Consider the following 143,809-nt stretch of genomic DNA (forward strand, 5'->3'; position numbering starts at 1 on the left):
ACATCACAGAAATTTGGTCTCAGCTTGATAAAAAATACATTCATATCATGTATAATGCATAATAGTACTCTCTGAGTCCCGTCTCTGTGCTGCATGTACAGATGTAACACGCCTACAAATGTCTCCAGCAGCCACATTTGAAGGCAAACAGCGGCTTCATACCTGCAGCATGGATAAACATCACACACACATATCAGCAGTGGTTTTCCATATAATGTAGCCGCAAGAGGACACAAGCCAGTGTCTTATTGTGCAGGAAGGGCATCCAATGTAAAACTTTTGCCAAATCAAACATGCGAATCAAATCTATGACTTCCATACCAGATTGGTCGAGACCAGCGATGTTGTTTGGTCTAGAGACAGTGTCACTGAGGAAAAGACAGAAGACAGAGCTGGAGGTAGCAGAGATGAAGATGCTGAGGTTCTCTCTGGGAGTGACCAGGAAGGATAGGATCAGGAATGAGTACATCAGAGGGACAGCACATGTTAGAGGTTTTGGAGATAAAGTCAGAGAGGCCAGACTGAGATGGTTTGGACATGTCCAGAGGAGAGATAGTGAATATATTGGTAGAAGGATGCTGAGTTTTGAACTGCCAGGCAGGAGGCCTAGAGGAAGACCAAAGAGGTTTGTTTGCTTTATCTTATGTGTTATCCTACCGTGCAACACATAAAATAAACTCGTAACTAAGGCACAAATGTTATTTTCATCCTCAAGGCATCCATCGTTGTCTTGTGCAAAATAAAAGCTGTTTTCTTTCACTCTGTGTATTGACAAACTTTGTTGCTCTGTGAAAGACTTTCTGCTGCACAATGCTCATTAAAATTTGTCTATTTTTTCTTCCTCACACATTCACTTTCCAAAAGTGAAGAATGGGTGTTGAAGAACAGGAGACTTCTTGAGGATTAAAGTGTTTTTGTATTGTTCTTCTGGTTTTTTATTCTGTGTGAAGGCTGAACCGGCTACTCTCTTCATTGTGTCTGACATCTCAGGGCTTTTTTGGTGTGAGTTTGATCGAGGGCATGCTTAGTTTCACTTCCTTCCTCTTCCATTTCCTGATTTCCTGCGCATGCTGAGGCTCACGGCTGGTCTGTGTGAGTGGCTTTTAGCTGCTGTTATGTTTTCCACAGCTTGAAATCCTGTGTCATGGAAAACAAGTCAACAATAGGCTTAATAAGTTTGGGGTGTCACAGCGAATTTCAATCAAATGTTGATGACATGCATTCCAAAGCCACCACAACCTCAGTTCATGTATTTAAGCAGCTGTTTGCGTGTTTGCCTGAATGCAACAAAGGCGGTCTCATTCTCTGCTGTGTTCTGCAAGCTAGTTCAGTTTCTCTTCCAACTTCTATAAGCGGTGTTTTGAATATGTTTGTAGCATTCTCTCATTTTTCAAGAAACAAAAAGACCACATGCAAGTTGTTAGAGCACACGAATGGTCCATTGCACCATGACAAGAACTTCACAGTTCCTCTTGATTTTAAAAACTGCTGATTTTCACTAAGGTTAAAAAAACAACAGATAATTATGTGGTTCGAGTAAGAAAAATGCAACCGTTGCGGTAGTTCTGTTGTGTCTAGACTGTGTAAGTGGTTAGATTCCTGTAAAACAATTGTCAAGACGGAGAAGACCAACATTTCACACGGATAATCAGCCCTTGAAGCAAATTTGAGCGCTCCATTTTGAAATCAGAACAAACCTTGCACAATTTTGTGAGCACATGCACAGATCCCACATACACAAACTGTGAGTCGTTCTTCATCTTTCATCATCAGAGAGACTGCAGCGCAGATTAAATCGCTCAAACATTAAACACACAAGATCACTCTGATTCCACTTGAAGTCGTTTGATGGCTCTTTGTTGTCCTGAGCTGAACTGAAGCGCTACTGCAAATGCAAACCTCTGAAAACAAAAAATGATGTCGTAGAATGGCAAGAAGCCATATCTTCTCCTGCATTGCTAGTTAATAATACAGACCGCCACAACAGGGTCCCCCTTCAGGGCCCTTTATGTACTCAGAGACGTGTCTATGGGGGCCAAAAAGGCTCTTTGTCGCTCTGTCTTTTCAATGACTTCTTCATTCCATTTCAGGGGTCCCATGGGTGAGGACACAACGGCGTCCCATGTGTCATTACCGGCCAATGATAAAGTGGCTGCCACAGCCCTCATGAATTATTCAGGCTGAAGGGAAGCGACTCCTCCCTCAGTTAAATGTAAATGTAATTTGGGGGGAGAAAGAGGGAGGAAAGCTGCTGGGGGATGTTTACAACCATTTTTGGCTGTGACGTGATTTTAAAGGAAGTTGGCATCCAACATCACATGATGTGAATGTCACGATCCAAGAGCTGTGATCCTCTTGACAGGCATGATGAAATAGTAACGTCTCAAACCTGTCAATGTGGCCGCAGTTCAAAACTCAACACAGGCAACACTTGGTGCAATATCTGTCATAAGAAATGCAATCGACAGAAGATAACACATCTGATCCGGGGAAGCATGAAACTCACAGTGAGTGCATGACGAACATATTATGATTAATACTGTCAAAGCAGAATTAGCATTTCTCCAAATGTGAAGCATCGACAACTTAGTCCAATAACCACGTTTTAAGAAGCTTGTTGGATAGGTGGTTTCTGGATAAAGCTGAAATAATAAGGTGGATTTTATAAATCCTAAACCCAAAGAAACCTAAAACATTATAGTGACTACAGAGAGCATCAAAAATATAAGAAAGAAAGTACCAAATTCAAGTCACCCAACTGTTAAGGGTGTCAGTTCAAGAGTGACCGTGCTCAGTGAAAAAGATGTGGAAGGAAAGTGATGCATTGCTGTTGTGAGGGGTTTTATTTGCAAGAGAAGTTGAAGAAAAATGGTCGATCAAGCAAAGACTCGAGCAGTGCTAAACAATTCAAAAACTTTCCTAGAAATCCATTCCATGGTAGACACGTGGTTTACTTTGCAGATAAAATAGGAACAGTCAATCAAACGCTCTGTGCGAACAAGCCCTCAATATAAAAAGTAGTACCACACAGCCGTGTGTACTCACACGTGTGACGTTGCATGGCTTTGGTGATGTGTGGGATTGGCTTCCACCTACTACAGATGCTAATTCACCCCAGAATGTGACTTCGTCACTGCTTCTGTGTGAGTAAGCCAGTAAGTCATGCATTAAACAAACTGCCTATAAATAACTCAGTCTGGACCAGGCCAGGCCAGGCGCTGAGCATAAGTATGGTTCACAACCCCTGTATGCTCGACTGCCTCACTGCATGTCATGACTGACAGGGGATTCTAACCTATAGCTGTCTCTCTCCCTGTACTTACTTCAACTTCTAACAACAAATGGACCAATCAGCTTCTCTCTTTACAATCCCAATCTTGTTGTCTTTGGAATTTCCATGCAAACAGATCGTTGAAGATGGATTCCCTTCTCAACTGATGACATATAAGTCCTCTATGCTTTTTGAAATTGTCCATTTCACCTTGGCGCTCACATTGAACAACAGATACCAAATTAGATAACGAAAGAACCCTAACTGCATATCATATTGACCGCCTCTCTGTGACATTGAGTTTAGGGTGTTGTTTTCCAGGAAACAAGTCGAACCCCCCCCCCCCCCCTCCATCAGTTGTGCAGCACATCAACAGTACTGATTTTCAAACCTTAATCACCTATTTGGCATCAGATGAGAGCATTAAGGCATCCATTACAGAATAATTCAATGTCTGCATGTGCAGTAGCTGTACTTTTTTTTTTCTAAAGCAGGTCTGCAGGCTCAGTAGGTGAGTGTGTCCCTCACTGAGTGCTGTCACAGAGCCAGACTCACTGTTATGAGGGCGAATATTAATCTGGTCGTGGCTCCGGCTGTCCTGTTATTGAAGCAGATGGTAGCAAACAGGAGCCACCTGGCACAGCTATCTATCTATCTGAGAAGTAATGGGAAAGTTGTTTGTGCTATGGTACAAGTTCATTTATTAATATTGCATACAAACTAAAACCACCAATCAGGTGATTTTTACTTTTTATCCAATAAAATAGACAACCCATTTAAAAAAAAACAGCTTAGTTAATTATTTATTCTGTAATTTTCCAATGTGCTGTAAGAGACTACCATAAATTAATCCTATGAGATAAAATCACCTTTTCCATTTAGGAATAGTGCTTCATCACTTTAATCTTCATCACCTGCAAAGGGCAGAACGAGTCGGTCTTGACCGAAATGGTCTGTAATTAACTGTCTCTATAAATAACTTTAATCACGATAGACCAGACAAAAAATAAAAGGTGGTCATCTGTGTGATTTTAAACGACATCCCCACTTTCATATAGCAGAAATGTGACCCAAATAGATGGCTGCTAAATTCTGTGTAGTTTTGGGGTTTCCTGACTCGCTGCAACGAAGTCATGCAACGAAGGAAAATCGAGCAGCAAAAAAAAAAAAAAGAAGAAGAAGGACGGAATTCTTTCCTCTGGATGTCATTCATACATAAGTATGGACTAGTGTGACCAACTATCCAACTACTCTACTGTATACTTGATTTGTTTACTGCAACACTGCTGTTTTTCGCCACTAAAACGCGCTGTAGGGGCGGTAACAAAGATTTTAAAAAGTTGAAATTATCTTAACATAAAGAATTAATCTGCAAAATTATCATCGCCGATCTTTTTGTGGAACTATTTAAATATAAAATAAGCTTAAATAATATTCATTCGGGTATGTTTTCTCTGTCAAGTCGCAAGTAAACTATAAATGACCGTTTTGCCTGCGGAGTCTGGTTGGCTGGTTCGGCGAAGCAGGGAGCGCAGACCTTGAGGATCCAGTCGTTTCATACCTGTGACATTTGCGGTCGGAGGTTGATTTCCTTCAGGTTTATGGTTTGTGGCCTCAGGTTGTTGAGAAGATGGCAGAGGAGGACTCCATCCCGGAGGGTTTGAGCCAAGTCAAACACCTGAGCGGACTCCCATGTAACCCGGTGGTTAGCTGGAAGCACCTTGCAGTTAATTAACCACAGCGCGCACTGCCTCCAGTACTCCATCATTATTATCACTTCAGCCCAACGAGCTTTGAAAGAAATTGTAGTTTCTATTGGAAGTAAAATTGCTGACGGCTCGACGGTGCGTCTCAAATCGTATCCATTCTATATTAACTGTGGTATCTGATGAAAAAAAGGAGGACGACCTCGGTGAGCAGCTGCTGAAGATGCGTCGAGACGTTCCAGAGATGACAGTCCGGCGTACTGAGGCTGGATGGAGCGCACTCTGCACGCCTTTCTCTCTCTCTCTCTCTCTCTCTCTCCCCCCCCCCCCCATCTCCCTCACTGTCCCTCTTTCCTCCTCACTCACCTCCCCCGCCAGTCACCCAAACGCACGATGCGCACTGCAAAAAATTACGGTAAACCTTAAACATGAGCCCCGCTGGATGACACCACCACAATAAAGATGCATACTTGAAATTAGTTGATCTTTGTTACTTCTTGTTAGTACACAATTCTGCCTTACACTTCCCCAAAATATATGTTGCTCTGGTCTCCAAAAAAACAGCTAAGGCACTTACTTCCTGTTGCGTTAGTCAAGCTGAGATAAGTAAATCAGCTCCTAGAATAGTCTGATTAGAATAAAAGGTTATGAAAAAATGGACATGATGTAATCCATATGTAATCACATTTTTAATCTTTTCTTCAAAAAGGATTCTGTGGTCAAATGTAAATCCAATATCAAAGCCCAACAGTCAGTACATGTGTGTCATCACTACCGATGCTGTCATAGTTCTGGTAATGCTATAGAAAGTTAGAAACATGGATCCATCCCTTCAACTTTAGTATCAGTTACAAACAAGATGCAATGTGTTCCTGTCAGCAACAAATAAGAAGAAGAGTCCTGTACTTTTCTTTGGAGTTTGTAATATTTACAATTAGTATTTAAAAAATTATGATAGCATATTTTTTTATTATGAGAACATTTTTAATTATACATAATTCTGATCGTGATTTGTCAATAAACGCAAGTCCCATTCATGATTTGGTTGGATGTTGAAATATTTTAACCCTGAATTGTGCCAGAATGTAAATGTGAATGCATCACAGCAAATTATATGAACACAGAAAGTACATTTTAATATATTTGGTTGCTTCTTATTTCTCCCTCTTCTCCAACAGCCCACCAGTATCTCACAAGTGGCGTCCATCCATTTAATTTTCTGCCAAATAAACTCATGTTTACATTCACATAATTACACCCTGCCAGAACTGTTTTTCATCTTCAATGCAACTAAGAAATGTGACATTTAGAATACAAAGGTCTGTACTTTGCCATGCATTCTGCTATAATGAGACACTAATGTGTTGCAGTAAAAATGCAGATGTATTTGTTTTTATTGAAAGCAAGGTTTTTATGCTAAAGCCCCAAACATGTTTTAAAACATGCTGTGTAAAAAGGTCAAAGAATTTGTATTTTATGTTTCAAACATATTCATCCTATAAGACTGAGCCAGTATAAAGTGAAGGTGTGTTAATCTCTTGTTTATGCATCCTCGATTTCTGCTATAAGACTTCTAAGTATAAAATTAATTATTTTAAATTGGAAATGGATATTATATTTCATTATGTGCAATCTGCTTCTTTTTAATTTCTGTGCAATTTCACACCATATTTTGTATACTCTATATCGATATTACTCTAATTTGAGCCCAAACATCCAGATTAAATGAAATAAAATGATGCAACAGCAGACTTTTTCATTAAACAAGGTAGTCTATAAGGGCACTGATCAAGCTGCCAAGTACGAATGGAAGACTGAAATGAATAGCCTCCAGGCATGAATGTCAAGCAAGAGAATACATATGCAGTACAAGTCAAATTGATGCAACTCTTTATTGATCCCTGCTGGGCTATTAGCTTAAAACAAAAAGGAAATTGAAATGAAATTTAATAAACCTCTGAATCAGGATGTACAAAATGTGATGCAAGAATGGGAGAAGCATTACATTACATAGAAATGAGATAAAAGTTAACTGTTCACAGGGTCTAACGTACAGACAGGAAGAGAAGAGGAACTGAATACAGTATGAAAATGACTCCAACTCAATGAAGCAAGGAAACAATGGAAGACAAGAAAAGACCAGAAAAAACACATTAAATACTTGAATATGGAAAGAACCTAAATATGGCTGAACAAATGCTTTCCACTGATAATAAAAGCATTTACATACTATGGCTAAACACACAAAGAATGATGTGGCGACTAGTCTTCTAAATTTGTGAACACTTCTATCATCTAGTTTTCCAAATGCTTTATCTCCACACCTTCTCCTGTTACATGTGCAGATGATTTGGATGGAAGTCAACAGTGTAGAGAAGCCCAGTGCAACTGTTTGGACTCATCACATTACGTTCAAGTCCGCTGGAGAGAGGATGGAGTTTGTGTGGCTTAGCCGTAAGCATCCAGCTTTGTCTTCTACTGGACACATGCACGATGCCATGATTGGCATAGCAGAGATGAAAGGAGAGGTGGCTAAGTCCGGATGCTGGTGTGTCTCTCAACACTCTTCTCTTGTTTCAGCTCCCTCTCCTGCGCTAGAAGGACAGCCATGCAACCAGACAATTATCAGCATTCCTCTGATTAATACTGTACAGCAACTGGGGGGAAAATAAAACCACAAAGTGTAAGATAACATGGTCGTCTCCTGATTACTGCACATATACACATGGGAAACCTTTGCAAAATTGCACTCACATAAAACCTAACAGAGTATGATTAATTGCAGCTCTGATGCTTTTCCATCTGAACATATTATTGACTTTTGTGTTTCCCACACACACACATGCACACACACACACACACACACACACATTAATGATTTGTTTCACCAGGAATATGACCAGAATTAGAAGATAATGACATGAGTTTCCAAGAAGCAATGTGATTAGGTTTGGGTACATATGGCAGATGTGATCCGACTGCCAGGGGTTTGGCCTCACTGCTATCTCACACACAATTATACCAATTCAAGAGTAAAAGAAAAAAAAATTGAAAGTGAAATTAAATAAAGTGTCTGAATATTAAGTACTGTGTATCACAAAAACCTGTATTTCGGAGTTTATGGCTTTGAGCCTTTCCTTGCATATCGAATGTGGAAACATCCAAACTATTACTTGAACCTTTTGTGTTGGAGCTGGATGCAGTGACAGCACACCATCACACACAGTAACCATAAGCAAATAATGAAATAAATATTGTTATCAGCTCCATGGTGGAGGAAATAATTCTTGTGTCTTCAAAAGCGTGGAACTGGTGCAGTGCTAAACAATCAGATGTACAATAAACGGCATATATATGTAAGCAAAAGAACAACTGAAGATCAACTACAACTACTATATATATACTGTATGTATATATGTATGTGTATATATACAGTATATACAGTATATATATACAGTATATATATATATATATATATATATATATATATATATATATATAAAATGTTGTATGTTCTTGAAATTAACAATTCAGTACAATATTTTCCAATAATGTGAGATAATATCAAGAATTTTATTATGTCCCCATTTGACAGGTGTTAAAACTGATGCTAGCTGTCTACTCAGCAGTCGACAGGTTTATCACTATTAGAAGCAATAAAATGGTTGCTATCGTCTGTAACAGGGTTAAAGAAATGATCAATAGCACTCTGGGGCTGCTTATGGTAGAATCTAACCTGTTAGGGAAATAAATTTCCAAATGTTTTGTTATGCTATTGTATTTTTTTTCTCTTTATGCACATGCAGTTTGATTTATCCATTCATTCACCCATTTATTTTCTTGTAGATTAGACAATTGCAATCGTCTCATTTACAGCCACTTATTCACCTTGCAGGTCACGGATCAATTTGTTTTAGTGGTTACATATTTCTTTCATTGTTGGCTCTTTGTCTAATTTTAAGTGGTATAACAGCATCAAAGTCTGGAGCAAAGTTACTGTTAAATGCATTAAGCAGCAGATGTCTTTGTTTCTTATTCTCAGAAGAATTATAAGTCACGGACACTGTGTGATCAGTCATATCTCTTTAATACATACCAGTATGGGGAGCAGAGTATTGAGAGTGATGCTCACACAGTTGTTACAGCAAATTTCTTTGATACCTTTTTTAAAGTCCATCCCAATGACAGATTTATATTTTACTGCACACAAGTGCTCACCTTCTAGTTTCCCATACTTCCTTGCTTCTTGGCCCCCCTGCAATCCAGGACATGCCCCTTCCTGTATTTACTCAGGCCATTGTAAAATCATGTCAAACCCCAAATGGCACAATAACTCTGAGTATATTAATGCAAACATATCTCACAATCCCAAATGAAGAAATACTTGATGTGAATAATTCAGTATGTAGAACTGATGACATATAAGGCTTCACATAAACCACCTCATTACAGATCCACAGTGAAACTAACCTGCAATCTGACAATTTTAGCACAACTGACAGGAAATATTGATTAATAGCCACATCAACACCCGCAATTCATGTATCATCAACATAAACGTAATGGTTGCACCAATAACTGTCTGCTCACTTTACTCTTGTTTCACAGACTTTATTGGCCATGGGTTAGAGTACATACAAATGCACTACTACTACCCAGTAGAGAAACTCATTTGCCACCAAATCATGACAAACAATATGGACAATACAAACACATTTCCTGAATAGCATTATGAAAATGGTCAAAAGTCAGCGCCTAGAGTTAAAGTACTAGTCAGTCTTTGAGAACTTTATGTTAACGGTTTCCAGTAGCTGGAGGCTGCTAATTGGGTGATTTCACCTGCACAACCTGTGACATTCCATCGGCTGTAGTTGTACCCTGATCTTGGTGCTAATAAGCAATTGTTAATTAGCATGCTAAATCTTGATCAGGGTAAATAGAAATCCTGCTAAGCGTAATCATGCAGGTCTTTCACTGTATGTTAGATTGAAGCTACACTTTTCTAGAGCATGCATGTCATTCATGTTGCAGGATGGTATTTGATTTCAAAGCTTGTAGAATAAAAGGAACCAGGCGAGAGAGTCAACGTGTCACAAAGTCAAAACCCTTTAAAGGTATAAGAAACTCACTGAAAAGTAGTATATATTTTGTGTATCATTATGAAAAATAAAAGTAAAAAAATTCTTGATGTCTGGCATCATCCCTGGTGTCAGGACACCTTAAAATCTGTGCTGCAGCAGCTCCTCTATCGAGCTCTTAGGGGTCACTTGGGTTATGCTTCAGCAGTCAGGGCGGACATTATAGCACAATACAATCAATGAAGCAATACATCTGCTAAAATCATGGTGACCTGTGAGGTGAATGGATGTTCCAACACCACAGGAGTTAGACACAAAGAAAGGAACCTATCTTTATTCAAAATACCTTCCTGAAAGATTGGATAGCAATGGAAAGCAAGGATAAACAGGGACAAAATGACCAAAGATCCAAGAATCTGCCATGAGCTCTTCAGCCCGGATGACTTTGAAAGAGAAGGCAAGGTCATTTCGGACAACCCATACCATTTATTCTGAATTCCCAAGGTTTAGTGGATAATTCATGTCTGGAGCTACTGCAGGTATTGCATAAATGTTTTTATGACCAGATTATCATGCAATTATAGCACCCGCGAAAAGTAAACAATTGCAAAAGTGATAGACAGGCCAATTGATTGGGTTTGTATCCCTCGGGGCTTGTTACTAATCTACACCAATTACCTCAGATTTTGGGTGGTTATCTACTTGATTGGTATAATATAGGAGCTTGTATAGTTATGATATAGTTATAACATCGGGTGGTAATTATAGGGGATAATTACACCCCCAGTTGGGTTCACAGGGAACTCTTCTTCTGAATCTGATGACACGATTTCTTGATAAATAATGTTGACTTATGTTGTCGCTTGAGGTATATTTATATAATGGCGCTGATATGGATTCACCCTGATGTCTATGATTCACTTCCACTGTGAGGGAGCGCATCGTAACTTATGATACACAGTGCACCCTAGTTACTCACAGGGTTTTTTTTTAATTGATTTATTTTTTATTTTAATGGACTTTGTATAATTCTGTATGGTGTCCTTGAGCGTCAAGAAAGGCACCTTTAAATAAAACATTAATGCATTCGAGGAACCACATATGATTAACACATTCCGCAACATATCAACAAACTATTTATCTTTTTAGAGTAATTTAAATGTCTATGAACCCTCCCCATACTGATATTAAAACACCTTCTGTTTGTATTACCTTTTCCCCACACTCTTATTTGTTTAAAGCATTTTTGTGTCTCACAGAAGTCTGAGAATCATGGAACTTATCGCACTTTCGGATGCTGTCAGACAATAAAATGTGCATACAGTATCACAGGACTATATAAAGAAGGCATGCAAAACCGTAATCCAGCAGACAGGCAAAAGGTGATACACAGGACATCGAAGACAAAAATTGTGGTCAAAAATGCAAGGGTCAAAATCCCAAACAAGAACAGACTAGGCAAGGCAAACTCATGGTAGTACAAAAGTGATCAAGGAGTAAAAATAACGATTGTCATACATGGCTCTCTGCTCAAACGAATACTGAATTACACTGCGAGGGCCGGACTGAAAAGGCAGACCAGGGTGCTAAATTGGGTTCAGGTGAAAGTAATTGACAACACATTGCTTGGGAGTGAAAACTGGGAAATACTAAACAAAGATTGGCTGATCACTAAGCGAGGCAATAAGAGAAAACAAGACCAGGTGCAACAAATCCAGAAGACGACAGTAAGGAAACCAGAAATATACATAAAATGAACACCAATAAATAAAAGACAAACACATCACACATCCCCCCACCACTCATAGTGTTCTGTCAAGACCAAAGCCCCCGAAGCTAAGCATCCACCATTGCGTGAAAGATCAGTCACCTTGTCTGCACACCATCGATATCATCTTGCAGTTTATCCAGGTTGTGGCTGCTCATTGTGTCACTTGATCTGAAACTATTTGTGCAGCTCTCTTATCCGCTGTTTTCTTCTTCTGACTGAAAACAAATGCTCTCCTTTTCATATAGATTGTTTATGTATTTTTATATGTATTTTAAATGCAATATTTAAAATGATCTTCAGATCTTTTACTTTCCACTTTCTTTTCTTTTATTGGTGGAACCGTTGAGTACACATGTCTTGAGAAGGATTTGTGAAACATGACAGTCTTCAGTTTTCTTCATGAATGACAACTATCAATCATCAACCACCAGCAGAGGCAGCAGTGAAGGTGGACGGGGCAGCTCTTTGTCGTTCTTATCTAACTGCTATTGATTGCTTGACCTTTTGTACTCTTATGTTGCTGGTTCAGAGGGCCTGAGGTAAAATCAATAACCTGGGATACCCATGATACCACAGATAAGTGGAGCTTGGCTGGACCTTGGGGCTTCATCACAGTTGGAACAAAAGAGGGGATCAGCTGGAGAAGAGTGACAATGAAGGCAATGGAGTGGAAGATAGCAAATGGTAAATTCTATTTCAAGTTGCAAAGTACAAATTAACTAAGCTTAACCTTAGAAGAACTAAAATAATTTAAACAAAAATATGCTAAACTGCTATAAATACAAAAAACAAAAACAAGAACCAAGGTAGTCAGAGACCGCAACATCCTATGAAGGGTAAGTCAGGGTACCCTGAAAGTAGTACCTGACGAGTACATAGCTTTGACCTTTCAGAAGGTCTGTGTGTACAAAAGTTGAAATTTGTCCTTGACCAAGTTTTCTCAAGGTCAAGATCATCATTTCATTTTTATCCTCTTTTCCGCCCGAGTAATCTTTTTGTTTCCTCTTTCTATCTGCAACGGTTGCGAAGATAATTGGTGGACAAACGAACCGTCAAACGAACGATCAAACGGACGAACAGCCGAAGATCACTGCTTTGAAGTGGGATGTAACAAATCAGTGATGTGAGTTTCTACAATATATTTGTAAACTAAAGCTGCCCTCTTATTCTCATAATGTAATTTCTCTTAACTAACTTTTACTTTTTATTTTCTAATAATAAGCAATTTATTAATTTTGTTGTGGAAAAATATCCTCACTGCTACTGAATGGATTTCCATGACATTTTTTTAGGCATTTAGGTTATCCAGATGACAAATCCTAATCGTGATGCCAGCTCTTGTTTAAATTTGATAAGAGCTCAATGATGTCAGCAGTAATTATTATATGTTAGCTTGCTAACATGAAAAAAATAAAACATGAACAAAATATTATCACTGAACTTCAACATGTTAATATATCTGTATTTTAGCAAAGTAGACCAGAAATTGGCTACAGACTCACGGTGCTAATCGTATTGCTGCAGATGTCAGAGTTGCATTGCTCCTAAAATTGATAATAAAATAGAAATATATTGTATTAAAAATACCGACTTGAACTTGGCTACATGTATATTGCATAATGATTATATTGTTTTATTGGACTAAACCTATTTACCTCCCCTTGCTTCTCATTGGTGTATGCTTATCACTGGATTGATGTCACCACCCTGCCCTTGTCAGAAAACTGACACTGAAACATTTTACATAACTCTATGTGAGGTCGGGAGTCTAAGGTAATGATAAAGAAGTCTGTTTTTGTTTGTGACATGGAATATGATTTAGCTCTTAAGGGTGACATTGTCTGAAAGTCTTCTGTTATGTTAAGAATTTTACAAAACCGCAATGTGTTCTCTGAAAAATGATGAAGTTCTGGATGCATAAAATAATTCTGTAGTTTTTATAACATTTTTTGACATATGCATGATACAATATAGTGGATAATTTGATACTGTAACTTCTTATTGCTTACGTTAACGCTGAAAAAGAACAGGAGGACAAAATTGTCACCTTAAAAAAAACTCTGACTTGTGTCTATATTGATTTCCAGAACTAAACATTCATCTGTCGAAAATAAAATTCTGATTCATTATGTATTTCAGTTGCTTTAACTCAAACCACAGCCATTGCTTTCAGGCTTTCTAGGTGTATTAAAGAGAGGCTCCTGGTCTTTCTTAGGCTCCTGTTGTCTGAGGTGAGAGCAGATGGCGTTGACTGTGGCAGACCGAGCCATTGGGGCCATAATTGGGGCAGCAGTGGCAGATGCAGCTGGTAAGATAAAATGTGTCATTTATTTTTTCATAATCATTTATGATTATATGTTTCAAGAAGATTTATTGGTGATTTTTTTTGTGTTTCACCACATGATAGCAATTGTCTCACTGTTGTAAGTGTTACAGAAACATTTAAGAAGCATTATCCGCTACATCTGGACAGGCTGATAAACACGGGGGTGGTAACTTAACTCCTGTAAGCTATGCTGTGTTCACACATAACGTTATCAAAGTTTTAACAGTAGCTCCACCAAATATGTACAATTCCTGTTTTACTAACACATGTCATTTATGAGACACTTCATCCTAACGAATTGTTAGCCACTGTTTGTTTATCGGTTACCACGCACAGTCAGCAAACATCTACTTTCCTTTTCATGCTATCTACTATCGACAGGCTGGATGTAGAGTAGGCCATATCACAAACTAAAACAAAACTTCTGAATGTGTGTGTTCCCCACCCATACAGCCCAGCCCATGCACTGGATCTACAATCCAGACAGGCTGAAGGAAACACTGTCTGATCTGGAGCCCTGTCCTGAGTTTCGACCTCAGTCAGCGAATCCATTTTACCGCAGAGTGACGGGCGAACAGACCTGTTATGGAGATCAGGCCTATGTCATACTGGAGTCACTAAACCGGTGTGGAGGTATTAAATATTGTCAGCAACTGGGTGTTACATGTTAACATGTAGCATGCATTGTAGCAGTTTAGTTTGATTACAGCTACCTCGCACAACATTGTTAAATGGCTCCAGGAGAGGCGACGTAAGCTGAAAAATGTAGGATGTTGAATTAACTTGTCTCCAAGTTAAAATAACCATTCCAGTTCTGTACTATACTTTATTCATTTTTAGTAATACATGGTTAATAAAAATCTATTTTAAGCAAATTTAAAAAAAAAAAGTTTTAATAGTATAGTTCAGAATTTTTAAAAAAAAATTTTGAATACAATTTGCCGATGCTTACCAGGCATCACAGATACTTTATTTTAAGGTAACACAACAAATACATTATTTATATTATTATTTCTTAGTCGAGCAAAATGACATTTATCTTGATTTTTATTTTTTGGGTATTTTTTGAAAACCAGCTGTTGTGTCCTGTTACATGAGGTGAAGTCGCAAGCGTTGATGCGCAAATGTGCGAGGGCGCACTGTATGTAACTTCATATGGTATTTAACAAACACTGATATGTCTTCTGAAGTTACTGTTGTTAAAAGTCAACTTGATCATGAGTGTAGTTCACAAATCACCAATAACAGAACAGTTGCTTTTTTCTAAATTTTTCTGTATTAGATGTATTTTCTCATGTTCCTTACTTGGGTTCGGTAAACAGATCATTTATTGTTCTGGAAATCTTTAATATTAACATAAAGAACACATGATTGTTTTCTAAAGATACAATGTGTCATTTATTGTCAGATGTTAATGTGGAAGATTTGACGAAGTGCATCTACAAGTTCTTTGGCCCAGGAACAGCATACGACCTACCGCTGAATGATCCGTACAGGAAGACAGGAGGTAATCTACTGATTTTAAAACACTATAATATTTTGATCAATCAGCAGCTTAACAGGCTCAAAAGGAAACAGAAGTTTCTGTTAATGTCTGATAACACTCTACAACACATTTTCCTCCCTTCTGAGGGGGAATTCCCTCTCCATGAAAATATTCCATACAGACTTCCTTGTTTTTGGTTGATGTTAGATATCTGCACTGCTGTTACTGTCAGGAATGGATGTTCAGTGCTGCTGTTACTCACCGAAGTATTGGAACTCACTCTTGTGTACAGCAATCTAGACTAATATGAATCATTATCATGGACAGTCATAGTCATTATAACAAACAAAGGAAATAGCTCCACCTACAGAGGCATAAACTGCAACCACAGAAACTCCAAGAAAATGTTTTTCACTCCTCTCTACCTCTCTGTGCTACTCATGAAAACATCTGGATTTGTGAAACATTTTGTATTAATTTTTCCTATTTTAAATACATTTTTGTTTCAATGGACCAGGTCCTAAGGCCATTCTCCCTATTGATGGTCCGTGGAGACACGCGAGCCTGAAAGCTTTCATTAGAAATGTGGACGCCGGCAAAGAAGACACTGGTAAAGGTCACAAATTATAGGCCTTTTTGGGTTATTGTACTCTTCTAAGTGTGTGTTTGTGTGTGTGGTGTGTGTGTGTGCGTGTGTGTGTGTCTTTGAGGCTGTGATGTGGACTGTCAGATTGATGGTGTCACCAAACTGGCCTCAGTGGTGGCCATGTTTGCTGGCCAGCCTGAGATGCTGGACAAAGTGGAGAAAGTGACCCGGGTGACTCAGAACAATGATCTGTGTGTGGCTGTGACGCTGGCTGCAGCAAGGTGAGAGACATGTATAAGGAGGATAATGATCACCCTCTTACACTAATACTTTTATTTCCTATTGTTTCTCTGAACTCAATGCAAATTAGATTTTTTCTTTAGAAAGGAAAATGCAAATAAGAAAATAGTTATTAGTTGAAGTAGTGTTTTTAGTGGTTTAGAGTTCGGAGGGTCATCAACATAAAGGTAAGTGATTTATATTTGCTTTAATTCCATCCATAACTTTTCATTTATTGTAGATTTTTCTAAATGACAAAACATGTTAAAAGCAAGTTATCAAATTTGTTATCCTGATGCAAACTATTATGAAATCACCATCCGTGGTCTAATTTGGTCCTTCTACACATTCCTAATGTGAGACACTTCCAGAACTTCATTAATATGTATCTTAAAACACATCTAGGGGACATCATTAACCTTAACGTGTCCAACTTTGTCAGGTTTCTGGAGCATTTCATTCTAAATGGTCCCGACCCCAATGCTCTGGAGGCTGTTCTGGCTCAAATGACTGACCTGAACAGACAGAGCCCACAAGAACTGGATCAGGCCGTCATCGGTAAGGCTGCACGTAGATTTGAATCTTCTTCGTTCTGGGATTAAAAGGAATAATTTAGCATTTTGCTATACCCAGCTAACATAATAAGATCATGAAAGGAGAGATATTGGTGTCATATGAACCGTCTCATCTCACTCTGTCAGCGGATGAAGCTTATTGCTCAAATAACCTGCTAAAATTTGTGTTTTTTCTGTGAAATTAATTGAAAACCACCTGCTAATCTTGTAAAAAAAAAACTTTTTTTCTGTCTTCCTGTGTTTTTGCTGAAGCGCATATCCACCAGGTGAAGGATAACCTAGGCAAGACGTCCCAACAGCTCATACCTGCTGTGTTCACAAACACATGAGGTAAGCTAATCTGCGCAGAAGGCTCCAGGTCTGTTGACTTGGCATGGCTTGTGTGCCCTCCCTGTCAGTGGATCCGTTAGTAGTCCCTCCAGCCTTTTGATCTCCTGACTCAATCTCCTCCACCTCCTTATTTTCCCCCTTCCCACTGAGCTGAGCATCTCATGTTTTACTAGGCTAAAAGGTTGACGTGCTTAATGTACATGTGAGAAGATCTGCTTGTCAAATCTGTTAATGTGTCTTTAGTATTGTTCCTGTAAAGCAAAACAAATGAATAATGTGTTATTAACATAAGAACCCTAGAACTTCTATGCTGATTGCTGTTCAGTTCTGTATCATATACCAATATAAGCTGCTAATACATCTGGGCTTGTGTTAAGCTTTGCCAGGTGCATTCCAGGGAGCGCTACATGGAGTCCTGAAGCTGAACCAGCTGGATGAAGCAGTCCGGGACACCATGCGCTGTGGTGGATGCACCTCCAGTCGGGCCTCTTTCATTGGAGCCTGTTTTGGGGCACAGGTACTATATATTGTATCTCACTTGAACTGACACCTTATAGTGGTGGGGAAGTTTGAGTTTGATCCTACGAGCTACGTATGTTGTTGGGGGCTTTATGGGGGTCTTCCATGGCAAACAGGTCCTGAGGGAAGGGCCAGACTAAGAGCAGTTCAAAAACCTATGGGGAAGTCAATCATGAATGCTACAAATACAGAAGAACAGCAACAGCGTAAACGTGACCCATCGCCCTTTGTGCAGTGGTCCCTCGCCTGGTAACAATGCCTCGATGGTACAACAGGACTGCCAGGACCGTCATTCCAATACTGCCACACCAATTTGTCCTGGGGACAGAGCTCAAAACCAAATTGATGTGATTCTGATCAATTCTCTATGTAGGAATGCAGTTAAGAACTTGCGCTCCAACCCTGGTACCGATAGCGATTCAGAACACAATCCGGTGATCTCGAAATTCAAGCTCACTGAAACAAATCGAAAAACCCAAGCCTAGCCCCCAGTATGATTTCTCTGCACCGCAAAAGCTCGAGGTACATGACAAGTTCAAAGCAGAGATATTCAAGATGCTACAAGCAATGCCTACAAGAGTAGATGAGCGATGGAAAGCAGTAGCATCATCGATCCAACGGGCGACCACTAATAACATTCCAATGACAAAAATTACTAAGTAAAAAAACTAACAAACCTTAATCAAACTAAGCCTAATAAACCTAAACTGATTAGGTTTATGGGAATGCAGAATAATGGTCCATGGATTATTACTGTTGGGAAACTGAAGAAATACTTTATACGACAATGATAACCGTAATGATGGATGCATCTGGCTCTTCAGTTTGTCTTAACTTTTAACACTTTATGGTGTCTTTTCGCAAATGCATTTGTGTTTATCCCTCATGGTTTTACTCTTTTCCTCATTTCAGTCACAACAGCTGTTTTCAAAGAAAATGATAAAGATCCAAAGCAACAAACACACAACCACAAAAAGATTAAATAGTGAAGAATTTATCCGCTGAAAAACTTGAGTAAATCAATTGAGAGCAAACGAGGGCCTACAAGTTGTGACTATGAGATCAGGTCAACAGACGCATAACACTAACTACCATATTGTCCAGCTTGTTGACCCTCAATTCAATTCATTCAAATGTAGCTTGTCACTGAGCACAATGCTCAGGTTTATCACTGCAAAACTGAAGGCAAAGTGTCGAGTGATGTTGTGCAACTGGGGTTAAGCTCTGGATTATTGATTGTGTCAGTCAGACAGCACCACATGAAAATATAATTTTGTATGTAATTGTCTGTAAATATCTTTGACTTTTCTGATGAGTTTGACATTGTGTCCATTCTGAAATCTTTGAGCTGCATACAATGCTCTCATCTGTTGTGTTGATGCATTTTCAGAACGGACTCCAAGGAATCCCAGAATCATGGAAGAAGAGGACACTCAGATATCCTCTGCTTTTGGAGCTGACTGAAAACATGATCCACAAACGTCAACAATTATAAGCCTTGAACTTTGATTTTGCCAAAATTACCATTGTTATGGGGCATTTCAAAGATATTTTACAATTCTCTCAAGTTGCAGATGTGCTTTGATGGGACAGTCTATGACAGTCACATTCAAAAGTCTTGTACTGAATGAGACTTGAATTTCATTTGCTCTGTCAAAGCTACATTGTACAAGAAAGTCAAAATCTGGGCATTCGTATTAATATTGGTTTAATGATATTAAAATGATTCATCCATAGCAGCTACACTCTAAGCAACAGTCTGTAATAAAGAACTTTAATGTTACCAGCACATCTGTATTATTTCACATTTTTTTTATTTCTTTGCCAAAATTGCTCACCGTTTGGAATATCTATTCTCATGAAATATGCTTTGCCTTGATGAGAAAATGTCTTTGCAGAAGATTCTCTTACTCTTGAGTGCTTTCTTTTATTGTTGAGAGAAAGAGCAGATAGACACAGATTTACTGCTGAAATAGCCCGAGACTGCAAGCCATTCCTCCCATCCCTCTGAGGAATTGTTCTGCCTTCCTAAAAGTGCTGACTTTCATATTAACATGTTTCAGGCACCCGCCCCAACAAGTTATCCAAGCATAACGTGGAGCCAAAGCCTTAATATCTTTGACATAGTGTGGTTATAAAAAATGCAGTGCACAAGCTACAGTTCCAGTCTATTATCTGTTTTACAGCTTATACTTACTGAAAATGATAAATAGTTTGAGCTTCAGTGAATGAAGAAACTTTTGGGCCATTGCTTGAGTAAAAAGGTTAAAGCTGACAGTGCGTTGCCTATAGAGGGGAAGCCATTTGAGTTGTCTCTACGGCAGACTTCCTCCCACACAGCAGGTAGCAGGCTCCTTGTGGTATAATTACATCCAGACATGAAGACTGTTTTTGTTGTTCCAAAGCCTGACAAAGAGCACTTCGTTAAGACATTTTCTAAAATGAGATGGCTGTGGAAGATATATGCTATAGAAATGCTTTCCTTGTTGTGTTAGTAATGCAAGAATTCACAGCCCACACAAAATTCTGTACTTTTGGTAAACTTTATTCATTGTGTTTATCTGAGGATGGTATGCAGTTACTGTATAAGGAAAAAGATAGAAGGTTGTACTGGTTTGGGTATAAAAAAAAGCTCCAAAACTCACTACATTTTAACTGTAAGATCAAATCAATTCCCCCTGTCTCCACCGCAACAAAATTGCATTTTAAATACATTTATGATTTATTGGACAACATGAAGCTTGTCAGCAGAGTTCAAAACTAAACCAAGACAACTCTGTTTCCCTGACTCTATTTCAACCCCCCTGTGGTACACTTTCCTTTTCTTAATAATTTGTAATGGAGCTCACCTCCACAACAGTCTGCTGCCCCCTGCTGGTAGACGACCTGCAGGTGCAATGCTTCAATTATCTATCCCTATCAGAAAATATCTAAGGAATCTGTTGGACAGTCATCCTAACAGAAATCATGTCATCCTTTTGAAGAGGTGATTAATTAGCTCATGAACCTTTTTCCTTGAGAAGAGGCTATTCTTTCACTGTTTACATGAGACAAAAGCAATAATCAGGCTGCTAAAAGGATAGTGCTAACAAGTACATAGCTTAACCTTTTCTTCTTCATATTCCTTTATCAAATTTGTAAATCTGAATACAGACAGACTTAATAACCAGCCGTGTTCTTCACAGTTGGAAAGAATGAGTTTGTTATTGTTTTATTAACATGTCAAATGTCTACTACATAAAATTATGAGGAAAATAATGTCCAAGGGGAAAAAGAATGCAAGAGATTATACTATTTATGTATTTTTGTATTTATTTCTATGTTATGTATGTATGCATGTATGTATGTATTAATGACATTTTTACCGAGGGTAAAAATTATTCAAGCCCCTGCCATCTATAATTTAGATTACAGATTAGCAAATCAGTTAACACTGTGCCAAGCTCCACAGACGTACATTAGCTCTGGGATCCCAAAACTTATTTTTTATTAAAGATTTCATTAAAATATCATTCTCATTTCATCATGCGTTTGAATGTTTTAATTTAAAAAAAAAAAGCATAACCCTTGCATCCACTTCTCATTCCCTGTAATTTACTTGTTCCGAAAAACGCAAAGCCGCATCTAACATGCCAAAATAGTAGCTGATCGAAAAATTTAATCGTGACTAAAATTTGTGCAATATCGTCTCACGTTCATGAACGCGAAGCGTGTAAACAGTCATGTCCAGATGCGCATGCGCGATATTTTCTTGCCGCTGCCCAATCGGGTGGCGAGAGGAACTATCTTGTCTTCATACAATCTTTGTCAGAACCAACAGCTGGGTGGAACTCCGACAAAAAAAGTTGCCTCAATGACATTTTCTGTAGGGATGGCAGTTTGACTCTGAAACAAGCTAGCTTTGTGTTAAAGTGATAAATTTCACCGCAGTGCCATGGATTTTAATGTTAAGCGATTAGCCGCAGACGCCGGTACTTTTCTGAGCCGTGCAGTGCAAGTGAGTTCTCTTGTCGTTGTTGATAAATCAATATTAGCTGCTAGCTTAGTCTGTTAGCGTTAGCTCTATTGCTTAACAGCTAACGCTAGGGGTATTGTGTATGCTAGCTATCCAAGTAGCGCATTGATTTACAGATTAACTGTGTTTTCGCAGAAAATTGTTTGTTTTTAGGCTTCCTGGGTGTCTTTAAACAAGAACCCAAAATTTCAGAGTTAATGGCAGCTAACTTTTTTTCAGCTGTTCAACAAATACATCAAAGCAGGCCTCAGAAACCGTTTCACAGGGTTGTCATCTTTAATGTCGAGTAGATAACGTGATCTGTAAGCTAGTCCGCTGCTAGCAGGACTTGTAAACCTCTTAAATCGACAATGGCACCTCAATCGAAAACTCCCAAGTAAATTGTTTTATGCAGACTTCAACGGAATATTTTTTCTTTTTCCAGTTTACAGAAGAAAAATTCGGTCAAGCCGAAAAGACAGAGTTGGATGCCCATTTGGAAAACCTTTTGGTCAGAGCCGAGAACACCAAACATTGGACAGAGAAGATAATGAAGCAGACAGAAGTCCTTCTTCAGCCCAACCCCAGTAAGCACACACTTCTGCCTTTGAGATGAACTCGACTGACAAACATTCTGCCGACACATTGAACCTTTTCTCAGGCTAGTTCACAGCAGGTAACCGATGGATCAAAGGGTCGCAAACCCCCAGTCCCAGATTTGTCAATCTTGTGCCACTTTCTTATCAATACATTTTTCGATTTCTTAAGTAGGTCTTTCAGGGTACCTCAAAACTCTATGAACAACTTAAGTTTATGTTTAGATGTGTTGTGTATGCATGCTGCAGTGATATAGTAAATGCCATATTTCAGTAGTTGTGTTGTGCTCTCTTATGAAACGTTTTACCTCTGAGATATTTGATATACATTAACTGGCCGGGTCTCTGTGAAGTCTGTAGGCTCAGCTGTGCATCCTCCTACACTCACACCATGATGCCACTTTGCTGTAACAGACAAATCCTCTGGTTACAGTCATGTTCAAAGGCTTAGATATGGTGAACTAAATTTGTTCTACTTGTTTACAACATGCCACAGATAACTTGAGCATGATTTTCAGTTTTGATTCAAGTCATTCGATAACGTGACACAAATCATTTTTACCGTATAAGTTATGTATTCTGTTTTGTCAATATGAAAGCGGCTGGGTGGACTCAATGCCCTAAAGTTGGAGTCCCTATCTACATTTGGATCACTTGATTTAGTCGTATGACTGTGTAATTAAGTTTTCTTGTTTCTCACCACAGATGTCCGGCTAGAGGAATTTGTGTATGAGAAACTGGAGAAAAAAGCCCCTACTCGAATGAACAACCATGAGTTGCTGGGTCAGTCCATGATTGACTCTGGAAATGAACTTGGTCCTGGAACAGCCTACGGTAAGCAATACACTGAAGTCAGATAAAGTGAGGCTGAAATCAACATTTAGCCTCTCCTGAATTCAGGTCAACATTTGCCACAGCTCATATCAGTTTTATTTGTTTTGGATGTCATTTAGTCAATTCCTGTAGGTGGTTGTCAAACACAATCATCCCATACAGTAATCCTCAATTAATTGAACCCACAAAATGTTTTAAAAGGTTTTTTGGAAAGTTTAAACAAAGTATTTTTTTATTATTATTATTATTACAGTATTTTGTCTAGTGTAATGTTCCAAAATTGGCTAAAATCATTTTTGTTGCGAGCCCTCTGTATTCTGTATTGATTGTAAGCACTAGTATCATCCCCTGCCACCATCTTTTATGGTATTTATTTGTTCAGCCCTAAATTGTGCCCTCAGCCTTTTACTGCCTGTGTTTAACTGCATCACTTTGTATTTAGATGCAGGCCCCTGAGTTGCACATGAAGACTTTGTTTTCTTTCTTCTTTTTTTTGAGGCTATGGTGCAACATTTTAGACTCTCCTGTCTGATGTTGCATGGAGATTGAAATTTTGTTTGTGCTGCTGCTCATTGCAGGGAATGCTATGATAAAATGTGGAGAGACGGAGAAGCAGATTGGTGGAGCAGAGCGCGAGTTAATCCAAAGCGCTGCCATCAACTTCCTGACACCGTTCAGAAACTTTCTGGAGGGTGACTTCAAAACCATCTTAGTAAGTTAAAATTCTAACTTTAGCTCTTTCAGTTTTCCTTAAACTTCTATATGTAAAGTAGCAGGAACATGTGGAAATTCCACGATAAAACAATAATATCAGACTTCATACCTAACATATGAAAACAAATGTATTAGTATTGTAAACCAAGCGCACCCAACGTAGTCGAAAATCAACGTGGTGATGTAACGACTTTGTGTTGACAAATCATGGATTGCACTGGGCAGGCATTGCGAAGCCGTAGATGAATGTTAGCAAGCTAACTGGAGAAAGAAAGCTAACTACAACCAAGGCAGTCAGAGACTACAACATCCCGCGACATCCCTGAATTCAACATTTTTCCCTGACCTACTTTCATAGGCCAGGGTCAGACCTACTTTCATAGGTAAGGGTAAATCAAAGCATAGGTAGATCAAAGCAGTAGCTTTGATCTGTGGTCTTACTCACACTGGCCTTCTCCCTCACCTTTCTCTCTTATCTGGTTCCTGAGTGTCCAAAATTTGAAATTTGACCTTGACCTAGTTTTCTCAAGATCAAGGTCATCATCTCATTTGTATCCCCTTTGCCGCCGGAGTAATGTGCTTTTTGTTTCATCTGTAACGGTTGAAAAGATATTTGGTGGACGGACGAACACAGGAACACTGACAATTACAATACTGACAGTTACAATCCCACTTGGAAGCGGGATGTAACTAATCGTGAGATTGGAAAAGCCGTTAACATTAAAGGAAAAGGCACCTGTGAGAAGAGCAAGTGGAAAAGAAATTTTAGAGAAGTGATAGTTCTGTTAGCTGACTACATGAACTGTATGTTGTTACTTGTCAGATGCCCGAGGAGCATTTTGGATACTACATCGATTGTCCCATTACAAACGGAAACCATAGCTGGACAGACTGTTCATGCTAGCCAGCTAGTTTCACTCAGAATTCGTTGCCGTTTTCTGTGTCGTTCCTGCTGTTTGGACTTTCCTGCTCAAAAACATGAAAATTGTTGGAACAGTTATGACACTCTAAAATTATGTTAACTGGGAAGTCCATGTATAGTTATCTCCTATCTCCTAACACCAGATGCCTTATGCCATATTGTTCACGTGATTCCTTCTGGCAGATTTGCCGTGCTTGGTTGGGCGCCATGATTGGCTGGGCACTTGATTGACAGGTAGTGGGTGGAGTTGGCGACAGTGTGACAGCGTGAGACTTTTCAAGTGAGCTTATTAAAAATATATAGGTGGGGATGCCCATTGATACAGCTGGCTGTAAAATGAAGATGAAGCCCAAACTATTATGTTGGCACAGCAATGAAAAAATCCAGTGTAACTGTCCAGTGTTTGATGTTTAAAAGATATTTAATTCTGTTTTTCAAATTTTAATTTATCTTGTTGGTCTATTTGAAGAGATTACATCAACATTATTACAATAAGATTTTTTGAAAGGTGTTAAGACTTGTCTGGAAGGTGAAATCAGCTCTGCAATATGATTCCTACTGAAGTGTAGGGCATGGCCATCATGTCTTTCTTTTTTTTAAACCATTCAAGTTTTCTGATTGGTGTAAAAAAAAGTTGGTGCTAACTTTTTTTTACACCAATCAGAGCTTTTAGGTAAAACAGACAAAACTAAAAACATACCTAAAAAGAAACATATTAATTACAATTTGTGGTTTGTTGAACTGGGTCTACGTCACTGCTTAGATCCATCAATATAAATGTTGACATACTTGTACAATGGTGGTTTGCAATGTTTTGAGTCGAGTTGAGTCATAACCGCAGTGGAAAAATACATCATGCCTGTCAATAATAGTATCATGTTTCATTGATGGGCTGTCTTTGCAGTGATTTAGTTAAGTCAGCATTTCAGATGGTTTATCCGCAGTGAAAAACATTTCAAGCAACTCAGGTGAAGAATGCAGAACAGAGCCGTAGCATTACATGAACTTGGTTAACAGTTCCTACTTCTTTTCTCTGATGGTCAACATCATTTTGACATTTTATTTACTGCTATCTGCATTTTACTTGTGTTGTACCTGTAAAGTAACTTCATTAATCTGTGCTCATAGAGTGGTATAAAAAAGTTTGGGCACCCCTGAAAATGTCCAGTACTGTACTTGGTAGACTAAGGAAAATATCAGAGAGGTAAAGGATTGTGAAAATGGTCAAAACCAACCCACAGACGACCTCCTAAGATTATAACATCATCTTGGTGCAGATGGTGTCACTGTACATCATTCAACTAATCAAAGCACTTTGCACAAGGAGATTCTATACAGGAGTGTGGTGCAGAAGAAGCCTTTAATGCACACATGTCACAAACAGTCACTTGAGGTTTGCAAAAACACATTTGGATATGCAGTTTGGAATAAGGCGCTGTGGACAAATGAAACAAAGATTGAATTATTTGGTCATAACAAGGGGTGTTGTGCACAGTAGTGAAAGAACACAGCTTTCCAAGATGAACACTTGCTACCCACAGTGGAATTTGTTGTAGGCTCCATCATGCTTTGGGACTGTGTGACCTGTCCTGGTATTGGGAATCCTGTTAAAGTTGGGGGGGTCACATGGATTCCACTTAATATCAGCAGATTCTTGAGAATAATATTTAACAGTCAGTAACAAAGTTGACTGACTGAACATTACAACAAGACAACAACCCAAAACACTGCTCAGAAGCTACTCTGGCATTCATGCAAGGCAGCACGTATGAAGTTCTGGGGTGGCTGTCCGTGCTCAGCACCCCTTCAAACTGAACTGAACTGGTGATGTTTTGTGAGGAGGAATGATTAAAAAATACTGCATCTCCATCTTGAGTCCAGAAACTCACTGGAAATTATAGGAACCATCTAGAAGTGCTTTTGTTTTTGTTTTGGGGGTTTTTTGCAAAAGGAGGCTCTACTAAGTATTGACTTTTGTTTTTCTGTTTGGATGACCAAATTGCACTGGTGCGTTTTTGTTTTGTTGCATATTGCACATCTTCTGTTAGTCCAGTAAGCCCAGTTTCACTACTTATTTATTACTACTAGATGAGATTAATCTCATCTGGTAGAGAACTGGCCTCTGAGTGGTGGTTATGGTTTGTCAACTAAGAATTCAGGTTTTGAGATTTCATTGGGTTTTGTCTCCAGAAAGAACGGAAGCTACTGCAGGTCAAACGTCTGGATCTGGATGCAGCTAAAACGAGGCTAAAGAAAGCAAGGATGTCTGATGCTAGAGCTGCAGTAAGTACACACACACACACACAAACACACACACACACACACAAACACACACACACACACACACACATACACATACCGTCAATCCATCACTGTTAGTGATTTGTATCTAAATGTCTTTGTTAGTTCAGGGCCGATTTCTCAATGGAGAATTTGCTGTTAGTAAAATCCATAGTTATTTTCCTCTGAGGAAGACATGCTTCCTGGGTGTTTCCTGCTATCCTGTCTGAAGTCACACAAGTCATAGCTGATGCTCCAGATTTCACAATGGGAAGTTGACCATTTTAATTTCTGTCACTTTCCGTCACATGAGAAGTTGTTCAAGTTTAGACTTCCCTTTTTTATGGACAGTCTTTTTTTTTTGCTTTTCTCTGAAATCTTGATTAATTGTCTCATTTTTCTTTGCTGTGCCAGGACTCCATGATTTCACTAGTTGTATAGACTTAAATGAATCTTACTCAGTGGCGCTGATGAAAATTTAAGGCCACAGATGTTTTTAAGACATGACATGCAACATGTGATGTATTTAAACAGGATGTATTGGAACCTAACATGGGCAGGAATTAATCATGTAACTAAATGCAAAAAGCATGTGCAGGAAACAGTATTCTTTTTTTCATACAGAAAGTTTCCCAATATGTTAAATTGGTTTTGAGGATTTATTCCAAATGTAATATTTCAAGGACAGGCTCTGTTCCATATGGTGTGACAAGCATCAACAAATTTGCCCAGCGGAGCATGGTGAATAGGATCATAAAGATCCATCACCATTGTGGTGAAAGGTAGCACAAAACAGGCCCGTAGGCCGTTCAATCTTTTGAATGCAGTGGATTTATTTACTGATCACGATGTGTGTTGTGTTGGGATGTCTCGCTATTCCTTATACCTTTTTAAGAGAAGCTGCAGATTGTCTGTTGTCCCAGGACAGACTTCAGGTAACACCGTCCGAGGATGACATCTCTAACCTCAAACCTGAGTCCATATATGTCTAATATTCATGAAATGGGTCAAGTAGTCTTTTTTGGTTAAATGTCAAAGAAAACACATTTGTGAATTTGTTAATTTTTTATGAATTATAGCATTTAAATGTTTTTAAAATGTTAATACAACAAAAATAAAAATTTTAAGTCAAGATATGTAAGCTGACATCAAGATTGTAAATTACCACACTCTGTCTCTATCTCTTTTAAGGTAAAGAATTAAGTGTCTGAGTCATCAAAATTAGAATTGACTTTAGTATGTTCATCGTCCAGCCATTTTTAACAGCTGAGTAGTGATTCATCTGTGCAATCAAGTGTCACTGCTGTCAGTGCTATGAGGAATCCCATGAAAAGGTGCAGGTGATAAGTTCTGATGGGTAACACCAGGGCTCCTTTGAAGGACGGTGGTTTGACTGTGAAAGTGAGGGATGTGAAGTGTTTCAGGGACACATGGTCACAGTCCCTTCCCTTCAGAGTGCGATTCTTACTCGCATGAGCGCACAAGAGTGTAAGATGTGTTGTTGGCCGGGGCCACGCAGCAGCTGTAGTTCTAACTACTGTGTCGCTTGTTTTCAAAAACGCAAAGCAGCAGATGTGAACAGAGGAAATGACAGAGGTGAGTGGAATGTTTGAGCCATCTTTGAATTGAACACACACACACACACACTCACACACACATGCCTCCGTTAGCTGTGTCAGCAGCTGCTGTCTCTTTTTTCCAGCTTCTCCAGAACACAGACCAGGGTACCTAGTTTGAGGAAATCCTTGTAGAGGAATCCTATGAAAACCAAACAGAGTAAATATGCCCCCACCACACCTTTTCTGTGGTTCTGACCTGAGAACAGAAGGACCCATTGTCCCAGCAGTCCCTGCTCCAGACCATATGTCTGTTAGACTTTTAACAAACTCAACAAACCATTGATCCTCTTCCTTCAAGTTAGAAACACATCCAGTTGTGCAGTTGTGTCCATTTTCTTGTCATTCCTCTGTGTTATTTCACAAAAATGTCCCATGAATGTAGTTGTGTGTTTGTGTGCAATTTTCTTTTCTGCTAAGGTTGGTGCAGACTTTCCTTTTTTGTACGTACTGCAGTCACCCATAGGTCGACTGAAAGGTTTGGTTTGTTCGTTTGTTTGTTTTTTTACTAACTGGTGGTTGCGACAAGCCTATGGAACTTGAAATCATTATGGGAATATCCATAACATTTGACCAGACATCAGCAGGACATTGTGTGTCTGAGACGAGCTCATTCACCAGTTTTTTTGTTAAACCATGTGTGTGAATGTCCTTTGGTCGGTGATGAACTGCTGGTATATTATCATCATTTCACCAACAACTTTTGTTTGTCTTCTTGGTGATTTGAACCCTAATAAATGTCCTCCATCTTCAGGCAGAGCAGGAGTTGAGGATGACCCAGAGTGAGTTTGACCGGCAGGCAGAAATCACCCGGCTGCTGCTCGAGGGCGTCAGCAGCACCCATGTATGTAAATTGATCAGTTTTTCCTCAGATTACATCAAAATATAATAGAGTCCTACAGCTTAGAGGGGCTGAGCAGTTTCTGACAATTGTGATTTATCACAATTGTTTTCACACAGAAGTATATATAATATATATACATGTATCCAGCCTACTACCATGAACAATTAAAGCCATTATAGGCAAAAGGAAAAAAAGGGGTAATGATCCTTGGAAAGAAACCCCCCCTCCACTTTCAAGGATAAGAACCAAATGTGTGTGTGCTGTTTTCTCTTGAGCTGGCCAGATCGTCTATTAAAAGTCCATTTCTAATATAGTGAAGTGATTTTGCGCTGAAATTTTACATTTTTTCCAGAAGTTGTGAAAGCAGTAAATTGTGGTGTTGTTGTGTCTCATCTTTGTCTGTTGATCCTCAGGCCCACCACCTACGCTGTTTGAATGACTTTGTGGAGGCTCAGATGACCTACTACGCTCAGTGTTACCAGTACATGGTGGACCTCCAAAAGCAGCTGGGCAGGTGGGATAATCCTGTCAGCGGGCTGAGATCAGGGGTTCAGTACTTGTTCCTCCAAACTGGAGCGATGCTGTTTTAATTTAATTTAATTTTAATTTAATACACTGTTACAATCCCCAAAGGGAAATTAAGAACGCACACTCTAGTTTTTGTTAGTCAATCAATCACACGCATGCATATTAGTGTGTACAGGCCTCTGTAATACACACAACCACACACAAAGGGGCCTGTAGGCATGCAAGGGAGGTAGAGTGGCAGGCAGCTCCTCCTTGGTGCGCCTCAAATGAGCTCACCTCCGGCTATTTTTTTGGGCGGGAATCGAACCGCCGATCTTGTATCATAGGACAACCTGCTCTACCGCCCGCTCCACCACTGAGCCACTGCCGCCCAAGGTTGGCCCGGTTCGCCGCCCCGGTTGGACTATGTTAACAATTTAACATTTGTTTGAATTATGTATCTACTGAACGTGAAAGTAAGTAACTCGTGAAATTTAACGTGGGGAAGGTAACACAACAAAGAGGTTGAATCATTTGCTGTACTTATGAGTAACAGCACTCCTTTGTTTCCTTTGTCCCATCAGTTTCCCCTCGTCATTCTCCAACAACAACCAGTCATCTGTGTCCGGCGGGGCCAGCATCTCAGTGCCCACCATCCCGGTGTCGGCATCCCTGCCCAGCGTGTCCGCGGGTCACGGCAGCTCAACGGCGTCAGGAGGATTCAACGAACTGCGCAGCTCCAACGGCAGCCGCAAAGCCAGAGTGCTGTACGACTATGATGCTGCCAGCAGCAGCGAGCTGTCGCTTCTGGCCGATGAGGTTAGCTTCCAATGATCTTTGGTCTATTTCGTCATATTATTTTGAAGAATGGTTGATTTTTTTTATTATTATTTAATGTTGAACAGCAGTTCTCCATTGGTTTTGATAGACTAACATGAAAACCATGTTTGTGTCGGCAGCATCAGTCCTTACAGCTGCTGTAGAGTTCATCACAGGCTACGCCTTGTCCTGGAAAAGCGCAGCAGCGTCTGTCACAAGCCTGTGGCTGACTAACAATAATCCAGCATTACCTCATCGCTCTAATATTCACATTCAGAAAAATATTTGGGTCTGCCTTTGAACGAAGCCAGCCAGCTTGAAAGGCCTTTGATAAATACAAAATTTATAACCAGGCGTTTCCTACAATTTATGTCTTTGGGAAAGGAAAGCGCGGTTTCTAAAGCTGGTGAAATCTACATAGAGACCCGTTAAATGAATGACACTGACATAATGAACCTTTTCCTAAATGTGTCTTGATAATTCACCAAAACCGTCTGTCATCCAGGTGATCGTTGTCAGCAGCGTCCCCGGCATGGATACAGACTGGCTGATGGGGGAAAGAGGCAGCCAGAAGGGGAAAGTTCCAATCACTTACCTGGAGCTGCTCAACTGAGTCCTCCAGATGTTCCACACTTTCTGTAACCAGTCATGCTTTCATATTTATATTGTTTTGTCTTTCATTGTTTCAGACTGACTTTTACTTCTATGAAAAGGAGTCTTAGTTTTAGCAGACTCGAGCTGGAATAAATAAATTAGAGTGAAGGGCGAAGGAAATGAACCAACAATGTGTTTGTACCCAACTGCAGTACATTTTCTAAAACCTGCTTTCTATGCCTTTTGTGTTTGATTCCATGCAATCCTCAATATGTGCCAGAACATCTCCCAAACTAGAACTTAAAAGTATTTGTTTACATCGTGTATCTCAGAGCGTGAATCGCAATGCTTTTGATGTGAGGTGTGTTTCCTTTTCCCTCACGGCTAATTCAAGTTTTTATAAGTAGTGATGTAGTAGACATTTTGTGATTACAGAAAAGCACTTCAGTTTGAGGTGGGGAGTGATGCTGAATATTTTTAAGTCTAATGAAATTTTACCCACAATATGAATGTTTCTATATAACAGTACCACATGTGTTGTGTGTCAGCTTTATTCACAGTAGCCATACTGGACTGTGAGTTCAACTCATTGTCTCAGTACGTTTTTAGTGAATCAGATTAAGAGCAGATCCATGCATACAATGTTTGAGAATTGGTCTTTAACATTGGGTTTCACTGCTATGCCTGCAGTATTGAGTCTCTTTTCTTAGTGTTGAAGCCCAAGTTACTGCCATTTAAACCCATAAAATTGTGTCAACTAAAACACAGCTGTTATCTCTTAAGTTATTGATTCATATCTTGATTATTAGATCATTTCTGTCACTGGTGTGAACTTAGGAAAAAAGAGTAAATTTACCTTCTTTTTTTTTTAATCAAACCTACATTTCAACTCCGTTTTGTATAAAAACAAAACTGTAAGCCTTGTTGAATTCTGGGAGATTAATGTATATTATTACATGACTGCTTTTATTGTAACTGATAAGAAAACATGCACTTGTAAAGTAAATATACAACATGTTGCCTTAAAATAAAAATTTGCATCCCTGTTTTGCTTTTTATTGACGTTGATCCACTTCAGCAGTTGTGGAGGAAACAAACTTATTTTTTATTTGTTTTGATCGTGTTTGAGCCACTAGAGGGCAGAGCAGACAACGTGATCGATCAGTGAATGGGTTACAGCGTTAAGTGTTTACTCTTGGCTTTCCATTATCTAGTTTCTAGTATTAATTAGAAAAAAAAGATTTGCTATAACAACTAAAGGTAACTGCGAGGGTTGAAAAACTAGTTCGGTGCACTGTACAACCGTAAGGGCTGATAATTTGATGTAGATATTATCTAAATTAGAACTCGTCTGTTGGCCACATGAAACTGATTACACTGGAATGTCTTTTGACTTCTTTAGAATTTTTGTAATTCCTCTTCAGAATAAAATTTTTAAGTAGAGTTGGGAATATTTTCTTCATGGTGACAAACCAAAAGACTGTTTTCTTGAGCACAAAGAAAAGATTCTCTTTGCTGCAGTGTTGTTTTTGGCTTTGTTCTGACCCTTTCCCCAGTGACTTCCACAGCTTCCAGTGCAGCTGTGCAACAAACATACAAATCCCCTGATAATAGCTCACTAACACTGACAATAAAATTAAATACAGCAGTGGAATATATTTAAATGAGTTAATTCTAGCCTTGTACTTTTGTAATAACAGCTTCTTTCTCTCCATGTCTTTATAAAATAAGTCAGTCAAACTTCGGTTGAAATGTTATTTTGTGATTTATCAGGCTTTAGTTAATGCTTCCTGTGCAAAAAATTAGTCTGAAGCATATTATCCTGGAAAAAAAAGCAGGAAGGTTTAATAAGAGGAAGTTTTATAAGCTGACTATTGACTTTCGATGTTGCTGCTTGTAAGCCAGCTATGGAACCATATCTTCATTAGCTATTATTAATGGGAGACATTTATCACTAACCTTTGACCTTAGTAGCCCAAATCATCACTTATGAAAACAGCTTGCACCAGCATAATGTAAAAATGTAAATCCTATAGGCCTATCGGAACAGGGACGTGTTACACTAAACTATTTTAAATATAGGAATTAGGTCTTTGTCTTTAATATAATTAAAAACATCTAATTTGATGAAGTTAGCCTTGAATTTAGCCAGTTCACTCCAAAAAAAAGGAAATATAAATTATTTTGTACTGACCCCCATGCAAATGAAGCATTAGCTGAAGTTTTTTAAAACTATCTGTAAAACTTCAAAAAACTGAACAGTTGGAGAAGATGAGGACTGAAGTGTGAATGACTACGTGAAAAACTATATGATCTATAAATCATCAAAAACCAGCAGTACCACAAGCTGACTTTATATAACATTAAATAGATACACAGTGTTTAAGATGAAATCTACACTCTGTGTTAACACTAGAGAAGAAGATGCACCAGCAGCAGCGGATCAAATTCTCACTGTTTCACAGGTGTGTGTGCGTGACAGGAGAGACCACTATCTCTGGCTGATCACATCTTGTGGTGTTTGTTCCTGCGTTGATGCTCATGCACAGTCCTCTGAGGTGGTGGAAGCAATGCATTTAGCTGACATGCAAAAGATTTAATCTTTTTTTATTAATGCAAATTTCATCTTTTCGAAACAATTCAGATTCTTGCAGATCTGAGGACAGGCACAAGTACAATATTTAAAAAAATCTTGTTTGTACTTTTATTTGCACTGGTTTAGACATAGCACAGTATTGATCTGCTGTCAGGACTAGATGCATTCAACACATTTGACCACTCAAAATAACATTCTACTTATCTGTTCTCGTTGCAATTTATCTGTAAGAAACTGTAACCACATGCTTGGAAGGAAAAGAGAAACAACAGTTCTCTCATCCAGCCGCGCTTGCCTGTAGAAGTTATTTGGTGTGGGTTAATTCTAAGCAGAGGCAACACAGTCATAGCTGGGCTGTTCCACAGATGAATCAGCTGCATACATGTTGCTTATGTGCACATAGAATCTTGACAGACCTGTACCTCTATATAGGGTGTATATATCATCAGGTGTCCCTGCGGTTATATTTAGTGCATTTAAACACCACGTTAAGGTATTGCTGTCACGTTGTCTGAATGTTACTACAGTCACAGGTTGATTGTTTTCTGACTCCTGACCAAATATTACTGAGTAACCAGAGAAATTCCTCTTATGATAATATTGGAAAAGTGTGTTCTGAAAATGATTTTATTTATTTTTTTGCTGGTGCGATCAAGCTCTTAAGCAATTTTGTTCAGAGCAGTCGCTGTGCCAATCCAGGGTCACTTCGTGCTTCTGCTGATATAATTACTTCATTTTGGCTATTTTGAGTTTCATGATTAAAATACATTTATTTAATCCTCAAACATTACATTTGATTTTAACTTTGCCTCAAAGATTGTTCCAGGTTAAATGAAAAAGAATCCAATTAATAACTTCAGCTACTGATACTCAAACGCTCAAGTGACAAAATGGTTTCTCTTTCTCTTCTGCTTCCCCAGGTTGACTGCATTTCTTCTTGACTCATGTATGCAAAGGACAACAACCCTACAACATATGAAGACATTATATTCTTATAGTCTTGTGAAATGCTGATGTTTAGAGTCTCTAACAAGACTTCACTGCAGTTTCTCTTTTTATGTTCCAACCACCATTACCCCTAACATGACCACAGCGGTATTCTGGTTACTCTCTGGTTAGCCCTTCAACACTCTGTTGCCTCGACTTGACACTGATCAATCAGCCTTCTAACTTCTGAGCAAAGTGCAGGCATGCAGTGTCTTCTGTCACTCTGTGCACATGCTTTATATGATTACCTCAACCAACAAAAGTTGGAGGTCTGCAAGATACCAGAAGAGTTTTTATTTGTACAAACATTTATGTAGGAAAGAATGTTAGATGAAGATTCTGGGTTTCTCCTTCTCGTCCTTTTTTTTTTTTTTTTTTTTTTTTTGCCAGTGTGAAATATCCATCCATTTTCTTGTAAAAGAGATGATTGTAATCATCTAGTCTTCAGCTGCTTTTCCATCTTGCAGCTAACGGGTTACACTGGAACTTATCCCAGCTGGCTGCGGGCAGGAGGCGGGGTACACCCTAGATGTGTCGCCATGGCACTACAAGGCCCCAGTATTAAATACATTTTTTCAATTTGAAAAATCGAACAAAGGTCAGTGAATTTGGCATGTTTCATTCAAGTTGTCATATACATGACTGTGTATATGTAGAACATGATAGATAGATAGATAGATAGATAGATAGATAGATAGATAGATAGATAGATAGATAGATAGATAGATAGATAGATAGATAGATAGATAGATAGATAGATAGATAGATAGATAGATAGATAGATAGATAGATAGATACATTTCTGATGATAGCATAGATTGGTAAGAATCAATATATGGATCTAAACCAATATACTGGAATTTCATGTCAAGGCTGCATCTGTATCTCAGTGTTGGGAAGGAAACCTCAAACCCCCTCTGAGATACACAACTGGGCAGTTGCTGCTCATCTTAGCAAAACAGGAAATTTCATGTTTCCTCTGCTGCTTATAGCATCAGCTTGCATCACACTACTTCTGCATATGTTCTCACACACACACACACACACACACACACACACACACACACACACACACACACACACACACACACACACACACACACACACACACACAGAAACACACATTCTCAGTACCGCAACAACACAGCCGCAGTTTTACATCAAGAATTCGGGTTTGGTTTTAAACCACACCTAAACAACGAAATAATGTGAAAAAGTAACGTTAACAAGCTTTTAAAATTGCTCTTTATGTTCATATATAGTGTTAGCATTGCAGTCAGATTTATATATATAGTTTTCTTTATTTTCAAAATATATTCATGAGCATTTATCAGTGTCTGTTGATGTTTAGTTTAAGGTTCATAAAGTATCAGTAGGATGTGGGCTTCAGGCACCTCTTTTTGATTGATTTTTGTAGAATTCTGGGTTTAAACGTGAGAAGAATGATAATTGAAATACCCGTTAATGAAAGGAGGACAGGTACAAACAGCAGAATGTACCATAAATAGGATTCACCACTTTCATTCACATCCACACAGAAAGATGGCTGGAAATTCTGCAGTCTGTGCTCCATTTGGAACAGATCCTTACATTCGATCTGGGACTGTTCAACCACATCTATTGTCGTTGTTGTTTGGAATGTCCTGAACCATTCTGTTTGGCAGCAGTTGAAGGGATTTCCTGTGAGGAAAATAGTGCTCAGCTTGGGGGCTAATGTTTCTGCCTGGTCTGAGGGAATAGTGGACAGCCTGTTGTCCCTCAAATCAAGAACTTTCAGGTTAAGATTTAGAAGTGAAGGGGGGAGATGAGAAAGGAAGTTTCTTGAAATGTTTAAAGACTTCAGACTTGGGAAATGGGAGAAGTCAAAGTCCTGTATGTGTGTGTTTCCTAAACCCAGATGTTGTAATGTTGTGCTCAGAGTTTGTATTGAGTCTTGGGCAATGAGTCCAGGATTGTTGGACAGTTCCAGGTGTGTTAGTGATAATCCAGAGAATGCAGATGATGGTATTAGTTTCAGGTTGCATCCTTGTAGGTATAGCTGCCTTAAGGATGCAATGTTTTTCCAATCCGTACAAGATTGTCTAACAGCTGTACTGGTCTCAGCTTCCTCAGGCAGGCAAACGTCAATGTCATTATAGCTCAGGTCCAGTGACCTGAGGCTTGACAATGAAGAGAATAATCCAGAGGGTACCAACTCCAGATTATTTCGGCTCAGGTTAAGGTACGTCAGATTGCCAAGAGAGTTCATCGTACCTTCAACAGCTACAATGCTATTCAGCTTGTTGTTGCTGACGTCCAACTCATACAAGCTGTCAAAAAACTTTTCAGAAGATAGATTTAAGGTTTGCAGACAGTTTGTGGACATCTGAAGTCTGGACAAGGCTGGCATTTTCTGGATGAATCCTTGAGGGAAATATTCCACCTGGTTTTTTCTTAAATCCAAAATCTCCACAGAGGAGATGTCGCCATGAAGGCTCTCATCCCACAGCCGAGACGTCACATTGTTCATGTACTGCTTCATATTGTAGAACTCTATAGTTGAAGTCGAGTTTAGGGCCGTAGCATTGCCTGACAGGTGTTCATAAAAATTTATTTTGTTATAAGACAGATAAAGATTTGTCAAGTGGCTGTGGGATGGCAAGAAAGGAAAGAATAACAGTTTATTATTGGATAGATCAAGCGTCTCCAGATGGAAAGTGTCATTCAGGTCTTGTCTGGAGATGAACCACTCAATGACGTTGTGGCTGGCATTGAGCACCACTAGCTGGGTCATACCGAAATCTGTCAGACAAGGAAGGTAGTTGAATGCCAAATTGAGCCGCTGGAGTTTGGGATTACTGTTGAAGGCGTCATCAATCTCAAAAATGATGTTTCTCTGCAGGTGGAGCTCCTTGAGTTGGTGTAGGTCCCTGAACGACATCTCATCAAGTCTCTGCAACAGATTTCCAGACAAGTTGAGATACTCCACTGCTGTCAGATTTTGGAGAAGAGTGGCGGCCATTTCCTCGTCCAACTTATTCTCAGACAGATCCAGAACTCTCAGCCTCGCTACAGTCTTTAACGCATGGCTGGTTTCCTGGTAGTCAATATGAAGGTTGTTGTTTGCTAAATTGAGGCTTTCTAGCAGTTTTGAGTCTTGAAAAGTGTCCGATTGTAATTTCTCCAAACTATTACAAGCCAAGCTCAGGGTTTGTAAATATGGGTAACTGAGAGAGTAGTCCTGTAGTGCTTGAATGTAATTGTAGTTAAGTTGAAGTTCTTCTATGTTGTGTGGCAGTCCTGCAGGCACAGATGTTACCTTGGCATTGTTGCAAAGAGCTGTTCTTTGTACCTGCAAAGAAAAGAAGAGACCATAACTTAAAATACCGTATGTAAGTTACACTGTTATGTGTTAGTGTGTTCTATGATATTCTTTTTTTTTTTTTAATTTTATATACTGGTTTGATCCCCGAAGGGAAATTAAGAAGCACACTCTAGCTACTGATTACAAACGCATGCATACATATATGTGAGTACAGGCCCCATTGCACTGACTCTTTACACCATGAAATATTAATTCTGTCTCTGGACACTCTCAAAGATCTTTTTCACTTTAAAAAATGCTCTGTTTTCTTTATTCTTCGAGTTTCATCTCAGACTGTCCCGGGAACCTGCTAATAAAAACCACACAAAGACAAATCAAACTACTTTTTATTGATTAATCCTCCTCTGAATTTTTACATTTCCAACACACTCCAACAGATTAAACTAGGATAGTGAATCTGGTTCAAATGTTCTGCAAAGTATTCGCATGTTAATGCAGGCTTTAGGAGCTTTTTTAACGTGACAGCATTAGCATGTAGTTTACAACATCAACGAACCTAATTCTCTACGTCAAACTGTTATTATCACTTGGTAATGTCATAAATGCAGATTTAAAGTTTACTAAATTTAAAATTGATAAATTGATAAAAACTTTACTGATCCCAAGGAAACATTGTTTTTGGTAGATTACTGTATTGTGATAGTGGCATGTTTAGACAAGCTGTCGAGGTTTGCTCATGCTTATAGATCACTTGATATGCGCTGAATGTTGCGTCATCAGTGTATGACTGTTGTGACAAAATGCAATACTAAAAAATCCTATACTCACCCAGAAAGTTCCTTCCATCTACAATAATATTTTCCAATGTTTACCAAACACAGTCATAAAATGTTCTGTGTTTGAAACCTTGTTTTTTTTTTTTTTTACATCCATCCATATTTATATATATTTTTAAGAGAGATATCTCACCAGCTGGCAATGGGTGTGTTGTGGATGACTTGAAGCTGGTGTCAGTATTCTCCAACTGTGCAGTAGGCAAAGCAGGATGGAAGTAAGTCTGTGGACTGGCATCTTAACATCCTCACTGTTGGAAAAAAAATATGCAAATGAGAAGGAAAAGAATGTTAGAATGTTTTCATCTGACTAGTCAGCCTGTTAAAATTTATAGTTATATCTGAACCTTACATGTTGACAGCAGATATCACATGAAAAATGTGACAATGGTTTTTCTAGTTACTTCATATGACATTCATGACAGAGGGTGAAACCACAATATAATAGTTTGTTGGAGTTGGAGAAAAGTTGGAGAAAAGTAATAATTTATAACAAAAGTACAACATTTCTCGCCACTTTCACAGTCTGGTATAAATGTATCAATTCCCACTCAGTAATGTATTTTTCCCTGAGAAGATTTGATAAAATTTCCATTATTTTCACACAAACCATACACTCTGTGACACATGCAGGATCTTGAGATTGTCTGTTCCCTTTTTGGCTTGCACATATTTCATATCTTTCTATTTCTGTAGCAATATCCTGTTTGTTTGGCTGTTATTAATTCCTTTCACAATTGTTTGTAATGTAATTTAATTATTTTGTTTATTATTAATCACTGGGTTCTTATCGTCTTACTTTCCTTAAATTAATTTGATGTGACCAATTTGTATTACCGACAGAGTTTATGTACGACAGTATTGAATTTCTGGACTCTGTTATGTACCAGGCAAAGATCGTAACCACTGCTAGACATTAACAGCATTATGTAAACCAGTATTATGTTACATACAAATCTGGATCCACTGTTGTCATTTACTATAATAATAAATTTTCTGTTGAGTATTTATCACAGAGACTTTAAGTTATTATACCAGCTTTTAAACTTGAGATTTTTAACAGAGGACAATTTATAAATCAGCAGACAGTACTCAAGTAGTGAGGTATCTTTGATAATATCATTTATTTTAATATTATGTAGAGGCTGAATACAGATCAACTAAATCATCTGCTTGCAAGAAAATGCCGTGCTCTAAATAAGTATCTGGTCAGATCGACCTGAGAATTAGGCTTTAGGCCAACGTTTTTTAACTGGACCCTACAGAACACAGTGATCTGTGAGTAAGTGACATATGCATATATAAACATATTTTATACCAAAGACAAAATTTGTCTAAATTTCACTGCATTACTTCAGACAGGAGTGAGCAGTTTGCTTCTTTTATCAGCAGTGTTATACAGTATTAGGTTGGTGCAGAATGCATTTACTTACACGGGTGGTTAGGTGTGGATTTCCCAAGCCACTTACGGTTGATCGGCTGACCATATCGCTGGTTGACTTGCTGCAGCAGAGTGTGTGTGAAGTTCAGTTGTCTTCCTCTGCTCCGACTGAAGCACTGATACCTCCTTTTTACTATTACTTCACGGAAGCAGGCAGGCAACGGAAACCAAGTCACATGGACAAGCTGCAATCAGAAAGAGCCTCTCGAGACCAGGGTCACAGGAAAGAGAATACTAGCTCTCCCCCCAGCACATACAACACTTTTTCTCACAGCACCACGTTAAAGCTGTTGTTCAGATAAATATGTTTGGTAACACAACTGCTACCACAAAAACCCAATGAGAACACACCCTTCACAACTTCACTCAATCTGATCAGCCACCTTCTAGAGAGGAAACCACCCAACACACACACCCTTCCTGCTTTACACTGAGCTTGTTACTTTTACAGCCACCATTAAACACACTTATACAAAGACAATCAATTCTGGAAAAATACATAACAGTATGCACTGTTTTATTTCATTTACTATACCAAATGTCCATACGTATTAACCATCTTCTGGTCATGCAGTTGAGACAGTGATTGATGGATCACACATTTAACCCTCTAATGTTTTACTTTTGAATCTTAAAAATTAGAATATAACGACTTTAACCAGTCCCATTCCACTTTTCTTATGTTCTTTTTTTTTTCTCTATGATGTTCTACCATCTTTTGCAAACTAAACTTAGCGTGTTTTTCTTTAAAAGTCACACATAAGTGCAAAATAGGGAATTAGGACTCAGGAAGCGATTACGCTGTCCTTCAAGTGCTGATTTGTTAGTGATCCCTTCCTGTTTTTTAACAGGACACCTCAAGCTCTAATGTCTGACTGTGTACGAGTGTGGATGTTATAGTAGCTGTTCTAATGGATTTACTAAGTTTAGTGACACTGTAAATAATGTAAAATATAATTGTATAATTATATAAAATGACCCGATCAACCATTTCTACATATTGAAGACGCCAAATTGACCTGTTTCAGTAGTTCCTGACTGTCGCGCGCGCGCGCGTGTGTGTGTGTGTGTGTGTGTGTGTGTGTGTGTGTGTGTGTGTGTTAAACCTTAAAATATTCAAGACAGAGTATTACAAACATAATTGTGGCTGTGAAACACTTTTCATTCTTTGTTCACATTCCCTGCAGTTTCTCTACCAGCCAAAGGGGGCAGCACCACTAGAGAACAGCAGCACCTCATAACGAAAGAAAATCACAGAAGAAAACATTTTTTAACACATTTGTCAAAGAAAAAGGGGCGTTTTCCATTTTCCAGAAAGTTGGCATTGGACTGTAGATTTTGATATAGAAACGTTGGGTATTTTAAGTACCTTAAAAATATCTTTAAATTATATTTAAGAAGAAAAGAAAAAATGCCCTGAAACCCCGGACTGCTGACAGTCTCAAACAGCAATAAAGAGTTCTTGGTAGATGAACAATTCAGAAGGCATGCCTAATGCCTGCTTGTTCTCTCCAAAACTGTCTTCATCTTAGTTGTTTTTCTCATTAGTTGATTTATCTGGTTAATATGATTACATAAAAACTATGGAACAGATTTCGAAGAATGGTAAGACATAGGCCAGACAAACAAGCATACATAGTATGTGGAAGTGATGATGTGCACTCTAGTAAGTGCGTCTAGTTGCTTTTAAAATTATAAAAAATGTCCATTAAATAGGAGAAATCTCAACTGGGTCATGAAATCAATAGAACTGAAGACATGGGTGCAAACAAAGCGATTTAACACTTAATTCTGTAAAATAGTCTAAAAATGCTCAAAAAAATTATGTCTCTAGAATAGGTATGGAGATATATATATATATATATAATCACATATGTGACACTGACTCCTACCAACTGTTTCACACTGTATGTTCAATTTAGTTCTCTGTGCTGTTCATTGTCTATTTCAGGACATGAGGCTAAAAGAAGACATGATGTAGGACATACAGTTTCATTTAATGTTGGTTTTCTGGAGTTCACCCTCAGTCATCTTGAAATTTCACCTATATAGGATCTGGACATTCTTTTCTATTCTAAATGGTGTAGAAGAGAGTTGCTGCCCTCTTGTGAAATATAGATGACTGAATGTGGACTAAATGTGGAGTGAATGATGAGGAATGAGTTGAGACTCAATACAGCCTTTTGGATTCTGAGATAGGAGTGTGAAATCTGTACCTAGGTATTAATAATTGTAATAACATACAACATGCAAGACATGTGATAGTTATCAGAACATCAGATGAAGTGATGTTTCCAGTACCAGATTGGGTTCATGCTTCACTTCACTATAGATTCACCAGTTCTTCAGATTTGATGCTTATCAGAACCCCAGGCAGAGGTAAACTGAGTTTTTATTTGACAGTTTAAGGAATAAAAGATCCAGAGAGTGATATCGACTGACACTTCACCAAACCAACAAAAATGACAGGAAGCTAGTGAGAATAACATTCTGAGATGCACACTCTGACTTCCAATTTACTGAGAAGGGAAAGAGAACAAACTGGCAACACAAAACAAGTGCCACTGACACTTGACCGAAATATCTGATATTGATGCCAATCTTTGGAAATAAGAATAGAGACATAACAATATTATCTTTAGAGACAGTCTTTGTAAATTTGGGGGAGGAACAAACACACAATTTATGATTTACATTTTAAAAAGAATTTCCCTTGCGGAGAAAATTGTGTAAATTATGTACTGTACTATTGTTACTAGACATGCACATCTAATCTATCTCCAAAACATCTGCATGTCTTAATCTGAGAAAAAGAATTAATAAGCAGAACACAAGGACATGTAGCACCTCAGCCCGAACAATCTAGAATTGTGTAGCATTGATTAAGACATAGAAACCATTCTGCTGCGACATCTTCATGTCCTGAAAAAAAATGTGAGTAAAAATGTGACACGTGCTGTGATTGGACAGCTGTGAGGATATAAACAACTTCTGGTCAAATGTGCACACATGAATTCACACATCATTATTCTAAGAGTGGCACCGTGTAGACTTTATTTTCAGACCTTATAACCATACATTATTCATAGTACCATAGTTAAAACAAAGAAATAAATAGTGTGTAATACTATGGGAGTACATTAAAAAGGATACACCTTAATGTGATGCAGATATAAATTCCACCACCACCAGATTTGTTCTTTAAAAGGCAGGTGTTAGGAACTATTTGCCAGTATCCATGCACATGCTGGGCAGTTTATCTGCATGTCTATTACGTTTGCCTCGAGCAAATATATCATGAGGTCACATTGATTTGGCATATAACCATTATAATCCAGTCACTGAATATATGAACTGCGATAATCCAAAATGAGCTGTTCCCGTTGACTCATTTTACAGATAGCTACTGAAACATCTACTGTTTGCCACTTGTTAAAATGATCTTTTAATGTTTTACCACTGTTAGGTTTCTGCATTATTAAAGCAGGCATGAAATCTCAAGTAAATGTTCAGCTCTGCTAGCCTGAGTCCTTTAGAATTAAATAATGTTCCCAAATCCTATAAATAAAAGAGTCCAGCAGTGCTAACTGTAAAAGTGGACATTTCCGTGTTTATACAGAGATGTGTTTTGACACTTTCCACCAACTGCTTTTCCCCGTTTGTCCATCAAGAAACACATCCCTTGTGTTGAGCTAATGGCAAAAGTTCTCTTTGTGTTTTTTTGAATGAAGTCATTCTATTTGGAAGAAATGAGGCTGATAGGCTTGCAAAACCTTTCAAAATGGTGCAAGTAGTATTGTCAGGCCACTTAAAGAAAACCTGAATCTGCCAGACACCTGTTACTTTAATGTTCAGCGGAGGTGGCTCAGATTCTAGCCGTCCAGAGGCTTTCCCAGGTACACCATAGTGACTTCAGTGTTGCCGTAGACTGCAGACACAGCAGGGTACAGGCAGGCCTTGGGCAGTCCACGGAATGCTACTCCAAGAAACTCAAAGCCCCTCTCGAAAGCTAAAGTCTTGTCGTCCATGTCTAGAATCACTCGTATTCTTTCACCGATCTGTAGACAAAGAGTTACAACAATGTGGATTACAAATTTTAAAGCACATCCTTGAAAAGACAACATCCTTCAAACAGTTTCTGAATTTCTAAATGATGAGGGTGACTTTCAGCTCCTACCTGATATTTTGGTGCGTTGTTACACTGTGGAAAATTTCCATTGACCTCTCCATTGTGAAGCAGGTTGTTGTCCACCAGGTTCCAGCCCCAGCTCTGGTCATCACTGCCCAGCAGGGCCACATAGCCCTGGCACTGCATGGACGCCCTCTTTGTAGCAATGCCTATCACCGCCACTGTGCCGAGGGGGCCTTCCCACCAGATCTCCCAGGCGTGTCTCCCTTCCGAAAAGCCAATTTTGCCACGTGCGCCATCTGTGCTCTGGGCGATGGGGTTGCGGTGCAGGGTGAAGCCGTTCTTCTTCACATAAACATTGCGGGAGCAGTCATGGGAGCTCAGACCAAACTGAAAGGCCTTCAGCTGTAGACAAAGACAGAGAGGGGTTTAAGATCTAAAACCACACCACACACATGGATAATCTTTGGTGGTCTCCCACCAAAGTGAAAATATCAAAATGCATTATTTGTGAACGTAATTTTAACAGTCATGGATTAATAATGTCTCGTAACTGATATGCATTGTTATGATATATATCAATCTATACACTGACTCTTGCCAAACAGAGCATTATAGGCAGCCCTCCATTACATCTATATGCACCAATCCCATAGTAGTCTCTCATAATGTCTCCTTGACACAATTTGGAATCATCATTAGGTTGCAAAACAATGCAAACACTATAACTCTACCCATGCCTAACTAGGCCTGTTTATTTATGCCTTTTTATTCCTATGCCTATTTATGCTTTTCTATTTGTATATTCTTGATGGGTTATTTATTACTCTTTCTATTTGGTGCTGGTGCTACTTTCTGTGTGCTTTTTCTGTGTTTTGTGTACTCACTGTGCTGAGTGTAGTGGGACGGAGAAGTTAATTTCCCTGAACGAACCTCCTTAAGGGATCAAATTAAGTTCCACTCTACTCTCTACTCTAGGTTGTTCATTAATCAAGAAAAATAGTATTTTACTACTAGTGGTTTTCTTGAGGCATTTCTCAACAGGTTTTGATGATGCATCAAATTTGACATTTGACTGAATGTTGATGCTTTGTGTTAGTTAGCTTTATCTGCAGCCACGCTGAACTGTTATTTATGACACTTTCATTTTAAGGTCATCTCTGCTTAAATTGAAACACTCTGTGATGTGTGGTATCATTTTGTCTAATATTAAAGTGATAAAATGTTGTCCTGCAAAAAAAACCTTTTGACTTCAGTGAAACTTCAGCTGCAAACATCCAGCCAACACATGACATCCCAGTTCAGGCCACACTTTTAAAGTCCCTGGTGGTCCTACTGACAGCCCCATCACAATCTGCTCTAACAAAGTGTTCCACTTCAGGTGATCCACATGCTGTAATGAAATAACAAACCGAACCCTAACCACACTAAATTACATGCACCGAATTCCATTTAATAAACAGCCTATTTAAATTGCGTTTTCACTATATTTTTTTTTAATTTCTACGTTACTTTTTGGTATTTCTAATGCTGGTTATTGATAATAATGGTTACCCACCTTCCCCTTATAGGTGGGCAGGTTGCACAGGATGTCGGAACGCAACGCTTCATCGTTCAGGGACCGGTTGCAGAGGCTGCGCCACACCTCGCTGTTTTCATCTGCCAGTATGTTGTTCCAATGCCAGCAGACCAACGCGCAACGCATTAAGTCGGACAGCTCCAAATATGAGAAAATGTGCTCCAGCACCCGAGCTGGCAACCTCCCGGCCACCCCTGCGCTTCCTCCGGGCGCACAAGCGTAGGGAGACCCGGCGGAGCTGCAACTGGCTGCCGCTGCTGCGCCCAGACAGGAGGAGCCTGCTGCTCCACCGGCCGATCCCGACATTGTATCCCTACCCTGCACCGACGACAACAGTCGACCAAACGTCTTAGACCGTAGAACGAGTCCTAATGTAAGTTAAATAACAACATTTTGACGATAAAATCACATGTAGGTCGCGCTAAAATCACAACAGTACGGATCGTAGTCTTCCCACTTCAATGGCTGAATGGAAACGATGCGTCAAGGTCCTAAAAGTGCAATACAAGATATATAATGGGATCTTGGCGAAAATGAATCACAATAATTCGTAGGAATGTTAGTTTCCTTTATTTAATTATCATATTACCAAACCCCGCGTCAAATCAATTGATAAGTAAAGGAAAGCCTTTTTCAAATTGCAATAAACTTAATTTCCTGCCAGGACCACATACGCACATAATAATGAGCTCAGAGGATCGCTACCGTGTCTGTGGTGATCGAACATTAGATGTTAGATAAGTAGAATGTCATTTTGAAGCCGCTAATGTATGTTACGTAAATAAAAAAATAGGATCTACAATACATCAGACACTATCATAAAATCGTTTATTTGATCTTACCAAAGAGGAGGTTTATGAATGTAGTAAAAAAGGACATTAAGGTAGTTCGTGTGAGAGAAGAGGATTCAGAAGACACGGTCAGATGGAGGCAATTGATTTCCCTGAAGGGAAAAGCCGAAAAGAGAAGAAGAGTTATTCATAAAGATTTTTTTTTTAAATACGGAAAAAAATGTTTCACAATCACAAAAATACACATTACACGACGATACTGTATTTATATTTCTGATACAAATGTGTGACTGTAGCGTACAGATCACGTGACACTACACGGAAGTGACGCGAGGGGTTCTAAAGAGTAAAGCAAAGCATCTGGGAGCAAAACACCAGCTAGCTTAATTTCATTTTACACAAGACGACCACGGGACGGACTAAACAGACGACCACAGAGTCAACAGTAAGTTTTTGATGGGTAATTGTTTGGATAAGAGTATTTACGCGCTATTTCAGTGCTGAGACAGGCGTCACTGCAGGACACAGCTGTCCGGCCGGCTGCTTACCACCTATGATATGCGGCCTGTTGACAGGCTGTCCCATCTGGCTGCTGTCCGGGGACCGTGTCCTGGTGGTTGGTGGTCAGACAGGTGATTAGCGGGTCATTTGGTCCATCCAAACCGACCCGCACGCACTTATACGCTGAGCCATCGGCAACTTGTGCAGGGAGTGACGCTTTTCAGCTAAGCTAGCTTATGATAACAAAGCCCGCTGCGTTCACGTTCATCTTTCCAAATTCTTTCACTTAGGCTAAAGGTTGCCATCTTTATTTTTTGCAGAGAACATGACCAGCGTCACCTTTAAAAAAAACCAAACAGGAACACGCTGTATTAGTCAGGATCTACTGGAAACAAGCGCACACGCTTTAAAAAATAATGGTAAAATAAACTTATTGGATTGCTTTTGCGTCTTTCGTCTACTCTGTCGGTGGTAATGTTTTTTAAAACGCGAAATCAGCGTGTTAATGACAATATAGATTAATGATCGACTCTTACCGTTTTTTAAAAATATATTTTAAATTTGAAAAAAAAAAGTGCCACGCACTTATAAAAATCTCAAGTTATGTTCTGTCCAGCGGTATTCATAAAAAGCCAGAGTATAAAATAGATTTGTCTCGTAGTAGTCTTGCCATAACTGCTTAAGGTGATAATATTATAATCAAGACAATCATGCGACAAAAGATGTTTTCATTACGTCAAAATACGGTGACGTGTTGGATGTGTGCGTTTCTTTTGACGTGAAATGCCTTTGGATAAACAGATTCGTCAAGTGATGTCATAGTATTGGGACTGCCGCTAGAGGGCAGCACCGAGGCATAGTTGTGTCCAGTGGTTGGGGTAATGAGCATCATGTCAGCAGTGAGGTTGAGGTTTGACTGTTAGTGGGTTGCCCTGAAACGAAGATATAAAGTTTGGTTTTCAGTACATTCAGGATGAATTATTTTGTCAAAGAGGTGGCAAGAGGTGTGTCTGAGATGTATTGGTGCTACAGAATGATCGCAATAGGAATACCGGTGTCAGAGTGTTTCTTGAACTGCTATTATTACACTTGATCATGAAGATGACAACACTTAATACTGTATAAGCTATAGTGGAATTTTTTTTTAAATTGATTTATTTTTACATACAAAGAAAACTGACAATACTTTTGTGTAGAGATTTTAGGGAATCATCAAGGCACTGTCCTTAATCACCTTGCACTGTCTATGCATGGGGATGGGGTGTGGGGTCATGTCTTTAAATAGGACACCACTAAAAGAATCCCACTGGTGGACATCTGTCACTTTGTGATAGACCCAATTCACCTTTTCATTCACTCTAAGATGACTGGAAATACACTGTGATCCTGTCCCTGCAGCTACTGTGAGGAGGCAAACCATAATGAATCCAGTATACAGCCCGACATCAACAGGCGTCCCCTTCACCAATACCAAGGGCATAGGTTACCCAGGTAATTTCATACCAGTAGGCAACGATTGTAATCACAAAGAAAATAATCCTGAAATAAAATAATATGTACTTTTTTGTTTCATCTTGTTAGCTGGATTTCCTGTTGGCTATGCAGCAGCTGGTCCAGCATACACTCCCAATGTCTACGCAGGAGCAAACCCGGCCTTCCCTAGTGGTGAGGGGTGATGTCCACAACCGTCGAATACAACTTTTGATGTTTTGATGCATTTGATATTTAGCTGTTCTAACTAGGTGTTTTTCTACCACCAGGGTATGCCCCGGGCACTCCTTTCAAAATGTCCTGCTCTCCCAATACAGGGACGGTGCCTCCTTACTCCTCCTCACCCAACCCTTATCCTGCTGCTGTTTACCCGGTCAGGAGCACCTACCCCCAACAGAACCCTTATGCACAGGTTCGTTGTTGAATGTATCTGAGATGTCTACAGCTGCCACAGACAAGAGAAAAAGAACATTCTTTTTCTATTTTAATTACTTTATCTTTCAGTAAATATTTCCTGAGGAGCAGCATTCAAATTTTAGGCCTGCTATGACACTACAGTAATCTATGTACCTCCTCCAGTAATGAGTCATTACAGGTATTAGGAATTTGCGCATCTAACACACAGTGGAGCAAAGTACTGTTGAGCTTTGGCCATGACCACAAGACTCATTTACATTTTAACCCAAGTCCGGAACCGCCTTGCTGTGAGCCAACAGCGCTACCTGTTGCGTCACCGTGCTGCCCTCATTTTGACATATAAACATAATATAATTTTTTTTCTAAAGTAGTGTGAAGAACAAAGGTTTGAAATGATAGAGTTGGGGGAACTGTGGCCAGGCCCTTTTTCATTTTGTGGACTTCAGGGTCATTGTTAGGAGAAGTATAATATTGTACCTTTAATGTATCATCCAGACTTGGCCAAAGTTCTATAATCCAACTTTGACATTATAATGGTAGCTTTGTTGTAGTGACCCAACAACTTCATTTTAATAATGTTTGGTTTATGTGTCGGGCCCTTACTTGTTTTATGCTCCTGTGATCCAGGCATTAATACCTTCACAACAACAAGGCACCTACTACACACAGCCACTGTATGCTGCACCTCCCCATGTGATCCATCACACAACGGTGGTCCAGCCAAATGGCATGCCTGCAGCCATGTACGCCCAGCCCATACCACCTCCTCGCCACAATGGCGTTGCCATGGGAATGGTAGCTGGTACTACCATGGCCATGTCAGCTGGTGAGCAACAGGGTTTTGCTTGGTTGTTTGTCAGTGTATGTATTTTGTAGTGATGTTAGATTTAATAATTGTTAAAGATGTGTTAGTTTTCATGAGCAGGCCTGGATTAGGAGGCTCTGGAATATTTTCTTCTGTAAGGAAGTTTTTAGTATTTGTGGGTTTTTTAGTTGACTTAATATTTCTTATTAATAATCCAGAAAAAAATACAAATTGTATTCCGTCATTGGGCATAAACAAGAAAGAAAGCCCGATGGTTACACAACTATCTTGATATTCAAATTTCTATTATATCATTTTATTAACTTTGTTTCTGAATTTTCTTTCAGCAATTTAAGGAAAATATTAAGAAATATTTGAAAATACAGGTAGTTATCAACATACAAACACAATTGGTTCTGAGAGGTTATTCAGAAGCTGAATTGTTTGTAAGTTATTAAATTATTTATTAAATTTCAATCTATAATCACCATTAGGGGTCATTTAAATGTCATTACAACCCTAAATACGAAAGTACTATTCCCTAAGACTTGTTATTGTCGGCATTGTTGGAAATGAGCGTATGCAGTGTTGCTGCTCGGCAGGGGTTGTGGCAGAAAGGGGAACTGCAGTAGTTGGATATGACAGCGCCTGGTTCTTTTTCTCTGAATGCTCGTGAGTTGAATGTTCGTATCTAAAGGACTATATATATTATTAGAACATTAAATGTAATGGCTGCTCTTTGAAATTGTAGTTTTACTTTTTCTATGGAAATTTGTTTAATTAAAAAAAAAAAAAATTTCAGTGGGTGTTATGCAGTATTATATCCAGTCATCGATGACAGGCTCTGTGCCTTTGTACTGTTACTGTTACAGTAATGACGGTGGAGGCATGCTGTTTTTTTTGTTTTGTTTTATTCATTTTTTTGAGTTACTGCCAGAAAAAAGACAGAAATGTTTATTTTGCAGTGTCAATGTGTGCCCCATATTTTTTAGGGACTTTGCTGACAACTCCATCACCAGCACCTGTTGCCCCCCACCAAGTTACGATGCCTACATATAGGCCTCCTGGCACACCCAGCTACAGCTATGTGCCCCCGCAGTGGTGAAGAGAGGGAAGCGTGAGTGTGATGTTTTAGCATTTGTTGGCTGTTTATCTGTGATATATACCATTAATGTTTCATGCAAATATGCCACCTTTCTTTTTAACCTACCTTATGTTTTTATTTCTGTATTATATCTTTGCAGGTCTGAAGATAGTAGATATGCATTCACACTCTACTTCAGTGTTTTTGCTATTGGTGGAGACCTGCGCCGCCAGTGTCTGCAACCAGTTACTCTTCTTCCAGCATAATGTGAATCTAAACCCCAACTCCATAGAAAGAGGCCCATTTGAATAGGAGGGGTGAAGAATAGGCCCATCCCCAGGACCCCTCTCCATGGAATAAGGCTGCATTCCATGTCACACCCTAGCGCCAGCACCGTTCCAACCTGCTGCATATCTCATATCAATCAGCAAAGCCTCCATGCAAACTTTTATTGTGGACTGTCATGCAGGTTTTTATAGCTTAAACTCTTTAAGTGACGAAAAGCAATTTTGAAATAGTTTTTTTTTTTTTAATTTGGGGATACATATGATGTTGAATGCATGTGTATGTATAGACATATGAAGTAATGCTAGCTCAAACTACCTGCTGTGACAGATGCAAAATCAACAAAAGGCACACATCCAAAGGAATTAAAAAAGTAATAATCTGCAATGCTGAATCACCAGTAACCACGTCTTACATGTGAAAGGAGACGAGATGAGAAGTGTTTGTTCATGCAAAAATATACCTGCACAAACAAGTGCAGAGCAAACTGTAATATTTTCACTGCTTTGTGTTTTGGTAAGTGACGCTAGGTTTTTATTCTTTCTTTCAGTGATGCAGTGTATGCATTTTGTCTTACCATTTTTGTATTTTAGGAGAAAGATTGGACTTATTGTTTCTGCCTGTGACTGAAGGCCATTCCAACATGTAATCATTCTAAGGGTTTTATTTTTCCAGCCCTGTTATATGTATTAGGAAAAGTTTGTCAACCTGTACAAAGGTGTGGAGCAGCATTTGTCTCCTCCTTGAAACATTTTGGGGTGTCAAAGCAGTTCACTTGTTTTAGCCACAAGTATTCTGGGTGGTGAAGGAAGAATTTGTAATCATTTGCACCCTTTAGGAGTTAAAGAGAGTGAAAGAGTAGGGATAGTGTTGTGTGTGACTGTGTATTCAGGAGGATTAAAATGAAAACCATTAAAAATGGTGCCATATATTGCAACATACGTAAAATATTTGACCTATATCTCATAATAATCAATTTGTCCTTAGCTAGGTCTAAAGCACTACTTCATTATATCACTGCTAACTGTGGACGTTCTTGGAAAACATTATTTAAACTCCATTTGTGAATAGCACTACTGAAGCAAGGCACTAATTAAGAACAGTTTGTAAAGATATCTGACCTTTTTCATTGCTCGCTGTTTTACCTCAAGGTTCCAGGCTAACATACCAATTTCACTGTTTCAGACATGCTTTTCTATGTTGCCTCAGTCACCTAAGTTAAATAATCTGTTTTGTAAATGTTATTTTTGTGACATTGGTTCTTGTTTTGTATTAAGAAAGACCAAAAATAAAAATAAATATAAGAAATATCTGTTTTTTCCCCTTTATGTGAAATTTTATGACAACTGTTCGTTTAATTTTATGATAATGAAATCAGATTAGAACAAAGGATTTTGGGTAATGAGTCATTGTTACTGTATTATCAGTAGTATGAGAGGAAGAGGGCGTAAACTACTTCAGAGGAGAAAGAACACATTTCCCATCATACAATTCGGCGCGCGAAATTCCATATTGCTGTGACGTTATCAATTTGAGTTTACGACGTTAGCGACATTAGCCTGCTTTGCCTGTAAGTTACAGACTAACTTAATCTTCCAAACCTCCTGTTTTTGGGGGATTTGTTTGATGTAAGTCTTGATTCTGACAGTCAGGATTCGTAATTTAGATTTACGATAATGCAATTTTATTTAATGTTAAGTTCTTACGTTTTAAATATATCCAATATTATAGAGGGAGTCAGGGTTTAGTCAGTATTCTCTTTATACAAATGATTCGGTGGGTTTGGCAGTAAAATAGGCATAAAGCTGATAAGAACGTGTTTTTATTTTCAAACTATCTCGGTAGAAACCTCAAGTGTGAATTACACCAGTGACAATTCAGTGGGTAATTTATAGCTAGCTAGTTAGCTTTGAGTCAACTTTATGACAGACGGACGCTAGCTAAAATGGTTCGGTGTTCATTATAAACAGAGGACTACAATTAGGTTTAACTCAAGTTTAACATATTTGTGGTTCATGTTTTGCACGACAGACCAACACTTGTTTGTGCAGAATCATTAACTAACACGGCATTGTGTTCCAGGATAACTTGTGTTTTCCAGCAGCCGCCTAGCGTCGCAGGATGAGCAGCGGGGCACACACACCAGCTGATGACGCCTTTCAAGGTGTCTGGAGGAAGCTTCGAGTGTGTCACCAAAATGCAATACAAGGTAACAAGTTCATGTATGTCCACAAAAAGTAAAGTGGATGAGATTAATGTACTGTTTCAGTCGACCACAGTTTACTTGTTTCAGAATTGGAAGCCAAAGTGAGCAAGTTGAAACATGAGCGTTGTTTGTGAGTATCTAATATCACTATTAAAGTATAGCAATAACAATAGAAATCTTTTCTTGGCTGTAGCCAAGATAGTCAAATAAGGAAGCGTCTCCATCAGAAATCTGCATTGTATTTTCTGCAGAGATGCTCAGAGACTGGAATTGTTTTTCACTCGCAACCAGAAGCTGAAAGAGCAAAATAAAAAGCTGCAGGATGCCATCAGCCTCATGGAAGAAAGGTAAGCTCCTCCACAACAGGTTACCTTGTTTATAAAATGTGTTGCAAACAGCAACAGCTTTCTTCACTGTTTCCAGGCTCCATGCAGGAGAGTGTGATCGTTGTGCTGTCTTGCAAAAGAAGGTGAAAGATAAACAGGATCAGAATTTGCACCTCATTAACAAACTGGGTGAGTTTTACCCACTTTTTTTTTTTATAGTAGTTTTAAACCAAATCAGAACAAAACTCTTAAACACTGAGACTTGTATACAGATAAATATGAAGAGGACTGAGATTAGGATGTATTTTATATAATGTAAAGTCATCTCCATAATTACTGGGACATCAACACAAAAGTTTCTATGAGTGCCTCCATTGTTTAAGCAACCAAAAGTCGTGGGGCAGTCGAATCAAAACCTATTTCATGGACAGCAGTGGGCTTTTTTTAATCATTATTACATCATCAATTAAACAGGTAAAAGTTGATTTTTGGTGTGACATTTGCATTTGAAATCTATTGCTGTCAACTGTCATTATGAGATCCAAAGAGCTACCAGTGACGCAAGTTATTGTTGGGATGGAAAATCAAAACAATCCCAACCAATAGAGATCAAAAACATATGGCAAGATCGACTGGCCACACCTGTTATCCAGAACTGTAGTAGGTAACAGAAGAATTATTTCCCTGGTGAAGGAAAATCCCCTTCACAACAGTTGGTCAGATCAAGAATGCTCTCCAGGAAGTAGGAGTGTGTGTGTCAACAATCAAGAGGAGACTTCACCAGAGGGAAGTCTCCTTATGTCTTGTTTGCCACAAGACATAAACCATTGGTGAACCTCAAAAACAGGAAAACCAGATTAGATATTGTCAAACAGCATCTAAAAATGTGTTCACAGTTCCAGAACAACATCCTAAGGGCAGATGAGACGACCAACTTGTTCTAGAGAGATGGAAATAGAAGAGTATTGAGAAGGAAGGGAACTGATGATCAAAAACATACCACCTCATCTGTGAAGAGTGGTGTTGGTCAGGTCATGATGTGGTCACGTACGGCTTCCGATGAAAGGGGTTTCCCTTATATTTATTAATGACGTGACAAAAGCAGCAGGATGACCTCCGAAGTGCTTCGGGTAATATTGTCTGCTCATATTTAGCCGAATGCTTCAGAACTTATTAGACAGCGTCACAGTACAGATGGACAATACACAAAGCATACTGCATAAACAACTAAGATTTGTTAAAGGCAAACTAGTCCAATCTTAGCAATGACCAAGTCAATCACTTGACCTGAATCCGATTGATTCCTTTCACTGGCTGACGACGAGATGAAGGGAAAATGCTCCCAAGAACAAGAAGGAACTGAGGACGGTCGAGGCCAAGCCGAGCATCACCATCGAGTAAACTCAGCGTTTGACGATGTTTCTGTGTTCCAGACTTCAGGCTGGAAGTGACAGCAAATAATTTGCAGCCAAATATTAAAAACTGAAAGTTTGATATCTGATTAGTTTGTCCCATGAATTTTGGTCTCTTGAAAAGTGAGAGGCTCATGTACAAACTAATGTAATTCCTACACTGTTCATCTGATTTATATGTAAATACTCTGAAATTAAATGTGAAAGTTTGAATTTAAAGCATTTTATTTTTCTTTTCAAATCCATTGTGGCGGTGTAGATGATAATTATGTCAATGTCCCAATGTCCTGATCTGTGTGTGACATCTGCTGTGTTTTTATCCCTCAGAGACGGAAAGAAACAGCCTTAAGGATGAAAACAGAACACTACGTACTGAACTAAAAAAACTAAAGTTGTCTCGGTAAGCTTTTAGTTTGTATACAGTCTATATCATTTAGAAAAAATAAAATACACAGAATTTTTATATATATTGCCAGCCGTCTTTCAGAACCAAGCTACCAAAGATGACTTCCAATATGTTATAATAAACTAAATAGTATATTTTAAGGTATAACAAACTGGTTTCTGTTTTGCTGTGATTCAGGTTTTATGGTGTTTTCTCTACATTTTTATGGGAGAACATGATTATTTCTGATGCTGTGGTAATTTATTTTACTGTTACCGTTCCGAGTAATATATTGGAAATTGTTTTTTGTTTTTTTTCCAATTCAACATCAGCTCAGAGGTGGATCAGGCGTCCTCCCCAGAACAAGAAGAAGGCATCATCCCAGACTCACCAGTGCAGAGCTCAGTGCCGGTGATAAACAAACTGAAGAAAAGTAGGAATATCGACAAAGTCAAGCATGTTCGCTATGCAGAAACGCCTCCACCACATGCTAACAACTCTCTCTTTATTGGTCAGTCTGCATTACTGTAAGCAGACATTCAATGGTTGTTTCTGTGTACCCACTCACTGCTCTGGATGTGTTGTTTTATGTTTAAGTGATGAAAAAGGAATCTGTCGTACAGAATTCTGGAATAGTTGAAGTACTTGTACCCAACACATGTGAAATGGATGCATTCTCCTACTCAGGTATGACATGCTCTACTGTATTTAGCCTGTGTCGTCATGTATTTGGCCAGAATGTGATCTGATTGGGAGACGTGTATAAAGATGCTTTGACAGCTGGGTTTTATTTCAGATGATATGGATCTAAATGTGGACGAAGTGATTGCAGAAACCTGTCGTCTCGAAGCTCTTGAAAGGGTAAGAAAACTATAAGATCACCGTAGACACAGCTTGTATTACCATATAAATTATGAGCTTTTTTCGGGAGAGAGCCTGTCAGTTAGTTTGGGATAAGTTTTTTCATGCATGATAAGTTGAAAAGAATTCATCTTCACATGCTTTTAGAAACTTAACTATATATACCCATAAAAAGAAATTTAGCACATCTTTCCTATGTGTTTGCTTCATTTTCATTTTTTGCCTGCATTAATTATATGAACTGAACCAGACATTCAGACTCTGGCTTGTTCTCTTTTCACAGAGAACGGAGAAAGCTGCAGGCCAGAAATGCTCTCCCATTAAGTATAGTTTCTGCTTGAAGTAAGGATGGTATATTTTTCATGTCCTTAGTCATAAATTTACATTCTTATTGGTAGATTACATAATTAAAGAATACAAGTGTTTCTCCCTTGAATATTTGAGTATGACATTGTTATACTGATAACTGCAGTACAAAACCAGAATGCGTTAAGGCTTCATTTAGTTGTTTTATTTATTCATACACACAAAAGCAAAAATTCATACAATTCATACACACAAAAGCAAAAACCACTCCAATGCATCTGTGTTTGTTTCGCTGCTTTGAAGCCTACCATTCCTCCTATTTATCTCCACCGATCCACAGTCCAGACCTAACCACGGAAGCCTCCCCATCACTCCTCCCACGCTTCAAACGCTTTTCAGAAAACAGCTCCATCAACAGTGCCAAAAGGAAGAAAGAGGAAAGTGAGCAAGAGGAGGACAACCCAAGCAAACAGATGGAAAACAAACAATGCGACCAGCTCAAACAAACCTCCACTTCTTCAAGTAGCCAAAGCGTCAAGGATCACCTGGACAATAAGGTTAGAAAAAGCAGCACCGTGAATGGAAGCACTACTTTCAGACCAGGTCTTGTAATATTTCAGCTATTAAAACATGCTTCTTTTAACCTTTAACAGGTTCAGTCAACACAAACTCTTGACCAAAAGCCAGATGGTTCCTGCACAAGTCCTGAATTCAAGAAACCAAACATTAGACGAAAAGACAGTTGTGTGATGGTGAACACTTCACATGACCAGCATGAAGAAGGTGGTGAGTATTGTCCTGTAGCTGAATTGAAATTCTTGGAACTGTAAGACATCTATTTTTTAATTATTTTTTTTGAGAGTAGACTGGATGTTTTTACGAGTGTATCTGGGAAAAAAAAGAATGGAATCATGGGCAAATGGATCTTAACAGTTGAATATGATTGTGATGTGAATTCTGTTCTCCTAGCTGAAAGGGAGCCCGATCTTGAGGGACCATGGATCACCCTTTCCTTGCATGGCAATGAGTGGAGAGAAGATGAGGTATATGTTCTGTAAACAACCCTGAATATAAGCAATAAATGTACATGAAATGACAAGTCATTCCATTAATCTGTGTTAATCTTTTAGCAACAGGAAGAACACCGTCGTGGAGAACTGGCCGATACAGACTGCACATGGGTCAGTCACAGCTTACTGGAAGCTCAGGAGGAAAACACCCCCGACAGAGGAGTTTCTGGTGAAAACACGCCACTGTTTTTACTTGACCATTACTATTTATACAAACTGGCACTGATTTGAAGTAGTGCAGTGCATACATGACGCTAAATGTTTCTCTGTGTGGTTTCAGGCCTTGGCAGGAAGGCAAATGACAGTTTAGATATGATGTTTGACACAACAACTTATGGGGAGTACAAGTCTTGCAACATTTCACACTCAGGGCAGAGCCAACCCTGTGAGGAAGAGGATGGTGGTGAAGAAGGTAGGTTGTTACATTTAGAACTGTTTGTCACAATGTAATTTGTTGTAATTGGTTGATTTGTTTCAAGCTTCCAAACTAGAAGATCCTCCCGAAAACACTATGAGCCCCAAAAAGCACAACGCACAGTAAGACGCCCTCCACAGTATGTGTCATTTTCTCATTTGCAATGCCGTTCCATTCTCACCTTTCCAATGCTCATTTTTTTTAATTAGACCAAAATTTCCATACGTGGTTGCGATTCGTAAGAAAGAAGAGAGACAAAAATTGAAGGGAACCACCTGCAAGGAGTGTGAAATTGTAAGCATTGTCATTATAAAGTAGAGAAGGGCTAATGTTTCCTTCAGTGATGTTCACCAGTGTTTATTTTCAACAGTATTATGCTCATCTGCCAGAGGAGGAAAAACAGAAGAAACTGTCTGCGTGCTCCCGGCACAGATTTCTGTACATCCCTCCTTCCACCCCTGAAAATTTCTGGGAAGTCGGGTTCCCGTCAACCCAGACGTGCATTGAAAGAGGTAATGGAAGTGTTATAAAAGTGTCGCTAAACCCTTCATTAATCTGTGCTGAAAGAAGCTTAGCACATTTTAAACCATTTAGTTCTTCCTGTGTCTTCAGTGTTTAGTGCATTCAAACATTTTACTGTCATTAAGACTAATATGAGATCATCCCTCTAGGATATATCAAGTTGGAGACAAATCCACAAACACGTCCTAGGAGAAGACAACCGTTCAATGCTTTATTCTCCCCAAAGCGAAAGCTACAGGAGAGTTAAAGTCTTTGACTCTGAAGAAGAACTGTTGGCAAGAACAGGCTCGTCTCTGTGCTCTGATCACACAATGAAACTCTGTTCCAAACACTGACCTCACTGAGAATCATTTTCAGTCTATAATTTGTCCTGGGTGTACATATGAACGAGTCTGAGCTATGTTATTTGTAGGTCATGAGTCTGAGTTGGATATGTTTGAATAAATAAAAGTTAACTGCACTTCTGTGGAGTGATGGAAATGACTCTGCTACAAGAATTTTACTTATCATCAAAAGATATACTTTTTCATTCAGTATGATTAGAACAGAATTAGAAAAGTCTTACTAAGAGCACTCTGTAAACAAAGATTACTTCATTTGGTCAGTATACAGTATTATCAACATGCAAATGAAAACATATAAAAAATCTGAAAAAATAAACATCTCTTTCTAGAAAATCTTAGGAACTGAAGGTTGTTGGTCATCCTCGACCCAGCTGAGGTTCCCTCTCAGAGTAAAGCAACAGGGCCTCTGCCACGTGGCTGACGACCACACTGTAACCAAACAGGACAGGAATGGTTTCATCATCACAAAATTAATGAGACTGACATGAAAGACATTTACAAACTTAACATTAAAACAGGCAGGTGGTGGTACTTGCCAAATGAGAGAGGGAGCATTAACATCCATGTTGAAGACAAAGGGGGAGAGGGACATCGCCGTCACCTGAAAGGAAGGTAGCAATATGTAATTCTACAACAACAGGCCAAACTAATGTAATCATTTTATTAATCACTCTGCCTTGTTTGATTAGGGATTTGGTTAAACCTCAATAGAGAGAAGTATAAAAGTTACCTTGGATATGAAAATCCAGACCTCAAAGTGCTCGAGGGAGAACCCACTTTTCAGTTTGACTGTGGCCAACAGCAACAGGAAGCCCAGCAGGGCACTGAGACGACAGAAGAATGAGAGCACTCTGGATGGCAGCGGATACATGACTAGGAGTACGGCTTTAATCTATGTGAAGGGTAATGTTACAGGACACTTCTTGATATTCCACAAGGTTATCCAGGTTACCTTCACATTATCAAGCTGATGTGAAGCCAGTGTTTTCAGGGATGAACACAAACATCTGATCATTTCAAATTAGACAAGTTACTCAATCAATGGTCCTAGATCTGATCCAGATCTGGTACATGATCGTGTGACATCAATCAACAAACTGAATTGCAAAATGAAACACATTTACCGCTAGCGTATTTGGCTAGTGTTACTTTTTTGTTCTGTGACAAAATAATCATGCAAAAAAATTGAGTGCATGTCTGACATTTCTAAGGACAGAGGTTTTCATATTTGAGTTGGATCACAGGTCAGTGTGATAATGTGAACTATAAAGATAACCAAACTCGATCTTGGCCAGAAGGACTGATCACTGACAGTCTGGGTTCTGAGTTAGATGACACACATTGACAAAAGCGTGCTGTTTTTATACTGAATAATGTATACTACATAATTACTGCATTATTTTTCTGAGGGAGAAACACGAAATATGTTGGGAGTACCAATGAACACACAGTGCATATGTTAAATAATAATAATAAATGTTAAAAAAAAAGTTACCTGGCACAACAGCCACAGTGAAATGTGTAGGACATAAGTGAGGGGAACTCCAAGGCGCCCATCAGGTCACCTGCAGAAGAGCAAAGATCTGTATCTATGGGTTCAAATATAGATATTTAAATTTAAATGTTTGTATCAGTGGTTCACAACTCGGCAGATCATGTAAGAAGTGAAATATTTGTGGATAAGAAAAATCACAGTGTGTCCAAGAAAGAAAGTTAATTATAAAAAAAAAAAACCCCAAAAAACTCCTGTTTGTCAGTGTTCAGATACTTTGGGCTTCTGAACCAAATTAATTGCAGATCTCTAGCTCATAAATTATAAAATTTATCAAGCAACACTTGCTACATTAGCATGTAATCACAGAGTAAATAAGCATCTGTTTGGTGTCATACCTGTTGGGTGAGCAGCAATGGCCAGCAGCAGCACACTGTTATTTAAAGGGAGGGAGAGCTGAGATTAGTCAGGAATATATGACGCTCCATTCTGTAGTTTTTTTATCCTCTGACAATAAATGATTTAATCTGTATCTGAAAATCAAGCCCTGAGGCTACAAGTATTTAATTCCAATGAAGTGACTGTTTACATGTAAATCAATTTCTGCTTATTACATATTAAAATTGCATTGCTAGCTCTCCCCATCTCTGTTCTGTTCTAACAAGTCTTAGTTTTGTGGGACCTTTACAGGATCATCATTTTTTTTTGCTAACTTGTACTCGTGTTCCAAAAGCTCCAGGAAGAGGATTATCATGATTGCACCATCTGTTTGTTGCAACAAGTTGTTTTAAGATAAGACTTTTGCAAACCTATCTGACAGGAATTCCAGAAACAAAAATAAAGATGGAATTTAAATAAGTCTGTAGGCACTCTGAGTATTACCTGTGTTCAGAGAAATTCAACTATCTATCAGTGCATGTATACTGAGACTGATGGACCTTCAAATAAACCAGCGTTCATTCTTACCTGAACAGGTAGTTGATGCACTGCAGTTCAAGGTCACTACAAAGAAAACAGTCTTCAGTGAATGTTTTAAGAGTTACTCACGATTAACGACATATTGTTCAAAGTGATTTTTCTTAATAATCAGTTTTATTTGTTGAGATATACCTCAAATTATTGGGTTTGTAGCGAACTTGCAACACTCTGTATGCACCTGGGAAAAAAATTCAATAAATTCTTTGTTTTCTGTGAGAATGTCTAGTAAATCATTTTAAGCGTGAAACCATCTGAAAATTCTCGGTACACTTCCAATAGTGTGTAACAGCTATTAACTGTGCAGCCTCACTGTGCAGTATTCTCACCAACGCAGAACAGGTGGCCGACGGCCCACAGGTAACCACTGTAGTCAAACTGCAAAAGAGGCGAATATGTAACTGCTAGCTTTGTTGCAGAATTAAACATCAGAAGTTGCTTTTCATCATGATGGATGATTACCTGAGGATCATAGTGGGGGAGGTTGATGGCTGAGAGCAGCATAAAGCACAAGCTATAAAAAAAACCACATTATCGTCATAGTCTTTTTCATTCATTTCTGGTCTGCTAGCAGCATTACACAAAATCTACTCTACAAATTATCATCAAATTTGCTGGAGGGGCTGAGAACGTAGCAAGAAGTGGGACATGAAATTCTAAGTGTGTCAGAACAAAGGGGTAGATCTACTGATTTTTTTCCCCCACTTCCTCTGAAATATCAAAACACATAGAATTTTTGTCTGTATGTTAAAACTGGCACACAGTCTTTTCGATGAAGGACAAATATTAGCAAACCTGATAAATGTCAGCCGTTGGACCTTCTGTTGATGAAGAGATCAGAGCACAGTTTGTAAGATGAGCTTTGTCATACATGTGGTCACGTGTTCTCCCATTGAATAAGAGTCAAAGAGAGGGAGTGAACTGCACATGGGTGGACGTCTCCACACACCACCAGCAGTGTAGGTTCTTACCTCTCTATGGACGACTGTTGAGATGACAGAACTAACAACATGTGAGGAATTCTGAAGAGTGAAGAAATAAGGAATGTCCTGGACAGAGAAAAAGAGGATTTAATTAAGTAGAAAAAGACATTCTGAATATAATGAGCAGTAGGTTACATTATTTAAAACATTCAACATATATGAGAGTGTGTGTACATATGACGTACTATATGAGATAAGGCCTTAGAACCAGCATATATGTTGCCTACAAACAGGAGGGAGCCTGGCAGCCAGTAAAGAGCTGCTGATCTGTAACACAACATTAAGGAGGAGGCTCTTAATCTGCTTAATGGACCCACTGTAAGCAGCCCAGTGTCAACTTCAGAATAATGTATAAAACCACCTGGTGACGCGGCTCATTTCCAGCCATCCCAGCTTCCCAGAGAGCAGAAGCAGGACAGCCCCGATAAAAGTCTGCCATCTGGAAATACATGTTGGTGAAAGTGAACAGCAGGTTTACATGTCGTCACTCATTTCTAGGCTGAGCCCAAGATATTATTTGTACTATGTTTACCCTAAACTAATACATTGATTTAAAAAAAAAATAACCTCACATTTTACTATCTACATCAATAACATCAACACAACATCTGACCTTTGAAACCTTTTCCAGGATTTACGGTAATCCACATTTTATTTGACCATATGAGATCAGCAAGAGATTCCCCCTAGAGGTTTGAGGTACTCACCCTTGGAATAATGTTGGATAGGTGAATTTTAACACTGACAGGACAAACTGGAAAAAAAATAAATAAATATATACATGCTATAATTGAACTGATCATATCAGAGTCAAACCAGAGGCGATTTAATTAACATACATGAGGTTGAATAATTCTGCTTGCATTTGTATCAGTGTTTAAACTGGAGACGCTCCAGTACTAGAAATAAAACCACTGAAAATCCAGTGCGTCCCCAGTCATCTGGAAACGCATTTAACAGTAAAACACAAACACTGGATAAATTATTCACTCTTAACAATTAACTTGTGCATTAATTCTCCTGCAAACGCTTAAAAATAAGTATAACATAAAAATTAAAGAGATGATACAAACTCACCTTATTCGTGAAATACGATACAACGAAAACCAAACTAAAGGCGACGCCAGTGAAATGTTTCCTCCACTGCATGTTGACCTGCCGACAAACTGCAGCAGGTACATGATTCCTAAATGACAAATAAATCTATGTTATGCATACTATTAAACGCAAAACGCCTGTTTTCAAGCCACACAATTTTCAAGACAGCAAACTTCCCTCTCTGGAGCGACACGTCAAGACGTTTAGAGGAGGAGATTGTTTATCTTTGGAAAGATGCCCCGCTGGCTCTAAAATCAGCAGCACACGTTTTTAGTTTAATCCGTAGGATAAGAACTGTTTTTTGAATGTCAAACTCTACAAAATTTTGATTGTGACATTTTTCTTCAAAATAGTCCTTCAGGCGCAATAGTAATTTTTTTATTTCTGTAAGAATTTGGATGTAAATTTATGTAACCACATAACTTAAATTTCAATACAGTTAAAAAAAGATATTTTGATTTAATAAGTTGAAGGCTCTTAATTCAATGCAATATATTTGTAAATACCATAACCATTCACTTTACCTGAAATATTTGCAAAATAGTTTTAATGACATAGAAAATATGCATTTATTTCATTTACATATAAGCCAAAAAAAAAACGTTATGGTATCCTGAAATATAGTAAGAGTGAAGCCTCTTACTTCCTGTGTGAAATCGTGGAGGGTCAGTCACGTGGTGTTAAGTTTCCGTGTTTATAGAGATGCGAGTGTGACTTCTCTGACGCACAGTGACGAGAGGATGGTGGACAGTCATGGCTTTTTTAAAGACCAGAGAACGGCGTAAAGAAAGGTTTGTGCTGCTTCTCGTCTTGTTAACATAGCATTATTATTTCCCGGGGAGAGAGGGTCGTTCTGTGGGTGTAGAGTTAGCTCCGCTGTAGCACCGCTGTGTGTAATTTATCACTCCGCTCATTAGCGCTTCCCTGTCAGCCGGGTCTTGTTATTGAACACGGGGAGAACGGCCTCGGTCTGCACCCGTGAAATACGAGCTATAGTTACTGTAGACCTGCGTATCCACGGCCAGGCCTTCTGACACGTTCCATATGTCCTCTATCCCATGTGATGAACAGCAAATATGTCCCAGTATGACTTTCTCTAACCTTTTAAAAAGAACTGGAGGCTTTCTCTGATGTCATATTGAGCTCTTAACATTCATGTACAGCTGATATGTGGACTATATGATGTATAGAATTTACAGCAGGAAAAAGCAGATGGCTGCAATCTCTGGGAAAAATGACAACATGAAATCTGTCAAAGTAATTAATACTTAATTACTAAGGAACTGGGCATCTAAATCTCGAATTCAAATGATCAATACCTGATTTATGAAGGTATGTGGAGGGGAAGGTCAAACTGACGAGTCTGTATCTTCATATCATGCTTAGTTTTAACATTAGTTGTTTGATGCTTTGATGTAACTTTCATTCTCCATCAGAAGAGTTTTGTGGCCCCTCCATAAATTTCATATGGATTTGTTTTCTATAATTAAATCCGACAATATTAAATTATGGAGCTGGTGCTTGAAAAGGGTAACGTTATTGTGTGAGATCTTACCTGAAGAGGTAACAGGTTTCACACAGGTTTACCATTTACATTTAAAGGTGTGGTCCTTATTTTTAAGAATAATTTACACATGATTTTTTTCAGCTGATCAAAATTAAATCTAATGTATTTTTTTCCTGTATGTATTAGCATTGTTAAAATGGATAATTCTATCAGCAGCAATTCGGTATCATGGAGATTTAGACTCGTGCAACACAGGAAATGGATGCTACATAGAATCATTGAGAACCAAGATGTCCTCTGTTCCACAAAAGTAAATCTAGTAATAGTCTACAGTATTTACATCATTTGTTGTTGTCTGGCGTTGTCTGTATTAAAAGATAAGGCTGTTTAAGAGTCACTGCAGGTTGGGACCCTGTGTTTGTCTTTATTTTGGTGGCGGACTGACTGCTGTTTAAACAGTGCAGAGCACACTGTTATCTCTCACTCCTGTTGCTATTTGTCCTCAGATTTTCTCTCTTGTTGCTGGATTTGGAGGAGTACTATTTCGAGCAGCACACCGCATACAACACCACAAGCAGCTCAACCAGGTAAAGGCAGTTGGTTAGCGACAATACACCAGACAGAACTGGAATATGCACTGTGGATGGTCAGCATTGGTTCTTCAGTTGTTTTTGCTTCCACCCTGTCACATAATCTGTGATAATCCTGATCACTGTGTTGGTTTTTACACGTGTGCTTGTAGCAACAACATTGTTGCACTTAAACGTTTGATTAAAACATTTGAATTCACCTTTGACATACAACATAATTTTATTCTGAGGTGGAGAACATCATTCACATGATTAATTGTCATATCAAAGCAAGAAGAACATATATTAAGAGAGATACTCTCAGTCTGAGTTGTATTTTACCATGTGATATCAGTTTCACAGTCATAAGTTTGTGTTCTGCCTTTTATTCCATGTCATTAATATAATTCTATGACAAAACAGTCTATTTTACACCGTTTACTACATCAGATTAGTATGCACCAAGTTGGTTGCAGTTATTGCACTTTTCAAACCAAGGAGAAATTTATTTTTTCAAAGAACAAGCAGGTTCTCATACATGGCCATCAAATACTGCGGCCCTCAGCATCTCACTCCACTCAAGGCGTCACAAAGGGTCACTATGAATTCACTCTTTGATTAAATTTATTCCCAAAGCTGACAAAGCCCATTGTGTCTGAAATGTACCCTCTGCATCTGATAAACTGAAGAGGGATTTGATGAAGCGGCCAGGTCTGTTTTATCTAAATAAACATTTATTTTTCATGTTTTTCCCTTACAGAAAATCCAGAGGCTCATTCAAGGTCTGTTCCAAGTCTGTCATATTTGATCCAGAAGATATCGTGGAGCCAATTTTAAAGGTTTGTCATTTCAACTTTGAACTTGTACTACTATGAAAAAATGTTTTTGTTAAGAAATTATTGCCAAATGATGAATTTTCCATAATCCTTACTTGGGAATCACAGTCTTTATTTTAATTTTAGATAGATGAAGATAAAAATACCAGCTGTACATAACCCACTTGAGAAAAAATGAATAAAAAGAAACCTCATGGATGTTATGGTGAATGTTTCTGTTTCATGTTATATACACACATATAACCAGGTCCTTGTCTCTGTTTCTGCAGATTCCTCTTCGAGACTGTAAGAACATAGAGTATGTGGAGAAAGAGAACAATCCCTTCAATGAGTGAGGATGATTTTGTCATTTCCTCACCTTGTGATCACATATGTAGTTAAGTTAGTCAAATAGGTTTGGTGAAACAAGTTTTAAAAAAGTTGTCTGATCTATTTGAATTTAAAAGAAACAATGCTGATTTGTACCTGGTATTTAAGAGTTTTTTCCTCTTTGAATGTTTGGTGTTGAAATTACATGTTGTGGGAACTGCCCCTATAAATCATACTAATAAGTAGATGCAGTGATTTTTCTTTGGATATTTTGACCATGTTGTTTTTCTCCATAGGCCACGGCCCTCTGCTATGTCTATTTCATGTGTGCAGGTGAGTTATACTACCATTGATCATCGAATTATTTTTGCTATTTTTGTCTTTGAAGATATATTAGATAATTTGATTGATGTTGGTCTGGCTTGTATTTGAGTATTCACATCAATAATTGTCGGTACAGGATTTTTGTTTTTCGTGACAGGTTTTTAAAATAAAATCACAAATCTAAACTTTGATTTCAGGTTATTTACATCAAGGAAAGTAACGTGATAGAAGCTTACAAAAATAAAAGGGTGAGTCATCTGCAGGTCAACAGGAGTTGCCTCTGATTCCCTGCTAGAGATTGTTTAGAGCTGACTGTGTCATGTCTTTTCTTGTGTATTATGAAAAGACTGTGGTATTATTATTAATGCATTCTGTCTGTAATGGTCTCTGCTTGAAAACATGTGAAGGTGAGCTAATGATCTTTCATAATTATGCCAATGTTGAATAATGTAATGAAAAAGCTCCAAGTTTTGCACTTTAATTGTAATAAATCCTTTAATAAAACTTGTTTCATCACGCTGAAAGGGCCTACAGAAGTTGACTTTTCAGCTCGAAGTATGGACTAAAACAGAAGATGTCGTTCAGACATTGCTCCAGGTACGCAGAGATAAAAGGCATCTTCATACCTCATACCTCAGTTTTTAATAGATGGCGATTTTCAATCGTCCGTTTGCTTCCGTGCTGTTTTGCTCATTGTGACTCTGGTTTTGCAGCTCCACAGGGCGTCCTGTCTGGAAAGGCTTGGAGATCAGACTGCAATGGTGAGTCTCTCAGAACCCCCAGACAAACCAAACGCCTTTCAGCTGGTCTCCATTTGTTTTACCCAGATGACCATCATGTTGTGAAATTGTTTGTGTATTGATTCTGCTGTATTTCATTCCTCTTAATCTTCTTTTGTTGGAAACAAATATGTATGATTTCTAATGATCAAACTTAAATGTCTTGTGGGTTGTTTTTTTTTATTCAGATTGCAGCAAATTTACAATCTCGACTGGCGAGGTCATCTTTTGACAAAAACTGGTAGGTTAACATCGCATTTAACTGACGTCTAATCATTATTAAAGTTGTAGAATTTATTTTGTTGTGGGAGCATGCAGCTGTAAGATCTAATGTTGATATGCTGTGAAGCTTTCAGAGTGTAGCTGAGAAGCCTCACATGGAGTGCACAGTGGAAATGGTGCTGCCTCTGGTGTGCAACCCAGGACATGTCTGTATAACTGATGAAAGCCTCTACTTCCAGCCCCTCAATGGATATCCGGTGAACTACCCGATCATGTGGACATGAATAAGACTTCCTACAGTCACCGAGATAATGTTATTTCATTATTTTACTACTTGTCATTTCAGGAGCAGGTTATTCAGATCAAACTTCACAGAGTGAGGAGAATCTACAAAAGACGCCACAGCCTCCGACCACTGGTAAGTACAATGCAAGGAAATCAAGTCTTTTCCTTTGAAGGTCACTGAGAAGAAAAACATTCAGTAACATGACTTCATTTTGCAATGATGATGCCAATGCTAATAATATAAAACAATCATGTACGTAGATTAAAGTGAGTAGCACAGACGTTACAGTGATCCTCACGACTCAAAGAACTGGTGAAACTGAAGTGACATGAGGCCACACTTTGGTATCTTAATAACAGTAATTCTATTTCATGTGTACATTTTTAATTTGTGTGTCTTTCCTCACCCAGGGCCTCGAGGTGTTCTGTACTGAGAATGATTTCTGTTCTGACATCTACCTGAAGTTTTACAGCACAGCTGACAGAGATGAGGTATATTACTACATAGCGACATTCTTAGGTGAGAAAACTCAGTAGTGAAGTGATTATATTTGTCAAAAAATTACATGTCACATGTTATTTGGAGTGCTGCTTTTTGTGCTTTCCAGACTGATGCTTGTAACTCTTAAATTTTGTTGCTCAGAGAACCACATGACGGAGCACACAGCAGAGAGCTACATGCTGCAGTGGCAGCGAGGTCATCTGAGCAACTACCAGTATCTCCTGCACCTCAACAACCTCGCTGACCGAAGCTGCAACGACCTCTCCCAGTATCCAGTCTTCCCCTGGATCCTCTCTGACTACACCAGCACACAGCTGGGTGGGTGCACAGTGAAGAAATACATGCATTAACCACAAGTCCTGCTTCTCACTATGAGCCTGAGGATTAGCATCTAGCCTCTGTGATGCTGTGATCAATCTGTTATGATCAAAACTGACATCAAATGTTTGTTTTCTCAGATCTGACAAACGCCGCAATCTTCAGAGACCTGAGCAAACCTGTGGGAGCCTTAAACAAAGAGCGACTAGACCGACTGCTGGTGAGACAGCTGCATCTATTTATTCAGCCAGGACTGTAGTAATTATTCGTGGAACAAAGCTTGTTGCTTCTGTTCTGTGAGCATCTCTCATCATTTCTCTTACTCATAGGAACGCTACAGGGCAATGCCTGACCCTCCCTTCATGTATGGCAGTCACTACTCCTCTCCGGGCTACGTCCTGTTTTACTTGGTTAGAGTCGGTATGTCACTTGTCCCCATTGAAGCCACAGCATGTGTAGAACTACGGCTTTCATCGCCTGCATTCAGTGTGTCCTCTAACCTGCAGCTCCAGAGCACATGCTGTGTCTCCAGAATGGTCGCTATGATCACGCAGATCGCATGTTCAACAGGTACTCTATCACCATGTCACCAGTTACAGTGATCAACACACTTGTTTTTCATTTATGGGTGTTCAAAACGTGAATATAATGATTCAGTACCTTGATAATGTGCAATTTGGTTCATGTTTGAAAGTGAAAGATTTTTTTTGTGACTGGCTGTAACACTTTATAGCCTATGTTAAAATACAATACTGTTATATAATATCGATGGCAGGATGGGTATTAACTGACCTATTTTGTTTACTTATAGCATAGGTGAAACATGGAAAAACTGCTTGGAAGGGGCCACTGACTTCAAAGAGGTAACACAGTTAAGCTGCTTTGCTAAATGTTATTCACTGTTTGTCTTCGTTAGCATAATATGTGCTGCTGATTTTTCTAAGGTTACCAGAAATGGCTCAAAAACCCAAATACAACCTTTGCCAGTCACATCTTAAAGTTATCAAAGCTTATCCATTTTGTCATCTATTTCATATGTTTATGTCTGTGAATTTATTTCCCTGCATTTAAAGTGGAGTCTTTTTATGGAATGAATGGAATTAGTATTGACAAGTGATGCTCTTGCAGTTGATTCCAGAGTTTTTTGGTGATGATCCCGGCTTTCTGGAAAACAAACTGAGTCTAAACTTGGGCAGAAAGCAGAATGGAAGTTTAGTCGGTGATGTCATTCTCCCACCGTGGGCCTCAGGTAACTTCTTGTGTACCAGCTCATCATGGTAGCAATACAGTGTCATATTCATTGGTTTCCTTTAGATTGAGTATTCCTGCCCTCCATGAAAACATAACACTTTCTCCACATTTCCTGTATCTGTCTGCTCTACTCCAGATCCTGGTGATTTTCTTCAAAAGCACAGGACCGCTCTGGAGAGTCAGTTTGTGTCAGAGCACCTTCATGATTGGATCGACTTGGTGTTTGGCTTTAAACAGAGGGGCAGTGATGCTGTTGCAGCACATAATGGTGAAACAACCTGCAACCGGATTCTACATCCAGCCCACCTAAACAAATAAAACTAATATTTACCATTTTGTCTCACAGTATTTCACCCAGTGACCTATGAAGGGGGCATCGATTGTGAAAGGTATTACAGAAGTGATTACTGAACATTTGTAACATTTCAGAGCACAACTCATTTTCCTACTCTGTTGGAAGCATCAAGGACCCTGACCAGAGAATCGCCATGTTGACACAAATCCTAGAGTTTGGTCAGACGCCCAAACAGCTGTTCAGCACCCCCCACCCCCAGAGAATCACACCCAGGTTTCACAACATGACCCGAAGCCCCAGCATCAGCTCTCCACTCAGTGAGCTGTCTCCAGGTAGACACACACACACACACACACACACACACACACACACACACACACACACACACACAACAGAGATGCTTGCAAACGTTTCTCTTTCATCTCATATTACTCAGCTGGTGCTGCTGATTCACACTTCTTAGAGGAGCACACAGAGTTGTCAGTGAATGCAGCGCACACTTTATTTTGTAGGTCATGTTTATTTTAATGGCTCTGCAACAGAACTAGTAGAGTAATGTGACTCCTTCAGAAAAGTTTAAAGACAACAATAACTAATTGGTGAATGTCTCACGTTATCAGCATGTCTATCCAGTCAAAGTAATCTTCTGTCTTTGGTAGTTCTTCTCCAAATAAAAATGCTTTACTGATGATTGCTGATTGATTTTATTTCATGTAATTAATGCTCTAATAATATGTTACCATAAGCATTATATGCCATCATTTATCATATGAGAACATAAGATTTTTTTCTATCTGTGTTGATGTTAGTATCCCAGAGTGAAGACTCGTCCTTCGAGGACCTGACTGAGGAGAGCAGGAAGTTAGCCTGGGCAAACATGGGAAACCTGAAACTCCTCTCCAGCCACAAAATCCATAAAGAGTATGTGAGGAGACTTTCACTTGGCTGCTGTAATGACAAACACTGTTCTGTAAACTGAAAGGGAAGCTTCAGATATGAAGTGCATGCATGTTGACAATTCTTATTACTTAAGGAAATTAAAATGTGGTGTTTCATCAACACTTAAACATTTGAAAGTAGTTTGAGTTTTTTACGTTATACTCAGTACATCCTCTCCTCTTTGTGTTGAATATACAGGGCTGTGACGGGCATAACTATGACTCGAGATGGATCATCTGTCTTTTCCACATCCCAAGGTCTGGAAAATATCTGTGCATCTGAAAGAAGAGACAAATATCGATTATTGTAGCAGTGCTGACAGGATCCAAAGATTCTCTGGGTTTTATGAAGTTAAATTGTCCTGAGAAAAAGACATTTATGTCATTATGAAATTACAGCCAATCAATAGATCTGATAATACAGAACCAAACTGATTTCATTGACTCCATCAAGATATCAGCTGACTGGTAAAATAGTTGACAGGATGACAGTACCCTTAGAAAATTTTAACGTGAAACAGCATTCTATTGTGCTGAAGTTAATTCCTTTTTTTTTTTTTTTTTTCCAGACTCAACTCTTAAAATGTTTTCCAAAGACCTGAAAGAGTTCCAGAGGAGCATGTCCTTCTCTAACATGGTACATAGCTGAGTCTATGTTCAACATCTCTGCCATTTTGTCCGTCATGTCTGACTCAATCTAAACTTTTGACACTTTTTTTTCAGGCACTGTCCTCATGTTTGATGCTGGCAGATGGTAAAACGGTGTTGTGTTCCTCATGGGACAACAATGTGTATGTATTATACATACAGACATTCAGTCTGCAGACAGGTGCTTATGAGCGTATGCTGACCTGCTGAATTCCCCTCCCTCAGCTACTTCTACTCCATCCCATACGGCAGGCGGCAGGACACGCTGATGGGTCATGATGATGCTGTCAGTGGGATGTGTTGGTTTGAAGATCGGCTGTACACAGCATCCTGGGATTCCACCGTCAAGGTGAAAATAGTTTAGTGAGTTTTCATGTGATGTTTCATGTGGGACTCGGACATATGTGGTTCATATGTTGGAAGGGTGGTGACAAATGAGAGTTAAAGATGTGTTTATTTGACAGGTCTGGCAGTGTGCTGCTGGGAGCTCATCCAGTCACAGTAGATTCAATTTTCAGTTATTGGCTGAGCTGGAGCATGAGGCAGGGGTGAGTCAGGCTGATGGTTATATGTGGGATGAGGAAACACAGTTTAGTGTTTCTGGAAATCCTAGAGCTTAAACATGGTTTGGGTTGGATGTTTGACTACTAAGGATTCTTTTTTTTTATACCTGAGAAGTCGGAGATCCTGCATGATTCAGTCTAGTAATTATGTTATCTTGTCATAAAGTAAAGATAAAGCCACAACCTAAATTGCCTCCAAAACACAGGTGAACGCCATTAGTTTGAATCCAGTGGGGACCCTGCTGGTGTCAGGCTGTAAGGCTGGGACAGTCACCATCTGGGACACCAGCAGCTACACAGCGCTGCAGCAAGTCCACTGTCACACTGGCACCATCCACCATATGGCCTTCAGTCCAGGTACGAAACACAGCAGTCGTTTAGGCATTAGTATTCACTGAAATGTAACTTAATGTGCTTAACAGAAACTTCAGAGGATCCAGCCCTACATTGTTTTTTTTTAAGCATTTTTTTTAATTGTCATGAAACTGCTACACGGATTGAGTTTAACAAACCATCAATGATTCTGGCTTTGAATCCTCAGATAGCCGAAACATTCTCAGTGTCGGTGCGGACTCCTGCATGAAGGTTATTGATGTTCAGACTGGAATGGTGATGTCATCGGTGAAAGCTGAGGAGGAGCAGCGGTGAGATAAATCTGCTGAGTATTAAGTGGAGGCTACAGTTTTTTGAAAGGAAAGACGATGCAGCATTTGTAGATTGTCAGATTCTGAAAGTCACGTATGCAAGTGAGAAAATGACTTGTACTTTCCTGAAAAAGTCATTTGGACAAAAATGTATCTAGTTTTTTACTTGCAGTGTCAAAGGAGCACTTACAGTTGTATATACAGTCTCTTTAATGTAGCTTAGATTGTAACAGATAAGGTGCTAAATAATGCAAGTTAAAGAGAAAATTGAACTTTTTCTTTTATTTCCTGTTGTCATTGTTTTCAGGAATCAATTTGCCTTTGAAAATCATATTGTGAAAATCAGTCTAAGTTTCTATCCAACTAAGTTGATTAATAAATTAAAAGAACTTTAAATTTTCAGCTCTGAAGGAAACAAAGTTATCTGCTTTGTTTTCTTCATGTTGTGTTGAATTTGCTGTACGCCGAATGACTGGTAGTTTGTCAGCCATGAAGGAACATACTGTATTCCCCTTGTAGCAGCAGCTTAAAAGTGTGTGGGTGTGGGTGTGTCCAGATGTTTCTGCTGGGACGGGAACTCTGTTCTGTGTGGGGGGAAGTCTGGAGACCTGCTGCTGTGGGACCTGCTTAGTAACATGATCACCCAGAGGATCCCTGCACATTCAGGTACAGGTCACCCTCTTGTCATGGTGAATGAATGTCAGCCGCGTCCTCTTGTGAACAGGACATAGTAGCACTATGATTGGCTTCTTTTTGACAGGCCATCCTCTGCCACACACTCAGTTAGAGGCTCACCTACATGTTACCAGAAGCTTTGTAAATTGACATGTATTCCGATTTGAATTAAGATGAGTGCAAAATGTAAAAAGAAAAGCACATGATTTTATACTTGGAAGGAATATATTATTTTAATGAAAATGATCTCTGCCCAGGTGCGGTCACAGCCATGTGGATGAATGATCTGTGCACTACAGTGATCACAGGTGGAGAGGACAGACAGACCATCCTCTGGAAGCTCCAGGATTAAACAGCTGTGCCTGAACAGCCTGTCTTCACTGGGGAGACGGAGACAACCATTTAGTTGTAAGGGCCAAATATCCTATAGACGTCATGACCCGCCTGTCTGAACTGGGACTTATTACAGAGACTGGAAACGTTTCAAGCATTTAGACGAGATGAAGGCTGCCTCTACTGTTCAGTATGATCACGTTAACTCATCTACCTGCATATTGAGAGAAAATATCCAAATGCAGTTTTTCTTTTTGCATGCAAACAGAAATTGTTCACGCCTTTTTATTTTTTCAACTTGTTTTTTCTCCCATTTATTTTATTATGTTGTTTTACCTCTCAAAATGCGTGAACATATTTCTTTTTTTTAGGTTTAGGGTAATTTTATTTTTAAAGTAGACATAAAATGTCTGGAAAAATACTTCAGGTTTGATCAGTACCAAACTGCAGTCTGGTTACTGTTTTTTAGTGTTTTTCTATGAACTGTTTTTATTTTTAGAAGGTTCATTAAGCTTCTCTGCTCAGGTTGCAATTAACAGCAAGAGATAAATGGACTGATGTAGTTTAACTGCACAGTTAAGGTTCATATCTCTGACAGGAAGTAGCCACAGACAACTAATCTACCTACTTATGAATAAATTATTCATTCATGTATCCAGAAATGTGTGTTAAGTGCTTGGAGAGAGAATGAGAGGTCCTCAAGAATATAAAAGATTATGTTCACTTTTGAAAGAATGCTACATAAGTGCTATTTTGGAAGCCTTTACAGCAAAGGAAACATGATCAAGTACCCAGTAGGGTAGAGATGGTCCAATTACTCAGTGGTGTACTCATGGCTGTTGCTTGGGTAATTAATTGCTAGCAACTTCTTAAAAAGTTGTATTGGACTTGAAAATCTGCTGTTGTTCAGCCTCTATTCCAGGGTACCCAATGCTAAAACATAAATGGACACCAAGAAAATGCAGAAAACATCCTCTCGTCTTGATATGTGCCTCAAAAATACTTAAAACAGTTATTACATTTAAATACATTGATTTTATTTTGACTTATTTTGTGAGCATGTTCCATAAATTGGATTAGATTACAGTATTTCCGCGCTATAAGGCGCACTTAAAAGCCTTTTCATTTTTTTCAAAAACACAGTGTGCCTTATATATGAAAAAAAAATTTAAATGGGCAATTCATTGATGGTGCGTCTCTACTTAGAACCAAAAAATATTAACTTCTTTTTATACAAAAACTATTGAAAAAGTGTGGAGCACTTCTCAGGGAAGACCTACTTTGGTGCCAATCCAGGACTTTCTGTAACATTGTGAGATATGACATACTTATTGCTCAAAACCTTGTGGATGACTGCTGTGGCGACTATGCAGGCTAAATGATGTGTTCTGTTGAACACATTGATATGACTGTCATTATAGCTATATAGATAATTGGTCTACTTCCATTCTGATTCTTTGGCTTCTCCTTCTCAAATGCTGCTGCCAGTCACATCCTTCCCCACTCATTTCTGCTCCTCTGCACTCTTCTGTAGAACACACACAAACACAGAATTATAAACCAAGTCACTGCTGTCTTCAGTATAAACTACACATTGTAATGGAGGCTCACAGAAAAGTATAGAACCTATTCTGGCTTACATTTAGCAAAGTCATGCAAAAGTTTGTCAAAAACCACATGAAGTTATCCCTCCATGAAGACCGCAGTCAGTGTGAAGTCTACCTTCAGTTTGTCCAAGATGCTGCCTTTACAGAGGTTTCCGAATGCTCTGAAGAACTTGGGTGTTGGTGGTTTTGGTCCAAACACAGTCAGACCTTTCGCCTTATTTTCATCTTTAGCAGTTGCCGGGGCTTTAGCTTTGACTAGTTTCCTACACACACACACACACACACACAATGCTTAATGGGCTGCGTTGTAAAATGGGATTTGCAGCTACACATTTGCTGTTAATGTAGAATCAAGCGGAAGAATCACCTTCCCTTCCTGGCCAGAACCTTCTGAGACTCTGGGTAGTGGATCAGGATGTCAAACAGGTCCTTCTTCTCCAGGACAAAGAGGTTGGCAAAGCCGTGTGCTTTCACGTTAGCCGTGCGTCTGTTCCCTCCATCTTTGGCCGACTGGAGTAAACTGATGGACACAGAGCATGAAATAATTGGGCTATTTCAGTCCCATCTGAAAAATTCAGCCGCATACAAAAATGTGTCATCACACTGTTGATCATCACACAATACTTGAGTCAAGTGGATATTTTTTTTTTCAAAGGTCTATTTTATGTGGACAAAATAAGCAACATTAAACAACCATAAATCCCAGAATGTTGCAGGTTAAAGTCAGTAAAATAATAATTTTCCTTAAAGACAAACTTGATAGTAGAGGGGAAGTTCCTAATGGCAACATAACCTCTCCTAAAAGATAAAAAACAAAATGCTTTCTGACAGTGTTTGATTTGTCAAGGTAATGGTGGTAAAACATGTTGGTTCCTGTAGATATGAAAAGCTCCTGAGGTAACAAAAATGAAATGCATAAATTGAAGCTATTTCTACTCCTAAATCCTTTAGAGTGTATTCTAATCAACACAAGAATCAAATCAAACCTGATTTCTCCAAACACACAACCAGCCTTTAATGTGACAAACACAATACTGTTGTCAGGTCCTCCCACCACCTGCACCGCTCCACTCTTGATGATGTACATCTCTTTACCGATGTCGCCCTGTAGGACAGGAACAGATCTTGAGACCTCTGACAAATTATTGGTCATTTATTCCATAAGAGTCAAGTAGGTTTAACACAACTAGACCCACTTTCTTCACCACAAAGTCTCCAGGAAGATACACAATAGACTTGAGTCTCAGCAACATGTCCACCAACATCTGCTGGTCGCAGCCCTGCAGAGCAAACAGCAGCACAGTTAACAGTTTGCTGACTTCTGGCGTCTGGCCTGGAGTACATCCTGGTGAACAGAAACCTCAAAATGCTGAGTCACCTGAAACAGTGCAATCTTCTGGAAGGTGGCCAGGTTGATGTCCACAGCGATGGCGGTTCTCATCACCAGAGGCATCTTGTCCAGCAGCTCGGACTCATCTGAGCAGACATGTACACATCAACACCGGTAGCTCAGAGGAGCCGATTCATCGTTTTTACATTCAGATTAGCGTCGACTGCTTTGTGACAACCAGGTGGAGTTGGGTCTGTCAGGGATTCTGATTCATGAACATTTCACTTAGTTTCCCTCAGACAATTATTCAGTCATTTTGAATCAGGAAAGGACTGGAAAGAAATGTATCTCAGCGGGACATTTCCTGGATAAAAAAGCATAGTTTTTTTTCTTCTCATAACTGATGTTGGATTGATATCAGTATATCAGCAGGTAAAAAAGAAAGATACATTTGTGGTTTGATAAGACTCACCCAGCATGCCCTGAGCGGCCCAGGTGTAGTTGTACCAGGTTCGCACTCTGTTCTGGACATATTTGGGGATCGCATAGGTGTTCATGTAGGCGACACAGCCGTCCATTGATGCCCGATAATACGCCTGACTTGCTGTTGCTGCTCCAATGACATCTCTCATCTGACAGGAGGACAGAAAAAATCCAGATGTACTGATCTAAGATCCTCTTCAGTACATTATAGTACTTAAAACATGAAAACTCTCCTACCTACCTGTCCAATCAAACTGGAGAACACAAAAACTCCAATGAAAAAATTCAACATCTGGAAGGTGATCTCAAACGTGGTTATTGGCTCTGGAAGGCCGCCGATGTTGATCAGACTACGGACAGCATAGTAGTAGCAACGAATGTACCTGAAAGGACAGGTTTTATGAGGGGAAAACGCACCATGATGCCTTCATTCTAATCAATGCAACAACAATCCCTGAGTGTCATTTGAAGAAAGCAAAATACCTATGAGGAATTATATTTTTCTCATTTCAGAATGGGAAATTCTGGTAGGTATAAAGTTTCCTGACATGTATAATTGTAAAAAAAACAAAAACAAAAACAAAAAACTACAGAAGAATAAAAGAACATACGCTGTTCCATTTCCATTGTAGACCCATGTAGTCGATCTGAGACCCTGATGAACGGACGCAACGAAATATGCACAGGCATTGAGGTGGAGCATGAAGAGCAGGTAGCCTGTGGTCCGAGCCACTCTGCATCACAAGGACACAAACATGCAATAGAATGTAGACTGCAGAGGGACAAGGGTGAGCTGAGTCAAGTGTGTATGATGATGTTTCCAAGATAGATATATAGTTATATGTTATATAGGAAAACAGAATAGTTTTAAACTGAGAGAAAGGAAAAAGATCTGATTTCAGTGGGGACATAGAAATCGAATCATTAACAACAGTGGAAAAAAATGGCAATAATTAATTATCTGGGACAAATTATGTATTAATATTACGGCAGAGAAAGGTTGGAGGTCATGTAGAGCAAATAAAGCTCATTACTTTAATGCCATTCTGTCAGGGCAGCACCCCCAGAGTAGTGTGGGAAGAATTTAGTTTTTTAGATTTTAGTTTTTGCACTCATGTGACCCTATCACAACAGATTAGTAAATCTTCTTGAATATATTGTATTTAGTTAAAAAAACAAAAAACAAAAAAAAAGGAGGTAAAGGAGCTGTTAGAGTTAGGCGGCAGTCCACATGTCAAGACATGGGTTAAATAAAGTCAGCGGTTTACTCCTGTTATTCATGTTCCAGGGCTCTTACCTCCAGATGTAGGCTTTGGACATGACGTTCTCCAGTCGATCGCTAAACTCGAAAAAGGACTCTATCTAGAAGAGAACAAATGTCTGCTCACACAAGAGGTTTGTCTATGCTTTTCCAGAATTACATCATCCACGAAAATGCTGCTCACCCTCAAGATGCGGTTGAGTCGGTAGATGGAGGAAAACCCAAAGTGCAGGGAGAGCAGGTCAAAAGGGATGATGCTGATGATATCAGTCTAAAGAGAGACGCAAGATCATTTACTGGTAACACGTTGGTAACAACTGGGAGGAATGGGGGTCAGGAAACAAAACATCCAGGAGCGATGTCTTAAGGTGGGAACATTAGTTCCTGTGCCTGCAGACCAGGATTAAGTCATTTATTTATATTTATTACCATTAAACCTGACAACAAATTATGAATAACAATATTGCAATTGTTTTAGTGAAATTACTAGAAATGGGACTAATGTATCACTAGAAATATGATACACATTCTCACCTTAAACCGTGCTGACTTCTGATAGTGCATCTTAGTCAAAACTCTGTCTTTCTGCAGGGGATAAATGATGTCAGACAGTATTAGTGCTCATTTGTGTTTCTTGAAGAGAGGCTACCCAACACATTGTGACTCACAATAACATCTCCAGCTTTGACAAACTGTAGCCGTGGCTGCCAAATAATGATGTCTGCAACGGTCACTAAGTCACTCAGAACGTCACAGACTATCCAGTAGATGTTGTTGGTTTGGCTGTGGAAAGGGAACGCCAACCGGGCAGGGCAGAACCAAATGTTGTAGTTGTATGTCACCGAAACCACAGCTAGCCAGGCAATGTACCGAAGGTCTGTAAAAGAGAAGGACACACATTTACTTCAGGTTTTTAATTAGTGTTCATTTCATCGCCACTTCCCATGGTGCACCTCACCTAAAGGATCGATGGTGCTTCCCAGAACATCATCCATTGCGTTTTCAATGGGATGAATTAAGAAGTTGAGGAAGAAAAACACATCATCTGGAAGGATCTTCTTCTTCTTCCTCAGCTCCTCTGCCAGCCTCTCCTCCTCTGCTTTCTTCTCGGCCTCCAGCCTTTTCTCCTCATCCTTTTTCTTCTTCTCCTCTGCCTTTCTGACGGCCTCCTCTGCCTTCTTTTTGTCTTCCTCTTCTTTGGCTATACGCCTTTCCTCCTTGATCCTGATGTAGTCATCTTTCCTCAGGACAGGTGCTGAACAGAGTGATGGTGGATCAGACTTTCACCTTGGTTGTGTTTGTTTTCCAGCGTGTTGGTGCGGACATACTTACTGACAGGAGGGCTGATTTCCGGTGAAGTGGAGTAAGGGTCGATGGCTTTCTCTCTGAGCACCTCCAGGCGATCCCTTAAATTCTTGATCACAGCTCTGAGCGTGTCGTCCGTGTGACGGGAGTAGACGACAGGAGGAGGTGGGGCTTCTTCGCTGAAATACCACAAAAACATACCACAAAAGTGCAGGTGTGAACCCATTGATGAGGGAGAAGAAGGGGATAATCTTTGGTGAGCAGTAAGAGAGGGATATTTTCCAAAAATGGGGCATTAGCAGCGTTTTAATCAAAGTTCAGATCGTCAATATTTGCTGTGGTAGTTGATCAGCTGTTCCTTTAAGGAGCTCTTTTACGATTATGTCTAAACTTTAAGAGAAACAAGGATTTTGACCATCAATGAGTGTGCGTTTACAAAAAGAGCACAGTTAAATCAAAACACAATTCCCCTTCATCCATGGTTATTCTCACTCACAAACACCACTAAGCTCCTTATCTCCTCTCCTAATTTTGGAGTCACAGGCTGAGGAGTCACGACTACCGTCAGTGCAGATAACTCACGGAGGTCGGGTCAGGTCAGCATACCGTCTGTACGATCAGTTCAAAGAGATGATTAAAAGAAATAATTTCTCCTCTGCACATCAGCAACAGCTACATGTGAGGGGTTGTAGCTATATTAAACTTGTGTTTTGTGAAATTCCTGATTCAGGACATGGATTCCTAAAGAATAGAGACAAGAGCAATCCCTAGAATGCTCAAGGACCAGGGCGTAGCATTATTATACAGCAACTTTTATGCAGTTAGTTTGAATGGCAGTGATTTCATGAACAACATTGCAGAAGATTGACGGGATCGTCTTATTGTTTCAGCAGTGGATGAAAAATGTCTGAGAATGATAAATAAAGCTTTTCTCACGCTAACTTATTGTATGCCCTCCCTTTTTCCTCTCCTTATCCCCAAACATTTTGCCAGCTAATCCCTGAAACAGACAGTTCTTCCATACAGATGGAAGTTGTTCCTCAGAGGTTTATGGGAACACTGTGATCGTTGCTCTCAATGAAAAGACAGATTATCTGTGGGCTAAGAATTTATTTATGAACTGCATACAACTCACAGTATTTTTAACTATCAGTAATAATATCTGAAATAAACTGACTCCATAGAGACAATTTAATTCCCTGAATCCTGAGGCCACATCATTTCAGGCATTTCATTTTATTTCATACATGAACAGTACAGACACTGATAGCGAAAGTTGATGCTGGAAGATCAGAAATGACATTCATTCATTACATCTACCCAGTATATGATGAATTCTCACCCGTCAGCCTCCTCTGGGTTGGCAGCAGCTGGGGCAGGAGCTGGAGCAGCTGGCGCAGAAGCTGGAACAGCTGGGGCAGGAGCTGGAGCAGCTGCGGCAGGAGTTTGAACAGCTGGGGCAGGAGTTGGAACAGCTGGGGCAGGAGCTGGAACAGCTGGGGCAGGAGCTGGAACTGAAAGAAAACAAATCCACTCTCTTCATTCTATTTGTAACAAGTGAGCAGAAGTTAACAGTGAACGAATGAAATCACTGCATGTCACTGCCTCTGCCACTGCCACTATAAAGTATAAAGAGCCAGTAACGTACGGTGTGTTTGAGATGATCTCTAAAGTGTTTTCTACAGCTGAAACTGTAATCATTCATCACCCATAACTGACACCCATCATTTTACAGATCTGCCTGGCAGATGTGATGTATAGGATATATCTATGAACAAGCTGTACACAGATAGCCACTAAAGAATAATGATTATTGATCACTCAGGGTTGATCATTAGTTCCCTTCCAAATATCATAAATCTTTTCATTCAACAGCAGAAAGACGAGAATAGAGGGGCGTTGATTGATAAACAGGGTAATTATTAAATGAAAAATGTGAAATGAGTTGTCACCCTCTTTGAGATTTTCCTCTTTGGTCTGTTCCTCTTTCTTTTCTTCTTCCATTCTCACGTCTTTAATTTCACAATCTTTTGTGCCTTCTCTCTGTTTCTCCTCTTTCACTTCCTCTCCTGTGGATTTATCCTCTTGTTTTTCTTCTTTCTTTCCATTCTCTCTCTTTGGCTGCTCTCTTTCTTTCTGATCTTTTGAAGGCTCTTCCTGTAATTGGACAGTACTGTTAGAGAATACCGACCGATGAGGATAAACTGCAATATGCATTAGTAAAAATGTAAATCTTTTCTTAAAGAAGCTGCAGTTTTAGGAATTCCAAGAGACAAAGCTGAAAGTCAAGCTACCCTTGTTGTCCATCCTCAGTAATACAGTATAATAGAAGTCAAATAGATTAAACTTAGAAATCCAAAACAATATGACAACTGAAGGATTTGTCTAAATAGTCCTGTTTCTATATTTAGCTATGAAACAGTCTGCAGGTCTTACCTGAGCAGGTGGAGCTGGAGGAGATCCTGGGACAACATCTTGTGCAGGAGGTGGCTCTGGAACCCCGATCAGTTTCTTCAACCTGCTGAACATGGTGGAGCTCTGGCTACAACAAACAGCTCTGTCTCCTCATGCCGTCTCCTGAAGAACCCTTTCTATGTGGATCTCAGATCCCTTAAAGGCTCCTGATCTGTCTCACATCCAAACAACAGACTGAACTAATCAAACACCTTAGAGCCATTAATTCCCTTTGGGCATTCCCTGTCCAATCACAGTCAACAGGTCTGCTGTCACAGACTCCAGCCATTGGACTAGTCCAAGGTTGAGAGGGTTGACGGTCTGGGTATTATATCTCAATACATATTGGTGAGTCACTCTTCAACTAAGTTTTCTGAAACAGATAAAAAGAACGTGTCCATTTCTCACTGGATAATGTGAATTAAAGGCGCTAACATGAGATGATAGCCGCTGCTTTAAAACACGACTGACGGGTCATTTCAGTCCCTTCCGGCTCCAGAGAGTTCACAAAGTCCAATTAGTTGATTAACAGTCAAAATATCCCTGTGTGGCCGATGGGATTAGAGAGCACCCCCCCCCCCCCACACACACACACCCTCTGCTAATTCCTTCTCAACAAACACATTGACTGACATGCAGAGTGAGCAAAAAGAACATGATTCCACCAATAGCAGGCTTTGCTTCAAAAGACAGATCATTTATTGAAGCAGACATCAACAGATTATAGCAAATATATACAGTACACAGAATGAAAAATAGATACATACGCAATTAATCTCAGCAGGTATACAATATACAGAAGCATTATCCTCTAGACACAAAAGTAAGATTCACATTGTTATATCATTATAAGTTTGAAAATGTGTTAAATTATATATCTGAAAGAGTTGGTGTCAGAAATTAAACGTCTTCACAAATGTTCCACTGACGACAAATTTACTTGGGTGTTGTCTAAGAACTGATTTACATTCAGGCGTTAACACGGACAACCCCGCTCCAAGCAGGCCAAAAAAATAGTCTGCAAAATAACAGATGCATCCATTTCAAACAGCATCTGAAAACTGCCCTCAGTGCAAAAGAACCTGAAAATGATTGTAAATTGACTCCCAAAAAGGAGTAGTAAAAGAAAAGCACACTCCTCCTCCTCATCCTCCTCATCCTCACTGGCCTGAAGCAGCAGCCTAGGGAAGACATGAAAGCAGGGTTTTGTTAGAAGTCATCTTAACTGGGACCACCGATGAATTAGGGGTCTGAGTGTCGTTACCTTCATTCTCTCAATAACCGTTCTGTTTATGGTTCCACCCACCGCTCGCAGCAGTTTGGGTGTGGGCGGTTTGGGTCCAAACAGCGCCAGACCTTTCTTCTTCTCCTCTTCGACTTTGGCTGCAGCTGCTGGACCCTTCGCCTTCATCAGCTTCCTGCACACAGAGTGGATGAGCAGCCATGAGTGAAGGATTGTTTCATAGCAGCAACAGTCATGACCAGATAGTGAGTTATAGAGCCGACTCGTGTTGTAGAATTCTAGAGAATACCATAATATTCTGTATATGTAATGAACCCCATGCTGTTAAAAAATATGAACAACCCATAATCACAATATATTTTAATTTATTCTATTTTAAACTAATTTTTCACTGAACTTTCTGTCAGCTTGGACTTAAGCAGATAATCACTGACATTTCATTTTTGTGCGAACTATTCCTTTAAGCTACCCTCCAGGGTGTTATGATGGTGAGATAGTTGAAAGCTCACCACATTTGGTATTTTAATGACTTGTGGCAGTGGGACGTAGCACGAAAAAGATAAATCCTGAAGGACGGAAGCGTCTGACTCACCTTCCCTTCCGGGCCAGAACCTTCTGAGACTCTGGGTAGTGGACCAGGATGTCAAACAGGTCCTTCTTCTCCAGGACGAAGAGGTTGGCAAAGCCGTAGGCTTTGACGTTAGCCGTCCTCCTGTTCCCTCCATCTTTGGATGACTGCAGCAGACTTGGATTGAAAAAGAAAAACACATTATCTATATAGAATTATTACTGTCATTGTTGTTGTTGTTGTTGTTGTTGTCATTATTTTATTGTGTTTCATTTTGAGCTTACCTGATTTCTCCAAACACACAACCGGCCTTTAATGTGACAAACACAATACTGTTGTCAGGCCCTCCCACCACCTGCACCGCTCCACTCTTGATGATGTACATCTCTTTACCGATGTCGCCCTTCTTCACGACAAAATCTCCCGGTAGATAGATGATCGACTTGAGCCTCAGCAACATGTCCACCAACATCTGCTGGTCGCAGCCCTGCAGGACGGACATATTTTCCTTTAGCTAAGTGCCTATTTCTCTACATGTTGTGGGCTCTTGAAAGGTTACCTTGAAAAGATCGATCTTCTGGAAGGTGGTCAGGTTGATGTCCACAGCGATGGCGGTTCTCATCACCAGAGGCATCTTGTCCAGCAGCTCGGACTCATCTGAAATGAAGAAGATGTTGAAATATCAGAATATCAGAATTTCCTTTTTCATTCGACGTGATGTGTAAAAACCTGCTCTGAGCATTGCGTTACTGACCCAGCATGCCCTGAGCGTCCCAGGTGTAGGTGTACCAGGTGCGGACTCGGTTCTGAACCAAAGAGGGGATGCGGTTGGTCACCATGTAGTCCACAGTGTTGTCCATGTTGGATCTGAAGTATGTCTGTCCAGCTGTGGCTGCACCAATGACATCCCTCATCTGAGGCAGCACATGGTGGGTGGTGAGGAAAAGCAAATGATCGGGGGCTAAACTGGAGGCTATCAGGTCGATACTGTAGGTGTACGTAAGTCAAGACTCCACTGGGATGCAATGGGAGGCAACGCTATCAACGATGCTGACAGGTGTTGGTCATGCTAACTGTAAGGCTCGGTAACGTCCGACATGACATTCTTCTATGTCTACATCTGCACATTCAATAGAGGGAAGTTGTCAGATATGACCAAAATCTGTGTTTCACTAAAACTGAATCAAAATGAAATGAAGTCTTGGCTTCCACTCTTACAAGAACACTACAGTAATCCCTCGCACGTTCGCACATCAACACGCGCGGCTTCACCTCATCGCTGATTTTTAGTATGTAGTCATGTGATACCATACGTGCATTCTATTGGCTGACAGCATCCGGAAGTGCGCTGCATGGCGTGAGTCTTTGAACGCAGCGCACTTCCGTGAGACACAAAAGTGCTTTAAACAGTCTATCAGAGTGTGGGAAAAGGTAATACAGATAGAAGGTGGTTTAATATCAGTATGGGGAGGGTTCATTAACATTTAAATGATCGTAAATAATAAAAGAAGTAGTGGTGGTTAGGGTGGTTCCTGGAACGCATTAACCGCGAGTAACGAGGGGTCACTGCATACCTTAGCTCACACATTCTGGTCATACCAGACAAGACGCTCCTTTATTGAGACAAGTGGACAGAAGACAGAAGCTAATTTCTAGCAGGTTTTCTATCCAGGTGAGGTGATGGACAGAAGGTGTTTCGTGTTACCTGACCAATCAAACTGGAGAACACAAAGACGCCCGTGAAAAAGTTTGTCATCTGAAAGGTAATCTCAAAGACAGTATGGGGTTCACTAAGACCCCCGATGTTGATCAGACTGCGGACGGCGTGGTAGTAGCAGCGCAGGTACCTGTGGAGAGGGTGGGGGCGTTAGGTCTGCAGGCATAAACTACACTACCTGTGTCACGGACTGACCAATAAGAATATGTGTATGTGTTCAAGACGGGGTGTGTTTGAATCAGTGATCAAAGTTTGATTCCCTTGACGTCTTGCTGTTAAACAATCGCCAAAAAATAAAGTCATAAAAAAATAGTTACGAATTGAAATAAAGGCTAAAAATCGTACCATAGAATAACAAAACAAAACAACAAAATTATTACAATATACAGTAGCTACCTGGCCAAGAATGACGGACAAAAAGAATGCCCCAAAAAGGTAGTTAGTCATCTGAAAGATCTGCCCAAACATGGTGTCTGGAAACGGCAGCTCAGCAATCATCAGCAGGGATTTCTCCGCATAGAAGAAGCAACTGAGGTAACTGAGAAAGGAAAAGCTGCTGTTTGATATTCAGTTTGTCACATCAGAGCTGATAAAGCCCCTGTTTCTTTTTACTGTTTCTCAGCACAACAGATTAATCTTTATCATCACATGGAGGTTTTTTTCAATAAAGAAGAATAAGTCATTCTTTGCTGTACCTACAGGTTTGGATGCTGGATATGGTACTTTCTGCTCAAACTCTTTACCAGTGAAGCTCCAACCAATAATTTATAGTGGATTGTCCGCTTCATGTCTGCGTTACATTATTAGTGCAAATATTTCTTCTCAAAACATGACACTGGGGCACAGTTTAATTGTCTGTTGATAAAATTGCCCACAAGTCTTTAGAATTATAATTATAATTATAATCTGCTTCACAGATGCTGTCTATTTCATTCTGAGTTAGAATAGAATGTTGTTGGATTGCAACATGTTTAAAACAGTCTGAAATGAGATGAGTTCAGAAATTAATTCCCTCTCTAACTCCAACAATGTGTCATTTTTGCCTAAAACTATTAAATGTAGGAATGTGTGGCATCATTATTCTAGGTTAGTTGACAGTTGAAACATTACTAATAGAAAGAAATTCTACTAAAAGTGTGTAATGCTTATTAACACAAGCACAAATAACAAGAGTTCTCCACATACGGGCTGCCGACGCCGGAGTAAACCCATTTGGTTTTCCCAATGCCCTGGTAGTCCGACGCCACGTAGTAGCAGCAGGCGTTGATGTGGAGCATGAAGAGGAGGTAGCCAATGGTCCGAATGACCCTGACAGAAAAATAAAGCTGAGTCAGCACCATTATTCTGCTGCTTATCTGTCCTCCTTCAAAGTAAAGCAACCAAAAGGCAGTATAGAGTCATTGCACCGATAAAAACAGTATAATGACACACCTTCAGCTCTACAGTGTTATCGTTCATCATCGCACCTCCTTACAGCCCAGCCCACACACTGGCTCACATAAATTCTATTAGGATTTAAACACTTGGAAGAAAAAATATCTACTTTTTGGCTCATAGATGGGTCAATGTCTTGTTAACTTAAAGCAGCGTTTCTCAAATAGTGGGGTGCGTGTGACCCTGGGAACATTCTTTTTTTGCCGTCATAGAATAAAGTGTATTTGCACATCCACTACAATTGTTGGAAGTGGTGCTCTCATTGTCAGGTGTGTTTTATATATTGTGCTCCTCAGTTAATGTTGCAGAACTGTATTTAATTTTTTTTCAGTATCAAATGGTGCAGTAAGTTGGTCAGAAATGTTTACAGTTTAAACAAGGTTTTTTTTAAATTTCAGGCAAATTGATGCACTTAAAATTTTTCTTTTATAGACTAAAAAATAATGTTGATAAAATTATTCTTTGTTATAAATTGAAGTATATTTCTTTTTTTCCTTTTTTTTACCTCCAGATGTAAGCCTTGGCCATGATGCTCTCTAGACGATCACTGAACTCAAAGAAACTGTCTGCCTAGAAGAGGAGGAGGAGAAAGAGGAGGATGGAAACGTCACTCTTGTTTGTGAAGTGCGGCGTGAAATGTGAGTAAACTCACCTTCAGTAGACGATTGGCTCTGAAAATGGATTTGAATCCAAACTGGAGGTAGAGCAAGTCGAACGGGATGAGGGCCATCATGTCCATCTGGTGAGGAGAGACAGATGCATCAGACACCTGAGAGGACGTCAAGCTAGAGAACTGAAGCTACAGCACCTTGAACCTCTCCGTCTCTCTGTAGTTCTGTTTGGTCATCACTCTGTCTTTCTGTGGAGAAAGAAGCTCTTGTCATTTGGTTCAGATAAAACCTCTCTTCTCACCACCTGAGACTTACTATGATGTCTCCTGCCTTGACAAACTGCTTGCGGGACTGGAATAAGACGGAGTCGGTGAGGTAGATGAGGTCGGCCAGTAAATCTGCAGCGAACCAGTAAGGGATGGCGGTCTCTGTGTGGTATGGGAAGCACAGGCGTGCCGTGATGAGCCACGTGTTGTAGTTGAAGGCCAGAGTGACCACGCTCATCCAGGCGATGTATCGGCGGTCTGTGAAGGGGTCAATGGTGACCCCCAGCACCGAGTCCATCAGATCCTCGATTGGCTTCAGCACCGTATCCACTGAAGACCAGGCTGCTTCCTGCAACCTGGTCTTCATGTCTTTCTTCTCCTTTTTCTCCTCGTTACCCTCTGCTTTCTTCTTCTCCTCCTCCTCTTTCTTTTTCTGCTCAGCCTCCTTCTTTTTCTTCTCCTGCTCCTCTTTCTTCTTCTTCTCAGCCTCCTCCTTTTTAATCCTTTCCTCCTCTGCTTGCCGTTTCCTCTCCTCTATGACTTTTGGGTATTCATCTTTGAGTAGCAAAGGAGCTGAAAGGACAAAACCAGCTCCTAGTAAAGCACCGGAAATAACCATCATTATGAATAAGAAGAGGAGTAAATGTGTGTTTGGACTCACTGACAGGAGGGCTGATCTCTGGAGATGAAGCATAAGGATCGGCCACTTTCTCTTTGTAGATCTCCAGCCTGTCTCTCATCCGTTTGATGACGGCTCTGAGTTGTTCATCGGAATACTTATTGATCACGATGGCTGGGGGTGTAGGTGGAGGAGGCTCTGCTTGTCTGAAGTGGGAAAAAGACACCAGAGAAAAACACACTGTCATCTGCAAACACCGAGACAGCCCACTGAGACTGTGCTCTGAAACTCTGAAAATTAGCACGACACAAAAATAATATCTAATAAGGTCATTTACCTTTAAAATGGTAAATTATACATCTTTATAATTTAATGATTGCCAAACTGAAAGAGGTTGTTTTCAGGGAAATGCATGTGCTTTTGTTGTGGCTGAATTGACACTGGACATTTCAATACTGACAGAAACTGTTTGTGATGTAATTATAATTATTATATAAGTGGGGAATGGCTCCTCAACTCTGGGACCAACAAGAAGTAAATAACTGTATTTGCATGTTACAGCTAACATACCGCTTTTTGATGCGTCCGCAGTTGTAATAGCTTTTTAAGCAGATGTTTCAGAGATTTAAAAAAGAAAAATACATCCCCCCTCCCCGCCCCTCAGCCGCATGAGACGGCAGAAAACAAATTTGATGTTCCCAAGATCGGTGGTGAGATTCCCACACCTGCCAAAACACCTAGGAGTGTGAGCTGACAGTGTGAGGTGTCAGCTTCAATGAGCCTTTTAATAGATAACAGACTTCTATTGTTAAATCTATTCAACTCTACAGGAACTGTTTTGAATTGTAATAATAATTTATATTGGCAAATGTAAACATTTAATTGGTTAAATGACCTTCGACATTGAAAATCTAAAGTGGTAAAATTGTTTCAACCTCAGCAGCATGAACAGATGGGGGCCAGTTTATGTTCATATGTCGCCCTCTACCGTACAAACTTTAGAATTACATCTAGTTGGGGAGCCAAGAACTCATTTATGTCTACTCATTAAAATTAATTGAAACAGAACTCCCTCTTTATAATCTAATCTAATAAACCAAACATTTTACTTTAATGTTTTAATCATATAAAAATATTTCCCCTTTCTCCCAAAGGCGGCAGTGCTTTATGGTATGAACATAAAGCAGAGGACCACTCTTATCTTGCAAATTATAATTGTATTAGACTGAATTAGTTTTAGCATGGTGCACCACATAATTGGCAACCAAGGATAAATACCAAGACAGTGCATTTAGAGAGTTATAGAGAACGATAAACAAATGCCAGCCCACTTGAAAAATGATTCACTTGAGGCAAACTACAGAAATTATTTTTTCTTTTTCTGTCCATCTGAAAGGGGAGGTGTTTTTCAAAATTCCTGTTGACAATAATTTTCAACAATTTTCAGATATTCAGATCTCTCTCTCTCCCTCTCTCTCTCCCTCTCTTGCTGCTCTCTGGTGGCCAGCCGATGTCGCAACATGTCCAAAAAGAAATAAATACAGTACTGTACATACATAAAAACAAATTGTGATCGAGGCCAAATAGATTTATAAATGTTACATTCTCATTTTTAAAAATTGATTTTGAGGCCTTGTGTCATAATGGTCAAACCAGAAGACATTAAGCACTCATGATTAATTAGAACCATTGTTTTCAGAATGTACATTTCTATTTACTGACATGACATCTGTAGTACGTTTATAAGAATTCATGAGATCCTTTCACACAGCAGTAATCTGTCGATACCAGTGTAGGCCTGCTGTGAAGTTCAGCACATTAGTGTCACATCTGAATCCTCGATGCCTGCTGGTTGGTAACTCAGACTGACTCATCCAGCTCTGCTCCATATAAACCTTTACCGCTCTGCCATCATGAGCAACCATTGAAACACACAACACAAAAATGAGACATGTGATTAGGACTGTGTGGATCAGCAGAATGTGTCTGTTCCCGTCGCCTTCATGGCTTTTATTGTTGGGCCAGAAGCAGTCATGGTGAGCTCCTTACATCTAGAAAAGCTTTTAATCCACTTTCAGGTCATCCTCCTGATAATAATCATGTTGCACCAGAGGATAAAGATCTCACATGCTGCTCTCATCTCTGAGGGATTTCTCGTCTCTCTGTCACATCTTGCCAGGGAATCTGATTAATCAGTGTGCATTGGCTAATTAATTTGATACTGGTTTGTGGTGTTTCTTGGCAGGCATGTGTTTTGGACAACTAGTAGAGTTTGGAGGCTGTGCTGATACACTAGGCATAAATAACTCAAAATCCATTGCATTGCCTCTGATATCACAGCTATGTGCAAGAAATAAGCAGCCAAAAAAGAAAAGAAAGAAAAAACCCAAAACAAAACAATACAAAATGAAACAAAAAAAACAAAACTAAAATAATTTGTAACTACAGCAGCTACAAAGAATGCAGGTCTTACCCTTCAGGTCCAGCTGGACCAGGGTTAGGTGGAGCTCCTGGTGGTGGAGCTGCTGTTGGGGCTGTGAGGAAAGATTCAGTTCTCATTACTGAACACTTTCATCTCCTCCTAACTTGACTGATGCATTTAATCTAGTTTTCTAATGAAACATCCAAAAATTACAGCTCGCACAAATCAGTGCTCACAGCCTTTGAAGACGAAGACGAGAGGCGTAGTGGAACATTTCACGCAAACATTTGCTGCACATCACTGGTGTGAGTTACGGGTATTACGGCTCCTTTATAAACCCTGCATTTCATAATTTTGTCTAATTTATCTTTCATGTCCTGAATTTGAATTACGTATTTAATTTACTGTCATGTATTTCTTTCATCCTGGTGACTTTGAGACTTTTCAGATGAGCTTTGTAAATAACAGTATTATTGTTATTGTAGTCAAAGCATCTGGCAGTTTCTTTTAAAATGGTAAAATTAGTTTGTGAGAGCTCAGTTTTTCCCATGACTGTAAAGTTTCAATAATATAGGAAGCTTCTCATACATGCGCTTTAGATTGCAATTGTTCTGCACTGATGAAAGACATGCTGGAGTGGAGAAAAGAAGAAAGAAAGGAAGAAAGAAAGGGTGTCTAGACCGCAAAGAATGAATGAGAGATATTGTGTTGACAACTTCTTATAACTTTTGAGATCACTGTGAGTCACTGTGGATGAAAACATCAGCTAAATCAATGTTATGCGAAAAAAATCCTAAAATATATATTTTTTAAAAACTGTGTGAGATGCTGTAACATTCAGAGTGAAAGTGAACTCAAAATATAAATCTTTAGTGATGTTTTCCCGCATCCATGATGTCAATGCCCCTCCCCACACCCCCGTCTAAATGATTGAACGTTTTTCCCTCAAAGCTCAACCAAAGGTGATAATTGTAATTTAAAGCTCGGGGAAACATTCCTACTCTCCCAGTGATACCCAGTCCTACAGAATGTGTGTAGGACACAGAGGTACAGTACTGGTCTTTTTAAAATAGACATCTAGCAATTTCATTTGAGAATTTGCTGCTTCAGCCTCTCAAATAAGTGATTACTCACCTTGTGGTCCCTCCTCCTTCTTGGCCTCATTCCCTTTATCGGCTTGTTTCTCCTCCTGCACCACAAATCATCGTGTTCCACACAGTCACATTAGTCAAAGCACAATCATTAGTGAGACATTTTTAATTCACACAGCGTTTTTAAAAGGAATTTAGCATTTAGCAAATGATTTGCCGTGCTGATAGACTGGAGCGCTTTCAATAATGTCCATGTAATGAAACTATTTGATTGTAAGATGACAAGGGTGAAGAGCATCAGAACGGATGGCAGACAGGAAGTCACTGCGCTGATCTCAAGAGACACAGACGGATCAAAACTATCTACATTACATGCGGCTGGCAATGCTTCATTTTTTTTTGGGGGGGGGGGGTCATGCTTGATTTCAGTATTGGCTGCTCCTCTTCTTCCTGGCACACAGTGAACAGTGTGAAAGCCACTGAAGGCTAGTAAAACAAGCCGGTACTCTTTGAGACGCGGTATGAATGACAGCATTTTATCGTTTTTATTTATTCACTGAACAAACTACCTGCCTAGTCTAGTAAGATATACTAGACAAAATCCATATATTTATAGTAGTCTTACCTTTGCAGGAGCAGGAGCTGGAGCAGGAGCTGGAGCAGGAGCAGGAGCAGGAGCAGGAGCAGGAGCAGGAGCAGGAGCAGGAGCAGGAGCAGGAGCAGGAGCTGGAGCAGGAGAAGGAGCAGGAGCTGTAGCAGGGACTCCTGAACCTTCTGGCACCTGGGGGCCCCTCAAGAGTCCCTTCAACTTGCCGAACATGTCTCAGACCTTGAGCTTCATTGGTGCTCTGTCTGCAGGAGGCTCGTAGGGACCGCACTGGTTCCTCAGAGGCTGAAGGATCCCTCTGCTATATCTGCTTTTAGCACCACTAATACTCTTGTGCAGAGTATAGCCCCCCCAACCCCAGTGACATCTAAGCCCATCGCCATCTCATATAAGAACCCAATAGGCTTACAGGTGACCACTAAAGCTGGGCTGTAAAGTCAGTTGAATAGTCTCGCTTCTGCACACGTCTATTTGAGTACACTGGACCATGTAGTGTAAATGTTTGTATACATAATGTGTTTAGTATTAATAACTCATTCTATGCCTCTAGGCGTAGAATCATATGTTATTGATGCATGAAAAAATGTGGAATGTGTGTCTGGTTCTGTCCATGGAGAAAGAAAATTAGAATTAGCTGGAAAAAAGCTGTAAAATATTCCCATTCCATTTCCTTTAGTGGTTTCCAGAATAGGCAATATGAATACGCAAATATTTTAAAAATACTGAGCTGATGTTTCCAAAACTGCAGGTACAACATTCCTGACAGAGGAGTTCAGACTACCTGAAGGAACCAAAACATGTTGGACTGGAGAGAGAGAGGGTTAAAGGTTAGGGGTTAGGGCTAGGGCTAAATTTAGGTTTAGTTTTAGATTTAGGTTTGTGGTTAGAGTTAGGTTTAGGGTTAGGTTGAGGGTTGAGTTTAGGGTAAGGTTAAATCTGTAAAACCTGTAATTATTTGCCCTGTTTAATGATTTAACCTGAAACCATATTTTATCATATTTTATGAACTGTACCTGCAAACGCAAACTTAGACCCTACATTGTTTTCATTGTTTTATCGTCTTGGCCTGATCTTCATCAGCGATTTAGCCTCTTGTTTGTGTAAATCACACAGTGTGTGTGTGTGTGTGTGTGTGTGTGAGTGTGTGTCTGACTGAAAAATAAGACATTAATGATTCAAACTGTTTATGTTAATTATATTTCTGAAAAATCTTATGTAATACTCACCAGTCACTATACATTAATTTTTCACTGTATTTAGACTCAACATCACAAATATATTTGTCTGACTTCGTTATCATCATCATCATCATCATCATCATCATCATCATCATCATCATCATCATCCTCATTATCATCATCATCATCATCCTCATCATCATCATCATCATCATCATCATCATCATCACCATCATCATCATCATCATCACCATCATCTATAAACCTGAAGGGGGACTTCATGCGTGGCTGTGTCTGCATGGTTTGGTGTTTTCATTTAGCCCTTATCCCAGCGAGACTATCTGGGGTTGTTAAAAATAAAATTGCATCACTCTCGCCCACCTACTCAACCCACACCCTCACGCTTCGTTCCTCTCGACACGCCGGGGAATGACTAATAAACAGCAGAATGGTGCAGACAGGGTCACATCCCAGCTTTGTGTATCTCTGAGAGTTCTCAAGGACCATTGACTTTTCTGGGACATAAGAAGGGAGGAGACGAGTGGCAGAAGGAGACGAGCACCGGCGCTCTTTTGTAAGCCTCTCATTCTTTCTGCTGACCAGTGATGCATGGTCATTAGATCTTATCTGTTTCTTCCATTAATCTAATTAATCCTTGGAGGTGGAGCCTTTCACCTGACATTGCCATGGAAGAGAAATACAATATATAGTGAAAAGAACACAGAATTTGTTTTGTGTGGTTTAACTCACTCAGGGAAAAGTGAAGGAATGTAAAAAAAAAAAAAAGGGTCAAGATCAGATGTTTGTCCTGTAGTAGCTTGATCCTTCATGGTCCAGCATGCCACGTAAACCTCAGTATGAAGACAACGCTTCACTTTTTACCTGCTAGTCAGAAGAACGATAACAATTGAGCTGCACAATGGAACAGCTGGAGGTAAATTCATAGCACAAATGTCACAAAACGTTGGGGGGGGGGGGGTGAATTCTCCGGCTTCTGTTGACTCTCCACATGAGTCACCGCTGTAATTGGTGTAACACAAAGCTTCTCTCAACCAGGGCTCAGGAGATTATAGGAACGACCACCGAGGGAGGCCAATTCATGGAGAAATCAGGGTGGAAAATACCACAATGATTACCTCTTTGACAATAGCATAAAAATGAAGCACTGTTCAGAAAGGGCTACCTTTGGTGAAAGGATGGAAACGGTGGTGATTTGTTGCAAGAAAAAGGATATTTGACTTTTACAGTTTCCTGTAAAGGAATGGTGGAAATCAATAAAATGTTCATAAACATGGCAGCACAGAGGATATTAAAGGGAGGTCTGGCTCTTAAGCTTGAATGATTTTTTATTCTTGACTGGAACTGCCTGAGCTGTTTACCTTTAGTTTGATTCAACATCATATGATTGGACAAATATTCTGTTGTTTACAGAACTTACTTTTTTAAAGTAATTTTTCTTCAAACATGTTGGCATATCTTGAAAATCATTTATAATGTAAAGGTCAATAACCTGACATTATTTTGTAAGAATACATTTTAGATTTTATCATTCATGTTTTAAAATAAAATAGAACTGTAATTGAAAACGAAGTCATGATATAATATTTGTTAACTATTAGCCATGGAGGCACGAGAAACAATCAGCAAACAAAACACAGCTATGCCTTTAGTTTGATCAGCTTGATGCTGATATGGTGAATTTTTTGGCTTACATTGTCTCATCTGTCACATCCTCCTCCTCAAAGTCACCTGGCAGTCTCCATCTTTGTATATGTAATACTGTAGTTGCTACGTTCAAGACAGTCAACACAAGTTAAATTGAAATTAATTTCTTATTAATTAATTAGTTTGGTTTTCCATGTGCTTGAATTTAAAATCCGAATCTAAATGTAGTGTAGCTGTAAAAATACATCGGAAATTATTTTTTTAAATTGCTGCAGGACATGAATTAAACCAAAGCAGCGTGAGTATTTAGACTAGAAAGAAAGAACACATAATTCCTCTTTCTAAAGTCATGGCTTTAGTTTCTGTCAGTTTTAGAGCGGTTTCCATGATTTTAAGTCAGCACCCAAGACTCCCTCTTTAGATATTCGTCTAGCAGATCCCTCTGATCCTCTGCGACTGACCTCCTAGTCGACCCCAGGATTTCAACGAAAGCAGACTGAAAGGCAAACATAGACCACAGTGTCCATAGCCTCAAAAACAGTTTATCTGCAGATCTGAAATGTTTTTCCTTTTTTTTGTTAGAAATAAAACATGGTTTCAACCTTTATTCTCGTGTCCAATCATTTACAGCCAACAGAGTTACATTTACTGTAATCATCAGCTTTAGATCATTTCACGTCATTCTTTCATTTATTGTCTCTTTCTATTCTTCACATACCTTTTGTTGACCCACTTATTATGACTATTTCTTTTGCATAATATATCATCTTATCTTTAGGGTGGTTCACAGCTTTTGGGTCCTAATAAACCAACATTTCAGTAAATATGGACTTTAATCCTACTTCTGTGCTTATAAATAAGTCAGTCTTTATTATATAATCTGTGCAAGAGCAAAATGTTTGATCACACAAATTAATTAAAATCATATTTATGCAATTCTAGATGTGCCATTAGAACTAAATCCATCATCAAAAGGAATATTTTAGCGTTGGTGTCAAATGAGGTCCAACTCCCAACAGTTTTGTTGCATTTCTCTCTGCTACCAGATGAGGGCAGAGCCTCCTTTCAGATCTCACCCTCCACTCCTCCTATATGAAGCTCTGTAAGCCAATGTAAATTTATATATATATACATATGAATTAGCCAGATGTTGTTATTGGCAATTACTCTGAGTCCCAAGAAAGTGAAAAGAGACACCTGTGTGAATGATGAGGCCTTTAAAGACAGCAGCATCTGGTGTCATGACAGAATATGTCCCATGGAAATAAAAGAGAGCCATTAAATTCACCATCATATCCAACACAATTAATACTTAACATCTGATGACGAGAAATGTTCCAGATAATGTTTTGATTGAAAACTTTTCTTAATAAAATGAATGGTTTAATCGTCAGATAAACCAAGGAAGACATATTTCAGGAAGATTTCAGTTTGATACTTCTCTAACAATGACCACATTCAAAACACATTTCTTTATATCACTGGACAGCTTCCTCTTTTATCTTATTATCATACTCATTTGTCTCATGTCAAAAATATCCCTTCACATTTCCTGGATAGTTTTATGGAAACCTATAATATTACTCAGGAAGCTGATGTAAGTTTCAGCTGCTAACTAACGAGTGGAGGAGGGTGAGACGAGGTGAAGAAATGAGGACAGAGACGTGTTTTCATTGGAGAACTCCACAGCTGAGTTACATCTGATTGTCTGACATTCTCATTGTTTCACTCTTTCCATCTCCTCTCAAGGTCACAGAGTGATGGTTTACTGGCATTTATAGGTAAGGTTGTGTGTGTGTGTGTGTACGTGTGTTTGTGTTTTGAGAGCATGTGCTACTTAGTGAGCATGACGAGCCTTGATCTGGATTTTCATTGTGTGTTTTTGTGTAGCAGTTGTGCAGAAAAGAACCACAGTGTGCTTAATAGTGTGTCATGGAGGGGGGGTCTCCGTGGCTTAATGTTTGGCCGGTTGGTGCATTCATTAACCTGAATGAAGGCATGAAGTGACAGACCTGTGATTTAGAGCAGCTATCAACGTTTTCATTCACGACAGACACAGCGAGACTTCAGACCAGGAAACAGTAGCTCAGGTGCTTCGGGCCGCCCGCTGTGCTGGATTGACAGCTGGGTGATAAGCAGGGATGCACCATCACTTAGGATTTCACATCAGGCCTCCAGATCTGCTTTGTGATGCTAAACAACTCCGGTGGATGCAGTTTTTCATAGCAACAATATGTCGACATTAGTCTGTCCTTGCTTTGCTTTACTGCTGCTGCTTTGTGGAGGGTGACTCAGGTGAAGCTGAGGAGGGGCTGACGAATGGTGATGATTATCTGTAAGGGAAGGAAGGGAGGAAGGAAGGAAGGAAGGAAGGAAGGAAGGAAGGAAGGATGGAAGGGGGCAGCACGCTGGCGACGCATCTGGGATTGACCTTGCTTTTCAACCAGTAGCTGCAAGCAGACCCGTGACCCACAAGGAGGATAAGCAGATGCTGACGAGACGATCACGGTCATCTCGTCTTCAAGAAGGTGGATGGAAGGAAGGAAGACCAGAAAGGTGGGAGGGATTTAAAGAAAGAAAGAAACAAACAAAGAAGACATGGCCAGTCAACAGATCAGCGCTGACTGAGGGAGGATGAGTGGATTCTGTCCCGTTGACATGGTGATCATTTCTCATGAATGTTAACAGTTCCGTTCTTTTTTCTCTCTTCCTTACATCAGCATCTGACACACCCCTTGGCTCCAATCAAATCTTACATGACAAAGCTGTCAGCCAGCATTAAGCTACAGGTCTCCTCCTGGTGACACTTTGAGCCTCGCAAAGGTCAACTGTTGCTGGAAATTATTCTTCCCTGGTCAACACTTCCTGGATTAGTTACACCGATTGAGGCGGACATGATGGGATGAAACTTTAATGATCCATGTGGAACATGGACGTTTCAGCAGGGGGCAGCTCAGAGAAAATAAAAACGGAATATTTGAATATTATTTAATGCATTATTCTTACACATTTTAGTATGCGGCAGAGAAACTTCATAGTTCTGCATCATGAACATGAGTAATAAAAAAATGAAGTTGTTAGATAAATCACGTTGTGGAAAATTAGTATAATAAAAACTATTACATGGTTTTAAATGTGTGACGGACATTTGGCCTCATAATTTAGATGATTACTGAGAACAGGACTCAAACTGACCTGAATTTTCAGAACTTTTACCGTCAATGAATGAGTCATGGCCATTTGAATGGTGATGCCTTCACTTGCTGACGTCAACTTCAAAGTTTCTTTGAAGGATGATACTTAGCTTGAAAACACACGCACACACACACGCACACACGCACGGACTTTGTCTTTAATTCTCTGTAAAAAAAAATGATAACAGGTCCAGTTATTCAACAAATGATTACATGGACTCTAATAGTATTAGGAGGAAGATTGCTTTTTGACATTTTTAATTATATAATCTGTGACTGCATCTAATCAGTTACATTCAGAGCCTCTGGCATGACAGTGGGAAAATCGAACTGTTTCTGAGCGCTGTTCTCTCGGTGCTTTCACACCTATCCTGTTTAATTCAGTTAAAATGATCCCTGGAGGGTTCGTCTGTGGTTGTTGCTGCTCGCCTGAGTCAGGGTGAAAGCTGTCAGTCAAAGCTCAATGCAGACCAAACAACCGAGTCAACACCAGACAAGGTGGGTCATGGTTCACCTCAAGACAAAACCTAGTGCCATGTTTATGGATGAAAGCAAGAGGATCTTTCATATTTTATAAATGTTTTATTTTAACATAATTTCAAATGACTAATAGCTGAATACAAAGAGCTCAGAAAGTGATCTGACACCCTTTCTTATTAAGATTTCTGCAGGATCAACAATTAAATATAAAACCGTTTGGTAGCCATAGTAATATGCATTCATATCAACATGTGCATTTCCTCTGATTACTGCTGAAGGTGCGGCTCTCGTGCTCCAGCTTTATGTGAATATTTGCTTATGTCTTTGTGACATTTAAGAACACATCAGAAGCATTATAGCACTACATAAACTTATGGATTCATTAATTTACTGCAGGATTTAAGCATTTGGCCACAGTGCTTTGATTAGATTAGTCGCATTGAATGAAATCATAATAAGCTTATTTTAGTTGTAGACATCTTTCATAGCTTGATAAGTTGAGACAGCAATTTCATAAACACGTCTGTTCGGCTTATTTTGCTTGTGTCATAATTAGAGCAAGGTGGATATTTTCCACATTTTGCACAGCTTTATTATGTCAGAAGAATAACGATGAAGAGGAAGTCTCTAAGAGCTGTCAGAACAGGAAAACAGATTCTTTGTTACTTTACCTGCAAGCAGAAGACAAAGATACTGGTATTATTGGATATTATGTCTGTTTTACTGCTATCATACCTTATGTGCCACATATAGGGATATAAACACCCACTGAAAATAGCTCCATGGTTATGGAAAAGCAGACTAAAGACTCCTTGTAGTTCAGCTCATTCCACGGTTCTTTCTTGAACATGCTGACTCACTGGTTTGACGTACTGGGGCGCTGATGGAACTGAGCCATTGTGGTTCATGTTGTTTTTAATTACTCTGACAAATCAACTGTGCATTTCATTCGTTTTCTGTTGCTGCTTATCCAGCGGTGAACTTTGTGGGGGGACTGGAGCCCATCCCAGCTGACGGTGAGTTACCAGTCTATCTCATCTCATCTTATCTCATTCATTCATTCATTCATTCTCACTCACATTGCCTACGGTCATCGTGGGGTCATTTGATCATGTGTGCTCCATCTTTTTAGGTGGTGAGAGATAGACTGGAAACTCCATGGATAGAGCCCACTACACCACCCCCACCCATATTCATGAATCAGTTCTGAAGAGACGGCTCTTGGTTTTAATCTGAAAGTTTGACAGTTTGTATCTTCATGTCTTGGTTTTTCAAGTCTTGCTTTGAAAGCTTGCTTCCTTTTTCCATTTCCTGTCCGTGTCAGTGTTTCACCTGACTCAGTTATCTCTCTCTCTCCCTCCCTGGTAATCCACTAGCCGGTAGATTCCACCATCTGCCCCTTTAGGTTTCATGTGGCTTCACCTGCGATGTTCTGTAGTCTTTTGTTGTGTTTCACTTTAGACTATGAGGCTCCAGATGGCACTCTCAAGAAGCTGAATGTCGAACGATTGATGCTTCTCAACCTCAGCGGTCACCGTGGCAACAGTCGAATCAGAGGATAATAGTAATTTTGGACTTTTGGTAATAAAATTGCTTCATCACTGCCACTAGATTGTTTATTTGTTGTTGTTGTTGTTGTTACACACACATCTTCATCACTCAAAACATCATTAGAGTGAAGAATTGCAAAAGAAATGTAACATATGGAGCAACTGGATAACTGGCAGTGATGAATTATGGAGTTTACACCCACTCACTACCAGTAACCTTCCACACACACACACTCACCGTCTTATCACACATCTGACCACATAAACGCACGCACACATACAGACACACACACACACTCGCGCACACACACACACGCACGCACGCACACACACACACACATAGAACAACAAGAGGAGGAAGGTGAAGGTTAATGAAAGGTGTGTCTCTCATCTTGTCTTGTCCCACCCTCCACAGATGGGGGCCCTGATAAAATCCTCCCATTTCCTCCATTCTGTTCCCCGTCAGCCTCCTCCTCCACTTCCTCTGGAAGCTGCAGCAACAACTGTCATCATATCTACACTAAGGACGCCAAATGCCTTTGGTCTGTGTGTGTTTTATTTGTCATGAATGTAGGCCAGGTTTTTACTGTAAGATTTTTTTCATGGTGTACAGAAACCTGTAGTTGTGCTTTTTTTTTTTCTCAAGAGGAAACACCGTGTTTCCAATTTGATTTTTCAAAGCGACAACAGCGTTTCTGATGCCTGTGCATAGCAGGGGACTTACTGTCTATTCAAGCCAAGCATTTGAAGTTGGCTTGATGAAAGTTAGACGTGTTTGTCTTTCTTTTAACATATTTATATCTTCCTAAAAGACTGATTCACTTAAATACTATACAAAACCTGTGTTTGGTTTCCAACTTGAGCACAAACATAAAACACTGAATCATGCTTTTAAAGTGGGGAAATGTGAGTTCTTTAGTCATCATATTCTTTTTTTGTTGATTTATAATGCACTTTCCAGACATCGCCTCGGTGGAACAATGTAATCAGCGTCCTGAGCGGGGGATTTCTCAACATGGAGTTTTTCTTTTTTGTAGGTGGTGGTTTATCTTTTGTGTGTTGAGTCTTTGTGACTATAATCTCATGCTTACCACCATCTGCAGCCTCCCTTTTTCCAGAACTAACAAGGGACACAAACACATCCCACTCTGTGAATTATAAGCCTTTTGTCTCACAGGATCAAGCTAACATCAAACGTTTTGTTGAGGTTAAATCTCTAAAAAAGTGACGCAAATATTACAGTAAAGTAACTAAAACACTGGAAAAAATTCTGAAATGTCAAAATTCCATATGAGGGTAATCATGATTAATTTATTCAGTCATTTTCTATACCCGCTTCTTCCGCTATCGCGGGTGCTGGGGCTATCGCAGCCAACTGGGAGACAGGGTACACTCCAGGCATGATGCCAGTGCACCCACTGAGCCACCGTGCCACCCATCATAATTAATTATAATTATAATTATAATTATATACGATTTTTTTCTGTTCAAGTAGGTATTTGTAAAACACAGGACCAAGCATATATTTTATATCCCCAACTGCATGTTAGAATACCAGATTCGTATGAAAGACATGATAAATACAATTTAATAAAATGTTCTCTCAATAAACTCATATAATTTGATTTTGTGAGGGTATTATCAAGAGCCTCGGTAGTATTAAATTGGTGATGCTGGCAAAACTGATTGAGCACACAATAAGTATATTAGAGACACAACAGAGAACCAGAGAAGAGACACTGTACCTGAAAGCTAATGACCGTAATAAACATTATGTGCAGGCCAGCTGTCTATTCAAACATATCATGGCTGTTTCCATGTTCAATGAAGTCTTCTTTAACTGCTTTCCAGCAAGCTAGCATGACATTGTTTGCCCCAACAATGTGCTTCAGCTTGCTTTGTTTCATATCGTACGTTACCTTTAATAGCTTAAAAAGCGAATATGCTGCAGCTGCCTAAAGACAGCAACGTCAGCTGGAACTGCTGGTGATCCCATGGGCTCCTTATGTCTAAATCCCTTGGGGTGAAGGGAGTCTGTAAGGTCGACTCAGGCCCACAGTAATGCTAGGAGCTTTAAGAGTAGCTCTGCTCCAACACCTTCAGTACCTCACTCCCACTATTGTTCACCTCTTCCACCCTGCACCTACACTTTGGCTTCCAGTTAGCCCTGAGCATTGTAGAAACATTTCATTTCTAACTTTGTTTTAGCCGTACTTTAGCTGTACAGATTGGGCATGCAAAGGCTGTGCACCTGCAGGGCTGCAATAATGGAGGAACACAGCGGTGCATATATTCCAATGCATTTCAATGCGACATGAAATTGCTTTTTGTGCTGTATTCTATCTTGTGTTATTTCAGCCAGTATACAACATACACACTGTAATGCGCAATGATCAATCCAACGTTTTTCTGGTCTTATTTTCCCTTAAGCACAGATGTCCTTGGGATGTGCCTACCCAAGCACACATCAGGTAAGAGGTGGGAGGGTACGACGTCGACTGGTCTCCAGACTATCAAGGGACTAACACTTATGGGCAAATTAGAGTGTCCATTTCACCTGACCTGCGAGTCTTTGGGAGGAGAGAGGAGCTCTCAGGGGAAAGCACAGACATGAGGACACGTGCCAAACCCCCACAGAAACACACAGCCAGCTGGTGGATTGGAACCTCGGGAACACCTCACATATCAACCCACAACTCTAATGTTACACCTCCGCCTAATCCACACAGTGAGTGCAACACCTTTGTATTTATTAAAAAATGTGACATGTAGAAGGAATCCTACATAATGAAAAAGTTCTGCCTTTAACAACTTTAGAATAATATGTGACTTTGCAGAAACAGTACAAGAAATACAACCTCTTTCTTATGAGTCTGATGGCAGCAGTGATTCATTTTTAATGAGTGCTTTTACTCCAGAGTGGGTGATTCTGTGGGAGCTGAATCTGCTTCATGCAGGCCGAGGTGTTGCTCAGGTTTAATGTGACTCAAACAGTTCGCTTGATTTTTACAACGGACCTGCTGAAATGCATTTATGATGTGTTCGTATGTGTGTGTATACAGTATATTGAGTGCAGCACTGCTGACCTTAAATCACTTCCAAGTTCATTGGGTTTTTTCCACCTATGCCTGCTGCCTCACCAGATTTTCACTAGCAGGGATGCGGGAGGCGGAGTAACACAAATGTACGTGCACACGCACGCACGCACGCACACACACACACACACACACACACACACACACACACACACACACACACACACACACACACACACACACACACACATTTCCTGTGACTTGTTCCCGTGACAGCCTAGCATTGTGCCAGACAGGAATTGCGTACACTACCAACCCCCCCCCACACACACCCCCCCCCCATCCCCTCCTGGTCATGCTGCTGGGACGCAGCACCTGTCTCTCCAAGGTGACTGTGTGATACGATGCTTCTCTCTGGGAGGGCATGGGAAGGGTGCCCAGCTCTGGTGCTCATGGGTAATGTCCGGAGGAACGAGAGCCCTTGATGTGTGAGCTCAGTGGAACCCGCTTTGTTTTCTGAAGGAAGACCAGGCTGCCACTGAACCTGCTTTGTGAGCACTTTCACTCTGTTTTTCTTTGTGATTTCTTCTATTTATGTTTCTTTATGAATCAGCCCCCCCCCCCCCTTTGAATGACTTTTTCCAGCTCCGTTTTCCAGGTCAGTTCCAGTAGAGAGTGTAAAAGAACTATTTCCATTTCCTTCCTTCTGTTATAGTCACCCTAACCATTACAGGAAAAAAAAAAGAAATTGTAGGTTGTGATTTGTAACTGTCCTCTTGCTCAATGCCCCCTGGTCAATAGTTCTTTTCACAAGGATCACAACTGAGTGAAATGTCGCAGAAGTATCTCTGTGTGGCAGCCATGAATTCCTTACATTCAGAGAAAAGGCGTTTCCATATTTATCTCCTTCCGGACAGCATATGTCGGACCTAAAGAAATAAAGAAGATCAGACCATCCCACAGTTCTTTGCGACGGCGATATTAAATCGCAGCATATTTCGGTAGTTCATGAAACAATACTGGACACCCGCAGACATTATCAGTAGAACAAAAGCAAATGGCAGCTCAGTAAATGCTTTGAAATATTCAATGCAAAAGCTTGTAATCAGATTACAGACAGAAGGAATGAGAATGAGGCTACAATGCAGACAACGGTTTTAATTGAAGGCGATTGGGACTCAGAATGGGTTTTGTAGCAAACAGACATGGACATAACTGTACTGTCAAGGAAGCCACAGAGCTAGACCAGACAGAAGTTAAAACTGAATACAGAGGGGATGAAGAATGAGAGGGAGAGAGACACTGGAGAGGGAACTGACCTTCAACCAGAGTTACAATAATGCATCACAGGGGGTGTACACATGCTTGTGTGTGGTTGCTACTGTCAGCGGAGGGATTTAATACAAGTCACCACAAGTAAACCCCCAGAAAAGAGTTAAGTTAGAGTTCATAATCAAAAACAATTGTAATTTTTTCTCGTCTCTCTCTGTGTACATCTGTCTTCCCTATTTCTTGAGACATTTGATGGCTTTTAAAATGTCTTGTTTCATTGGGTGCTGCAGCCCCTTGTAATTTTTGGTGAGATGTTTTTTTTCTTAGTTCCCCTTTACCACAATGAATTTCTACTGATAATATTTCCTTGACGTAGTTGTATTTTTCATTGAAATCATGGACAAGTAGTGAGTGAAATATGTTAGGATGCAGTGCTTTATTTATTTATTTATTTAGTGTGTGTGTGTGCGCTGCTTAGTTGAACATGTTAGCATATTAACCCTTTCTAATTGGTACAGTTAGTGTTCTCTTTTGCGTTCGTCTTGGGCTTTTGACGTACATTTTCTGACAAGGATTGTTTTTTTAGCTGACTACCAGGCTTTAACATTTTGATAAAATGAATAGATAATTTTACTCTTTTTTTCTTTTTAAAATTAAGTTTGTTTAGTTTTTATATTGTACTATTGACAATCCTCAATCCTTGCGTATACTGCTACCTTATATTCTGTTATTACTTTCGGGATGCATAAATGTCACGTTCTCGAAGCGCATCCCAGGGATGCACTGCTTTCTTGAGGTAAAGTGAACTCTGCAATTACGCTAATCATAGCTTGGGTTTACAGTTTAGAGTTACATAGGCATGTGATTAAATATGAGGTCCTAATAAATTAGAAAAATAATTTCAGTCTTTGAAAGGCACTGGATAAAGTCAAATGACTTTTTGCATTTGTCCTGAAGGAGAAATGAACGTCCAAACCAAATTTCATGGTAATTTATCCAACAGCTGTCAAGACATTTTACTGAAAACCACAAATATGAATCTCATGGTGGCACTAAATGAAGTCAGGGGATCAACAAGTCAGTAGGATTCATCCTTGGGGTATCGTTAATGTCTTCACAAGCTTTTGAGGTAATCTATCAAATAGTTGCCGAGATATTTCAGACCCAAGTATGGTTAATAAATCAAGGAAATCATAATAAAATGACGATATTTTCATTCAATGAATAATGAATGTCAACCTGTTTTCGGTGCACTCAGGATGAATGAATACCGCAGGAATGTCATTTTACGTGTGGAGACCTGTGCTAAGTAGCCTAATGACATTGCTGCCTCAGCAGAAGGATTGCACAGAGGCTAGCAGAGGCTAGCAGATACTAGCATAGGTCAGCGTCACTCTGCTGTCTGGATGTTGCTGCAACAAAATGTCACAACACTCCAAATGAGTGACGACCTGTCTAGTGGGTAAAAACAGAGAAAAAATAATATAACAAATGGACATCTGATAGACAGCCTGCTGGCCTATCATAATATACACACACACACACACACACACACACACACACACACACACACACACACACACACACACACATGCACGCATATTTGCACGCGCACACACACAGACACACACACACACACGCACATTCTGATATTTTTCCTACCTCAGCTGATGATTGCTCTTCTTAAAGCCATCCTTCGTCATTATCCATCTACTTGCCCAAATCCAAATCTTTAAATCTTTATCATATATTTAATCTTTATTACAAAGCAATGACAGGCAGTCCTACTCAGAGCAAATGGAGGATGGAGCAGCATTGGAGATCCATCTTTGGGAGATGCAAGCTCAGGGGAAAACTGCTGCAGCTGAAGCAACAAGGTATTTATTAGCAGCCATTGGGATGAGAACGATCAATAGGCACAATCATGTTGGAGTGGATATGGAAATGTGATAGCCAGCCTGCTCAGGCTTCTATTTGTTCACTGAACCAGGAGAGCAGCTGTGGTCAATATGGGACCGATGCAGCCTGGTAGCTTTGTAAAGAATAAGGTGCTTGGATCCTTACCAATAGAACATGCTTCTTACCATACAGCCCATAATAGAACTAGAAATTATAAAAATGGCCAAACATAAGCAGTGGAATAATACATATTAAACAAGAATAAATACACCAACAGTCCAGCACCATTAGACTGTTTTATGCAGAGGTTAAAATCTCACACAAACAAAGACTGATATCACTTTGTAGCTGAAACTGTTCTAATTGGATGCATGTTCCTACGCTAGACACTGGGGAAAAAAATCACTAGTGAAATGTTGATTTTCTGAATTATTTATTAATGTATCATGCTACCGGTTTGATCCAGATTGTTGGGTGGATTCTAACAGTCCTTGAGATGTGACACTCATCTTGTAGGTATGATTGATCACACATTAGAGAATGTTGGAAGTTTCATTTTAATTATTCATTTAGCCTTTTTGATCAAATCTGAGGTTGTCATGATATATTCATGAGGATATTTTGTTGTTGTATGTTCTAGAGCAGACACACACACACACACACACACGCACACACACTTGTGCATACATGCTTGGCAGCTCTCTCTCTGCTAAAAATATCTTCTGCATTCATAACTAGATTTACACAACCAACTTGATGAGGTGTGTTATCACACAGATGCAATAAAAACTGAGACCAAGGTTCGTGTAGCTATCCTTTTATTTTATGAAACACATTTCCTGCTTATATAATTTCCCTGCTAATGCTGATATTACTGTCTTTTCCTGCCCATGCAGAGTTACATTGAACATGTTTAGGCAAAATGCATCTAAAGAAATGAAGCCACAACTCTGAAGACACATGTTTTTTGTCATGAGCAAACACTTTAATCATGATTTTCTTCTGCCCAGTCTCACCTTTATTAATGCAGACTCTGTTGGTGATGAGAGAAGCCAAGAAGATGCAGCATGCATATAGATCTGCAATGTAATTATTTTGCATACTGTATGGGATATAAGTCTGCAGATTTAATACTTGGTTTACGTGCTGAAGAAACATTTTAATGCACAGGGGATGGTGTGTGTGCTGCCAGCGCAGGAGATGGAACAGATAGCTGTAAAGTCTTTGCCAGCACTTTGCCTGCCACAGGAATGATAGAGCGAACAACACTGAAAGGCAGAGTGTCTCTCTCCAATATGAGACAGGTGCTGGGAAGCAGTTTTGAAGCCCTGAGGCCCATCCAGCGATAAAACCCTCTCGCAGCCATGCAGTGCTGGAAATACAATGTCCCTCAAGATTGCTTTCTCCCCATCATTTTTACCTTTACCTCATTTTACACACATCTATCTACTTTCTATTTAAATGTGTCTGACAGTGTGCTGGGAGGGGAAAAAAAGAAGAAGCAGGACATAAATATCAGCCGAGCCGTGGAAACGTCAACACCGAGAGCGGAGGAGAGACAGGAGTCTCTGAAGGAAAAGAGGGGAAGTTCCCCTTTCATCTAGTTCAGGCAGAGGAGTGAGTCATCCTGTGGAGCGCCACAATGCTAAATGACTTTTCCTGTGCCTCTGAGGGTCAACTAAGGCAGAGCATCTTTTTAGGACCGTTCAGGTGCTTGGAAATCCTGCACAGCTTACTGTCAAGCAACAGACTGATTTTTTGAAACTTTTTTTTAATACACTAGCAATGGAGGACAGTTGTTTCACTGTCCTCTATTGCTAGTGTATGAACTCTTCACATTGACATATGATGTGCCTCCAGTCTGGTGGGGAAACATAAGAGAAACTTGCCCACAGCTTAGAAGATGAGAGAACGCCTCAGCTGAGTCACCCAAAGGAAAAAAAAGGATAAGTCGGAACAAAACCTGCTCTAGTGCCTGATGCCTACTTTTCAATATGAAGCTTTCATAGCATCAAAATAATGGTAGTTGTTTGAGACGCGTTCAAAATAACACCCTCCTCAGATGGAGAAGCAGCTAGGTTTAAGGGTTCAAGGTAGGAGATAAAAGTTCTGAACTGTGCATTTAAAATCAGTGTTAGATTGAAACACTAATCAGATGTCATGGTTTGGTGTTCTATAGAAACTCCAACACTGCTGGAACACCACTTCGTTTCATATTTTTACACATATGAGCAGTTTATACTCTTAAGTATGGCATTGTCTGTTAGTGTCATCCAAGATTTACTGTTTAAGGTTTAAAAAGCGACATGTTTAGGGTTGAGGAAGATTGTAGGCTGCAGTAACACAATCACTTGTTTAGCTTAAGCAGCAGCAGCAGCAGCAGCAGCTTGTTTTCCATGGCAGAAACGTCTCCCTCAGATAGCAGATGAGACAAGAGACAAAATATTGACTGTAGTGTTAATTTCTACTTTCATACTTTCATGCATTAACTGGGGGGGTTAGGTGCTGTTTGTAATGTATATTTGGCTGAGATACTACACAGGTGTTGGTACTCATATCTGTTCCTGGACAAGAGGCCTGATCTGTTGTAGTGGTTCTGATCAGTGTTGATTGCTGTACTGTAGAAGAGCCGCGGGTGAACGTTACTCTTTGTGCTTCTTTTGTAAGCACCAAAAAGAGACGAGCTATCTGATAGATACTTTTATTAAAGAGGAGGTTTCTTTCATCCCACTGTATAGGGCAAATGTTATTGCCAAATAATACAAAAATATCTTCTTGCGCTTAGGTAATATAACAGACCTAATTTCCTATTGGATTCAGAAAAATCATTCAGTGTGTTTTTACCCTTTTTCTTTCCAATCCCTCACCAGCAGTCAGATAAGTCCCTGCGAAGCCTCATTTCATTTGACATATTGTCACTCATCTCTATGATGGATTTCTTTATGTCCCACCTCTGTGCTTTCTGGCAGAGGTGGAATATTACCTTTCATACCACCGCCAGGTCTCTCTTACGGCTTGAAAACAGTTGCTGCTGCCGGAGAAAAACCCATGAGAAAAAAGTTTTTAGCACCAGCTCTTTGTATAATCTTAAATGACATTCATGTGCCAGTGGCTGGGGGTTGGGATTTCCTCTAGACCGTGTGGTGACTGTGGACATTGAGGCCTCTAGCTCTCAGTGCTCAGGCCTTACTGCCGCTGCTCATCCTTGGCTGAGGCATCTTCTCTAAAACTTTTTTAGTAAGTTCTGTGTTTTGGACTGTTTTTCAGTTTGTCAGTGTTGGCAGCACCACACATGTCACACCTAAAATAAAAGAACACTCCAAACTGAAATAAGATGAGTCCTTTAAGGGCAGTTGAGGGCACTGACTGTCCTCTGGAGGTGCTCTGCCCCACTTTTCTTTACACAATTCGTCTAGTGACAGGTATCCTGAGCCCTGCTCTCACGTCGTGATGGATGGTTCTCAATACTCCACAGTGATGGGCTAGTGCTGATAAAGTTCTAAATGACTTTAGTGGGAATCTCGTTGCCCCACAATTCCCCACAGACATGACCAGGCTGCAGACTCCCTGCTCCCTACTGCGGCTGAAATTGAAACTAAAAAGCCTGTCTTTTTCCCAAGGACTGACCTTTGACTCTCTTGAGTTCTTTTGGAGAAAAAGTACAGCAAAGGCAAAAACCATCAACAGAATAGTTTAGAACATCACACAAGCAATCAAAGTCTGCAAATCTCAAAGATCAAGCTGGTGAAGGCCTTCCTCTCACAGAGGGGAAGTAACACTTAAACTTAAAATTAAGTTCATCACCTGCTTTTTATCAACTATAACCCCACTTTACCCAGCGTCTTGTCAAAGGGGGCTTGCTGCTCTTTAACTTTCAGCCAGATAGCTTTTATCTGTGGTGTCCCATCCCGATGATTTATATCACAGGCTGACTCTGCTTTTGTGGCAATTTTCTGTTATCACATCCCACAGAGATAGTGGAAAAAAGAAAATATTTGGTGGCTGTATAGGGCGGAGCAAGGTTGCACGATAACACTGATTACTGTTTTTTGTGAGGTGAAGGAAAGGGGCTCTGTCTCTTTTTGGGTCACAAACTGCTGGTCGTTTTCTGAAACTAATGCCCTGAAAGCCACACAGCGAGCATTTGGCAATTAATTGTTGGGTCACAGACTAATTTAATACGGATCCTCCACACCCAGCGTTAGTCCTAAAAGCCTGCTGGTGCAACAGGATGTGCAGAGGTGGCGTTAGCATCAACGTGATTATTCATAATGACAGATTGATGACAGAGGACGATAATCTTTTCCAACAGCAGAAGTTCACCAACACGTAGTTATAAGAGTCAGATTTTCCGAGCAAGCTTTTATCCATGTGATCAACGGAACGGCTTTCAGCTAGTCTGACGACTCTTCTGTGAGTTCATACTTACTTATGGGATAACCAGGCAAGCGTTGGTTACTTTTGCCTTCACATTTTAGATATTATTATGGGCCTAATCAGTTTGGGAGACAAAAAGATTTCAGTTCTATGACAACTTGATTAGTTTGCTGCAGCACATTGATTGCTATGATTTTCAGACGACACAATAAGCCTAGCACTGTTCCTGTCCTAAAGAGCAGATTTATTTTTATCAGCCATAAGGCTGCACCTTTTTACCAGCAGAAACAGAGCAGTCACAGCAGGACCAGTGAACCAGATTTCCTGCCTGTGTTTGGCAACCGTGGCCCCAGCATGCTGTGCTAATATTAGCTTGTCAAACTACAGGTTCTGTCTGTCTAGTTTCTGGGCACTGAGTCCTTATGCGAGAGAGAAACAGAGCAACCATTGTACATGACTGACAATGAGAGAACTTGTGCATGTTTGGGGCAGAAAATCATACAGACTGGTATTTTATTTCAGAAAGTGATGAACCAAAAAAATTCCCCTTGAATGAACAGCTTCAGCACAGAGAGCACAGGAAATGATGGTGGCCTTCTGTCAGCAAGGCTACTATCAACTTTAAAAAATGAAAAGAAGCCAAGAGTGTGTGTCTGCTCAACGACAATGTGACAAAGAATGGGGAAAGCAGTACATGCAAATGGTAGACTGCATGATGTGTCTCTTTTCCTACACATGAGCAGATTTGGTGCTTATAAAGGTAACAGTCTGTACCGGTGTCTGCAGACCCTGGTGGACAGACGACCGATGACATTACGGGGGAACAGAAACCCTGAATTCGACATAATGCATCTGCTCTTGCAGATTTTGTGTCTAATCAAAGTATTAGCCTGGTATTTGTAGACAGCTGGCTAGTTAGCTACCTAGCAGGTGGGAAAGAACAGAGTAAACATGAATTTGCACACTGTTGTGTCAACCCACACACTGTAGCATCATCATGTGTATGCAGATATGATGCCTCATCAACAATCAACGAAACAAAAAGATCAGTTTTCAAATGCAACAACTGATAAATATCGAGATGGAAGACACGACTACACGTCTTTCCGACATCTTTGAAACTTTGGCCTTGTTCACACTGGTCGCCTAAATCCCATTTTTAGCCCATTCAGATCGATAAAGGATTTTGTAGTGTCAGTGTAGTCACATACCACATGATATCACATTTTTGCGAGACGAATTGAAACCACATTCGGGAGGTAGTTTCATATTGGATATGTACAGATGTGTCTAAGTCTGAACAGCTCCAAACACTCAGATCAGATATAGCGGACTTCAACGTCATATCCGCGACGCGAGAGCAGGGCCACAGAAGGAAGAGCATTGCTTTAAGGACCGGTAAAAAATGGATGAAGTTGACAATGTCTGGTATGTGTGTGTTTTCTCCACCTCTACCCGGCAGTGATATCGCCAATACCCTAAGGACACAAAACTTCATGTTCGTTGTTGTTGTTTATGTTGCTGCCGTGGCAATTATATGACCTCACACATTACACGAACTGACACTGCCCCGGCGTCTTTGTTACGGCAACCTGTCAGATCGGCCGACAATGTGGTCCAGTGTGAGCAGAGCCAGATTACATTTGGACACTTGCTAAAAACAGTGGGAACAGTCAGTCCTAAAAATCAGATATGGAAGGAAATCCACTGAACGCAGCCTTAGAGTTTGATCGAGCAGTGATTGAGTGGTGGAACTTCAGAATAAAGTCCCTGCACATTTATCCCAATACATCAATCTGGGCTCAGGCTTCAGTTCTCATTTTGCACCATTACTGTATTTATTTCAACATCAAATAATGTAAAACTGTAGAAATTTTTTTTTTACAGTCAAACATACATCAGTGACGACGGTGACCTCAAATTGTGAATACCTATAGGATAAATCAACTGAAATATGTTGAACATATATTATATCACCACACAAGAATACATGCAAGAATGAATGAATGAATGAATGAATGAGCTGCCACTGTGTGGCACGTAAACATCCTAAACATCCTTTTAAACATCAATAGCTGTTGGGTACCAATAATTGCGGCACATCATCATATTCTTCTGCATATTCAACTTTTCAGGCTATAAAAATAGCAAGAATATAGTCTTTTAAGTAGAAACATCCGAGGATGGTTGAGATAGAAAGCTGAAACAAATGTCACAGACAGGAAGCGCATAATGAAGAGAAATGGCAAGAAGAAAGTGGATAAGCGTCTGTCGGTGCAGACGTTTGTGTTGGTCTTGTTCTGTCTCTACAAGTTTTTCTTGAATGACAAACTCAGTGCAGAATCATCACAAGTTTTCCACTCAGCTCCTCACAGCTGACCTATGTGACCTTGGAGACGGTCTCTCCCACTCTCTGTCTCCCACTGTACACACCAGTCACACCGATGTAAGCAGGATGGTATTAATCTACCAGCCTGCTTACACCGACTATTGTCCCTTTTCTAACTGCTCCTGTGTGTGTTTGTGTGTGTGTCTGTGTATGTGTGTGTGTGTGTGTGTGTGTATATCAAGGAACAACAAATCCTTGACACTACAAAATATGTTTTCTCCCCCAAGAATAATTTAAGTCATCTCTGTACTCCTGATGATACACTTTTCCACCAGCTAATTAGGAATGTATGGAAGGATTAGAAGGGGCAATTATTTTTATCATTGGAAAATTTATGATGCTGTCACCAAATGTTGTATGAAAATAGAAGTAGAAGCTTGAATTAATTAGAAATGTTTGTTTACAGTGAAAGCAGGATGAAGACCGAGCACTCCTCACAGCCCAACCTTGAGGATTTAGAGAAATGCATACTTTTGCTATTTTAGGCTTTTATTCATCCTCTGAGCGGTGGGGCGCCCACAGTGAAATGTTTCCCAAAACAAATATAGCTCAAGAGAAGGTCACTAGTTTTGTCTAGCTTGGAAATCCAAAAGTAAAAAGGAATTAATAATAATATAAAACCAATTTTTTTTGGTTTTTTGTTTTAATTATGTGATAGCAGAAATTCAAGTTGATGACATTTTTTGCTTGAAACCAAACAGCACTCAGAGCGCAAACTTCCACCAAGGCAGGTCTTATTATTGTACTCCTATGACTCTCACATTGCAACTCATGACAATGAAGATGTATCGTGAGAACCTGGAAACACATTATTATCATGAAATTTTGATATTTACTCAGCAATAAACAATGATTTGACAATTATTTTCAGGACGCCATGAGGAAAAGACACATTTGATTGGGAATTGATCCTGAAGTTTGATCGCAGCTCCAAGTCTAACATGTTGCTGCTTATTTAGAATGTTGTTCACTATTTTCACTATCTGATCTAATAACATGACCTGATGATGGTGTACGCCCACTGCTGCTGGTATTTTCACCACAACTTATTCACATGTGTTTTCACAGGCTCTGGCGGTAAACCCAACAGAGACCGGTCATATTTACCTGTGTGGCTCGACATGTTTAAACCGATGATGGAAAGCTTGACATGGCATTACATCTGGACATCTGTAGTGTTATCTTTGTCCACAGGCCGGCTCTCGTTCACACACACAGATTTTGTTATGTGTTTGCTTTGTTCACAGTGTCTTGAACACTTTTTGTAATCCCACATTATGTTTACATGAAGCAGCATGGCTCTGGGGAAATAGTCTATAGAAACCACAACCGGAGCCATAAAGGTATTAAAGTTATTTTTTTTTAATGTTCAACTTTATCATTACTGTACACAAATACCGTCCCTTAGCTTTGTAGTACTTTTCCTCTGTTGAGCTTCAGCTGGGAATGTTTTTGCATACAATAGTTCTCCTGTGCCCTGAAGAGCTCTTACTTAACTAATTATTGCGACAGGAATTGTTACAGCATGCTTCGGTTGTGTGTGTGGAGCCACTGCGTCACCAAACAAACCTACTTTTGTTGGCAAAAAAATGTCAGTATCATTGAGACTTGTTATGAACGTCACTGAGCAGATGTGCCTTGAATATTTGCAGATTTAAGATGGCAGTGGATAAATGTCCGTAAAGGGACGAGCTTAGCGAGTTGAGGTTACTGGTCACAGAAATCTAATTAGTGCAGAGTCTTCATGCATTGCAAAGAGCATGGAGGAAAATTCATGTCGTGCAGAATGATGACTCAATACGTTGTTTGTCTGCATGTACAAAAACTTTCTATTTTGGGATTTTTCCATTTGAATAGTGTAAGCGCTGTAGATGTTATGCACCTCAGTAAAAACAATGACTGTTGAGTCATAATTTGCAACTGTTTGGATCGCTGAGCAAGGAAGAAAATTAAATCCATAGCGTACCTCTCATTTCCATTTTGGTGGTCTGAAAAAGTGCATGCATTGCCGCTGAGACTACAGAAGAAAGAGTAACCTCTCTATAGTTCCATGAATATTCTTTAAACAAATTCAAAAAGCACAACTCAGCAAAGTAACGCTGACTTTGGCTCAAGTACAGCTGAAAACATGAACTCATCCTGTCTCTTATGAGGTCCAATACCCATAAAGTAATTATCACGTTATTCATGCAAATGAGAAATGCCACTAGAGAGAAACCAACTGCAGACGCCACATACTGCTTATTCCCTGTTGGCCTCAGTGAGACAGGGCGCATAAGCAGTGATTAAGCATGCAGGCTCTTTGAGCTTGTCTGGCACTGAACCTTTGAAATAAGCTGGAACCTGTGAGGCAGAGCTCAGCAAAAGTCTTGCATGACTTGGTTGGAGAGGACAGAGGTCTTCAACGGTGGAGATTCATCATCGATGAGCCATGGTTCACTTGGCAGGTGGGCGAGGTGCTGGATGGAAGGAAGGGCTTTCTGTCTAACTTAGAAAACAATCAGAAACTGCAAAAAGAATGTTTGACTTTAGGACAAAAAAAGGAGGTAAAGTCTTAGTCATTTGTGAAGGGAAATGACTGTGATTGAGCTAATCATTGAGTTATTTTGCCTTTCCTGATCAGATTGAGGTTGTTCACTTTTTGGTCAAAACCATTTTGTTGCAACTATTATCGACAAACTTTTGCCTGAGTTTCTTGGTTAAGGTTATAAAGGAACATGAAGTAGTCTGGTCTGCTTTCTTTAATCAAAATTTTGCTCACTACAGTGTGTTATATAGTGTCAATACTAACCTGCCTACAATCAGACGACAGTAGAGAACTCCGTCCCTGGTTTGTGTTACTTCTTTGATGAAATGAAAGATCTTTTAATAATATTCTGCACTGGTCAAGTCAACATGATAAAGGCTTGTCAGATTTCTTTCTGCAGAATTCTCTCCACTACAATCATACCAGATATAATGGATTCGGATGTTTCTTTGAATGTAATCTTTTTAAGTTTCAGTCTGAATCCCTTCCTTGCTTGTTCCTGCATTGGATGTTGCGTTCACTGCTCTACCTTCTGTCGGACAAGCTTTGCATCTTGTTCTGTTTTTCTGTTTGGTGTGATAAACGTATACACCTCTGATGGTTTTGATACCTGGCTTTAAGAGAACTGTGATTTGTCATCTACTCATCTACGACTTGCTAAAAAACATGAGTCGTGCTGATGGCTGGCTTCATAGCTCATGTCAACGCATCGATGAAGCGTATTTATTTTGGTGCTTTGTATTACATGGCAAGATGGATGTTGAGTTTGGCGCATAAAAGAAAAAAAGAATTTCAAACCAACAGACACTATTTTTTGACATGAACACACCTCTTAGCCCACACCCATATGAGTAAAGGAAAGAGTGTGTCTCACACAAACACGCACCAGTCTCCCAGCAGACCTGCATTGTGGAGGTTTCTGTGATTGATGTCTCTGACCTATTCTGTACAGCCACAACCTGATTAAATTATGATCACACACACACACACGCACACACACACGCACACACGCACCCACGCACGCACACACACGCACGCACGCACGCACGCACGCACGCACGCACGCATGCACACACACACACACACACGTCAGTTCACAAAAGATTGCTATATACTGTATGTCTTCATTACTATGAGACTCATCTTGCTACACCATGGCTGGTCTATGGTTCCTGACGTCAGCTCAAGTGTCACCCAGAAGAGACTCAGGTTTGGACTCAAAACTCAAGTCGATATGATTTAGAGTATCACATCGCCAAGGCTCAGCAGTCCCGTTTAATTCAGTCAAGCCTTAATCAAAATCAAACCCGTAACATATTTTAAGGCTCACAGGATTTTCAACATCTGCATATGCACCAAAATGTAATGCCGTCTACTGCATTCAACCCACTGCGACACCATGGGGGGCGGCAGTGGCTCAGCGGTAGAGCGGACGCCTTGGAACCAGACAGCGCCCAGCCATCGGCGGTTCGATTCCCGCTCCAGCCAGACATCTTCGGAGTGTGAGCTGACAGTTGGAGGTGTCAGCTCACCTCCCAGCCACTGCCGAGGCACCCTTGAGCAAGGCGCCGTCCCCCCCACAAGCTGCTCATTGGGGCGCACCCCCGAAGCTGCGACCCGTCCCTCCACCTCCCTGTACTCGTCATTAACTGCATGCCTACAGGCCCCTAGTGTGTGTTGTGTTCAGGGGCCTGTATACAATGTTTGTGTGTGTGTGCTGACTAACACATATATATATGCATGTACAAAAAACTGGAGAGGAAAACATAATTTCCCCATTGTGTGGACTATTAAAGGTAGATTATTATTATTATTATTATTATTATTATTATTATTATTATTATGTTGTCCTGAAATGACATGGCTCTGATAAATTGATGGAAAAAATATATTCTAATAATTGTTAACAGCTTCCTGTAAAATACTGTACCTGATTTCAGAGAGATACTGCAGATACATGACTGATACACCAACAGACAGACAGACAGACAGACAGACAGACAGACAAGCAAGCAGACAGAGAGAAAGACAGACAGTTACAACCCTCAAAAAGAAATGGATTTTGAAGTTATTGCTTGAGACAGCTCTGTTCCCCGTCACCACTCTATCACAGTGAAAACACAAAAAACACATACAATCACCATCTATTATTCATCCTATTCACCGAAGCCATTTGAATACATAACGCAAGCAGGAGCTCCTGTCTGTGAATCTATCAGCTTTTACTGCAGGAAGGCAGGAGGGAAAACAAACAGCCATCTCACGCCTGGACAATCATTAAATGTGAATGTCGGAGTACACATACTAATGCACAGGTAGGCCTGTAATCACCACCATGACACCATCAAGACCCAAATTACACCTCTATACGAAGAAGGTTATGAGAAGGACCGTCTGATGGCCTCACAGCAGCCCCGTCTGCCTATGTTTCTCTTAATTATTCAGTCTCTGTCCAGCCATCTATAATTCACTCACCCTCCACCTCCTACTCCCATCCTCCTCAGCCGACGTGCTCCTTCTCGATATTACAGTCATTCAATTGAGGCAATTTTAGAAACCCCTCACTCGTGATGAGAGCAGAAAGAGGAGGATGCGGATAGAAAATGAGAAGAAAATGGAGGCAAGAAAGCTGGAGGAAGGGGAAAAGGATGATGGAAGTGTAAAAAGAATGACAGGAGATGAGAGGCACTGCACAGAATTCAACAGCTCCCCAAAAGAACTCACCCATTTACCCGCTAAATGACTTCTCACAACTGAAGTAGCGACCGACAATGAAAGCTAACAAAGCAATAGTTCCTCTTTCCTGCCTCTTTTCAAACAACATCTTTGGGACTTTTCTCTTTTCAAACAATAGGTCCTCTCCTTCTGCAGCTGAATTGCAGTTTAATTGTTTTGGAAATACATTTTTATGATCCTCTGTGCATAACTGGATCCAGATTTGACTTGTGTGTAACGCGGTGGAACACCATGATCTATCCATATCTAAATATTTGAACTGTGTAGGGTTGAGCCGGGTACTCGTTTCAGCTGAGTATCTGGTACACATTTTTGACGAGTACGAGCGTGAGAGTAAAACTGACCAGTAAAACTCATCATTACTCATGCTCAGTCATTCATTCATTCATTTTCCTGACTGCTTCATCCGCTTGCACGGGTCACGGGGAGCTGGAGCCTATCCCAGCTGGCATGGCTGAAGGAAAATCCTCAGAACTGACTGTCTTCACGCTCGGTGATTGGCCAGTCACACACAGCGGTCGCCCCTCCCCTCAGACACACTACTAAGACTCGCTGCCCCACTCTCGCACACACACACACATTGACTGATCTCTCTGTGCTTGGCTTCACTGCAGCTCACGTTGCTTTCCTAAGGGTTTCTTCAGCTTGTCTCTATTTCGCTCTATTGAAGGTTACTTGTTGAACTTGTTTCTTGTTTAGTTTTGTTGCACGTACGCGGTGCATTTGACCAGAGAGCTGAAAACTGTTCGTGTCGCATCGGTCACCGCCTCCACTCCAGTCGTTTTTCTTTTTTACCTGCTTGCTCTTAGTTTGACACTTTCTCACTTATTTATATACTGTATAGATATTTTAACTGCTATATTGTGTGTGCGCGCACACACACACACACACACACACACACACACACGCACAAACACGTGCTCTTGCTCTCTATCTCTCTCTCTGTCTCGCTCTCACAGAGTCACTCAGTCACACACACATGCATAAAACAGACACAAACACACACACAAACACACGCACACACACCTTAATAAACTTTGTTTAACTTTCCTATTGCATGCGTTATATTCATTAATGCACTTCATGTTCTGAGTTCATAAAAAAACTTGTTCTGTAAATAGTTCTGTTACTTTTCTGATTTGAATCTCAATTTTGAGGCTGTTCTGTAAATACTATCAAAATAAACAATAAATATAGCAACTTCTGATCAATCCATATCAATTTCAGACTTAAAATAATGATAATGTACTGATTTAAGCCCCACCCATTTCCGGTCAGTCCACACCCCTTCCGGTTTACAGATACAGATACAGATAATTTAGATGCTTGAACATATACAGATGCAGTGGTGTATTTGCCCATGCCTAGTACTGTGATTGGACTTTGGTTATCTTTCATCATATTGTCAAAACGATTCACATTAAAAGATCTCACAATGTAAAAAACATTGAATAAACGACTCTAAACTCTCTTAGACAAACAGATGATCAAACCAGAGTGTGGATATGATAAGTTTACATTCAGATATATCATAAAAGCTGAGGATCCAATGATCTTCAACCAGTAAACCACACAGAAAACATTTGAGTCATAATAATCCAGATGTAAAAATACAACTTCATAAAAACTGTTAACCAACTGTTAACCTTTATCCACCCACACAAACATGTTATGTGCTAAGACAGCTCATCTTTATTTTGATAAAATGTGTCATTTTATTTCTTTTGCTTGTTATAATCCAACACAGAACTGCATGATGGTGGCTCACCAAGCTCAAGGGCAAACATAAAGATTTGCTGCAATGACGAGTTGGTTAAGAGGTTAGCTGTCAGAATATCATGCACATCCTCTATTCTGGGATTGAAGATGTGCCAGCAGTTGTTGGAACCCTAAACGAAAGCTATTAATTGACTATAATGGTAAACTGTGTCCAGACCTTTCACTGGTACAACATGTATATTATCATATATCTCAGATTAGAACCTTGATTGTAAAAACACAGGTTCTGTCTGTCATTGCTCATTAACTATAGGTGGTCACATGTTCTTTTCCAAACAACAGAAGAAATGTATGTGTTATATATGAAGGCTCATTGGAGCCTTTTATGGATGGTAGAACAAATCTATATACAGTACGTATTTGAAAGCAGATGAGGCCTGAGAGAGGCAGAGGTATGATTTTGACATTGTAAGACAGTAATGAGCAGTGCGTTGTGAAGCTTTTCTAAAAGAGATGTATTCTGTGTTCAGAATGACACAAAGGGACTGGCTGCCTGTGATTTAATGACTGAGCAGGGAAGGGTCATTCTTTTGTTGGGGAGTCATTGTTCTTTAAACTATGATTACATTGGCTGATTAAATTATAGGCTATGAGTCTTTGGAAGCCACTGAGCGAAATCAGCAACGCATTTTCCTATAATTAATGAGAGCCACATGATCATTGGTCAGATTGAAGTGCTCGTATAACTGCAGCACCGTAGTACTGTTTCCTCTAACAGCTAGGTCATTGCATCTTATTGTTAGACTCTAGTGCCAAATAGCCTTTAAAATGTGTTTGCTTCCCTTATATCCCATTATGATCAACTGATCTGACATAAGTGTTGCAGTGAAAGAAGAATTCTGATGAAAACAAAAGGTTTTGAGAACTTTTGAATAAACCACGATATAAGCCGCAGAAGGTCAAACCAGTTTCAATCCCACCAAGTACTGACTAACAGTAATTATACAACAGCGACTTGAAGTACAATTTAGTGCTGCTGGCACTAGAAATAAGAGACGCTTCACCATTCTACGCTGCCTTTGGTTCTCTTTGTGGGTTTGAGCATTCCGTTTTAGTTTTCACAACACTGTCAAAGGCTGTTTTAATTAAATGCATTACACATCCAAAAGGTTTACAACTGCTGCCTGCTCAGAGAACAACCGCGACTGCTGCTTTTTAATACATTTGGTCACGGTGCTGAACGGTTATTCATGCGGCGGAGAAAAGGATGTGTCATGAGTTATTGATAGAGAAAGCCGATTCGTGTCAGAAAAGGTCATCACAGGTACGAAGCTTGCAATTGAGTTCACACAATAAGTGTGGTTTAATTGGGAGGGATGTCAAAGACATTTGAATGTAACAGAAGGAAGAGTTGTAAATGATTTTTTATTAAAAAATCAGGGTCAGATAAAAGTATGAAAGCAGCAATGTGTACCTGTGAACCAGACTTGCATGAATAAGTGGGCAATCATATCAAATTCATGAATAAAGGAGTACAGAGCATTTCCTCACCCAGTTTGATGGTCTGAGGGTAGAGAGTGTTACTCTGGAAAGGCCACAGATGCTAACTGTAATTCCCTAACTTTGGCTATACAAGTAAAATTTGATGGATTGAGGGTTGGAAGAAATCAATACGGGTAGATAACAAGAGGACAAAGGCTGTGGTGCTCCAGGTGGTATCTGGTGAGGCTGTTGTGGGAATGGCCTAACAAACTTTAGTTTTATGCTGTTTTTGTTTGCATTCAACAAATAGTTGTAATAGTTCCTATCCAATTGTAAGAAGTTATTAGCAACATTATGTCTGACAACATGCTGAATAACTTCTTCAAATTCAAGAAAATAAATGGTGGAAGTGCCGATGTTGGCCTAATCGCTACTCATCATCATCATCATCATCATCATCATCATTGTCGTCGTCGTCGTCGGTGTCATCATCATCACTGTCATCATCATCATCACAAGCAGTTTTGAGGTTGTTTTTTATGTAGATGAAAAGCATGCAGGTGAAACTGACATCCCACTCAGACAAACCAAAGCTCTGCGGCAAATGAGAGGAGTGTTATTATGTTGTCCAATGTTGAAACTGCTCTCCATTCACGAATCAATTTGTCATCTTCACAGACTGTCAGAGCATTGGCAGCAGTTCAGTGGTTTTCCATTTGTCATGTCAGGATCATCTCATGCTCTGATATGAGCCATTCTCCTGTTCTCTCATTCACTCACTTGCTTTGCCTTTGTCACATCTGATAATCCCTCACTTTTTGCAGTGGATCAATAATTGGACAAACAAGTCTGACTCAAGAACTGAACTGAATGAAATCCCTTCGCCTTGTCTTAACATGCAAACATTTTGTAATGATGAAATATTCACAACTTTGATGACAGCTTGATAGCGTGATATCAGTCTGTTGAGACAGAGAAATCTGGTGTAAGTATGGTCCTCTGAGAGATAAACCAGTATCATAGTTTAATCGGACTTTCATTTATTAATGGGCCAGTTGAATGGCGATGCACTAGAATCAAACATTAAATGATTTTTTATGCATACCATTATGGCCATGCCGTTAAGTCCGTGGGTTCATCCAGAATATAGAGGAACGATGACTTCCTCACTCCTCAGTCTTCGCCTCCCAGAGCTGAACTAGCAATTATACGCTGACTTTGGGAGTAAGTCTGTAGGAATCTACTATCTGGACAGAAGGCAGTGACCCCAAGAGCTCCATAATGAGCTGTTAAGATGTTTGTGAAGCTGACGTGGTGATCTTCCTCTGTGTTCTGACCATCTGATGGATCACAAACACACTTGAACTGTTCTTGCTTTGATAAATCGGCGTTCAGACCGATGGAGTCAAATCTGCTGTTCACAACACATTGCTGACAGGAAGTAACCGCTAGCGCCCTGCAACATAACCCATCTCTACTAATGTTTTGTAGTTCAGTTTTAAAACAAATAACTGTTGAGCAAGAGATGCAATAATTGAACTGAAGGACAGAAGCTTATGTAAAAAAAAAAAAAAAAAACCTTCCAGGTTGGGCAAAACTGAAGCTGGATGCACATATTGCAATGAAGATTTCCACTGAAGTACAACAAATCTAAACTATAAGTTCCACAGTATTACAGTAACATGTAAAGGAGTCTACAATGCAGTGATGTGTGGTGAGGTTCATGGCTGGTGAGGCACTGACTTCATCATAATCAGATGAAGATGTTTCTGAACCTACAGTGTAGCTTATTCACCATTTAATAAGCAAAAGTGAGTGGGTTATTTTTAAACTCTCATAACAGAATTATTTAAACATACAAACTGTAACACACAAATAGGCACATTTGATTAAAAAGACTTGTTATGTTGTTACCTACATGTTTTTTTAAAATTTATTTTGTTCACTTATAAATGAAGTCCATGTGACGCTCCTTCTGAACAAAAGCATCGAAAAATTTTTGAGTTGAGACATGTAATCCTCCACAAATGAATGGCTGTCATTGACTCGCTGACTATAGATTGTAGTTTGCTGTCACTTCTTCTACGGCCGAGGAAGAAAAATCCTCAGCTGAATCCCTGGGATCACCAGCGCCCCCTACCATGAGGTACGAGAACTGTGTACCTCACTTCATGCCTTTTCCCGGTCATTTCAGGACCGCTCAACTCAAGAACGACGTTACACACATGCAGTTGTTGACAAAAAAAACACTGCACATTATATACATGTGCTAAATTATGGGAATTTAGTTCATAGAGTAAACGTGTTTGAACATGTTAATAGCGACATATAGAGAAATTGCATTACGGTCTCACTGCACAGCATGCCACCACAGCTAGTCGGGCCATTGCTCAATCCATGGTGAGGCTCGGCTGGCTGGTGCCTCATCGCAGGTCTCTTCTCAGTATTTCAGCGGTATATGTGAAAATTCAGCGATTTTGAGTAAAAATAAATAATTGGTGACGTTAAACAGATGAGTCACTCTCCCACATGTCAGAATCCAACTCTCGAGCCACAGAAACATCACTTAGCCTTGCTAACCTCTGAACAGTGCTGCAGCCATGGAGGTGTGGTGATATCCCAATCCTCTCACAAACACAATACATTTAATAGTCTCTCTGGGACAAGCACTCGCTCAGACTTTTCCCTGACCCAGCTCTGTGTCCAATTAAGAAACCACCCAAACTAAACTGATATTTTACCAAGCAGAAACATTGTGATCCCTGTAACAAGTTTCTCATGTGTTCAGTAGTTCAAGTTTCTATGGGTGTATTTTAAGGACAAATGTTGATCTAATAATCTGAAAATTATATTAGTCTTGCTCTCATTGTGAAAGTGGGATCGGTCTGAATTGATAATCAACTTTAATAAAATGAAAAAATAGACTACTTCGATATAGGTTTCTAGTTGTAAAAGTTCATGATGTCCTTCCAAATTCTTTAAATGTTTTTTTGCTGTTGTATTTTATTTCATTTTTTGTGAATCACATCCTATGTTTTGGTTTACATTGACATTTGGGAGACTGGTGATGAATGTTTGCATGCATTTGATTCTTTTGGTCCTTCACATTAAAATTAAATGTGTACAACATTAAGATCTTTATGTGCAGCCTGTAAGTACAAGCAATCTTTAGTCTGTTTGTAATGTGAATGGCTCACGACTGTTTCTGCTACAAACCGTACAATCTGTAGCGTGTTGAAGTCAAGCCTGCTGTACTTGATGGGGTTGGCAGGTCACTGTGCCAAGATGCTGCCAAGCATTTGAAAGTGTGGCTCTGCGATGTCCCTGTGGGGTCCATTAAACATAGGAGGGATAATTCCAGGAAAAAATAGGAATTCCAGTAACATGATAAAGCTTTGAACATGGAGAAATGAGTAGGTACCTAAAGAACGGTAGACCTCTGTAAGGGTTTTGGGGTTGTAATGTAAATCATTTGAATAATATGTATCTCACATGCAATAATAGTAACATTCCTAGAAAAAAATATAAATTGTGATACATACATTTGAATTTCTGTTGAATTGAGCAGGTGGAGGTGAGGGCCTTTGAAATGGGAGCAGAATTATTCAGGTTTTCCCACTGAGATGTTTCAGTCAGGAGGCACGGAGACTTTTGAAGTCTGACAGTATGGCAGTGATTCATACAGGGATCTCCATAATGAGTACGCAGCACCCCAACTCGTACACACACACACACACACACACACACACACACACACACACACACACACACACACACACACACACACACACACACACACACACACACACACACACACACACACACACACACACACACACACACACACACAGTAGCCTGATACACGACTCTTGTGTTTATGACATCAGTGGAGTTGTTGGACCGACTGTGATGCTGCAGCTGCAACACACACATTTACACACACACTTGCAAAGGAAGCTCACGGATCTTCTGGCTGACCTGGTCAGATTCAGAGAGGAGCGTAACTTTCCCACGCTTCATACTGGAGTCGACTGGCAAGGAATACGATACCTTGGAACATTTTGTCACTGGACAAACTGATGAAATGTTGTGTCTCATGTCCAAACAGTCGTGTTTGATTGAACTCGCTCTGTTTGATTTTCATCACAGTCATATGCAGTGTTTGGATTTTGGAACCTGAATCAAGAGGTTATATTTGTTTTGTATACATTTGCTATATGTGTATAAGAAATGTGTATATATTATATTGAAGAAAAAATACATATACAGTATATATATATACACATACTGTACATATATACATATAATACCTGTGTATGTATATGTGTATGCACAGCATGGATATGTATGCACTCCATACATATAGAGGTATTATAATTCATCCTGGTGGATGAAATGATAAACATGATGATACACTGAAGGTATACTAAAAGATCTGATTGGAGGCATGTCTGTAACACACCTGAAAACTCAATAAGCATACACCTTCTGTAAATATAACATCACTCTATCATTTACAGATATGCTCAAAATATTTACCCCAACATATTAATTGAAATATATCTATAAAAACAATGCTATTGTTTAACAGGCAATCATGGCCTGTTGTTCAAAATAATAACTATTTTTTTAACTTAATTAAAAATAGATCATCGTAAGTAGTCAGCAGAAGCAGGCAGTGAACGCATCAAACACTATGGCATGGTTAAAAAGTGGAAAATTAGAGTATAATATGAGTAATATGCTGAATGTTACAAAAATACTTTTAAATTAAGTATTTCTGAAATTTTGGCCACAGTGTCTGGACCTTTCTTCAAATGTAACCATGCACTTCTGTTTATATGATCATGGTTGTGCTGGCACTTTACCAATCGTGCAAAGAATGTTAAGATAAAGAACGTCCAACATGTCAAATGAAATTAATCCTCAATTTTATTTCCCAGCAGCAGATTTGTTCCTCCATGTTGACTGTGTACCACTCACAGGACGTTCACACAGGATGCTGTTTGCTTCCTCTGAAGAAATTCTTACATGTTCCATGATTTCTTTTTTGTACCCAACTATCCTGCAGCTGTCTAAAGAAAGGTAGCTACATCTACATCTGTGGAACTGATCATATTGTAATCTTTAGCATACTAATTAGGTAGACTTAAGAAACATGGGCTCAAGCATCGTTCAGTTTGGAATGCATCCTGCCTTAATCTCATAAGGACTCGGTCCAGGCCCAAGCTTGCTGTCCTGTTACTTTGTCTGTTAATTGAGTGGGACGCGGCTCAGAGTTATGGCATCTCTGCAGTGCCCTGAGGGACTGGAGCTGGTATAGCCGACATGAATTTTGTGGCTGTGGTATCCATGTATATGGTTTCCACTGACCTATCAGCGGCTGAGCACCAGTGTGTGGACACGGATGTTATGCGATACATCCTCAGGGAATGAATTCATTTCCTCCAAACGTCTGTGCGTTTGTTGGCATATGGTCTCAGCCGAAAATTTTCAGCTGTCTTTTCTCCTCCTCTCCCTCCATCTTTTTCCACTATTGCTCTGTATGCCAGGGCTCCACACTACATTATGGACTGATTATAGCTCCAATGGCCTCATTACTGACAATGAAAGGCTCAAACAGGGTAATGGCTGCCTAATACTGGGCTATTAGAGAAGATGATTTGCCTCATTATTAGCCCTCTCTGCTTGGTAACTTCACGGCCAATGAACTGAGTTACCAGGGGTTTGTTGTTTCTACAGTGAGTTATAAAACATATTATGTATACTATGTGTAAGTGTATCACACACGTCACTCTCTGGCTCCCAGAGCATACATCACACTTAGGCATGCAATAAACTGCTCATTAGCAAGATGTCTGTGTAACACATACAGCACTAGAGTCAGATATAATCTGCATGGATAAAACAATCCAATTAAGTAAAAATGAGGAATATGTGAGTAATGTCTTTTTAACAGTAATGATCACAGATGATCACGCTCCATTTTAAGGAGTTAAAGGGATTAAAATTCCAACATTATCTAGTCTCTCCCCATTCTGATGGAAAGGCAGGAAAAGTTTCTTCATCCACAAAGCATTTGTAAAACTCCTAAAGAGCAGGTGGTCCGTCTCACCACCACTGTATGAAAGGCTTGTGTTGAGAGAGTGAATGCAGCTTTTCCAGTCGTCAGACTAGAAAAGCTCTGTATTAGTGAAAGTTCATTTACCAGCATGTATGGTTTAATCTGCAGTGATGCATAAGAAAGTTTGTGCATTCTATAATTTGCAGTTCTTTTATTTGTGTTTCTTGTATTCCTTGAGTTTTCAGTACGTTGTTGTCCCTGAACTGTCCCTTCTCTATTTCTGCCTTGCATTTGTGTTTGGGCAGAAAACTCAAAGCTGCTTGAGCTACATTATAAATTAAGTGGAAATGATTGTGAAATTGAAGAGACTTGAAAAGAAAGAAAGAAAGAATGGAACAGACATAAGGCTGAAATGAAAACTTAGAAATGCTCTATAAACCAATATATGTGTATGAATGATGGCTGCATTAAAGACTAGCCCTCAACAGATGGCCAAACCCTGAAATCTGCTGGCATGCAGCTGAGCATGTAATTTAAATACCGTGCTTCTGTTTAACAGTTACTTTCTCCATTTTTCATTTTTTGTAGCCTTCATGTTAAATTATATGAGAGAACTGGAACTCAGTGAAGACGATCACCTTTTACCTGCATTTTGCATGAGGGTCATTTCCATGGTGATTTGAAAACAACTCTTACAAAAACATTCCTGCTCATTCAGTATGTGACAGAACCTTTGTATAATTTCCACATCTCCATTTTATTTTGATTTCTTTCCAAAATAAATAGCAAACTGGACATCGCTCCTCTGTTTGACTGTGTTTAAACTAACAAACGGTTAGCATTAGGGTTGAGCCGGATACTCGTTTCAGACAGTTATCCGGTACGGATAATGCATTTTTGATGAGTACGAGCACGATACAAGTAAAACTCATCAATGCTCGCGCTCATAACATCCTCATGTCTTCATGCTCTGTGATTGGCCAGCCACACACAGTGCCCGCCCCTCCCTACACAGAGCAGAGCTGCCTGTCGCTGCCCCACTCTCGCACACACACACACAGACATTGACTGATCTTTCTGTGCGTGGCTTCAGCTCATGTTGCTCTCCTTAGGTTTTCTTCAACTTGCCTCTATTTCGGTCTATTTGAGGTTACTTGTTGAACTTGTGTCTTGTTTTGTTTTGTTGCACGTACGCGGTGCATTTGACCAGACAGAGCTGAAAACTGCTCGTGTTGCATCGGTCACCGCTTGCTCTTCGTTTAACATTTTCTCACTTCAGTTCAAATTTATACACAGTTTGGATACTTTTACTGTTACATAGCGCGCGCATACACACACACACACACACACACACACACACACACACACACACACACGTACAAACATACCCAGACACACCCATTTACCTCCAGGTCAGATTGATACTTCCTGTTTGTGACACCTGAGGCCTCACATCAATGAGCACTGATCCATTTCAACTCAATGCAACCCGTGGCCACCCCAGCAGCACACACTGCTCCCCCCAAGGAGAACAATTAATCTTTTCCTTGACATCCTTAACTCCCGACTTTTAGTTTCTCTTTGTCTTTTTGCTTTTACGCCATCCGGGAGCCATTTGTCATGTTTCCAATGGGGTATTTCTTCTGCACAGATTTAGTGGGAGTGCAGTGTCTTGATAGAACTATTGGTCAGGAAATGCATTTCTGGTTGCTCTTTTGTTATGTTGCTATCAGTTGAAAACACACACTTTGAGTTGAAATAATGAAAAGCACACACGAATGCACAGAAATAATCTGTTAATTACAATTTATTTCTTGCCTCTTTTTAATTCTGTTCATCTGTGATTAACTGTGGCCCAGTGTGAAATTCACTTAGATGAATTGGTCATTCTAAACACACAATGGTGTGTTTAGAATGACCTGTAGAGGTACTGTAGGTGTCGTGTGTCTTTGTCTTTCATGTGGCCCCGCGATCAGCTTGCATCTCATGTAACCTTTGTTTCTTTAGACGAAATTCAGCAATTCAAGAAAAACACTGCCGCATTTATGATCGCACAAAAAAGAGGTCTTGCCTGCTAAAGTGTTCTCTCTTTGTTTTGCAACCCACATTTTCATTACCGCTGCTCCATTGCCAGGAAGTTGTTCCTCTAGGGAGGAGCAGTGGCATAGATTTTTTTCCTCCACACTGGAGGTAAATTGCAACAGATGATGGCGTCTGCCTCTCAGGCTCATTAGTTCAGGCAGGATGTGGACGGGGAAACACAGAATCAGGGCAGAGCAGATGGGTGGCAATGATGGAAAAAGGATTCAAATGCAGAGACACCAGTTCCAAAAGCCATTTCAATGACAGGTGCAAAAATGAGTGTGAGGTCATGCACAGCATAAAAAAAATGTTTTCGGGATGCTATTACTATTACAAAGTGATGCCAGGAAATGCTTGAGTCAGCTCAAATCCCATGTAAGAGCTGAAAGATTGGGCTGGACCCGAACACATGGGTGCAATGTAAGTTCATGCAGTCATCTTTTGACGTTAGCTAAGGTCAGACTGAACACTTTGTACCAAAGCAAAAACTACATGCTTTGATGTTTTACCAACATTTTGATAAATGCAACTCATTAGAGTGAGATCTGCCTGAAGAATCACAGAGTATGACAAAATCAAGTAGTCGCTTCAGCAGATTGAGCTTCCTCAGTTTCTTATAGTTTTGTCGAGGCATTTCAGAGAAATAAATTAGAAGTCTGAACGATTCAAATAGATGCAAATGTAAGAGGAGAAAGAACAAACAGAGGATTAGATGCAGCATGCAACAGAAAAAAAGGATGTTTCTGCTGGATTTAAATATTAACACTGTCTCTGTGCCACTGATGCACTGTATAATTGAACCATGCTGCCCGCAGGCTTCCATACATTTGCATTATTGGGTGTAATATTGGGTATCTGATGTTTCTATGCAGAGGGGGCTAATGCAATGGATAGTGCAAGAAGCATTTGGAATTTTGATATCAGAGAATGGCTTGAATTTACGTGTTAGTGTGTTGTTGTTTTTTAAACTTTAACACCACAGAGTGAAGAAGCATTTATTTTTAACGGATGGTAAAATGCAGCTCCTTATCATCTTAAGCCTTGATCCTAGCAGATAGGGTGTAGTTTAATGCAGATTTACTTCCCATCAATTCTTACTCATCTGTAAGAAAATCCACAGACATGAGAGTAACATGGTAATTCATGGAAGATGAGATGCACATCTGACAGAAGTATTTACTGGCAATGGCATTGCTATTTTGAATGTTAAGTAATGAATAATACTTCTTGTATCTCAGTAATAACGTGGATGCATTTATTGTGCACTTATCTCATTTAGCTGTGATTCAGCATGTTTATGTAAAACTATGATCTAATTGGGTTTTTGTTGATGCCGCTGTCCTGTGAACATGGTTGTGATAGTGGCTTATTTACCAATGCAAATCAGTCAGGAAACCACCCAGTGGCTTGTGGCTAACCAGTTTGTGGATTTCAGTGTGGTTTTAAGGTCCGAATATCATATTCAGATGAGCGGATAGAGCTTGGATGAAATGGAATTCTGCACCTCCATTAGATATGAGCAGTACTAATGTGTAAACGCATAACATCTCCAGCACCCAAAAGCAGCACTCCATGACACGTGAGTCATGGCTTTTATCAATTAACACCGGACAGGCAGACAGAATCCAGAAAGGGACAGACAAAACTCGTGGTAAGGGACGGCAGTCAATAGATCCAGGACAGGAACACAACAGGCGACAGAAACAGGCAGAGTCGATAACGGGAAAGCAATCCAAGAATGCTAGAATGTCACTCGTGAAACACTTTGAAGAGTCTGGAAGGAAATGACAGATGAAGAGTCGAGTAAATGGGTAGGTGATTGGAAAGTGGTGGCAGCTGCAGCAACAGGTGACGGAGTTAGGATGGATGAGGAGTGAGTAGCCACGTCCGGAAGCATACAACTTGGATTAGACAGAAGAAGAACAGGCAAAGTCCACACAGAAAGGCTTCAGTCCTGAATTCCTACCCAAATGCTTCTTGTTGTCAAGCAGCAGTACCGTGGAATGAGACAATGAATGCTATAATAAACATCATGGTGAAAACATCACCATGGGAAAGATCTCATGACTTTATCGCATTCAGACGATAAAGTCATGAGGAAACTGTTCACTAAGGTAATAAATAAATAAGGCTTATTTCTTCATTACAAATGAGAAAAAAAAAATTCACATGCAATCATATTTATTTTTTTCCACCTTTGATATTGCTATGGGTAGATGTAGGGTGCAGTTGTCATGGCAGCAGAGATTTATGATGTATGTTTGAATCTAGGGCTACTTATGTGACGAATCCTAATTGCTTATTAGTGAGAAACATGCAAACATAACTCCGAAGGGGAATAATGGAGTATCACTGAAAAAGGTGTATAATTTCAGATATCTATTACTACAGTATATTAAAGACTTAATGGATATGTTAACCACAAAAAATGTCAACTAAATTACTCTCTTCTAATTACCTTGGAGACTGAAGAGTCATTAACTGCTCTTTCACATGTAAACTAAAAGTGACTTGTCATATATTTCACTTCATTGACATACATAAAGACTCTCTAGAGCACCTTCTGTGGAGTAACGTTATTTCCTGATTCTTTCAGTGTTTTTATCACACATAAACACAAGTTCACACAGACATCTGGATTTTATGTGGATGCAGCTGAATTTCTTCCTGTCACCTGTTTGCCTCTCTTGTTTTTCGTGTGTGTGTGTGTGTCCCAAACTTCCCCTCTGTCAAATAGACAGAGTTCAGAGTGGCGGAGAAGGACGGGATGGCGATGCGACTGGGCTCCAACCTCTACTTGAACTGACTGGGGATTACGCACCGCCGGCCAAAGGTTAACGCCCACAAACATCCCTAAACACAAAGCAGGAACATGAGAAAACGCAGACATATACAGACACACTTGTGATGATGACTGAGAATATTTATTCTTAGTCTATATACTTCATTCAAAAAAAAAAAAAAAGCAAGTCACTGAGGAGAAGAATTGTTTGTTTGTCTGAGGTATTGCCCACACTATTTCTTTCTATAACACCATAATTTTATACTTCCTATGTTTCTGTGGTCGGTTCCTTTTGCGGAATACAAGGCTCTGTTGATTTGTTAAGCTCCATCTCATGAAATCCAAACTGGACCAGCTGCACTTAACAAATCTCAAAATTCAGACATGATCGCCCAATTTGCCATGAAAATTATAGTGTGACCCTGTTGTTAGGATTGGATAAAACCCTTCAGGGTTTTTCCGTGCACACAATAAACATAGCGCGCCTAAGATTCTGTTCTGTTGTTTTTTTAAAACCCCAGAAAAAACAGCCATGGTTTGCTGACTGTTGACAACATGCAGGTGTTTAGCTACATTATAAATGACATGTTATAAGAAATGTGGTTTTATTTTTTGAGTTTAATGGGAGCAGAATGTAACCGTTCTGTTGGCCCATGGGGAAGCCGCAGGCAATGCGTACTTCACATTTGTCATCTACAGTAGATGAGAGTGAAAAACATTCATGCCAACATGGAACATAAAGAACATGGTGATTCAAGTCAAATCAGGTGGCGATATTAACAATAATTATTTCTTAATTTTCAGCAGCATTGCACTGATCACAGTTGGAGCATGTATCGAAGCACCTGTCTGTATGTGTTATAGGAATTCAATTTTTGTCAGTATAAACAAATTTTAAAAAAAATGTCACAAACAGCAGACTATAATTGGTCAAGAGACCCCTATGGACACTATAAACCAAAATGAATTTTTCACTAGTTTAACATACTATAGGTTCCGTATGACTTCCTGAACATCTGATCAGTTTTCTCTGCAGGAACTGTCTCAAGGATTGGCTCTGCAGCATCACTGAAATGTTGATTGAGGAAAGTTGATGCAGATGCAAGCTGGATTCCTTAATGAGGATGTTTAGCTATCGTATAGCAATGCATTCCATCTGACATCCCTTTACAAAGAAAGACAGAAAGACTAAAGCTGGTGATGTTGTCATCTTGTTCTTATTTTCAACTAATAAAGACTTACAGTAACTGAAGGACTGCTCGCCTGGAGGTATGCAAGGCTACAGCGTTTCCACATAAGCCACAAGTTGCAGATATAAATTGTAGACGTTTATTTCTGGCCGACTATTCAGCACTTGTGACCAGCTCTCCATCAACATCACTTCAGCGAGAGCAGTTTGCAAAGAATTCATGCCTTTCTACATTTTTTGTTGCTGCAGGCCATTTTGTTTTATCTCTCTCAGAGTGAGCCATGGAGAGAGTCAGTCACTGTAATGTTTTCCTTGGAGCGAGGTGGAAATAACAGCTTTTAACATCTTTGACTGATTATTAAAAAGGTGGGAATCAAGTGTTCCTGCTTGAGATCAAGTAGGGTCAAGAGGAAAGTTTAACTTTGATTGGCTTCTGCAGAAACTTGAATGGACATTATAAATTCAGGGCCAAAGGGATTACAAAAGAAAGGCTGTATCCAAGTCCAAGGTTGTAAAAGGTCAGTGATGAAGGTAGAGAAAGAACAAAAATATATCCAGCATGTCTCCAATCAAATGTAGGTTCTTGTTACTACTGCCTTCCATTTTGTCAAGGGCTTTTTTTTTGACAATCATTCATAATGAATTTTGAAATATGGTCATTTATAAGGAAAGCAAAATGACTACATGGAGAAGAAGACTTACCATATTCTCCACTTTATTTCAATGTTAGCATGCTAACATTTGCTTATCCGCACCTGGACACAGACCACAGATGAGGCCAACGGGGTAATCAGTCATAAACACCAGTGCTGGAGTACTGATGATTGATTCATTTCAGAGGAACATCAGATGCATCATCCATCCTGAGGAGGACAGTTCTGGGCTGACTTTTATAACAATCCATAAAAATAGATGTAAAGACATGTCAGTCAATACGTCAGCCCACGGTGTGGCACTAAGATCCTTTTCTTGCCTGTCCAGACATTCCTGTCAGTCAATCCATCCACTATTGAGGTGATACTATTGGTTTTCATGCTCAGGCCTTCATAGTGCATCTACCAACCTGCTTTGTGAATGTGCGATACGTGGGTCATGATCCAGACACAAATTCTGACTTGCATTTAAACTCAGTAGTTTAATTATTCTCTGCCAGCAGCTCCATTGGGTGTCTTTGTTTTGGACCAATCAAATTTGTCTCTACACAAGTGTTTGCATCTCATTTTCTGATTCCCCTTCCCTCTTTGTTTGCAGTTGTGCCATGTGAGACATGCGCTGGGGCTCAGTCAGTTCCTCAAGATTGCAGCAGTTCTGCTGTGCTCAATAATCATTTCCATGACTGAAATCCTGACTTGGAGAAGAAAATTCATTATAGATGCTCATCAGTCCCGTGCAATCACGGGACTGATGATGACTACATGCTGTCACATGTAGTCATGCTTGCGCAACTTGTCATGAAGGACATTAAGCCCATAAGAATGAGCTGGTAGGCAGATGTAACCAGGTGAAAAACAGATAGAGGGTTTACTCAGCAGATTCTAAAATGGTGTTTCTGATTTCTTTTCAGGTCCCACTTTAATCAAATACACACACAATAAAGCATCGCCCCGCTCTCAGGTCAGGAACTTAATAACTTTTCATGATGATCCACATCTTCATAGGCTCGTTGAGGCACCAGGGTTAATTTTCTCTTCCGGGCATCAGGGACTTTGGTGAGTGAGACGCCTGGAGGGGGTTGAGCCTATCTGTTAGATATTATCAATGTGTATGTAAGATCCACTCAGAATCCCATCTCAGTTTCCACCTGTCGAGGTTTACTGAAAAATGAACCTAGGGTAGCAGTCAATATTCACCACACATTTCTCAGTCAAAAACATACATCATACATAGCATTTTATATGAAATGCAAAAAGGACAAGAGAATGCATCGTGATGAGATCCCTTTGTAAGCATGAATTGAACACATCTTCAAATCTAAACAAAAGCATCCATCAGTTTAAGATGGGAAAGGTTTCACACACCTTACATGTAATTTGTTTATGTTGATCTGCCTACTTATGTTGATGGCACATTTCCTGTTACGAATTGGCAAATCCCAAGTGGTGTGTGGCAAAGAAACAGGATTTGACGGAATAAAATTGACTAATGTTGCCTGTAAATTCCAACCCGTCTTAACTCGTCTGCACAGTAAAATGGGCTTTTTTTTTGTAACTTTGGGTTATTGGTGTTTGTTTATGATCCGTGTCAATGAAGTGATTTATGCTGTGATATAGATGTAGGAAATGGTGTGAATTCAGTCTTGAGGTAGAAGCTGATAAATGTAAAAGTAGAGTGAAGTGACTAAGCTGTCTTCTGGTGATACCAGTTTCACCATGATCACAAATACTCACATCTAACTGTTAACATTGCATCTTGCATCTCAGTGCTCTGAAGTGACAATTTAATCATCTAGTTTCAACAGAGTTCTCTATCATTCTTAAGTGAGGACCCAATTGCATTTTTTTGTCATACCTGACAAGGTTGCTCTGGTTTTTATGAAATAATGTTTTCAGCCATGATGATAGAAGATTCGTTTGGAACCACAGTCTTTGATTACTGCATGACTATAAATCTTGATAAAGCAAACCCATCTAACTGCTCCTCCTCCATAATTTTGTTGAATTGGGTGATCATGCACACCCACGCTGTCTTTGCACTGTCTGGTTGTAGTGAATATGTATGTGGAAGTGTGTCAGTGTTTGTGCAAGGCCATGTGTCTGGTAAGGTGGACGATAAATGTGCAGCAAAGATTCTCAGTTCAATCCAAACTCGCCTCACTGGCCCCGGAGAGCAGGGGCCTTTATTCATAAACATAATGCACATCGATCCCTTCATCTGTTTCCTCAGCCAAATCAGTCCTGATGTCTGTCTGTCTCTAATTTGCACTGATTGGTTATCTGTTTCCTATAATTTTGATCCAAATGGCGTGCCCATGAGGCGGTTGAAATAATAGCACAGCATTGATTTATATGCATACTTCTCTTGTACGTAATGAGTCTGCTTCCATCGATATATTCTGTTTTTTTCCACACGGAGATTTGAGGTACAGGTGGGTGGAGAGAGATTTTTGAAGCTGTTAATTTGTCTTATTTTACATTTCATAAATTCACATCCTGTTCTCTTTAAAAGTAGGTTTAAGGCAGAGACGATCAAAATCTCATGCTATTCAAAACAGTTTCTGAATATGAAACCTGTGTATTTCTATCCCTGTAGTACTCCTACACACGTGTCCTTAGAATTAACCTCTCTCTGATATGATACAGGATTTCAATAATGTTGCGTGTTTGAATTTCAGCATTTTTCCCAAATATTAAAATTTAGCATTTTCGTTCTCATTCTGAAAGAAAAGGCAGAAAATCGACCCTCGACAACACAAACAGGGACTTGTATTGAGGTACAATTCATATTCACATTGAGCAAAAAATTGTGTGTTGGCAACCAGCACATAACTAGCATCCTTAGGACGAAATGCTGTTGCTCAAGTGAGACATTGAACTTGACATAACTGTTCTTCTTCTTTTTTTTAATTGTAAAAAGAAAAAAATAATGATCTTTCCATGAATGGAAACAAGTTTTCTTTTTTCTTTTTTTAATGGAAATTTGGTTACATTATGTTGTATATAAGCTGTATATTAATTTGAACTCATGCTTTCCAAATGCAATAATATATCATTTGTTTTATTTCAGCAGAGAAAACTGCATAATATATTAATAGTATGATAGAAAAGATGGAAAACAAGAGTGAGAGAGTCAGAGAGTTTCACCTCTCAGTCTTGTATTCACACTGCTTTTGACTCAGGAGGAGGCCAGATGTTGGATTGTTTAAATGAACACTGAAACATTCCTGGAAAACCCAAATCTGGTGCTTACAGCATGACTTAATTTAAGCAGATCCCACATCTGATACCGACACCACCAGTCTAGCTAATATTTTGCACTCAGCATTTTTTGCATCATTAGTGGCTAGATGAAGACCAACAGGATGCTGTCAGACATATCTCAAGTTGTTGTGTTCCTTTAACACCATCTCACAGAGGCAATTAATGAAACGCTACCTTTATTTGTTGTTAGGTTCTTGACAAAGACCAATGAGAAAAAGATATTTGATGTCAGAGGACTTGCATCTCAGTCAGATCATAATGTCACAAAAGGATATCTTCATGCTCCTAGCATCAGTAAAAGCAAGCAGAGACCTTAAAAACCCTATGTTGAGACAATGTAGACCTTAAGTGAACTGCATTAAGAATTACATCATTCTTATTTTCTCAGTAGGAAAAAAGATCAGGACTTGACTGAAATAACCCCCCAGGCTGGTAAATTGATTCTGAAATGAGGCAAGTGACTAAAACCATCATACAAAATGGCCCACGATGTTTTCCATTGGATTACAGCTGAACCCCCCCCCCCCCCCCCCCGCCATCCCTTATAGATGACACGTCTTGTCTGACTGAAAGAAAAACAACTTTATGACTGCACTAGTCCGTACCACCATGTAGGCTGTGATGGAAATAGGATTGGATTGAGATTGCATCAGGTAATTACCGCTGCAGTCATTACTTTTCTGCTTAACTTTATCTGCCGAGGTGGAGAAATATATTCCTATCAGTGGAGGGGGTAGATGAAAGGCTGACATTAGCACGGAGCTGCTGTGGCGGTTATGTGTTTCCAGATACGTGTCTCTGCTGTCGCTGCACTCTTTGTGACTTGTCAAATAAAAGCTATAAATCTCATTAAGAATCAATTTTTCTACTGAAAATTTTGAAAGAATTCATCCTGATGTCATTGTGAAAAACTGCTGGAAGAAAAATCTTCAAATATCTAGTCCATTGCAAAAACAGCATATCAAATCAAATCAAATCAAACTTTATTCATATAGCACTTTTCATACATAAAAAATGCAACTCAAAGTGCTTCACAGGATAAAACGTGATAAAATAATGAAACATACAACATTAAAAAGTGATACATATAGCCCCCCCCGCCCCCATTCACACACGTACACACACACACACACACACACACACACACACACACACACACACACACACACACACACACACTCACACACAGACACACACACACACACACACACACACACACACACACACACACACACACACACACACACACACACACACACACACACACACAACACACACACACACAAACACACAAACACCTGCACACACGCCCACAGTCACACATACAGTAAGCAGATTCCCCTTTCTGTTTGGTTAAAGACATTTTATTCTTCCTACAAACAAGCTACGTGTCCTTACTCTCCAAATAAATGCAGCACAATTACAGCACAATCAGTTGAGACGTTCAATTTTTTTCCAAGAAAGGGTGAGACATAAAGGCACTTTAAAAATAAAGTCAATGTTCAAGCATTGACTGTTAAAGTAGCTGCAAGAGGGCCCAAGCCAGTGTCTTATTGTGCCGATCCCAAGTCCAGTTAAATACAGAGGGTTGTGTCAGGAAGGGCATCCGATGTAAAACTTTTGCCAAATCAAACATGCAAATCAAATCTATGACTTCCATACCGGATCGGTCAAGGCCCGGGTTAACAACGACCACCATTGGTGCTGTTCAACTACAGGTTGCCGGTGGAAATTGGACTACTGTCGCTTGAAGAAGGAGAGGAGGAAAGTGTGTCCGTAGGATGAGAGAGAAGAAGAACACCAATAGCATAGGACTGAGAGTAGGGACGTTGAATGTTGGAACTATGGCAGGAAAAGGTAGAGAGTTGGTTGACATGATGCAGAGGAGGAAGGTAGACATACTGTGTGTCCAGGAGACCAGGTGGAAAGGTAGAAAGGCTAGAAGTTTATAGGAGCAGGGTTCAAGTTGTTCTATCATGGTGTAGAAAGGAAGAGAGATGCAGTAGGAGTTATCTTGAGGAGTTTGTTAGGAATATCCTGGAGGTAAAAAGAGTGTCATATAGAGTGATGAGTCTGAAGCTGGAAATTGAAGGTGTGATGTTCAGTGTTGTCAGTGCTCCACAGGTAGGATGTGAGCTGGAGGAGAAGGAGAAATTCTGGCTGGACTTTGATGACGTGATGCAGAGCATGCCTAGAAGTGAGAGAGTTGTCATTGGTGCAGACTTCAATGGACATGTTGGTGCAGGAAACAGAGGTGATGAGGAGGTGATGGTAGGTTTGGTATCCAGGAGAGGAACGCAGAAGGACAGATGGTAGTTGACTTTGCAAAAAGGATGGAGAGAGCTATAGTGAATAATTTCTTTCAGAAGAGGCAGGAAAATAAGGTGACCTACAGGTATAAGAGTGGTGGTAGGAGCACACAGGTAGACTTCATCTTGTGTAGACGGTGTAATCTGAAGGAGATCAGTGACTGCAAAGTAGTGGTAGGTGAGAGTGTAGCCAAACAGCATAGGATGGTGGTGTGTGGGATGACTCTGGTGGTGAGGAAGATCAAGAGGGCAAAGGCAGAGCAGAAGACGAAATGGTGAAAGCTAAAAAAGTGTTGCATGACTTTTAGGAAGGATTTAAGACAGGCTCTGGGTGGTCAGGAGGTGCTTCCAGATGACTGGAAAACTACAGCTAATGTGATCAGGGAGACAGGTAGGAGAGTACTTAGTGTGTCATCTGGAAGGAAAGTAGATAAGGAGACCTGGTGGTGGAATGAGGAGGTACAGGAGTGTATACAGAAGAAGTGGGACACTGAGAGGACTGAGGAGAGTAGACAGGAGTACAGGGAGATGCATCGTAAGGTGAAGGTAGAGGTAGCAAAGGCCAAACAAGGGGCTTATGATGACTTGTATGCTAGGTTGGACAGTAAGGAGGGAGAGACTGATCTATACCGGTTGGCAAGACAGAGAGTCAGAGATGGGAAGGACGTGCAGCAGGTTAGGGTGATTAAGGACAGGGATGGAAGTGTATTCACAAGTGCCAGTAGGAAGATGGAAAGAGTACTTTGAAGAGTTGATGAATGAGGAAAATGAGAGAGAACAAAGACTAGCAGAGGTGACTGTTGTGGACCAGGATGTAGCAAAGATTAGTCAGGATGAAGTGAGGAGGGCACTGAAGAGGATGAAGAATGGAAAGGCAGTTGGTCCTGATGATAGTACCACAAAATAATTTGCTTCTAACCACTTAAAACCATTTTTGATCACCTCATTGCTGAAACTGACACTATTCACAATATCTGGGCATGACATATTTCTAAATACTTGTTTTTTTATATACTTGAAAGAATTCTTTAGTGCGTAACTGCCTCGGGGTGCTACTACCAAATCTAGGCTGGTTTTATTTCTTGCCATGTCTCGGAGGATGAGGTTGAAGGTGGTGCTTGCAGCATGAACCTACCATCAGACTTACAATGTATTCACCGGAGGCTCAGCACAACACATAATAACACATGCGAGCCACATAACTGCACACGCACAGACAGAGATACTGATTCTAGTTCTTTGGATGCAGAGAGACTCAAACATTTGGCTGACATAGCTCTTGACTCGGCCCATAGTAGCTGGTTGCTTCATAAGCTCTGACCTAGACTAAATGTTTGCACAAGCTCTCAAATATGGTCAACAAGTTGCTGCTAGCGTGTTAATCCAGAGGGCCATAGTTTAACTTCTTGTTTTAGCCTGTTAACATGGAAAAAGGTTCTAATAAACTGTACGTTCTGTTGAATAGTATGTGGGTGTATTTAGTCATAAAAACTATTCCCTTAAGTCAGGGGCAAACTGCATGGTGATGCTAGAGGAAAATATGGTGATCACTAAGTTTTAAACCAGGGGTTTGGCAAACTTTTTGACTAGTGGACTGAACAGAGTTCTAGAATATGTCAGGAGGTCAGCTGAGGAGCAGAGGGAGTGTTTATTTGTAGTAAT

The 143,809-nt window shown here is 39.8% G+C and overlaps 9 protein-coding genes and 1 pseudogene across 10 annotated transcripts in view; 4 read left to right on the forward strand and 6 right to left on the reverse strand.

Moving 5' to 3' along the window:
* Positions 1-5,218, reverse strand: part of LOC137614201 (guanine nucleotide exchange factor VAV3) — a 75,909-nt gene extending 70,691 nt beyond the window's left edge. Inside the window, exon 1 of the mRNA XM_068343861.1 lies at positions 4,833-5,218. Coding sequence (XP_068199962.1) covers positions 4,833-5,039 — 207 coding nt within the window. The 5' untranslated portion in view covers positions 5,040-5,218. The remainder of the gene's footprint in view (positions 1-4,832) is intronic.
* An 8,313-nt stretch (positions 5,219-13,531) lies between these two features.
* Positions 13,532-19,710, forward strand: LOC137587722 (crystallin J1A-like; annotated as a pseudogene).
* Positions 19,711-21,732: 2,022 nt separating this feature from the next.
* sh3glb1a (SH3-domain GRB2-like endophilin B1a) lies at positions 21,733-32,692 on the forward strand. Its single transcript, XM_068343819.1, has 9 exons — positions 21,733-21,924; positions 22,367-22,508; positions 23,223-23,351; positions 23,930-24,063; positions 27,178-27,270; positions 29,638-29,727; positions 30,141-30,241; positions 30,819-31,053; positions 31,559-32,692. The coding sequence occupies exons 1-9, from the start codon at positions 21,862-21,864 to the stop codon at positions 31,664-31,666; spliced, it is 1,095 nt and encodes a 364-aa protein (XP_068199920.1). The 5' UTR covers positions 21,733-21,861; the 3' UTR covers positions 31,667-32,692.
* A 1,719-nt stretch (positions 32,693-34,411) lies between these two features.
* nrros (negative regulator of reactive oxygen species) lies at positions 34,412-40,955 on the reverse strand. The gene is made up of 3 exons (XM_068304090.1): positions 40,801-40,955; positions 39,504-39,618; positions 34,412-38,561 (listed from the first exon to the last, which is right to left on the reverse strand). Exons 2-3 carry the CDS (start codon positions 39,603-39,605, stop codon positions 36,600-36,602), a joined length of 2,064 nt encoding a protein of 687 aa, XP_068160191.1. The 5' UTR covers positions 39,606-39,618; positions 40,801-40,955; the 3' UTR covers positions 34,412-36,599.
* A 2,263-nt stretch (positions 40,956-43,218) lies between these two features.
* fbxo45 (F-box protein 45) lies at positions 43,219-47,346 on the reverse strand. Its single transcript, XM_068304401.1, has 3 exons — positions 46,496-47,346; positions 44,986-45,342; positions 43,219-44,866 (listed from the first exon to the last, which is right to left on the reverse strand). The coding sequence occupies exons 1-3, from the start codon at positions 46,820-46,822 to the stop codon at positions 44,681-44,683; spliced, it is 870 nt and encodes a 289-aa protein (XP_068160502.1). The 5' UTR covers positions 46,823-47,346; the 3' UTR covers positions 43,219-44,680.
* A 260-nt stretch (positions 47,347-47,606) lies between these two features.
* Positions 47,607-53,202, forward strand: fam168b (family with sequence similarity 168 member B). Of its 2 annotated transcripts, none has more exons than XM_068304403.1 (7): positions 47,607-47,752; positions 49,207-49,299; positions 49,390-49,473; positions 49,569-49,711; positions 50,344-50,542; positions 51,514-51,638; positions 51,766-53,202. In XM_068304403.1, the coding sequence occupies exons 2-6, from the start codon at positions 49,230-49,232 to the stop codon at positions 51,624-51,626; spliced, it is 609 nt and encodes a 202-aa protein (XP_068160504.1). In that variant the 5' UTR covers positions 47,607-47,752; positions 49,207-49,229; the 3' UTR covers positions 51,627-51,638; positions 51,766-53,202. The 2 variants fall into 2 exon arrangements, with proteins under 2 accessions (XP_068160504.1, XP_068160505.1); XM_068304404.1 differs by having other exon boundaries at positions 49,617-49,711.
* A 212-nt stretch (positions 53,203-53,414) lies between these two features.
* Positions 53,415-75,937, forward strand: nsmaf (neutral sphingomyelinase (N-SMase) activation associated factor). Its single transcript, XM_068343569.1, has 47 exons — positions 53,415-53,460; positions 53,973-54,099; positions 54,184-54,226; positions 54,348-54,443; positions 54,520-54,611; positions 56,162-56,234; positions 56,552-56,730; positions 56,817-56,906; positions 57,016-57,080; positions 57,364-57,422; positions 57,727-57,943; positions 58,040-58,172; positions 58,356-58,429; positions 58,517-58,625; positions 58,737-58,868; positions 58,936-58,993; positions 59,081-59,155; positions 66,299-66,379; positions 67,122-67,200; positions 67,467-67,528; positions 67,803-67,839; positions 68,028-68,078; positions 68,356-68,427; positions 68,544-68,591; positions 68,798-68,850; positions 68,959-69,088; positions 69,178-69,249; positions 69,528-69,636; positions 69,760-69,936; positions 70,077-70,156; positions 70,266-70,356; positions 70,443-70,506; positions 70,748-70,799; positions 71,065-71,185; positions 71,324-71,455; positions 71,534-71,576; positions 71,648-71,814; positions 72,292-72,403; positions 72,620-72,678; positions 72,990-73,057; positions 73,144-73,211; positions 73,294-73,417; positions 73,533-73,616; positions 73,838-73,988; positions 74,173-74,275; positions 74,832-74,941; positions 75,208-75,937. The coding sequence occupies exons 2-47, from the start codon at positions 54,012-54,014 to the stop codon at positions 75,300-75,302; spliced, it is 4,278 nt and encodes a 1,425-aa protein (XP_068199670.1). The 5' UTR covers positions 53,415-53,460; positions 53,973-54,011; the 3' UTR covers positions 75,303-75,937.
* LOC137614068 (UDP-N-acetylglucosamine transporter TMEM241 homolog) lies at positions 59,499-64,466 on the reverse strand. The gene is made up of 15 exons (XM_068343568.1): positions 64,265-64,466; positions 63,895-63,941; positions 63,549-63,626; positions 63,373-63,454; positions 63,176-63,253; positions 63,000-63,025; positions 62,667-62,718; positions 62,534-62,582; positions 62,340-62,385; positions 62,196-62,231; positions 61,628-61,662; positions 61,233-61,302; positions 60,468-60,561; positions 60,274-60,338; positions 59,499-60,166 (listed from the first exon to the last, which is right to left on the reverse strand). The coding sequence occupies exons 1-15, from the start codon at positions 64,334-64,336 to the stop codon at positions 60,094-60,096; spliced, it is 903 nt and encodes a 300-aa protein (XP_068199669.1). The 5' UTR covers positions 64,337-64,466; the 3' UTR covers positions 59,499-60,093.
* A 134-nt stretch (positions 75,938-76,071) lies between the features above and the next one.
* Positions 76,072-83,296, reverse strand: LOC137614066 (cyclic nucleotide-gated channel beta-3-like). The gene is made up of 17 exons (XM_068343565.1): positions 83,222-83,296; positions 82,612-82,783; positions 81,297-81,448; positions 80,923-81,219; positions 80,633-80,841; positions 80,499-80,549; positions 80,149-80,235; positions 80,001-80,065; positions 79,315-79,437; positions 78,945-79,086; positions 78,693-78,852; positions 78,269-78,366; positions 78,087-78,170; positions 77,877-77,995; positions 77,258-77,410; positions 77,006-77,153; positions 76,072-76,811 (listed from the first exon to the last, which is right to left on the reverse strand). Exons 1-17 carry the CDS (start codon positions 83,271-83,273, stop codon positions 76,788-76,790), a joined length of 2,136 nt encoding a protein of 711 aa, XP_068199666.1. The 5' UTR covers positions 83,274-83,296; the 3' UTR covers positions 76,072-76,787.
* A 1,485-nt stretch (positions 83,297-84,781) lies between these two features.
* On the reverse strand, positions 84,782-94,514 carry LOC137614067 (cyclic nucleotide-gated channel beta-3-like). The gene is made up of 15 exons (XM_068343567.1): positions 94,320-94,514; positions 93,734-93,753; positions 90,224-90,387; positions 89,612-90,135; positions 89,494-89,544; positions 89,334-89,424; positions 89,191-89,251; positions 88,437-88,559; positions 87,240-87,381; positions 86,289-86,448; positions 86,094-86,191; positions 85,819-86,021; positions 85,559-85,711; positions 84,988-85,141; positions 84,782-84,904 (listed from the first exon to the last, which is right to left on the reverse strand). The coding sequence occupies exons 1-15, from the start codon at positions 94,512-94,514 to the stop codon at positions 84,884-84,886; spliced, it is 2,160 nt and encodes a 719-aa protein (XP_068199668.1). The 3' UTR covers positions 84,782-84,883.
* Positions 94,515-143,809: the final 49,295 nt, after the last annotated feature.

Source organism: Antennarius striatus, chromosome 20 (genome assembly GCF_040054535.1).
Source record: "Antennarius striatus isolate MH-2024 chromosome 20, ASM4005453v1, whole genome shotgun sequence".
Taxonomy (NCBI): Eukaryota; Metazoa; Chordata; class Actinopteri; order Lophiiformes; family Antennariidae; genus Antennarius; species Antennarius striatus.

Excerpts from the sequence above, each read along its gene's own strand:
- sh3glb1a (XM_068343819.1), top strand. The coding sequence starts at position 21,862 with ATGGATTTTAATGTTAAGCGATTAGCCGCAGACGCCGGTACTTTTCTG. Across the intron at positions 30,242-30,818 it reads CTCCAAAAGCAGCTGGGCAG|TTTCCCCTCGTCATTCTCCA; the intron begins GTGGGATAATCC and ends TTGTCCCATCAG. Across the intron at positions 31,054-31,558 it reads TGTCGCTTCTGGCCGATGAG|GTGATCGTTGTCAGCAGCGT; the intron begins GTTAGCTTCCAA and ends TCTGTCATCCAG.
- nrros (XM_068304090.1), bottom strand. The coding sequence starts at position 39,605 with ATGCCAGTCCACAGACTTACTTCCATCCTGCTTTGCCTACTGCACAGT. Across the intron at positions 38,562-39,503 it reads AACACACCCATTGCCAGCTG|GTACAAAGAACAGCTCTTTG; the intron begins GTGAGATATCTC and ends TTTTCTTTGCAG.
- fbxo45 (XM_068304401.1), bottom strand. The coding sequence starts at position 46,822 with ATGTCGGGATCGGCCGGTGGAGCAGCAGGCTCCTCCTGTCTGGGCGCA. Across the intron at positions 45,343-46,495 it reads TGCCCACCTATAAGGGGAAG|CTGAAGGCCTTTCAGTTTGG; the intron begins GTGGGTAACCAT and ends CTTTGTCTACAG. Across the intron at positions 44,867-44,985 it reads ACAACGCACCAAAATATCAG|ATCGGTGAAAGAATACGAGT; the intron begins GTAGGAGCTGAA and ends CTTTGTCTACAG.
- fam168b (XM_068304403.1), top strand. The coding sequence starts at position 49,230 with ATGAATCCAGTATACAGCCCGACATCAACAGGCGTCCCCTTCACCAAT. Across the intron at positions 49,300-49,389 it reads CAAGGGCATAGGTTACCCAG|CTGGATTTCCTGTTGGCTAT; the intron begins GTAATTTCATAC and ends TCATCTTGTTAG. Across the intron at positions 49,474-49,568 it reads AAACCCGGCCTTCCCTAGTG|GGTATGCCCCGGGCACTCCT; the intron begins GTGAGGGGTGAT and ends TTCTACCACCAG.
- nsmaf (XM_068343569.1), top strand. The coding sequence starts at position 54,012 with ATGAGCAGCGGGGCACACACACCAGCTGATGACGCCTTTCAAGGTGTC. Across the intron at positions 69,637-69,759 it reads CTACATAGCGACATTCTTAG|AGAACCACATGACGGAGCAC; the intron begins GTGAGAAAACTC and ends TTTGTTGCTCAG. Across the intron at positions 73,212-73,293 it reads TCCTCATGGGACAACAATGT|CTACTTCTACTCCATCCCAT; the intron begins GTATGTATTATA and ends CCCCTCCCTCAG.
- LOC137614068 (XM_068343568.1), bottom strand. The coding sequence starts at position 64,336 with ATGCAGTGGAGGAAACATTTCACTGGCGTCGCCTTTAGTTTGGTTTTC. Across the intron at positions 63,455-63,548 it reads GAAATGAGCCGCGTCACCAG|ATCAGCAGCTCTTTACTGGC; the intron begins GTGGTTTTATAC and ends GTTGTGTTACAG. Across the intron at positions 60,339-60,467 it reads TCTGGATTTTCATATCCAAG|GTGACGGCGATGTCCCTCTC; the intron begins GTAACTTTTATA and ends CCTTCCTTTCAG.
- LOC137614066 (XM_068343565.1), bottom strand. The coding sequence starts at position 83,273 with ATGGAAGAAGAAAAGAAAGAGGAACAGACCAAAGAGGAAAATCTCAAA. Across the intron at positions 78,853-78,944 it reads TCTCCAGTTTGATTGGACAG|ATGAGAGATGTCATTGGAGC; the intron begins GTAGGTAGGAGA and ends TCCTCCTGTCAG. Across the intron at positions 77,411-77,876 it reads TGTGTGTTTGGAGAAATCAG|TTTACTCCAGTCGGCCAAAG; the intron begins GTTTGATTTGAT and ends TGTGTCCATCAG.
- LOC137614067 (XM_068343567.1), bottom strand. The coding sequence starts at position 94,514 with ATGTTCGGCAAGTTGAAGGGACTCTTGAGGGGCCCCCAGGTGCCAGAA. Across the intron at positions 89,545-89,611 it reads TCAAGGCAGGAGACATCATA|AAAGACAGAGTGATGACCAA; the intron begins GTAAGTCTCAGG and ends CTTTCTCCACAG. Across the intron at positions 86,449-87,239 it reads TCTCCAGTTTGATTGGTCAG|ATGAGGGATGTCATTGGTGC; the intron begins GTAACACGAAAC and ends GTGCTGCCTCAG.